The sequence below is a fragment of the Narcine bancroftii genome, chromosome 13 (genome assembly GCF_036971445.1).
Source record: "Narcine bancroftii isolate sNarBan1 chromosome 13, sNarBan1.hap1, whole genome shotgun sequence".
In the NCBI taxonomy this organism is placed as follows: domain Eukaryota; kingdom Metazoa; phylum Chordata; class Chondrichthyes; order Torpediniformes; family Narcinidae; genus Narcine; species Narcine bancroftii.
In genome coordinates this window covers 23,173,971-23,296,161 of record NC_091481.1, presented here as the reverse complement: position 1 = coordinate 23,296,161, position 122,191 = coordinate 23,173,971, and the positions used below count along the sequence as shown (strand labels likewise).

At 41.0% G+C, this 122,191-nt stretch overlaps 1 protein-coding gene and 2 long non-coding RNA genes across 4 annotated transcripts; 2 read left to right on the top strand and 1 right to left on the bottom strand.

The window, feature by feature from the left end:
* Positions 1-15,645: 15,645 nt before the first annotated feature.
* Positions 15,646-23,328, top strand: LOC138748127 (uncharacterized). Its single transcript, XR_011347808.1, has 2 exons — positions 15,646-15,899; positions 22,213-23,328. It is a non-coding gene; the product is annotated as an uncharacterized lncRNA (long non-coding RNA).
* A 16,653-nt stretch (positions 23,329-39,981) lies between these two features.
* On the top strand, positions 39,982-89,892 carry LOC138748772 (pendrin-like). Of its 2 annotated transcripts, none has more exons than XM_069909484.1 (20): positions 39,982-40,059; positions 41,707-41,890; positions 43,978-44,117; positions 46,452-46,562; positions 51,292-51,476; positions 51,573-51,737; positions 53,234-53,386; positions 56,238-56,320; positions 56,465-56,612; positions 58,645-58,758; positions 65,217-65,294; positions 74,258-74,353; positions 74,856-74,962; positions 75,062-75,131; positions 75,225-75,317; positions 75,402-75,497; positions 76,870-77,100; positions 78,141-78,195; positions 79,010-79,155; positions 80,273-81,182. In XM_069909484.1, exons 2-20 carry the CDS (start codon positions 41,754-41,756, stop codon positions 80,378-80,380), a joined length of 2,316 nt encoding a protein of 771 aa, XP_069765585.1. In that variant the 5' UTR covers positions 39,982-40,059; positions 41,707-41,753; the 3' UTR covers positions 80,381-81,182. The 2 variants fall into 2 exon arrangements, with proteins under 2 accessions (XP_069765585.1, XP_069765586.1); XM_069909485.1 differs by lacking the exons at positions 39,982-40,059; positions 80,273-81,182 and adding exons at positions 81,611-81,688; positions 87,852-89,892 and having other exon boundaries at positions 41,180-41,890.
* LOC138748773 (uncharacterized) lies at positions 40,077-59,878 on the bottom strand. The gene is made up of 2 exons (XR_011348243.1): positions 59,353-59,878; positions 40,077-41,951 (listed from the first exon to the last, which is right to left on the bottom strand). It is a non-coding gene; the product is annotated as an uncharacterized lncRNA (long non-coding RNA).
* Positions 89,893-122,191: the final 32,299 nt, after the last annotated feature.

Genomic DNA, 122,191 nt, shown 5'->3' with positions numbered 1-122,191 from the left:
TCTATTGTGCACGCCAAGGAACTTGATACTCTTGATGATCTCAATGGTAGAACCGTCAATGGTCAGGGGAGTGTGGTTCTCCCTGGGCCCTCCTGAAGTTGACAACCATCTTATTTTTTTTAACACTCAGATACAGGTTGTTACCTGTGCATCAGTCCGTTAACGACTGCACCTCATCTCTATATGCTGACTCGTCATTCTTACTGATCAGGCCCACCATGGTCATGTCATCAGCGAACGATGATGTGGTTTGAGTTGTGTTTAGCTGCACAGTCGTGGGTCAACAGAGAGGACAGCAGTGGACTGAGCACGCAACCTAGGTGTAAGTTGGGTGACACAGATTTGTGGGCTGTGTGTGATGGTCTTGGAAATGCTGTTATTGATCCGGACTGCCTGAAGTCTTCCCAACAGGGAGTCAAAAATCCAATTGTAGAGGGAAGTGTTTAGATGGAGCAGGCTCAACTTCCTTATCAGGTACTGTGGTACGATTGTGTTGAGTGCTAAGCTGAAATCAATAAACCACATTCGAACATATGGGTCCTTGTTTTCCAGGTGGGTGAGGGCTAGATGGAGGGCATTGTCTGTATGCAAATGCAAGGGGTCTAGTGATGGCAGCAGGAGCTTGATGTGCCCTATGCAAAGCCTCTTGATGCACTAATAGCTTATGGATACAAAGTGGCTAAGAGTATTGGGAGTTAAACAATGCACAAACGTTCTGGAGAAACTCAACAGTCACACTAATAAACATGACTAAGAATGGTGGAAAACTTTTTAAAAAGCAGCAATGAACCAGTAAGCAAGAACAAAGCCAGCAATAGTGCAGTGGTTCCCAACCTTTTACTTTCCACTCACATACCACTTTAAGTATTCCCTATGCCATAAGTGTTTTGTGATTAATAAAGGATTGCTTAAGGTGGTATGTGGGTGGAAAGAAAAAGGTTGAAAACCACTATTTTAATCATTCCAAATTGATTTGTTATATGCACAGTTTCATAACTCCAAAGGAAATGGGCCAATGACAATTTTTCTCAAGCAAAATATTTCAGTAATAATTGGGTCTAGAACAGTGATTCTCAACCTTCCCTTCCTCCTCACATACCACCTTAAGCAATCACTTATCACAGAACACTTATGACAAAGGGAATATGTGAGTGGAAAGTAAAAGGTTGGGAACCACTGCAATAGAGAAAGGGATGATAGATAACAAAAGTAAACAAACAAAAAAATATAAAATGGTAAAAGGGTATTCTTGCCCACTAGAGCAAATGCACAGGAACTGGAGGAAGCAGGTTTAAAAGCTTTACCTGCTATCTTGCAGGCGAAGCCCCATTTCTGGAAGAAGGAGGACATTTCAGAAGCTCATCTTTGAGATCAGATACAGCAGAGATGGAGAAATTGCGCAAGGCCTATGTTAGCTAAGGTTGCACAGTAACAATCTTTTATCTCATTATGCTCAGTGGTTGGGAGTTCTTTGTTCAAAATCTCAGGCCTAATAAATTGAAGAGAAGAAATTTCGAAACATCTCCCATAGTGTCAAAAGCCTCAACTACAGACAATGGGAATGTTATCAGTCTGGTAAAAGAAAACCAGAGGCCCAGGTTGAAATTTACAAATAGCTGTTAAGCAGAGCATGGCAATGACCTTTTATCCAGCAGGCTCCTTGTCAGTAGGAGCTGTTTGTAACATCTCACTATTGATTTTTAAAAAAATTAACAGCTTCACTTTAGGAAAATAACTAGTTACTTTTTTAATTCTGTATTTTAAGGACAGAATACCAGCTATGTTTACAGATAAATCCAACCTCCACCTATGATTGCTTTGTTAGCATGCTAATTGTTTCCTTGGTAATGCTTGTCAATTTCATCAATGAGAAAAGGAATCCAGTTGCTTGATAACCACAAGTAATGATTTATGCAGGCAAATGCCCTGTATCCAGGAAACAGCTGCAAGGCTAATACTGCAAACTGTATTTGGGCCTCTATGCTAATCAGATTAGGCATGATGTTATGCAAACCAAAGAATGGCTAACAAGAATGGCTTCCCAGGCAGACTCTGCCAGAACTCATCATATTGGACAGATAATTTTCTCTCCATTCTGTTCCACCAGGCAAGAGGTATAGGTGCCACAAGACTCATGCCACCAGGTTCAGGAACAGCTGCTGCCCCTTCCCCCCTCAGACTCCTCAAATTTAAGTACTTTTTGCACTTGTTTTCTCTCTATTGCACAATCAGCTTGATAACATTTCTTTATTTGTTTACATGTACATTGAGCACATTTTTTTTGCACTCCCAATAATTGGTAACTGCCTGGCCTGCAGGAAAAAGAATCTCAGGGTTGTATGTGAAGTCGTATATGTATTCTGACAATAAATCTGAAATCTAATCCATAGCAATGAGTTTTCTCAGCAATGAGAACCTTGTATGCCATTCATGCAAAATTAAAATTGAATTGTGTAAGATTAAGGACAGCTATAAGAGGTGCTGCTTCACCGCACCAGAGATCCGGGTTCAATCCTGACCTTTGGTTTTGTCTGTGGCTGTGTGGGCTTCCTCCAGGTATACCAGTTTCCTTTACATCCCAAACATATGCAGATTTGTAGGTTATTTAGCTATTGTAAATTTGCCCTTGCATGAAGATTCAGACATGATGAGCAGAAGAGCCTCTTTCTGTTCTATTTATCCATAATTCTACAATAACATTAAAGACTGAGCAATCAACCCTTAGACACTGCAGATTAGTAAAGACAAAGTCGTGAGTTTCTCCCTCTTGTGTACTCGCTCATTGCCTCCTGCACCCTTATCCTCAATCTCTTGACCAGCTAAGTCAGTGATGGAGCTCCGAGCAAATCCACCTTTGTGGGTATGTTCAATGCCCTTCCTACATCCCTGATGCCTGAAGGGAAGGACTGATTTATCAGCTCGGGCTGGATGGAGTCCACAGGCAAATATTGGGGAATCATGTACAAACGTATTCCAATATGCCCCAATTCTGATGGACATTTCCTGCAGATGGATTAGGATATCCCTGGGGATAACAAGAAAATAATCTGGGACAGTGCCTGAAAGTTGTGACTTCTGCTTGACTGACCCATGAGATAGTTCTTCCAATTTAATCAGTCATCAGTTCATGAGAAGCGGTTTGCAGGGTAAACTGGGATGGCTGTGGTACTGACATCATTGCTGGGTAGTTTGGTGTCTTTGCTTAATCTACTTAAACACAAATTTCCATTTATTGTCATGGACACGAAATACACAAAATTTGTTTTCCTTTGATTGCCCTGCAAACAGTTTGGTAGGACAGAATAGTTTTCAATGTTTGAGGTCTATTAATTGTCAACATAATTGTGAGCTGAGTTGTAACTCCGCATAGGAATGGACACATTTCCTTCTCTACAGCACATAAATGAACTAGATGGGTTTCTTTGACAGTCAAAAAGAAACTGGAAATGCTGGAAATCTGAAACAAAGAACAGAAAATGCTGGAAAAATTCAGCAGATGAAGCAGATGTTGGAAGTGACACAATTGACCCCCACATAAATAGAACCAAAAAAAAGAGAAATACTGACTGTTTCTCTTTCCACAGATTCTGTCTGATCAGTTGAATTTTTCCAGTGTTCATTTTTATTTAGGTTTTAAAGGCGAATAGCACAGTGCCTTTACTGCACCAGCAATCAGGACCAGGGTTTGAACCCTGCAATGTCTGTAAGGAGTTTGTATGTTCTCCCCGTGCCTGCATGGGTTTTTCCCCGAGGACTCCAGTTTCATTCCACTGTTCGAAATGTACCAGGGGTGTAAGTTAATTGGGTGGCATGGACTTGTTACTGTGCTGTATGTCTAAAATTTTTTTAATTTAAAAATCCTTTAGTTACTAGTTATTAGTACCAAGTTGTTTAAAAAAAAATGGTGGTGAATCTGTCTGCTTTGCAGCAGGCAATAGGGAAGTTCACGTAAGAAGACACTTATTACTATATCAATAAAATGAATCTTGAGGTTTCTTTATTTTGTTAATATTTTTTAAACATAATCCCATTAGAACAATTTTTATTCTGTATCACAAATTTTGGGGGGGAATAATTTGTAAATTCTGTAAGGGTGGATTTGCTGTCAGACTGTATGCCAGGAAAGTATGCGAGTTGGATGGGAAACTGAAGGGGGAAATCTCATCGGGCACTAAGAGTTCACCTGGTGCAGTTTTCAGGAAGATGGTAACCAGGTCCCACAATGCCCTTCAGAAATAACGAAGGGACTGCTTCCAGGAGCAAATCTGCAGCCTGCATCAGGAACAGGGCCCCGTTTGAAATTCTGGGTTGGGTGGATGATCAGTGGATATGTGGGCTGAATAGTCTCCTTTGACTGAGATATGAGGGAGACTGCAGATGCTGGAGTCTGAAGCAAAATGCAATCTGCTGGAGGAACTTAACAGCATCAGTGGGAGAATGGTTGATGTTTCCAGCCAAAAAACGGGGGATAAGGAGATGAAAGGCCACTGTGAAGAGTGGGAACAAGGGCAGAAGCTACATCAGGAGCACTGAATGCAATCAATGAGGTTTTGTAAGATCCCTGGTTTCACTCTTCCTACCCTGTCCTCTTCACACTACCTCTTTTTCTCCCCTGTTTTGACAAAGGGTTTTGGGGCAAAAAGTCGACCATTCTTTCTCGCCCACTGATAGTGTTAAACTTGCTGAGTTCCTCCAACAGGTCATGGTTGGCTTTAAAACCCTTTAACACTGAAAATTATGGCTCATTGCGTTATCACTGATCAAATGGGACATGTGGAACTACCCTCAATTTGCTTGATGGCTCTTTGGACGTGGAGTAGAAGAACTTTAATTTCTCGAAGATTACTTTTATCATTGTTGCGGGTTTTCTTTCAATTAGAAGAGAGCACGGCCTACAAAATTATGACATGTTGTTATTGGTTTAGTGGTTCCTCGCTTGACTAGGAAGGATTGGTTTCTGTACACCATCCACATATTTTCTAAGAAGTTCAGACATCTCAAGGCAAAATGGTAGTAAAATATGTCACTACAATCTCCTGTTATTGATGTGTCAACAGCATCAATATTTCAGCTCTCAGTAAGAGTTCTTTATTGTTACTTGTGAACTCGATTTTAAATTATTCTTCTGCACATGCTTTTCATGGCATGATGGAGCTGCAGGTGGTGAGCTCACCTAGATGAACTTGTTTTCCTGGATTCCTGACAAATTTACCATTCAGCAACAGTGGAGAACTTTTTGATGGCGATATAATGAATGATCACACAAAGGGCTTCTCATTTTCTCTGCAGTGTGTTTTAATGTCTCTGCTCTGAACAAGGTATGCAGGTAAAATAACACAACCTGCTTTTCTCAAGAGCGCAATATTGATCCCTCACTATGTCAAGTGAATATTATTTAAAAATTCAGAGGAGCTGATTTGGTTAATTTTGGAATCTTAAAAATCCAAGTTAAAATTTTTCAAATTTCTGATTTATTGTTGGAGTACATGCATGACATCACATACAACCCTGAAATTCTTTTTCCTGTAGGTGATGCAGAATAATCACTTAATGATGGTGCAAAAAAAGTACTCACACATGTTAACAATCTGTGCAATACAGAGAGAAAATAAACAATCAATTAAGAGCAAAAAAAAGACACCTTTAATGAGTCCCTGATTGAGTTGGAGGTTTAGCAGCTGTTCCTGAACCTGCAGGTGGGAGTCTTGTGGCACCTCTACCTCTTTTCTGATGGTAGCAGCGAGAACAGATCATGTGCTGGGTGGTGTGGATCCTTGATGATTGCTTCTGGACTCCGATGGCTGCGTTCCCTGTAGATGTTCTCGATTGTGAGGAGGATTTTGCCTGTGATGTCCTGGGCTGCATCCATTACCTTTTTCAGGGCTTTATACTCAGGGGTATGGGTGTCCCCGTACCAGGCCATGATCCAGTTGGTCAGCATACTTGCCACCACACATCTCCAAGAACTTTGCTCACCCTCTCCACCTCTGACTTTCCCCCCCAATGATCACTGACTGATTTGTACATCTCTGGCTTTCCCTTCCTGAAATCAACAATCAAATGTTAGGTCAAAATAACTTATTATTAAGTGATGTTGAACTGAATCCAAATAAAAATTATAAGGCCTTCAGATGGAGAGCATATGCCATAAACAGCAAAAAAACTCAGCCGAGAAACCTGTTCTCACAGAGCTAAGAGGTGTTGCATAATTGTGGACGGTTCCTTGTTGGAGTTAGAGCAACCTCCTGTTCCCTGTTATTGCCAATAGAATTTACTCCAGCTGTCCAACAGGTAAAAACAGGAGAATTGAACCCAAGGACCAATGGAAGGGAAGGAGATTCTTACACCCGTAGCTGGGTGCTCCTTCCTATTTTCTCTCTGACCTGTCTCCCTGTGGCCTCCTGCATCATTACAAGACCTAATGCAAGCCCATCTGGGCTTCTAGACTCAATATTTGATTTTCCAATTTTAGGTAACTCAGTATCAATTATTTCTGGTGCAAGTCATCCTTTTTTTGCTCCATTTTATTCCCTTCATGAATACAACATGACCATTTGTGCATGTCTCCGAACCCTGCTATTGACAACACATTATTATGTGAAAGAAACGTGATCAACCTCCAACTGCAGCATTAGGGAATTTGACCCGCTCTTGCCCCATTCCCTTTATCCCATCCATTCTTCCCACCATCTTTATGAAACACCAACTCTGTTTCTCTTGTCAAAGATGCAGACTGATGATTGCGGTTTCCAACATATGGAACATCTGATTTTCCCCTCCAAATTGTATTCCTCTTTGTTCAACCCCTCTCCTTTGAGTCAGTCCCTGCTAATAAATATTTGAGCATTTCTCTGTGTGTGAATATTAAGGTTGGGAGGAAAGAAATCAATGAGTTTTCTGTGTTTGCAAGAGATCGATAGGTGATGGAATTGGGGGCAAAAAGCAAACTGCTGGAGGAAGTCAGTGGGTTAAATGGCATCCATGGAAGCAAATGGATTGTCGACGTTTTGCGTTGAGAGCCTGCTTCAGGATTGGGTGTTCATGTGTGTGTGGGGAAGGACAGAGGGAATATTAGGTGTAGGTCATGTGTATGGAGAAGGGAGAAAGGACTGAATAGTCAGCAATTGGTGGGGATTGCTGAATGGCCATACTGTTGGATGTTCACATGAGAAACCCCAGCTTCCTTACTTAATAAGGGCATTTAACTTCCACATTGCTCCATGTTGCACGACTGCAACAGCAGATCCAGCTCCCACAGAGTTGTCAAATAACATGCCCAGTAGTTGGCCTCATCTGCAAAATTGGTGAGTTGCAATTCAGAGAAGAGGTGGAAAATCTCGTGAAATCGTGCGAGATTAACAACCCGAGTCTCAATGTGGACAAGACAAAAAGATGATTCCACCCTCCACCACGCATTAATAGCTCAGCAGGGGAGAGAGTAGATAGCACCAAGTTCCTCGGAGTCGACTTGAGAAATGACCTATCCTGGACCCACGGCATCTCCTCACTTGTCAAGAAAGGGCACTAGCAGCTGTACTTCCTGAGAACACTGAGGCAGGCAAGGCTACCAGCTGTCATCCTGTCAACTTTCTATAGGAGTTCCATTCAGATCCTCCTGACTAACTGCATCACAGTGTGGTATGATTGCTATAAAGCATCAGATCAGAGATCAATCAACAGGACCATAAGTGAGGTGGAAAGGATCATAGGGCTCGCAAAATCATGAAGGAGCCCCATTACCTCGCACAAAGCATCTTCCAACTATTCCTGTCAGGAAACACATACTGAAATATTAAATCAGAACCACCACAATGAAACTCAGCTTCTTCCCATGGGCAGTGAAACTGCTAAACAACTGTTAAACTCCTTGTACAAACCTTCCAAGACCCTACCATTTTATTTATTTGTATATATGCATATACATACTGCAAATGCACCATTTGTATGTGTGTTATGTCTATATGTTTTTGCACTGAGGACCAGAGAATGCTGTTTCATCAGGTTGTACTACAAATAAATAGTCATAAATTTGAACTTGAATTGGCACCAGGTGGAGGATTAACTATCACACGTGAATTAGGTATGCCTTGACATCCTTGTGTTACATCCATGGAAAACAATGCACAAATTTCTTGTAAGATTGAAGGAAACATACACAATGTGTCCATCATTCATCATATGCCCACCTTTGGACATGTCTGCATGCAGCTATAGAAAGACCCTGGTTATGCAAACATTGAGAGTTACCACATGCCAAGGGTCTAAATATGCCTATTGTTGAGAAGGATAGATTTGCTCTTGTTGTTACAGAATGTTTATTCAATTGGACTGTACTATCCTCTGTAAGCCTTTGACCATCAAATGCTGTCCTTGAGGGAGTTGTGCAAGACATGAAACCATGATCAATCCCCTTCTGGAGTATGCATCTGCTAAGATGACCTGGAGTGGGATGCAATGGATTTGGTCAAGAATCACCCATAAGCCAATCTAACAGAGGACTTTTATGGGCTATTCCTGGTGACACACGTCAAGACAAATATCATCAGTTGCTGGAGGCTTCTCTGGTCTGCCAAAACCTACTGGTCTTTCAGTGCAAATCCTGGTCATGACCGAATGCCACAGATTGGCACCTCACCCTGTGGTGAAGCTCGGTGCAGCCATGAGGAAAGGCCACAGACTAAAACCTTCCTCGTGCTGGAACCTGTGTACGAACCCCACAGCTGATTCCTTCTGCTGAAGGTACGTATACAGGTGGAAGTACAATGTCATTCTGCAGTGGCTTGTATTGAGAACAAGGATGAAAGGAATGCAGAGGCAAACAGGTTCAACAATGTTACCACTTCAGTAGAGAGGTGGAACTTGGCTCATCTTACCAGAAGGTTGGATAATGGCACCATTCCCATTGGTGTAAATATCTTCACTGTATTACTGGTAATCCATGATTCAGATGTTAAAGACATAACTAAGGTATAGTGTATTTTATTTTAACTTCTCGTGATGAGGTTATATTTGGATAATCCCTTTTCTTCACTGCTAAGTCATATTCCGATATTGCGCAGTGTAGTAAAAATTTCCTTTATTAACATGGCTGAATAATTTATTTATTAAGTTGTAGAAAACTAGATATGATCTTCTTGACATAAGAAAAACAGGGTTTTCACCAGTGTTTAATAACACAGAATGTTATAGCCCAGAAATGGACTCTTTCAACTCACCTTGTCCATAACATCCTTCATGCCTATCTACACTAATGCCATTTCTCAGCATGAGGACAATGTGCCTCTCGACCTTTCCTAACTCAGAACCCATTCCAATTCATTTTAAACATTGAAATTGTATCCACCTTTACCCGCTCCTTGCGCAGATAATTACTATCCTCTGTGAAAACCTTATTCCCCAAATCTCCTTTCAAGTCCTCTCCTCTCACCTTAAACCTGTACAGTGAAGAGCAGACCGCAGAGGTTTCCACTGAGTGGAGAAGATTAGAGGGATGTGCCTGAGGTATAGAAAACTATAAGGGAAGAGAAGGAAGACCGCTTGAGGGATCGGGAGGCCCTGAGTGTAAAAGTAGAGCAACAAGACACAGAGACTCAGGTAACGCAACCGCCCCCCTCCACCCTGGGGGACCACTGTCAGAGCAGAGGGACTGCCCCAGGACTGAAGCAGTCACTCCAGATCCTGCCCGATGGGGGTACAGCACAGCAGGGGATACAGTGGAGCCAGAACTTGCAGCAGATGCTGTGACCAGACTGACTGGAGTTAGATCCTGGGGCCCCGGGGCACATGCACACTTTGTCCGCTGGAAGAGGTGTTTCAAGAACTATGTCGAGGTGAGTGCCCTGGGAGCTACTGAGGGAATCCTTCTGAGGCTGCTGATAGTGGAGCTGGGAGACCGGCCGTTTGTCCTGGCGCAGAACGCAGCCTCATATACTGAAGCCATGCGACTGCTGAGGAAACACGACAGTAAAGGATATGGGGAGGTCCACGCCAGGCACCGGCTAAGGGCACGGAGGCAGCAGGCGGGAGAGTCCGGGGCAGACTTTATTCTGTCTGGAAAAAGCCTAGCAAGGGCATGTAACTTCCAAGTGGTGTCTGCCCAGCAGAATGCTAACAATGCAATCAGGGGTACCACAGTGACGGGAGTCAGGACACAAGAAATCAGACAGAGACTGCTTGAGAAAGAAAAGTTAACTGTGGAAGAGGTAAGATCAATTACCCAGAGCTGCCACATCTGTGCGGAGTGTAAATCACAGTTTTGCCACCTGGCCCAGGCCAACCTCATAAAAGCTATCTGGCCATTTGAGCGCCTTAGCCTCGATTTTAAAGGGATTCTCCCATCCACAACAGGAATGTCTATTTTTTGAATGTGATAGATGAGTTTTTGAGGTTCCCTTTTGCCATTCCCTGCTCTGATGTGTCTGCAGCCTCAGTCATCAAGTACCTACAACCCATTTTCAGCGTGTACGGATACCCTCGGCATTTATGAGTGCGGAGGTACAGCAGTATTTTCTAGACTAGCCGCACCATGAGCTACAACCCCAGAGGTAACGGGCAAGTAGAGAGGGAAAATGATACCATCTGGAGGACAGTCCTCCTGACGCTAAAATCAAAAAGCCTCCCAGTATCAAGGTGGCAAGAAGTACTGTCAGATGCTTTGCGCGTGATACGATCACTGCTACATACTGCCACAAACGCGACCCCACATGACCACCTGTTCTCTTTTCCAAGGAAATCTACATCAGGCACAGCGGTGCCAAGCTGGGTGAGCGCGCCAGGGCCAGTGCTCATTCAAAAGCATGGAAGGATGCAAAAGACGGATCCAATTGTCGAAAAGGGGGAGCTACTGCATGTAACCCCGCAGTATGCTTTCATGGAGTTCCCTGACAGATGACCGGACTCGGTGTCCATGCAGGACCCTGCACCGGCAGGGAACGCAGAAGAAGAAGAAGGGGAGGAACCATTGTCGGCACCAAGAACGCCATGACCAGCACCAGGACTGTGATGTTATCGCCGGAGTCCCGGGACAATTTGTTTTCACCACCCCTGATCCCGGATACTGCTGAGCAGACACTCCCAAACAATCCTTTAACCCCGGGCAGCACCCAAGCCCGGCCGGAGGAAGTCCTTGAGACAGAGAAGAGCCCCAGTGAAACTGACTGTGTAAAAATGTATAGATTGGGGGGGGGGGGTGGGGATGGGGAGCTCAAAATTCTTTAAGGGGGGAGAATGTGATAATATGGATACCTGCCATTTCATCACTTGGCCACAAGATGTCACTTGTGGCCACTCACTATATAAAAGTAAGCCAATCACCTATTGAATACTTCTGACCATCTCGGCTAGAGGCAAGGGTGTGTGTGTTAGGTTTCTTGGTTGATTAAAGTTCTACTTCACTCTCACACTCTACTTGGTTGATGTGTTGCTGATCCACTTACTTACATCATCTGTGTATTGACCCTATAAGAATGTCCAATGTTTCATTCTTCTAAACTTTGGAGAGTGCGGGCCTCGCATGCTTTGTCTCTGTCTCTCCTTCTAAGACAACTGCCCCCAGTACAGGAAACAAGCATATTCTCCCTGTACGGAGACCAGATGCATCCTCGATATTCCAGCTTTGGTCTCATCAGGGGTCCTGTCCAAGTTGGGAAGGACATGTTTCTTCTTGGATGATGAAGAATTCTCAATGGCTAAGTTTGTACTTTTTTGACAGGTTCAGTGGTAAGTCGAGAATTCACTACTTGCAACAGGTTCTGGCATTAGGTGCTGCTTGTGAATTCATCTGAGGTTGTGGCCGTGACTTTATGTGGCTAATGTTTTTAGCTAAAACTGACTTCTAAAAATTGACATTATCTTGCAACTGGAAGCTGTCCAGACCTTTACATACCACATCAATATTATGAAAAATAACAGTTCCTGCTGTAGAAGGTTACATGGATACTGATGGTTACTGCATAGGAGACTGTGTGGCCCACAGCACTGAGAGAGGAAAAAAACATAAATATTTGTGAGTGGGAAAATGTAACAAGTGGTGTGCCACAGGGATTGGTGCTGGGTGTGTATTCTTACAAGGATGAAGGCTCCACAGGTATAGTTGCTAGTTTACTGATGACACAAAGATAAATAGGAAAGTGAAAATAAAATAAGGAGGCTATAAAGAAATATAGATAGATCTATGTTTCCCCATGTAGGCAAACATGGGGAAATGTAAAAATTGTTCATTTTGGCAGATAAATCTTTTTTAAATGGTGGGAGATTAGTGAGCTCTGAAGTGCAGAGGGATCTGGGCATAATGCATGAAGGCAAAGAACAAATACTGCAAATCATTGGGAAAGATAATAGAATAATATTGCTAATTGCTGGGAGAAATTGATACAAAAGTAGGGAGGTTATACTGCAGTTATCATTCCACCCCTGAAATTATATCTACTCTACTTGTGACCTTATTTAAGGAAAGTTGTAAATTAATTCAGTCAAATCCTTGGAGTGGGCAGGTTGTCTTCTGAAGAAATTTGGATAGACTAAGCTTGTATTTGCTAAATTTAGAGAAATGTAAGGGGACACGTTTGAAGTATGTAAAATTGAATTAGGCGCAGACAGGGTGGACGTAGAGAGAATGTTTCTCCCCAGGGAAAATGTAGAACACAATCCCTTTTGACCCATTTAAGACAGAAATTAGATAACTTTTTTTTCTTTCAGGTCATGAGTCTTAAGAGTGATGAAAGCAGAGTCTTAAAATTATTTTAAGTCAGAAGTTGGTAGATTCTTGATAAGCAAGAAAATGAAAGTTCACTGGCAATAGGTAAGATTTTGGATGTGAGGTTAAACTCAGGTCAGCCACAAAATGGAACAGATTTGACAGACACAGAGTGGCCAACTTTTCCTCCTGACTTGTTCAAATGAATCAGTAATAAACGAGAGGGGACTGAATCCAGAATATGAGATCTGACATCAGGTACAAAATCAACAAATATGTTGTAATATAAAAATGCTGCTTGGAAATCATTTTTTCTTATATTAAAAAAAGACTGAAACTAAATATTAAGGATTTATTCAGTTGTTTGGAATCCCAGAATACCATAGACAGATGACTGAATAAAAAGGTGGGATGGAAGAAAAGGGGAAGAATCACAGGGTAACAGGTAAGAGGCGTAGGTGGAAGGGTGAAGAATGCACTTGCTCTGTCGAAGTGATCTTCAAACTAATAAATGGTGTGTAGTTTGCTGTTTGATAATATACGATCTTTTATCTGCCAATCAGGTTTTCTTCCTTCCTCAAATTTGAGCTCATACCCATAAACACCTTTTACCTCCCTCTCATCCCAGAGTCTGAACTCCCTGCTTTGATCCCTGTTCCCCTCACTCTGGTTCCTTGCATCATCCAATCCCTTGGTCGACAACAGAGAAGAAATGGACCTCAGCCCCTGGTTGCAGCTTCCTGGGCAATGTATTTTCAGCTGTGACATTGCATCTGCAGAGACCTGGAATTAACCCTGAGATTACCAGAAGAACATGGGAGATGGAATGTAATGTGTCAAATATGAGTTATCCACTCTGGTGCATTTAACAGAAAACTAAAGTACTTCTTAAGTGGTGAGAGATGCAGTGGTGATAATGTTCAAAACAATCTACAGGTATTTCCATATAAAACTATGAAGGCCAACACGTAGGTGAGGCAATCAATAAAGAGGGCAAATAGTGTGTACACATATTCTGAGAGGATTTGAGTATAAGTGTAAGGAAATCTCATTGCAATAGAATCAGTCCTTGGTGAGACCACCTGGAGTTTTGTGAGCAGTTCTCAACTGACTGAAATGGATAGACATCTCAGAGAAAGGCTGCTTCAGGCTGAGATGAAAAGAAGCTTCTTCATTGAGAGGATAAGTGAATATTTGGGATTTGTCTCTCCTTGAGGGCTGTGAATGCTCAGTCATTATATTTTGTTTCAAAACTGAAACACTAAAGAAGTCAAAGAATACAAGGACAGCACTCAAAATTCTTGGAGCAGTGGACCAGCTTTGATGTGAACTGAATGACCAATTATTGTTTCTATTTCTTATATCTCTGTGTACAGTCATTAAGATACAATTAACAGAATGGAACACCAGAGAAAAATAAAGACTACATAAAATGTTCAGTGACAGATTTTGCAGCAAGAATGACTAGCATTTTGTTGTGATTTAACATGGACAATAATAATGAAGAAAGCCAGTAAAAGTGCTCAGAGCCACATCCCTGTACAGAGAGAAAACATCATTTGAATCAAAATCCTGGTTCTTAATCTGAATGTTGAACCTCTATACAATAAGAAAGAATTTTATATTTATATCAAAAAATGCTTTTCAAATACAGGTACTCCCTGACTTGCCACCTATGCAACTTGTGTCCATCTGCACATAGCACTGAATTTTCTTTAAAATGTCTAAGTAAAATTATAAAATTTACACGGTTAAAATTTGACTAACTATAACAGGGATACAGGGCACGTAAAAGCCAAAATGCGCGTACTTACCTTGTTAGTCAGCGTCCAGAGTCCATAGACTGGGCATGGCCATATTGATTCCTGTGCGCATGCTTGAATCTTTGGTTGGTGCATCTGCATTGGGTTTGCATATTGGCGTTCAATTGGCACATGCACGTTGGATTCCCATATTGAAGTTTGGTTGGTGCATGCACGAGAGTTAAAAGACGCAAATTCAATATTGTCAGGACCCTAAACTCTCATGCGTGCGACGCAAACCCACCACGTGTCCGTCAAAGACTTGTGCATGCGCACAGGAATCAAGATGACCCAGCCCACGGTCCCTGGAACGCCAACTTAAAGGTAAGCATGGACCAGAATGTGTAAAGATTCACCAAGGTTGATCGACAAATTCAGGAAACTTTAAGTTGTTATTGTCAAATCTATGATGAAAAAAGATTTGATTTAAAAAGTTTGCTTTAAGACTTTGGTACTCCATGTGAGGGGGAAAAATTCTGACTTCCATTTTGAGATACAAATGATCCTTCAGTCCCTATTATGGTCATATATAGGGGAGTACCTGTACAGCAAATTCTTTGTTTGCACACATGATGTCACAGAATAAAGCTAAAGGATGTAAGAATTTGCATTCATCCAGTGCCTTTCATTAATTCAAAATATTGTTAAGCATGTTATGGTCGTAACACAGTGAGTAATCTTTGAAGTTCAATCACTGTACATTGAGTCTGTCTTAAATAATGGATTGATATAGTTTCAAATATTTTGACATTCTTAATAACTTGTATAGTTCCATGATGTCATAGAAACAAAGTATTTAGTGCATTTCAAGTCTTTTCTGAATTGAAACTGAAAATCTCTTCGTTATTGCATAGAATTTTAACATAAAACAAACCTTTCAATCAATGTTTAACTACGTGACTGCATTTTAAATTAAAGACTTCCATATATTAACTTAAATTTCACATCATGCCTTCTTTTGCAAAAACCTGATCCCAAAACATGTCTGAACTGCTTGCACTAACAATTGCTGTAAAGCCAATGGACCCCAGGTGTCACTGTTCACAAAATGAACTCACAAAAATCAATGTCCCTGGAACATTTAAATATCTCTTGAAAAAAAAATCCAGTTAGCTTTAACAGTTCTTTTTTTTTAGGGAGTCACGTGATTGAGTAGTGGCCGGTTGGGAAGAACCAGACCTCTCCAGAGAAAAGAAAAAATGTCAGAAAAAAGCAAAGTTCAACAAATACAAAGCATAAGAAAACGAGGATAAAGTAACAAAGAAGAACCAGGAGATGGCGCCGAAAAGAGAGAAAGCCAGAACGACGGAGAAATAAAATCTCCAGAAAAGAAAGAAGACGGCCCTACTTGTAGACGGGAGCAGGAAGTCCCCATGAAGAGGATCGTCCGACCCCCGAAGCTGGTAGGTGCCCGGCAGAGCAGCGACCTCCCGAGAGGCGGACTTCAAAAATAGCTCTCGTAGCCAGACCGTGAGGAGTTGTGCATGAGCAGTGTGCATACAAAAGAAAACGCTGACAGGAGGGGGGGCTCAGCGGAGGAATAGGGCACCCAGCTGAGGGACGCCCAGCAACGGGGTGCCCAGCTGAAGGACGCCCAGAGACAGGACAGGAAAGGGCGACCTGAAACGGGACGTCCTGGGGCAGGGGGCCTGACAACAGGAAGCTCTGCAGCAGGAGGCCTGGCAATGGGACAGGAGTGGCTCACCTGGCAGAGCTGAAGAGGAAACAACAGTGAGGAAAGAAGAGATACAGAGAAGAGAGGGCGAAGACACAGAAAAAGAAAAGGAAGAAGATGAAGATCTACACAGGAAAGAAGGTAAAGAAGATAGATAGACTTTTTTGAAGACCACATGAGGTAATTAAAAGAGATGTTAACACTTGAATTTAATACAATTAAAAGGAAAATAGAAAAAGCAGAAGATAAAATGCAGTGTTAAGTTGGCTATTGCAGAAATAGGAAAAAGAGTAGAAAATGTGGAAGAAACAGCTGTAGAAATGGAAATGAATGAACTAAGAGGAAAAAAGAGACAGCGAAATCAAGGAGACACAAGATTTGTTATCCCAGAAAATTGACATGTTGGAAAACTACAGAAGGCGCAATAATATAAAAATAGTGGGCCTGAAAAAAGGCGAAGGGACAGACATGAAGGAATTTATAAAAAGATGGATCCCGAAGGTTTTGGGAACGACAGATCTACAAGAAGAAATAGAAATAGAAAGACCACACATAGAATTGGTACCAAAGTCACAACCGCACCAAAAGCCGAGATCCATTTTAATAAAACTTTTAAGATACACAACAAGAGAGGACATATTGGAGCAGGCAAAGAACAAAGTAAAAGAAAATAAACAGTCATTGGAAAATAAGGGACAGAAAAATATTTGGAATATAAGGGACATAAGTTTTGAACTCTTAAAGAAGAGGAAGGAGTTTAATACGGTGAAAACGACTGAAGGAATATGGAGAAATATCTGGGTACAAGGTTAACACAAATAAAAGTGAAGTGATGCCAATAAGTAACATAGATGACACAGAACTCCAAAAAAAATTCCATTTAAATGGCAATCACAAGCGATATGATACCTTGGTATCAGGATAGACAATAACCTAAACCATTTGTACAAACTAAATTATCAGCCTGTGGTGGCGCACATCCTCATGGTGAACTGGCCCCGCTTGTATCGCCACGTCGTGGGGCAGCCATGGGGAAATGGTGTCATCAGAGGTGTCTCTCTGACTCCAGCATCCCTTCCAGTGCGCACTCTGGGCAGCGATGACGATGTCACAATGCACCAGGTGACTGAGCTCATGCTGCCCTTAAAGGGACGCGCTGAATTTTAATAAAAACAGTCGTTAATGACCTTCAACGTGGTGGTTGTGTCTCTCTCACTGCTCACACTGCCGCAGTGGTGACCCCGAAGAGCCCAGATGAATTTCTGGACTCCTGAACACCATGGATTCGGCAGAGCTTAATGCTGTCCCCCCTTTTGGACCCACCAACCGAGAACGTGGTTCAAAAAGGTGGAAGCACAATTTCAACTCCGCAACATATCTGCAGACGCCACGATGTTTTACCACGTCATGAGCGCTCTGGGCCAAGATATGGTGGCGAGGATGGATGACATCATCCACCACCCCCCAAATGTGGGCAAGTACACCGCCCTTAAAAATATGCTGCTGGGAACTTTTGGGCTCACCCCCCAGCAACGGGCTTCCAGGCTCCTACACCTGGATGGGCTTGGAGACCGTAGTCCTTCACCGCTGATGGATGAGATGCTAGGCCTGGTGGAAGACCACAAGCCTTGTTTTCTCTTCCACCAAATATTCCTAGAGCAAATGCCAGAGGACATTCGGCTGCATCTTACGGACGAGGACATCTCAGACCCATGCAGACGCATTCTGGCTCACGAAGAGGCAGCCCTCATCTTGGTGTCACATCCGGGAACTAGCAGACCGCCGCCCGCCCCAAGACCAAGCCAGAAGAGGGCCAGTCGCCCTGGTGCTTCTATCACTAGCGCTGGGGAGCACAAGCCCATAAGTCCTGCCAAACCTGCGGGTTTCAGGGAAACGACCAGGCCAGCTGCTGTTAATCGCTGCGACGGCTGGCCGCACAAACAGCCTCCTTCTTGTGATGGACAGGTCCACTGGCCGTCAATTCCTGGTGGACACGGGCCGAGCTTGGGGATCAAGACCATGCGGGGACTACCGGCAGTTGAACAATACAACCACCCCCGACAGGTACCCGGTACCCCACAGACAGGATTTCTCCACCAACCTCCACGACGCACAGATCTTCTCCAAGGTGGACCTCATATGGGGATACCATCAAATCCTGGTGCATCCAGATGACAAGGGTAAGACGGTCATATCACCCCTTTCGGTCTCTTCGAGTTCCTGCACATGCCCTTCAGCCTAAAGAACGCGGCCCAAATGTTTCAGCACCTCATGGACATGGTAGGGAGGGATTTAGAATTTGTGTTCATTTACCTAGATGATATACTCATTGCCAGTCACAGCTGTGACAAACACAAAGCCCATCTCCGCAGCCTCTTTGCTCATCTGGTGGATTTCGGCCTCACGTCATTGTGGCCAAATGCCAGTTTGGCAAGGAGATCCTGCAGTTCGCCAGCAGGGGCTGCACCAATGCCAGAGAAGGTGGCGGCCGTCCAACGTTTCTCCAACCCCCCCCCCACCCTAAAAGGCCTTCAGGAGTTTGTGGGGATGGTGAACTTTTACCATTGTTTCATCCCCGGAGATGCTCACACAATGCGCCCATTGTTCGCACTGATGGTCACCAAAGAAAAGACTCTATCCTGGCCAGAAGAGGCGAATAAGGCTTTCAACGAGACGAAGGAGGCCCTAGCCAATGCAACACTACTAGTGCACCCACAGCACTCTCTGTGGATCCCTCAACTATGGCAGTGGTAGGGGGGGCGGGTCCTGGAACAGTGGCTCTATGGACACTGGCACCCGCTGGCCTTTTACAGCAAGAAGCTGCGGTCTGCTAGTTCCCGGATGTGACAGCAAGATGAGGGCTGCCTCATTCTCCCTCTTCGTGAGCCAGAATGCGTCCGCATGGGTCTGAGAAGTCCTCGTCCGTAAGATGCAGCCGAATGTCCTCTGGCATTTGCTCTAGAATTATTTGGTGGAAGCGAAAACAAGGCTTGTGGTCTTCCACCAGGCCTAGCATCTCATCCATCAGCGGTGAAGGACTACGGTCTCCAAGCCCATCCAGGAGTAGGAACCTGGAAGCCCGTTGCTGGGGGGTGAGCCCAAAAGTTCCCAGAACTCAAATATAGCACCTTCGACTGGGAGCTCCTGGCGCTGTACTTGGCCATCCGCCACTTTTGCTACTTCCTCGAGGGCAGGCCGTTCACAGTCTTCACGGACCACAAACCCCTCACCCAGGCACTGGCGGTCGCCAAGGATCCGTGATCCGCCAGACAACAGCGCCACCTCTCGGACCCAGACCGGAGTTCACGTCTCGGAATTCACGACCGACATCCGACACATGGCTGGTCAGGACAACACCATCAACACTCTCGCTCCCGGCCTAGATTATGCTCAAATGGCCCAGGCCCAGAGGAATGATGCGGAGACGCAGGCCTTGCGGACCACCATCTCGGGCCTCAAACTCGAAGACGTCCAGTTGCCCAGCAGCCCGGACACAGTGCTCTGTGATGTGTCAACAGGTACACCGCGTCCGGTAGTCCCACCGCACTGGAGAGCGAGGGTCTTCAGTCTAGTCCACGACCTCGCTCACCCAGCAGTGAAGTATGGTCGTAGAGCAGTTCGTGTAGCATGGGCCCAAGAGAGAGGTGGCGTAGCTCACTAGGAACTGCACCAGATGCCAGACCTCCAAAGTCCACCGACACATGTAAGCTCCCTTACAGAACCTTAACTCGGCAGCTCGCAGGTTCCAACACATCCACATCGATATCGTGGATACCTTGCAGGTGTCAAGGGAGGCTCCTTTCCTCCTCACGGTGGCCGGAGGCTATCCCGATCAAAGAAGCCTCTGAGGAGCACTAGGACTCTAGTCAACCAGTGGATCACCCTATTCGGAGTCCCAGCGCACATCACCAGCGACAGGGGCACGCAGTTCACGTCTTCCCTGTGGACACAGATGGCGAAACTCCTGGGGGTGAAGCTCCACCACACCATGGCATACCACCCGCAGTCCAGCGGGTTGATGGATAGGTTCCACAGACACCTGAAGGCATCACTCATGACTAGGCTCTCCAGACGAGATTGGACGGACAAGCTACCCTGGGTCCTCCTCGAGATTAGGACGGCACCCAAGGAGGACCTACAAGCCTTGGCAGCGGAGATGGTGTAGGCACACCGCTTTCCCTACTGGGTGAGTTTTTCGGCTCAGACCCTGACAACGCGGCCACTGACGCAAACCTGCTGGTGGACCTCCGCAGGAGACTGGGCTCCCTGGCTCCCCACTCCCAACACGCCACGGGACCCGGCCAGTCCACTTCCCCAAAGAACCTGATTTGGCTCAGTTCATTTTCGTGCGGAGGGCTGCAGGGCACACTGCTGCAGCGACCGTACGAGGGGCCATACAAAGTCTTGCACCGGACTAGAGGAACCTTCACCCTAGACATTGGGGGGAGGGAGGAACTTTTTACGGCAGACCGCCTGAAGGCAGTCCATCTGGACTTATCATAGCAGGTACAGACGGCTGTGCCCAAGCACCGGGGCCAGCTGCCAAAACAAGATATAAACAAGGTGGGTTACAGTTGCCAAACTTCAAAATCTACTACAGAGCTGCGCAACTAAGGTATTTATCAGATTTTTACCAGATGGGAGAAAAACCGATTGGACTAGGGTAAAACTAGATAAAATAGGAGAAAAGGTACCAGAGCATATACTTTATAAATGGGATGAAAAGCTGGTGCAATACAACAATTCACCAGTACTGCATCACATACTGAAAATATGGAAAAAGATACACGTAGAAAGAAAAAAGATAAATTGTCAAATACCAAAAATGCTATTGACACAAAACCCACTAATCCATTTGACAATAGATAACTTAATTTTTAGAGAATGGGAGAGAAAAGGAATCAAGGGAATAGAAAATTGTTTTTTGGGAATTAATTTATTAGCATTTGAACAATTGAAGGACAAATATGGAATAACACATGGTACAATGTTTGCATACCATCAGTTGAAAGCTTATTTGAAAGACAAACTGGGAAGCAGTTTGAGACTACCAAAAGGAAGCAGCTATGAATATATAATTACAAATACAATGATAATTAAAAAATTTATAACAAACGTACATTAAACTGCAATGTAAAGATGATGAAACAAGGTATAAACCTAAGCAAAGCTGGGAAAAAAATTTAAACATAAAGATAAAAAATGAGTAATGGGAAGAGCTATGAAGCTATAATACAGCAACTATGAAGGACACAATAAACACAAGACTACGTATGATACAATATAATTGGTTACACAGGCTATAATATCACCCCTCAGAAATTAAAAGAGTGGGACCCAACAATGTTGGATAGATGCTTTCGCTGTAAACAAGAAATTGGAACAACAATTTGGGCATGCACAAAAGTGAATACATTTCTGGGAAAAACTAAGTCAGATATTAAGCAAAATCATAAAGAATAACATACCAAAAAAAACCAGAAATTTTTCTTTTAAATAATTTAAGAGGTAAAGAATTTGGTCTCAAATTAGATAGAGCCCAAAAAAGATTTATTATGATAGCCCTAGCAGTAGCAAACAAATGTATAATGACAACCTGGAAAATGGAAGAGAACCTAAAAATACAATGGTACATGGAAATGAATAAGTGTATTCCATTAGGAAAAAGTTACATATAATTTAAAAGACAAACATACATTGTTCGAACAAATTTAGGAACCATATATGAAATATGACAGAAAATGCCGACTTCAGACCTCCATCTCCTTAAGTGATAAGATAATAAACATGATTAGATTCAAAATGCAAAAGTAGGTGACACGTCCTTTTGTTTTTTCTGTGAGGATGTTGTTTCCTTGTATTGTGTATGTTTAATATTTATTGGTTTTAGAGGGGGGTGGGAGAGGGAGGAAAGGTAGGGGGGAGAAAAGAGGGAAAAATGTCACTGTGTATATTTAATGAAGAACATTTGTACATATTGTTGTTGATACGGTTCATAGTGCAATAAATAAAAAGTTACCAAAAAAATCTTATTTTTTCAGAACTCATGAAGGTGCTGACTATGGGAACTAATCGGATGTCGTGAAATTGAATGATCTTGGCCTCAGATGAAACCCAGCCCTCATAACTTTAGAAACAACATCAATGGAAAACTCACTGGTTTGTTGATTCAAAGTCATGGCTCATCTTCCTTGCAGAAAACTCCATACTTGTAAATCTCACACCTTACTCTTGAATTGACTACCTCATGGAAATCCCAATACCTCCAGAAATAGGGGTTGGGAAAATTCCACATCCACCTAAAATCAATACTACCCCCCAAAAAAATGGGGAGCATTCCAATCTGATAGTTCATTGTTTCTTATTTTTATAACAAACTATACAAATTCCATCATTTTGTTTTTATTATCAACAGGCCTCTCTTTGGAGAAAATTAAGCTCTGTTTTGTAAGATGAGTCCCTTTGCACGTCATGTATGATTGACCATAATCAATCAATTATGTCTTCTACACAGCTGCTGCATTCCAGGAAATTATTGCCATTTTTTCCACAAAGCATGCTGTGTAAAAAAGGTTGGAATGGGAATGAGGGTGCCATTCCCATTCTGATATTTGACCTCCTAAACACCTAGTAAATTTCCCAGAATGCCTGCAGTTTAATGTTAACTGTAGGCATTCTGTGAACAATGGACTGATGTTTAACTTGTATTTGTATAATGTTTAATCGGTATGGTTATGTGTTTGGGGGCAAGGGGATGTACAAACACAGGCTCTGTATGTTCTATGAATGTTGAAAAAGATTGTATTGATTGTTGAATTTCTTTGAGCCTATAAAAAGTCAAAATATAAAAAAAGACAATGGGCTTATGAATAGCATGTATCTATGACACGCGTTGCAAGTCCCGCCTCATTAATTACCGCACTTCTGGTACGCTGTCTAAACTGGCGTAAGGAAATGGAGATTTCGAGTTTTGGTCGTTTGTGTGTGAACAACCAAGGCGAGACTTCGGACATTCTTCAGACTTGTAAAATCATGCATATTCTATCTAAAAAGCATCATTGACTCGACATTTTTCCACACCTTGATGGAAGGCTCAAGCCCAAAACATTGGTTATGTATTTTATCTTTGCTATATAAAGTACACTATTTGACGGTGAGTTTCTCCAGCATTACTGTGTGTTTTTACTTCAATGACAATGTCTTCAAACTTTTCTGGTTTACTTCCACAGTTTTCATTCTTTCTTTTGCTTTGAGTCCAAGGATTAGGTGATTCTGCCCCAGGGAATGGGGTGGGGGGGGGGGAGGTAAATTGCTGCACCCACTCCAGGTTCATTCCCACCCCTCATGAACCCCAATGATATTACACTAATAGGAAAGTAAAGGGAGGGAAGTTCAGGGGGGATATCAGGGGTCCACTTTTGCACAGAGTTCTAGGTGCCTGGAATGCTTTGTCAGGGAATGGTGGTGGAGGGGGAAACATTTGGGGGCATTTAAGGGACTCTCCAACAGGCACATTGATGAAAGAAAAATAGAGGGTTTACACTGCTGAAGATCCAGCTGCGCTGGGTGGGTCACGTCTCCAGAATGGAGGACCATCGCCTTCCCAAGATCGTGTTCTATGGCAAGCTCTCCACTGGCCACCGTGACAGAGGTGCACCAAAGAAAAGGTACAAGGACTGCCTAAAGAAATCTCTTGGTGCCTGCCACACTGACCACCACCAGTGGGCTGATATCGCCTCAAACCGTGCATCTTGGCGCCTCACAGTTCGGCGGGCAGCAACTTCCTTTAAAGAAGACCGCAGAGCCCACCTCACTGACAAAAGGCAAGGGAGGAAAAACCAACACCCAACCCCAACCAACCAATTTTCCCCTGCAACCGCTGCAACGGTGTCTGCCTGTCCCGCATCGGACTTGTCAGCCACAAACGAGCCTGCAGCTGACGTGGACATTTACCCCCTCCATAAATCTTCGTCCGCGAAGCCAAGCCAAAGAGATAGGTCGGCACATCATCTAGATCCAAAGGGCCTGTGCTGAAATGTTGATACAGTTTCTACTTTTTATTCATCCCTGACCTGAAATGAAGGAATACAGTTGATCTCTTTCTGTGGATTGTTTTTGATAAATTATTGACATTTATGTTCATGCATTGTACATTATACACTTCAAACAGAGACAATGGAAAACTTCAATTACATAATGTATTTATTTCATTTATGGTAGCATCAGTGTGGCCCGCAGTTCAACCACTGACATGCCATCCAGACCATGCATGGTAAAAGGTTGCCTGCCCCTGCACTAATGTTATCATGAGGAAAGCATGTCAGTGCCTTGACTTCCTCAGGAGTTTGCAGAGGTTCGGAATGACATTGGAAAGCCTGGCAAATTTCAACAGATGTGTGGTGGAGAGTGTGCTGACCAGCTGCAACACAGCTGGTATGGGACACCAATACCTCTGAGCGGCAACCCCTGCAAAAGGTAGGGGACACAGCCCAGGACATAACAGGAAACCCCACCCCACCATCGAGAAAATGTATATGGAATGCCATCGGAGAGCAGCAGCAATGATCAAGAATCCACACCACCCAGTACATGCTCTGTTCTCACTGCTGCCATCAGGAAAGAGGTATAGATGCCACAGGACTTGTACCACTATTAGGGGTTCAGGGACAGTTGCTACCCCTCCATTATCAGACTTCTAAACACAGACATCATCAGAAACTTATTTAAGGACTTGGCACATTATTACTAAATATTTTTTTCTGTATTTTCACAGTCAGTTTGTTTATATCTCTCTCTCTCTTTGTTTACATTTCTCTCTTTTGTATATGCATCTTTTTGAGTACAGTTTGTACTACTGATAAGTAAATATTCTGCGTGACCAGGAGAAAAAAGATACTCTGGGTTGTGCAAAGTCATGCATGTGCTCTGACAATAAATTTGAACTTTGATCATGTTTCTGCCCAGTGCACCACTTTTCTCCCACATTCCACAGATTTCCTGGGCGATTTATTGTGCAGTATAAATTAAGCCTGAATGTTATTAAACCCCAATGTTGCAAAAAGAATCAAAAGGAAGTTGATGGGCATAAGGATATAATTTTTAAGGGCTACAGGGACTGATAGGATTGTCCTGGAAACCAATATAAACTCAATAGGCCGAATCACTCTTGAGTAAGCACTCAATGTAAGTTTTTACTTAAGAATGCTATATGATTGACAAGCCACTGACTTTAACAAATATACAACCAGGCTCACCAGCCATTCTTAAGAACCTACTCGAGTTGCTGCAACATGGTCATTGTCAGAAGTACAAATTCTCACACATGAGTCTCTTTAAAGTCGGTGACACGACAAGCTTTATTTACAAGTCTGCAGAGTTGGACTCAACTGGCTTCTCGCCAAGTCAAGCCCCGATACATACAGTGCATTGATTTTTATACCTTTTTTGCTTGTCCTTCCCCTCCTCTTTAACACTGTTTTAATTGGTTAGTTTTTGCAAAATCATTCTAAGTACACTTGCATTTGTAATTATCATGTTAGTTACGTACACTACGAACTCTGCACACACTAAATTCTGTTTTTCACTCTTTTATCAATCTTTGGCTCCTACATGTCTCTTTGTGACCATGAAAGATCTCTGTTTGTTATAACATTGTCCAGCTAAACTTTTATGGTAAGCTCCCTGTCTATTCTGGCTTCCCCTTTTATGATTAATCATCACATTTTAACTTAAGCCCTTTTTAACCTAAATTCTCTATCTATAACAGTCATCATGTTGCAAGTTCCCAAGTCCAAAAAATTGTGGATGCAAATTAAAAATCCTATTTCAATCGTCAAGTTCAGTCAACGTAGTAACAATTTTGACATCGTTTCATAGCAGGGTAAGTGTGAAGAGGGGGCATTCACAGCCATTGCCCCCCCCCCCCAAACAAGGTATTGTGACCCCCCACCTGCTCGTGGCCATTGCCCCCCAAATGATGTATTGTGACCCCCCTACTCACAGCACTAGTGTCTAATATCACTTGTCTCCATGCAACATAAGCAGTGCGTTTGTTACGTTGCAGGGGGGGCGGGGTATGGTGGCGCACAAAGGATGTTTATGGTAGGCAGCACCCCCCTCCCGCTGAATGAGTTTTCAAACATCAGATTGCACCCCCGCCTTCCCAGTTGGTACCCTAATGCCCCTGCTAAGACTTGTTCTGGTGCCAACCCTGTTTCATAGTTTGGTGTGGAAACTTTGGCAAACAACAATTGCATTTACCCTCCACATGATGGTGCAGCACTATCAGGATCTTCCATTGAGAGGTTTGGGTTTGCGGGACGTGCTGTGTATGCTGATGTCATCAGCAGCGCTGGCCAACGCAGAGCAGCATGAAAGGAAAGGAGAGAGTTTCCCCTGCAAGAAGTATTTGGAAGGCAGAATTTGCTCATGCATTCCGCCATTGGATTAATGAGCCCAATGTAAAAGTATAGTTTGGTGAAATTGTCGGACAGTGGAGAAGGATTGCATGGAACTCTCTCCCTCTCCCTATATCACTTCTCTCTCTGCCCTTGCACCTATGTTCCCCTCTTCCCTATTCTGCTCCCTCCACCTTTTTGTTTGGGTGTCCGTCTGATTTTTAGTACTCCTGTACCACCGCCAGTGGGCTGATATCACCTCAAACCGTGCATCTTGGCGCCTCACAGTTTGGCGGGCAGCAACCTCCTTTGAAGAAGACCCACCTCACTGACAAAAGACAAAGGAGGAAAAACCCAACCAACCAATTTTCCCTTGCAACCGCTGCAACCGTGTCTGCCTGTCCCGCATCAGACTTGTCAGCCACCAACGAGCCTGCAGCGTGGACATTACCCCTCCATAGATCTTCGTCCGCGAAGCCAAGCCAAAGACAAGAAGGGCTCAGACCTTTAATGCTCACTGCATTTTACTTTCTATGAATGCTGCTTCAGCACTTTTGTGTACTGGGAACATGTTTAGGGTAAGGATTAGAGGGTACTTGAAATCTGGAACACGTTGCCTGAGAGAGTACTGGAAAAAGGTACTGTCACAACATTTAATAAGTATTTAGGTGTTTACTTGTATTGCCAAGGTGCAGAAGGCTACAGACCAAGTGTAGGTAAATGAGATTGGTGAAGGTTGGTTTGAAGAAACATGATGGTCTGAACAGTCTCTTTGTGTGCTACATGACTCTATGACTATGTTAATAACGACACTGATAGACTGAAATGAAACTGATCCCATGGCTACTGATCTCATAACATTATGTTGGTATGGAAAATGGCCAAGAGTTGCTTCTTGGACATTGTTGGACATTGTATGCAATGAAGACATTTGTTTATATGCTATGCATGTTCTTGCATAAACAAGAGTGCAACTAACTATGAAGAGAATAAAATAACTAATAGTCAAAGATTGCAAAGAAACCAAGGTGAAATGATAGTCAACAAAAGTTGTTTTTGTAATGTTTTGTGGCTCTGAAGGAGGGGGGGGGAGCTGAGACTGAGGAGAAGCCACACAACCAACAGAGTGAGGAGAAACAAGGTGCCACAGTGGTGGTAATGGTGAACTCAGAGATTGATGTACATTGATGACTTGGTGCCTGCCACATTGACCACCGCCAGTGGGCTGATATCGCCTCAAACCGTGCATCTTGGCGCCTCACAGTTTGGCGGGCAGCAACCTCCTTTGAAGAAGACCGCAGAGCCCACCTCACTGACAAAAGACAAAGGAGGAAAAACCCAAAACCCAACCCCAAGCAACCAATTTTCCCTTGCAACCGCTGCAACCGTGTCTGCCTGTCCCGCATCAGACTTGTCAGCCACAAACGAGCCTGCAGCTGACGTGGACATTTACCCCCTCCATAAATCTTCGTCCGCGAAGCCAGCCAAAGAAAGAAGATAGGGTTTACTATTATGAGAGTAAAAAGTCTTGATCAGTTTTCTTGTTTGTAAATAATTTATTGTGAATAAAGTATATTTTTGGAAAAACAATGGGGAGTCGATGGTCAGCACAAATTCAAGTCAAAGGGAGTGTTTCTGTGCTGTATACTGTATGCCTAAATCTGGATACCAAATTAAAATGATATTGGGTGCCATACTTCACTAAACTATTGACCAATTGTGGTGATACAACCACCAGGCTACTGCAGGGGGTGATCTCTGTCTCTGCAGGAAGAGCACCTAAGAGGCTGACTCCACCTTGCCAGCTGTCAATCAGGTGAATTGAATATAAATCTGAGCCGGCCCCTCCTGAGCCGGTCGCACGGGGAGCATGAACTGGTGTTCAGACTTTAACTGGAATAAAGCCTCTTGTACAGTCTTTGGAGATTGTGCTTGCTTGCTTGCTTGCTACCTCAGCGCACCACGTCAATCTATCCTTCTGGAAACTAGAGGGGTATGAGACCCATTTTGTAGCATCCCCCTGATAATTAAAATTTTATAGAGCTACATTTTATTTAGAAAAATAGATATCTGTTGGCTAATGCTAGCCTGCAAGAGAATTGTGCTTTTATTGTAAAGGAATAACTCAGGCAGACCTGGGGTTGGTAAGACTCAACAAAAATAAGATTCATTTCATCTCTGGAATCAAATATTTTTTGATTAATCTCTTCCCCAGTGGCCCGAAAGCTGCCTAAATGCTTCCTATTCAGGGTGAGACCAATTAACTTACTACAGGTTTGAATCAAACTTAACTCTTACTGGTTTTTTTGCTTAGATTCCATCATAGGAGTTCTCAGAAAATCTCATTTGTTGCATTTTTATGGATTTCAACATCTGGCGATTATTCAGCTACCACCCATTAAGGAATTGTAAATACTTGTTATTTTATGTATTGATGTTCATTGGTAAAGTTATGGGCCCAGAAGACCCCAAACCCCAACAGCAATGGAAATTCACCAAGACAAATGGTTAATTAAACAAAAGTTGCTTTCAATTATTTTTAAACATTAAAACAGGATCAAACTTTAACTTATTACTTAACACCCTTCTAATTCTAAGTGCACGTGTATGTAATGTGTGTGTAAGTTCAGAAAAGTTCTTTGATTCACAGTCCAATCTCACTTCTCACTACTCCAAGTTTGCTGGTATCAGGCAATTCTTATACTGGGCACGGAAATTAACATTTATGAATTTCACCAGGCTTTGGTGCTTGAAAGATAAATGGCTACTGCTCAGAAAGGTTCTTGTCATTTTTCAGAGAGATTTGTTGCTCGCTGATTCCTTCTGAACAGCCACTTCAGTGTCTTGCTGAAGAAACTTTCCCCATCAGGGTTTTCCAGATGATAACCTCTTTCTTTTAAGTCACCACAGAGTTCCTTTTTGTTTTCCTTATTTCAAATGAAACATTATGCAGCCAGCCATCTCCTCTTGTATGGACCACAAGGGCTTTGACCAGGCTGAACTAAGAACTCACAACCCATCTTCTTCAAAATGGGGGTTTTCCACAAGCTTGCCAGCTTGTCCTGTTCCAGTCCCAGCTGCTGCTGCTAACTGTAGAACTGAATTCTCTCTCTCTCTCTCTCTCTCTCTCTCACACACACACACACACACACACACACACACACACACACACACACACACACACACACACACACACACACACACACACACACACACACACAGAGTAAACCACATGAGCCTCTTGGAACACTCAGACTGCAGCACCGGACCCAATCTTCTGAGTTCGTTTATCTGTTGCTTTCCAAAACAATAATCCGTTACTCCACAGCATGTCCAATTAACACCTACTTGTGAAGTCTCTGTAGGTATTCTTCAAAGTTTTTGTAAAGGCACCCGGAGCCTGGACTGTCTGGCTTGAGCAGAGCTCTGGTATTTTAAATGAGATCTGTTTCAGTGTGACCTACACTAAAAAAACCTGCCACAATTGATCTCCTTTAAAACATATCTATACAATATAAAATATAACATAATCTGTAACAGTACATAGTCATGAGAATTAAAATCAGGAGTTAAACCCATTTTTAAAGTTAGCAATGATTTGTCTTTAAATCTCCCAGCTAAATTTTCAGATGAATCTTTAGCATTGATGTAGAAATGCTATTACTAAAAAATATAATTATACCAACTACAGATAAATTTCAATGTGCACTAGTTAAAACGTTTTGAACAAAATTACACTTTTATTGGCAGAATCACAAACAGCAATGTGGAAGCGTACAGGAGGGACGTAGATCAGCTCGTTGAGTGGTGTCACAGCAACAGCCCTGCACTCAACATTAGCAAAACAAAGGAGATGATTGTGGACTTCAGGAGGAAATCAGAACACGAACCAGTCCTCACTGAGGGGTCAGCAGTGGAGAGGGTCAAGAACTTCACATTTCTTTGTAGATCTGACCTAGAGCCTCCGTGTCGATGCAATCACAAAGAAGGCTCGCGAGCAGCTATACCTTGTGAGGAGTTTGAGGAGATTTGATATGTCTAAAACATCTACGGATGTACCGTGGAGAGCACTCTAGATGGTTGCACTGTCTGGTACAGAGGTGCCAATGCTTGGGACAAGATAAAACTCCAGAGGGTTGTTAACAGCCTGCGATCATGGGCACCAGTCTTCACTCCATCGAGGATATCTACGGAGGTGGTGTCTTAAGAAAGCAGCCTCTCTTCTCAAGTACCCCCACCACCCAGGCCATGCCCTCTTCACTCTGCTATGGAAAAGATACAAGAGTCTAAAGACTAGAACTCAGCATCACAAGGTCAGCTTCTTCCTGTATCATCAGATTCCTGAATGAACAATAAGCCACAGACAGTTACTTTGATTTTATTTTTCTCACACTTCTTTTTATTCATTTTGTACGGTGGTTTTTATAAAAATGTTTGCACTGTGATGTTGATGTAAAACAACGAATTTTGTGATGACAATAAACTCTGATTCGGATTCAATTGTATTTTGTGAAGAAAACTGAGCAAGGTTTATAAATTGGCCTCCGATATCTGTTTAGGGATCAACAATTCAAGAAACTAGTTGTCACCTGTTTGGAGGAATTATTGCGAGCTGCAAACAACTTTGTGTTGCACAGATGTGATTTTTCTCAGATAACACTCTATCCTTCAGAAGGTCAAATATTGTCATTTATTTCTTTTTCCTTAGGAAATGCTCTTGTGGTTGCCAGGTTCAAGTTAACCAATTTTTGTTTTAGTAATTTTGGAATGGTTGATCACAAAACTTTGTGCTCAGTTTTTGTGGATTTGGAGTAATTTAAGAATCATATAAAATTGATTGTTTTCAAAAATAGATTAGGAATGCTGCACAATTGGGCTGTATCTTTGACATTAAAAAATCCATTATTTCTAAAGAAAGGTGTTATGAATCACACATAACGAGCAACAGTGGACAATGAACCAGACAATGTTCAATGTTTAATTTTAAAATTAAATGCACTAATTTTTTTCTTGCTCTTTAACTATATTCTTAACTCTTAAACTATCCTTAACACTAAATCTATTCGTGTGTGTGTGTGTGTGTGTGTGTGTGTGTGTGTGTGTGTGTGTGTGTGTGTGTGTGTGTGTGTGTGTGAGAGAGAGAGAGATACCCTAACCCTAATGTCCAAGCACGAGTTGTGGTCAGGTCCTTTTGTAGGCAAGACTCGAACTGGGTGGCCTCCATGAAGCTTCCAAGCCCCTGGGACCGGTCTCTCCAAGTGACCTTCACTGTTAGTCACAGTCAAAATGAAGCACTTTGCTTCCCAAATGACCCTCCAGGCATGTCAATCCACCAAAAAGGCTCAGTCATTCACAGAGCATACTTTGGTCTAAATTCCACAAAAATGCTGGCCACGGGAGTTACCTCAAAAGGCTGTGTTCTCTTCTGCAGTCAGAATGGTTTTCCCTTGCAAAATCACAATGTCTTTGGAAATGTATTGTATCTGGAACAGACTGTGACATGCCTTCCCTCAGTTCCTCTAAAGAATCAAATTGTCACTGGGCTATGACTCATTTTGTGATGGTGCCTATGTGAAATGTTAACTGTGACCATTCAGTTCCTCCTGTCTGTACTATCCCTTACAGTGAGAATCCCATTTTACTAAAAAAGGAACTTGTAATAAAGGTCAGTGGTGAAGGATGTGATATTCCATTTCCATAGTAATTTGGAATTGGTTGTTTTGAATTGTTTTCTATTGATTTAGGGTGAAAAACAACCAATCAAATTGAATAATTGTGTTGCAGTTAACTCAGGGAAAACACTTTAAAAATAAATTAAATATTTTTTACAGAAGTAGTTTGAGACAAGTACATGGAATTAAAATAGTAGCTAAACTATGAATTTTAAAAGTAAAATTAATACAAAACCATGGAGATTTTAACTCTGATTCTCAGGAATTGGCAGTCCACCCATTTTATTTTGCAGCATCTGAGAAATTAACATTAATTATGGTTCCTCCAGCAGTTTGCTTATCATTGACCATTTTGTTTGATTTCTTTTCTGGCACGTGTGCAGACATGTAGAGTTTGTGCTTTTGGAGTAACAATTTCAGGTCATTCGAAAGTCTTAACAGCTAACTTCCACAGAATGCACACAACTTCCACAGCTGTTGGCACATTAAACGCTTTAAGGTATGAGCAAAAAGCAGGCAGGTGCAAGAATAAAATGGTGGGGTGGAGCACGAGCCCATAGGCAAGAAGTCATATGAGTGAAGATGCAAGAGAAAAGATCTGAGGTGATAGGAGGAGGGGATAGCCTTGTGAGGGAAGGAGGTGAAGAGTTGGAGGAAAGGAGAAAGAGGGATGGGCAAGGGACGAAGAAGGAATCAGAAAGAATTTATTGTCATGAACAAGTCATGAAATTTGATGTTTTGCCAGAGCATCATTAGTGCAAACATACATATTATATCTAAAGAATTGAGAGAAGGGAATAGAATCCTTATAGGGGACAGGATCTGAAGCAGTGCAGTCAGGATAATTGTGGAAGTTGGTAGGTTGTAGAAAATGTCTATGCAGAGTTTGTCTTCCAAGATGGAGACAGAGAGATCAAAGAAGGAGAAAGTGTTACCAGAGATGGACCAAATGAATATTGAGGATGGGGTGAAAGTTAGCAGCAAAGTGGATACAGTTGATGAGCTTATCATGGGTGCATGAGACAGCATCAATGATGCTGCCAGTGTAGTAGAGGAATAGTTGAAGAGCCCTGCCTGTGTTGGCTTGTGGAAAGGCTTGCCCCATATAGCCAACAAAAAGACAGGCATATCTTTGGCCCATACCCATGATGGCCTCTTTGACTTGGGGAAAGTGGCATGAGTCAAAGGAGGTTATTGAGGTTGAGAACAAGTTCTGCCAGGCAGAGGAAGATGGAGTTGAAAGAGGACTGGGTGAGTCTCTTGTTTAGAAAGAAGCGAAGGGCTTTGAGAGATTCAGATTGGAGGATGGAGGTGTATAGTGTTTGGACATCCATAGTGAAAATGAATTGCTTAAGTTCAGAGAATTGGAAGTTGATGGAGAGCATGTGTGGTATTGTTAAAGTAGGTAGGGATGGACTGGACCAGACCGGGGGGAAAATTGGGTCAAAATTAGATACCAGTTTGGTGGAGCAGGAGGACGTGGAAACAATAGGTCTGCCAGGGCAATTGAGTTTTCGGATCATGGGAAGGAGGTAGAACTGGGCAGTGCGGGGTGGGGAAACAAAAAATTTGGGCTCGCAGAAGACTTCATGAAAAGAAATACAGAGGCTCTATGTAGCGCTATCAATTAGACCTGACAGACTAGGTCGAGATTAACAGGCTTTAATTGCCTTAACCTTACAGGCTGTTGGCCTGATTCCAAGGCAGGACTGAGGGTTGGATTGGGCAGTACTACCTTTATTAGGAATCCTGAGAGGCAGGAATTACAGTATCAGGGACGGAAAACCTGTACAATGCACGTTCACCCCTTTTTTTAAAACAAAGTTGGGCGGGGTGAAGTGTCAGAGACAATTCAGAGTCTTGTTCAGCCTGTCCAGTGGTTTCATCCGTCGAACTGACCATTGCAGTGCCACCTATGGTGTAGCTGTTGGGCCCTGTGCAGTGCTCTGTGTGATGGGCTGTAATTCTGAACAGAAACAGTGGGTTTGGGTCGTGGAGGAGGGGGGGTGGTGTGGGTTGGGGTTGGGGCGGTTCAACTGATGCTAATGGTGGAGTCAGATACCCTGATAGTTGTGTGGGGAAGGGTGCTGGTTGGTGGACTGTGAGGGGTCCAGCAAGTGCTCAGTAGTGAGGGCTCCTGCATGTGCTAGGTCCCAGACAGAGACAGTGTCTCTCCACTCATCCTGCTACTGCACATAGTCATTCTGGGGGTTTGTGTGAGGAGGTGGACCTTCTCAACCAAGGGTTCTGCTTTATGGGTTCAGGTGTGCCTCTGGAGTAGCTCAGGCCCTAGGGTCATCAGCCAGACTGGTAGTGTGGTTCTTGACACTGACCACCTGGGGAAAGAGAATAATTTTTTTTGGGGGGTAGCATTTGTTGAAGTACAGAGGAGGAACCTAGAGGCATGGAGTGCCTCTAGGGAGGTCCTCGTCACTGGAGACAGGCAGCCCTTTTGAAGGCCAGGAGGACAGCTGATCAAATGGTGCTGCTCTCCCTTTCCACCTGGACATTCCCTTGGAGATTATAGTTGGTGGTCCTGCTTGTGGCTATTGTTAAAGTAGGTAGGGATGGATTGCAGGTATTGGTGCAACTCCTCGTCATGAATGAGGACCCCTGGTCACTGGATGCAGCTGGGTTATCCGAAGAGCATGAAGAGATTACACAGGGACTTAAAAACTGTGGCCATGGTCATATCTGGGCAGGGGAATGGCAAACAGGAATTATGAGCATACGTGAACAATGTTAAGAAAATACATGTTCCGGTTTGTGGAGGGAAGGGGGCCCTTGAAGTCCATACTGGGGCTGGTGGCCTTGATCAAGTGAGCTTTCTCCGGCCAGTAGAAGTGTGGCTTGCTACTCTGCGTGGACCAGGCAGATGCGAGTCAGCCCTTTAATGTTCTCAACTGAGTATTGAAGATTTCAGGCTCTCACAAAGTGATAGAACCTGTTGACCCCAGGGTGGCAGAGGCTATTGTGAATGGCTTGGAGACGGTCTGCTTGTGCATTGATGTAACTACCCTGGGATAGGGCATCGGGAGGCTTGTTGAGCTTCCCAGCCTGGTACAAGATCTCATAGTTGTAGGTGGACAGTTCAATTCTCCAGGATCTTGTTGTTCTTAATTTTTCCCCGTTGTTTGTTGTTAAGCATGCACGAGACTGCACGTTGGTCAGTCAGCGGGGTGAACAATTTGATGGCTAGATAATGCCTCCAGTAACACACAATTTCCAATATGACCTAGGCCTCTTTTTCAATGGCTGAGTGCTGGAGTTCGGGGTCTGGAGGGTACGGGAGAAAAATGCCACTGGCCTTCCCACCTGGTTAAGCATGTCATCCAGGGCAAAGTCAGATGCATCACTCTCCACCTGGAATGGGATGGATTCGTCCACAGCATGCATCACCGCCTTGGCAATGTCACCTTTGATGTGAGTGAAGGTCACATCAACATTTTCCCATGTTCTGCCAACATGGGAAAAGTGGTAGATTTTACCAGAGGCATAATTAGGGACACATTATGCATAATATAAAAAGAACCCCAGGAACCATTTCAGGGCCTTGAGGCTATGGGGGAGTGGGAGCTCCAGCAGGGGCCAAATACACTCATGGTCAGGTGCAATGACTCTATCCTCCACCACACAGACGTGTGTCCACCTACAACTATGAGATCTTGTACCAGGCTGGGAAGCTCAACAAGCCTCCTGATGCCCTATCCCAGGGTACTTACATCAATGCACAAGCCAGACGTGAAGTACGGAACACGCATTTCTTCTGGTTATACATGAGGTTTAGGGATTTCGCTGTCTTGAGGAATTTTTGCAGGTTAGCGTTATGATCCCTGTTGATTAGGGACACAGATGGTCACGTTGTCCAGGTAGGGGAATGTGGATTTCAGTTGGTAGTCATCCATCATTCAGTCCATATTCCTTTGGAAGACCAAAGCCCCTTTTGTGACTCCAAAGGGGTCCCTGAGGAAATGGTAGAGGTGGCTATCCACCTCAAACGCTGTGTATGGACTGTCCTATGGGTGGATCAGGAGCTGGTGATCGACTGGCTTGAAGTCAGTGGTGGAGAAGACCCGATATTGGGCAATCTCATTCACCATGTCGGCTATATGGGTCTGGCTATCATCTATGACCATCCTGTGCTTCCCTCTACTCTTTACCACCACCACCACTTGCACCCAGTTCTATGATGCCCTCGGCCAGGAGTTGTTTAACTTCAGCCTTGATAAAGGTTTTGTCTCCAGGGCTGTTTCGCCTGCTCTTAAGTCTGCATAGCTTACAGTCGGCAGTGAGGTTTTCGAATGGGGTGGGCGGGGGGGCAGTGGGACCTGAAGAGTGGACAGACCACAGGCCATGAACAGTGGGTGATGCTTGGTTTGCTGATTGGCTGTGTTCGGAAAGATAGGTTGGAGGTTTAAAAGTTGGTTATTACGGATCATGAGGTTGGGGTAGGGGCCATCATATTCTATCAGAACACTTTTAAGTTGGCACTGAAAGTTCAGCTCCAGTATGACCGGTGGTATAATGAGCAATTTAAAATTCTTGTAGTTGGTGTCACCCATGATTAACGTTACGGTGCAGCTACCTCAGATTTCAGAAAAGTGGGACTTGGAGGCCAACAATATTTTACACTGGACTGGGGTCACTGTGAGGGAGTAGCACTGTTCAGTGACTGATTGTATAAGGCTTGCGGTGCTTCCTGTGTTGAACAAGGAGTTTGTAATGTGGCCATTGACCTCAATGTCTATAAGGGAACTTGCTAATTGATGTGGGCTCCTCTGGTCCAGAATGATAGATGCCATTGTCAACTCATTGTCTGACTCGCTGGTGCTGTATATGTGCATTGGTGACCTCCAAAATGTCTGCCCTGAAGATGGCTGTCCCCATGCTTCACCGCAGTCGCCACCAGAAGTAAAGCTGGAAGTGATGCCAACCCAGGCTGTCTTCCCCGGATTCCCGCCACACTGTTCTGCACAACCGGAAGTGGAGCCAAGATGACGATGGCTGCTGTCCGCATGCGGCGCTACAGGGGGGAGCTGGTCGTGCTTCAGGCAAGGCAGTTCTTCCACTAGTGTTTCATCTGACTGCAATAATAGCACTTTGAGTGCTTGGCAATAGTGACTGCTGTTTGAGACCCTGTGCCCCAAGATGTCAGTGCCCATGCTTCCCACATGGCCGCTACGTTGCCGGAGGAGTAAGCCTCTGTGTTCTGTTGGGCTGAGTCTAGTAATTTGGCGAGATTGAGTTTGATTAGGTCTTTATTCCCTGGAGTGTAGAAGAATGAAGGGAGATTTGATAGAGGTGTTTAAAATTATGAGGGGTCGAGAAAGAGTAAATGTAGAAAGGCTTTTTCCACTGAAGGTTGGTGAGATACAAACCAGAGGACGTGGGTTAAGGGTGAAAGGGGAAAAGTGTAGGGGGAATGCCTTCACATAGAGAGCGGTAGGATGTGGAATAAGCTGCCAGCTGAAGTGGTGAATGTGGGGTTGATTTTAGCATTTAAGAATTTGTACGGGTACATGGATGGGAGAGATATGGAGGGATATGGACTGGGTGCAGGTCAGTGGAACTTACAGAAAAAAGGATTGGCACAGACTAGAAGGGGTGAAGAGGCCTGTTTTGGTGATCCAATGTTCTCTGGTTCTAGTTACTTTGGCAAAAGCTGAAAAGATTAGAAATAACAGCAATACAAAAAAGTGCTGGAGCTCCTCAGCAGGTCAGTGCAGCATCTCAAGGATAATGAAAATTCAGCCTGAACCCTTCACCTTTACTTCCTTTAGATCAGTGGTTTTCAAACTGCCCCCTAAACTCACATTCCACCCTGTGCCAAAAGTACTCAGTAATTATTAATGGATTGCTTAAGGCGATATGTGAGTAGAAAGAAAAAGTTTAAAAACTATTGTTTTAATTGTGCCTAATTGACTTGATATGTGCACGGTTTCATAACTCAAAGGAAATGGGCCGATGACAATTTTTCTCAAGTAAAATATTTCAGTAACAATTGGATCTACACCAGTGGTTCGCAACCTTTCCTTCCCACTCACATACCACCTCAAGCAATCCTTTACAAATCACAGAGCACTGATGGGATAGGGATTACTTAAGGTGGAATGTGAGTTAAGGGGGCAGTTTGAAAACCACTGTTTCAGATGGTGCACGACATGCTGAATTTCTCTAGCACTTTTGTGTGTTACACAACGCCAGCGTCTGCAGACTTTCCTGTTCAACTCCAGAGGTGTACAGCTTGGAATTGGACCTTCAATCCACCACATCGATGTCAATTATTTTGTCCATCCAGGAGTGGCCAAAACGCAGCTCGTGAGCTACATGTGGTTCTTTGACATGTAATGTGCGGCTTGTAGAAATATGTTGGCTGTGACAGAAATTGCATGAGCCAGTGCTCACAATGGTAGTTAGCGGGATTGGCTTGCAATTGGAAAATATTTGGTATGTATACTATATACATGCATGTAATAGTTGCTATCTTGTAAAAATTGACCCCCCCCCCCCTGTTTTTGGCCCTGGCACGCCCATCCAAGCTCCTGATGCCTCAAATGGGGACTTGCCGCTTGGTCCCGTCTGCCCACCCTCCCATCCAAGCACCTGGTGCCCCAAATGTAGTATGTATACTTTTTGATGATCAAAACTAATACAAATTAGCAGTTTAAAAACTACATACTTGAATACATATTATTACATGTATTTCTTAATACTTATATAAAATTTTTGTAACAAAATGTACGTAAGTGAAAAATTAAGAATGTATTATTTTTTTCAAGCTCTCAAACAGTTGAAGTTTATCGTCTGTGATTCTTAGGTTAAGCAAGCTTGGCTACTGATAAACCAACCACATTTGTCTGCATTAGGACCATATTATTCAATGCATTTCCTGTTTAATCTAATTTTCACTAGACAACGAAGATTTTGCTTCTCGCACACTTGGGTGTATTTTGTCTTGTTGATCGCGGAAAATCACCTTAAAACTTTCCTATCATGTACTAATTTTTTAGATCTAACCTAGTTTGTGGTTTCCTGTCATATTTTAAGACGTCTGCACATAGCATCTTCCAGCCACTCCCGCCAATAAAAAGAGACACAGAAGAATTTGAGCCAGAACCATGAGATTGAGGAACATCAACAGTGATACTGCTGAATGACTCTTGAACTCCAAAGCAACTCTCGGAGGCGCTACTATTTATTAATAACGTTTGTAAATATGTATGTAGTGTGTATCTGTATAATTGTACTAGTACAATTTGGATGAGAAATAAACTTGAACTTTTGTACTCCATAGTTATGAATCCCAACTTGCCCTGCCCTCAGACATACAGTCTGATCGAGCCAGTCTATTAGTCCAGTGGTTCTCAACCTTGGTGCTCTGTGGTGAAGAAGGAATTACTTAAGGTGGGATGGGAGCAGAGGAGAAATTGATAACCACTGTATAAGTCTCAATATTATCTCTCCTCACTCTTTCTACTCTTGGATCCTTTCACACTTCCCAATATCGATCTTCATCTACCATCTCTCTACCCATTTTAGCCGAGATGTCCCCAATACTTCCACCCTCCAGGTGCATTTTCACCCACGTGGTCGCAACACTAAGCCCTGGGCTGGGGATCCCCGCTGTTCACTCTGTCTAATATTTCGGAGAATCTATATTTGTTTGGACCCAGTGGAGTTGAGAAACTCTCCCGAACCGGAATAGACTGCTCAATGTATGCAGTAAAAATAAAACTGTGAATATAAGAGCGAAGGAACCAGGAGACGCAGCTCTCTCAAAGAAGCTCTGCCACACACACGTGCTTTCAAGACAACGGTGGTAAAATATTTCAAAAATTCCCGACAAAACTTTGAATATTTATTACTCACATGTAATGTTATGAATTTTTAAATATTAGTAATATTTGACAAAAAGAAGCTGCAGCGGAATGTTCTTCTTTGGCTTGGCTTCGCGGACAAAGATTTATGGAGGGGTAATGTCCACATCAGCTGCAGGCTCATTTGTGGCTGACAAGTCCGATGTGGGACAGGCAGACACGGTTGCAGCGGTTGCAAGGGAAAATTGGTTGGTTGGGGTTGGGTGTTGGGTTTTTCCTCCTTTGTCTTTTGTCAGTGAGGTGGGCTCTGCGGTCTTCTCAAAGGAGGTTGCTGCCCGCCAAACTGTGAGGCGCCAAGATGCACGGTTGGAGGCGATATCAGCCCACTGGCGATGGTCAATGTGGCAGGCACCAAGAGATTTCTTTAGGCAGTCCTTGTACCTCTTTGGTGCACCTCTGTCTCGGTGGCCAGTGGAGAGCTCGCCATATAACACGATCTTGGGAAGGCGATGGTCCTCCATTCTGGAGACGTGACCTACCCATCGCAGTTGGATCTTCAGCAGCGTGGATTCAATGCTGTTGGCCTCTGCCATCTCGAGTACTTCGATGTTGGAGATGAAGTCGCTCCAATGAATGTTGAGGATGGAGCGGAGACAACGCTGGTGGAAGCGTTCTAGGAGCCGTAGGTGATGCCGATAGAGGACCCATGATTCAGAGCCGAACAGGAGTGTGGGTATGACAACGGCTCTGTATATGCTTATCTTTGTGAGGTTTTTCAGTTGGTTGTTTTTCCAGACTCTTTTGTGTTGTCTTCCAAAGGCGCTATTTGCCTTGGCGAGTCTGTTGTCTATCTCGTTGTCGATCGTTGCATCCGATGAAATGGTGCAGCCGAGATAGGTAAAGTGGTTGACCGTTTTGAGTTTTGTGTGCCCGATGGAGATGTGGTAGTCATGGTGGGGAGCTGGCTGATGGAGGACCTCAGTTTTCTTCAGGGTGACTTCCAGGCCAAACATTAGCTGAACGTTACTTCAATATTTACCTACGATTTGAATCAGTAAACTGCCTTTAGTCATGTTGCCTCGGAGTACATTGACACGATTATCCTTGATCTGTTGGAAGTCATTTGTCCGGAAGCAGGGGAAAGGAAATATGCTAAATGTTTTTGCTCGGAGGGCGCGGAGCACGTGTCCCCTTCCCGAGGAGGGAGCGGAGTGTTGATGTTGCTCTTTATTCCTCGTGCCTTGCGCTCCCGGGAATTTGATACATTCAGCGATGGGGAAGCCCTCCTCAGCGGCGCGGGGCGGCGGTGGGGGGGGGACATGATGTAGCGGCGCTGCTGTCTGGAAGCGGGCAGGGAACGGACTTCGGATGAATTCCGCCTGGCAGCCGGGGGGGTTATCTCGGATTTTAGGTCGGTGCACATTGCACGAGGAGCTGTTTATTTCGGAAGAGCTGCTCAATAAACATGAAGTTTGGAAAGCACTTTCCTCGCCGCTGAAGTCAATCCGGCAACACACAAATAATCCCCAAGTTGCCAAACCCAAAGCAGGATGCCGAAACTGCTTGAATCGCCGCAGCGGAGCGGAATGTCTTCGGAGGCGCCACCCTGTGCGTATTAACACTTTGTAACCGAAACTCGTTCTTTTCAGTATCCAGCCACTTGTTCGGGGAGCAAGAAAGTCTTGGAGGCATCGAAATGCCGGCACCAGAAAATCTCGGCGACAACTATTTCGTGGCCCGAGCAGTTTATTCTGAAAACTTTTTCCAGGAGGAAAATGAAAGGAAGGAAAAGGTGCCTAAAACGTTACGATACCGGCTGGCCAAGGAGTGCAGGTGAGCTGAAGTTTTCCAGAATGAAAGACCATCAACAAGTCAACCCCTTCGTGCATTTCACCTGTTTTAAAAAAATCATGTCACACTTCACGAAATTGAACGATGCAGAATCACAACACACGGTATTATCTTTAAACATGAAAACAGAATCAAACTTTAACTTATCTTTATTAACTAAACCCAACTTAACCCCCCCCCCCCCTTCTTATTCTAAGTGGATGTGGTGTGTGTGTAAATGTAAGAAAAGTTATTTGGTTCACAGTTCAATCTCTCTTCTCAATCCTCCAAGCTCATTGGTTGCAGGCAATTCTTCTACTGTGCACAGAATTGAACATGTATAAAGTTCACCAGGCTTTTGGTGCTCGAAAGGTAAATGTTTACTCTCTCACACACACACTCTCTCTCTCTCTCTCTCTCTCAATCTCACTCTCTCAAACATTAGGAGTTTGTCTTCTTGGTCAAACTGTTGTCTTTTGGTAAACAAAAACCCAGGAGTGACCTTCCTGTGCACTCTGTCAAAACCCTTGCAAAGAGCTTTTTAACAGCCAGAGGGTCTCCTGGTTGTTGCTTTAATGACAACATTTCAATTAGCACCTACTAATGAAATGTGCACACCATTCTCCATAGTTTCTGTAAAGTTACTGAATATGAATTCTTCAATATTTCAAATAAGATCTGTTTTAAAGTGTGTATGTATGTAACCTACTCTAATTTTACCAATTTATCTCAAATTTTCCATTACAGTAGCAAGATGAATGTCAACCCAAATAAGAAATGTAGAAAACAGACCAAGATTTGATAGAGGGAGGTCTCAAAGGTAGGGGGAGGGAACTGGAGGTTCCATTGGGCAAGTTCTCTGAAGGCTGGCAGGTGGGTTGGATTGTGATGGAATGAGAAACACAAACCAGCCAGGCAATGAGAATATAAATCCAGAGAATTAGGGTCAAGGTTAAATGCAATGATTTGAATTTTCATCCTCTTGAATGACCGAGGTACTGCAGCTCTTGTCCAATCCATGTAAAGTCTTTGGATGATTTGTCAGTATTTCTGTCGTAAAATCAAATGTTTTCAGTTTTTTCCTCTGTAGGTATTGACATTGGCCGTTATGATTTATTAACTTCCTTTAGGCATGCATATTTACATGCATCTCATTTGTCCTGCATTATAATTTCCCTTTTGAATTCCCTCTGGAATTCTGGTCTTTGGTTCATGTTTGCACCTAGATTGTGATGAGTCTTGAGTTGGTTGATTCTGCCAAAACCCAAAGTGGGCATCACTGGGCAGTTCTTTGGTGAGTAGTTGCTGCATAGTAGCACCACCTGTGGACACCTTTCCTCACTTTGCTCATGGTTGAGAGTAGACTTTTTGTGGTTAGTGAATAGCATAGAAGTGGGTAATTCCTCATGTTGTCAGGTAGATGCCAACAACTTTACAACAACAGGTGGCTTTGGAATGCAGATCTTGAGTGACGTTACTTTGTCTCTAGCCTTTGCTATATCCAATTCTATTGAATTCAGTTGGCTGAGGACTGGCTTTTGTAATGATGGGGATCATAGGAGGACACCAAGATGATTCAATACTACTGGCAAAGTATTCTAAATTGTTATTGTTCCAGCCTAGTCTTTACTTCATGATGCTGGGCCTACTCTCATTGAAGTGGGATCTTCCTGGAGTGTCCTCTCCGACAAGATAGAGTTGCCATTTTTTTTGAAGCCTTTTGTTTGTTTAATTATTGTATTTAAAAATATCTGATTAGTTTGAAAGGAAGAACTTAAATTTAAAGTAGGGAAGAATTATAACCAAGATGGATTGTTATGAAATATTTCCGATCCCAGGTTAGCATATCTCGGAAAGAAACTGAAGTGGTAAGTTTTCTTTCATTTTATCGTGACTTCCACATTGTATATTCTTTTGTGTTTACTCTGTTTTCATTTATACTGTTTAGAGTTGTGTTTTACATTTGCATTGTTGTCACAAAGGGGATGATGTGATTTGTTAAAATGTTGAGAAAGCACCTGAAGAGCTGTAATGCTTTTAGTTCTTAGCAGATTATATATGTGTGACACTCATTTTTATTTTCACTCCAGTTGCTCAAGTAAGAGGATTCTGGGTATTCTAAAATCTGTGTTTCCTGTCCTGGATTGGTTGCCCAAGTACAAACTGAAACAATGGCTGCTTGGAGACATTATTTCTGGTCTGAGCACTGGTCTGGTTGCGATATTACAGGGTAAGTTTATTTGGGGGAAAAAAAGCATATTTAATAATCCTTTTTGTGTATAAATCTGAAGAATTAGTAGTTTTTATGATCCATTCAGTTATAATTTCTGCTCTCGTCAATTCATAAAACTGACATTGAAGAATATCCTTTTCACTAAGTTGTTAATAATTTCAAAGGTGTGAACTAATTACTTCAGTTTTTTTTGTGTTACATAGGACTGTAAAATGTATTTGGTGGAGGAATTCTATGATCCTCCCTTATCACTTAAATTTAAAGCAAAACAAATTCTTATCCCCTAACAACATATAAACAGGTCCTTAACTTGTTATAGGAATCACAAAGACACTTTTGTTGCTGTTTGTAAGTCAGTTATGTTCTGATTTTCTCCTTAGTCACAAATTTTTTCAGTGTCAAGGGTATAAACTATTTGTATCATAATTTTTTTTTACTACAGGGAGTCTATTAAATATTCATACTCCCATTTTCCAAATATGGGTGCGATATTTACCAAAATACCTGATATTTATTTTATAGACCATAAGTAATTTTCTCAAGTGGAATACAGCTGCAATCTCTATCCATAATTCTGCGTCCAACTTCCAAGTTATTGCAAAACACTTTCTAGAAACTGCTAAAGCAATATGTGCAAATTCAATTTGATATGCAGTTAGCTTCAGTTTAGGTCTTATAACCCTAATATTACCCAACATAACATTGGATCCTGTGGGAACTTTAATCCCCATTATTTGTTCCAAAGAAATTTCCAGCTTACAACCAAAAATGTTTAACTTTAGGACACTTCCAAGTAGTATGCAAAAATGATCCAATCTCTTGTCCACTTCTAAAACTCAAATCTGATAATGTAGGGTTTGATTTTTAAAAAATTTTTTGAGTTGTCAAATATAACTGATGCAAAAAATTATATCGAACCAACATATATCAAACATTAAGGTCTCTACATAATTCCTTCCAGTCTTTCTCATCTATTTGTCTATTTAAATCCATTTAATCTTGAATTATGCACCCCTATTTTGGTGGGGGGGGGCTTTCTTTTGAAGTAAATTATACATTTATGAAATAAATTTACTATTTATTTGTATTATTATTTACAAATCAATAATTCCAATTCACACTGGCTCAGTAACGTCAAACTCCGACCTATTTTATCTGTCAAAAAAGGTTTAACTTGATAATACCAAAAGAAAGTATTATTTGGCACATTAAATTTATTCTCCATTTGTTCAAATGTTATAAATCTTCCAGCTTCAAAACAATATTCTATCCTCTCAATATCCATCTGCATCCAAGGCTTCAAAAATTGATAACTATAGAAAATAGAATGTCTATTTTGACATAAAGGCATTTTTCCTGAAATTAAACCTCTTGCACCTATTTTATAATCAATTTTATTTCATAATTCAATTAGATGTTTCAAAACAGGTGTATTTCTACTTCCCACCAACAATTTTGAATTCCACATAAATAAAATCCTGTATATTAATTTCTCCTATTTTACTAAGTTCTATATTAACCCAAGCAGGAATTTTATTTACGCCAAACAATACATTAATACATTTCAATTGAGCTGCCTTATAAGAGTTCTTAAAGCGAGGAAGCTGTGAACCTTCCAATTCAAACTTCCAAGTCGATTTTTCCAAAGAAACCCCCACTGTTTTCCCTTTTCATAAAAACTTTCTAACTCTCGTATTCAAGTCCTTGAAAAAGTATTTTGAGAAATTGAGATGGGGATCGACTGAAGAAGATATTGAACTCTAGGGAAAATATTAATTTTAATACAATTGACTCTGCCTTTTAAAATAATAGGCTAATTATTCCACATTCAAATACTCAATAATTTTATTAAGCAGTTATAAATAATTTAGTTTATATAAATTATTCAAATTGTTATTGACATGAATACCTAAATATTTAATTCCAGGATCTGGCCCCCTAAATTGAGTGGCATTTCTACACTGAAAGGCAAAATTTCACTTTTGTTGTAATTAATCTTGTACCCAGATACTTCACCATGTTCTTCCAGTCTTGTATGTAATTGACACACAGAATTCATAGGGTATGTCAGGTAAACCAAAACATCATCAACAAACAAATTTATTTTAGATTCTTATTGATTGACCTTTATACCCTTAATCTTAGAATCTTGTATTATTAACTTAGCTAAAGGCTCTATTGCCAAAATAAATAGAGCTGGTGAATAATGATAACCTGAATGAGAAAAATTCTTGATTGGAACTTTTTTTCCCTCTTGCCTTTTATGTGTTGATATCTATTGCATTGAACCAATGAAACGCATTATTATAGTAAATTGTTTTTAAATTTTAGGTCTGGCTTTTTCTCTTTTGGCTGAAGTCCCTCCTGCATATGGTCTGTACTCTGCTTTTTTCCCCATTTTGCCCTATTTCTTCTTGGGAACATCAAACCATCTAGCTGTGGGTGAGTATAATTGACTGATCAATTGAGCTCTTTACTGTTGTTCATCTTTGTTTTCCCCAACATGTAAGTGTTTCTTGTTGCACTTCCCCTCTCGCAGTACAACTTGGCACACAACTGAACCAACATTGGGCCAGCGTGCACTAACCCCTGTGGGGATGATGTTGCTGGTCACTTTGGGATAGCACTACTAATGCTGGATCCATTAAGAGTGACTGTCCTTGTAGGTCATTTTCCACCTTCTTTTAACTCGGTGTTCATATTTGCAAGCTGCAGATTGTGCAAAATGCACTTCTCACTTTCCCTTTCCCTCCACGCTGTCACCTATCCCTTAATAGCTTTCTCCTTCTAAGTAACTAAAGAAATGCAGAATGCAGTCCTTGGAAGAACAAGGATATAGAGTCACACTTCCTCCTCATTGCGCATTCACCAGCTGGCACTATTTAGGGCAAAATTCAGGGCCCTTTTGAAATAAATGCTTCAGGCCCTGCAATACTGTAGTCTGGCACTAGTTTTTTTTCTGATGAGGAAGTGAAGGATTAAGTTACAGAGGGAGCTACAGAGGCCCAAGTTTTGAAGCTTGCTGACCAGTACTCTGGGAATGTTGGTGTTGAAAGCTGAGCTATAATCTATGAAAAGCAGCCCGAGGTAGGTCTTGCTGTTGCCCAGGTGATGCAGAGATGAGTGGAGAGCCTGTGAGATTGCATCTGCTGTGGAGCAACACGCAAATTGCATGGGTTCCAGGTTCTTGGTTAGATAAGAGTTCATTCTGGCCATGACCAACCTCTCCAAGTGTTTCATGACAGTGGATGTGAGGGCTACTGGACGATGGTCATTGAGGCAGATCACCCTGCTCTTCTTGAATGATTGATGCCCTTTTGAAGTCGGTTTTCAATCTCTGACTGCAGCAGTGAGAGATTAAAAACATCTGTGAACACCCCAGTTAGTTGGTTAGCATCGATTTTTCAATACCATGCCAGGTATGCCATCAGGGCCTGAAGTCTTCTGAGGGTTCAACTTCTTGAAAGCTATAATGACTTTGGCTTCTGAAACAGATATCACTGAGTTGCCAGCTTCTGCAAAGATTCTCACTGGTGTAGTTGAATTCTCCTTTTCAAAACGTTCATAAAAGATGATCAGCTCATTGGGGAGTGAAACATCACAGCCATTTATGCTTCAACTTGTAGAATCCAATGGCCAGAGCTGGTGTGTATCTGATTCTATTTCTAACTTCACTCGAAATTGCCTCTTTGCTGTTAAGATAGGTTATACCCGATCTTTCTTTAGAGAACTGGATCACTGGTCTTGAATGCCATCGATCTTGCCCTCAGCAGGCTTTGAGTCCTTTGGTTGGTTCATCCATGACTTTTGGTTGGGATACTCGTGGTATATACGTGTGGGTGCACACTCATGCACACAGGTCCAGATGAAGTCATTGAAGATGAATCCTTGAAATGGTCAATCCACCAATTCAAAGCAGTGCTGTAGGCTGTCTCCCTCCACTGTTTTCACTGGTGCTTTAGTCCTCTGCTTGTATGTCAGGGTGGGATGGTATGGTAGGCCTTCTTGATGAGGATGTAACAGGGTCAAGTATGTCAGCACCTCTGGTTGCGCTGGTAATATTTTGATTTTAGTCCCATACAATGATCAGGAAGGGCATCGGTGTGTGGCTCTGATTACCTTGGCCCCTGTAGTGCCAGCCTGATGTTAGCTTGGGGCGGAATGTACACTGCAACCAGGTTGATGGCAGAAAGCTACCTTGGTAGATAGAATGGGGGGCACTTGATCGCCAGATGTTCCAGGTCGATGGGAGCAGGACTGAAGCAACCGTTATGTTTGTGAACCAAACCCATTTGATGAAGCAATTGCCTCTGCCTTTACATGATGCTGGTGTTTGGTCCATGCAATGGAAGGTGAAGCACACTGTCCGGAGTGTTTCAATTTAGCTACATGTCAGTGAAACATATCACACAGCAATACCTTTCTGCTACTGTTAATCTTGCTCTGAGTTTAAAACCATTGAACACAAGAACACAGAAAACAGGGCATTTAGGCCTTTTAGTCTGTGCCGACCACTATTTTTCTATTCCCGTTGACCTGCTTCCATTCCACAACCCTCCGGACTTCTCCCATCCATGTATCTATGGGATTTATTTTTAAAATTTAAGATCGAGCCCGCATTCACCACATCAGATGACAGCTCAGTCCACACTCCCATCACTCTCAGGGTGAAGAACTTTCCCCTGTTGATCATCTTAAAACTCTGATCTCTCATATTTATTTTCCCCTTTTTTCTATTACCTCTCATAATCTTGCAAACCTCTATCAAATCTCCCCTCATTTCTCTTTGCTCTTTGTCACGCTTATTTTGTTAAGACATTAGCCACCAAGATGGGAGGGAGTGGCCTCCAGATCCAGCATTTTAGTTTCACCTGTGGTCAAATCTTTCTTAAAGGGTCTGTGTGCCAGGTGCCTGAATTACCCATGGACTGGAGTTGGTCATTTCTGTCAGTCTCCAGGTTTTCCAACATTCATAATACAATGTTACTTTCTGGTGTGTCGGTGTCTGTAGGTTCTAGCAGTAGTAGTTCTAAATGGGAAGTTTTTGATGATCCCTTTTGGAGCTGTCCGTAAAGAGGTCCTACATTTTTCAATCTACCTTGGTCAACCTCCGCTTAAATCAACCATGGCCAACATCCCCTCCCAGGGGAAACCTTTCTGGTGTTAACACTCCTTCAAAAATTGCCCCACAATGATCTGGCTATGGGTGTTATGAAAACTTAAGGATGGAGGAAATCAAGGTGACGTCTTAGAAAGTTGCCAAAATAAAAGCACAAAGCATGGGTATTGGAAAAACCACAGAATTTGGTGAACTTGCTTGTGAGGTCCAGCTGCAGCCACTTTATGATCTCTGTTATGGGAAATGGTTACCAATGGGATCCAGGGTGGGGGAAATGCTGTTATTTCATAACATGCAGAAACCTATCATACCTAGTGACTTCTAGAGTACTGGTCTTGCACAGAGATTGATTCAGAAGTGACATGTTTGTTCTTGGTGGCGAGATTAAACAGATTGAGCTTTAATGCTTCAGCATTTAGAAAAATGTAAATTGGTCATAATTTGCCGATGTTACAAAACTTGGAGGATGTGATGAATCCATCAATGTCAAGGAAAATATCATCAGGCTGGTGGAATGGGCAGATGGGTGATTGTGGAAATCTAATGCTCATAATTATGTTTTGCTAGAAAGAATAAAAAGAAGCAATAAATAAGATGGCACACTTTTAAAAGAAATAGAGACCCAGTGGATACCTCCATGGTTCAGTAAAAATTACAATAGTTTGAGAGAATGGTGAAAAAAGTAACCATGATCCTGGGCTTTATTCATGGATGCAGATCAAAGTAAACCTTTGGCCCAAACTGTAATTTTGTACGGATACTTCAGAAAGGGTATGAAGGTAAGACTCAAGGGAGTGCAAAAATGGAATGTGAACCTGGTGTAGTCCTTCTCAGATTAGTGGAAATGACAACAAGGTCCAAAAGGGGCATAAAAAATAATGAAGGGTTTGGTGAGTAGAAAGCTTTCCGATGAACTTGACGACAAAGAAGAAGATTGAGTCGCCAAAAGGACCAAATGTGACATGGGATGGAACATTTTTTTTCCACACAATAATGATGGGATGTGGTTTCAGCAAATTAATGCAGCTAGAATCAATTGTAGCATAACAGAACATTACAGGACAGAAAACAGACCATTTAGCCCTTCTAGTCTGTGCCAAACCATCATTCTGCTAGTCCCACTGACGGGCACCCATTCCATAACCCTGCAGACCTCTCCCATCCAAGTATTTATCCAATTTATTCTTAAAACTTGAGAGTGAGCCTGCATTTACTATGTTAAGTGGCAGCTCGTTCCACACTCCCACCATGCTCTGAGTGAAGAAGTTTCCCCCTAAACCTTTCCCCTTTATCCAAAAGCAAATGTCCTCTCGTATTTCTCTCCTAAACTAAGTGGAAAAAGCCTACTCACATTTACTGTCTATACCCCTCATAATTTTGTAAACCTCTATCAAATCTCCCCTCATTCTTCTACACTCCAAGGAATAAAGACTTAGCCTGTTTAATCTTTCCCCGTAACTCGACTCCTGAAGACCTGGCACTCTTTCAAGCTTACAGATAGGGAACTAGGTAAGTAAAAGGAAAACACTTGCAGGGTATTTGGGTGGGGTGCTAGCCGGGTTGCTCTTACATTGAGCTGAGATGGAGTTGATAGATTGAATAGCCTCATTCTATGCTGTAATTATTCTTTTAAATTTAGACATGCAGCACAGTAACAGGCCCTTCCCACAAGCCCATGCTGCCCAATTACACCCAATTGACCTACAAGCCCAGTATGCTTTGCAGGGATGGAGGAAACCAGAGCGCCCAGAGGAAACCCATGCGGACAATGTACGGACTCCTTACAGAGAGCACCAGGTTCAAACCCCTGTCACTGGCACGATAATAGCTTTGTGCGAACTGCTGCACTAAACTAAATCCCCTGCTTTTGTACCCAAGAAGGATGAATTTCAAGTGAGAAGGTGGAACAGAGGTACTTTCTTGCACCAAGAAGGAATGAAAGAAAAATGAAGGGGAATGAATTTGCTTATTATAGGAATTTTCCATTTGAAAACTCCAAACATGCAGTACCATGATTTGATCTTCATAGATTTTTCTCTTAACTTTGCATAGGTCCTCTTACAATTACCAGTGTGATGATAGGGTCTTTGATTCTGTCAGTGGCACCTGATGAACATTTTCCCCTTGCAAGCAACACAACAGATTTCAGTAATGTTACAGGTGTGGATGTCGCAGCCAGAGACGCCCAGAGAGTCATCATTGCATCCTCGGTTACTGTTCTCGCTGGCATTATACAGGTAGTACATTTTAATTGTTGATAATTCTATTCTTCAACATCTGCAACATGTTATTTAATTCCTTTTGTGCTAACAGTTGCTTTCCTCAAATTTTAGCTCGCGCTTGGGGTTCTTCAAGTTGGCTTCATTGTTCAGTACCTCTCTGCACCGTTAGTGGGAGGATTCACAACAGCTGCGGCCTTTCATGCCTTTGTCTCTCAATTGAAAAACATTTTACGTGTGCCAACACAGAGTTATATGGGAGTCCTTTCTATGATATATGTGAGTATTTTGTTTGTTCTCTTCTGAAGAATTGTGCTTTGTAAATTGTAAAACAGATTATAAATATTGTGGCCACAATATCAGCATAACTGGTGAGATTATTTGAGTGGCTTGGTTGCTGTAGTTGACTCAAAGGTCTTTGGCTTGGCTTCGCGGACGAAGATTTATGGAGGGGGTAAAAAGTCCACGTCAGCTGCAGGCTCGTTTGTGGCTGACAAGTCCGATGCGGGACAGGCAGACACGGTTGCAGCGGTTGCAGGGGAAAATTGGTTGGTTGGGGTTGGGTGTTGGGTTTTTCCTCCTTTGCCTTTTGTCAGTGAGGTGGGCTCTGCGGTCACAACAAGTTCAGCACTTCAGATGCTGCTTGATGCTCCTTCGTTGCTTTATGGGCTCGGTGTATGCCATGACTTGTAATTCCAGATCTGGCTGTTCACCTGTCAACAGCAACTCTTTCCACAGCATTTTGTTTTCTTCTGTTTTCAGAATTGGGAATGTAAGAAAACAAAGGTAGTTTGAAGTTGCAGAGAGGGTGTGAAAGGACCTATCTGGTTTTTTTTGGGGGGGGAGGGGGAAAGGCACAGTTAATGTGAGGACAGACTTCTGAAGCCGTCTGGTTTATCGGTTTAGTGGGACAGTTTTAGTGAAAACACAAGCAAGGGGAGATGTAAATGAAGTGAAATGCAGAATTGTACAGCAAATTGCCCAGCAGGGTCAGGTTCTGTCAGCCCAGCTGAGGGCCTGCAGCAAAATTAACCCGTTCTCACACAACCACAGAAAGCAAAGCATCTGATGAATGTGATGTCGAGTCCGGAATGGTAAAGTCTGCCAGATAAAAGGTCTGGGTACATTTCCATGAACATTTTATAATGTTCAAGTAGATGGGTGGTATCACTTTAATTCACCACCCTGCCTCGACTTTGCCTGCAGTGAATTGTTCTTTGATTATTCAAGATAATTGAATTAGAAAATGAGAAAATATTTTTTCCTGATTGACATGGCTATTCTTTGTTTTCTTCAGTCTCTGAGATTACAGAGGAGCGTGTGTGATTGTACAGATTCTATCACCAATGTGTATATGCACAGATGGTAGTGTAGGATGACTGTGATTGGCTGAGAGTGTAGCCACACCTACTAGCCAGGCCAGGTCATTCTGGACTGGTCGACCTATTTGTGATACGCTCCAGTTTTTTAGTTAATAAAAGCCTTGGTTTGGATCAACAAGTCTTTGGTTCTTTCGACACGCATTACAGCGCTTAGGTGTATTGGTTCACCCATGTTGTTGAAGGTAGATTTGATGGAGCCTACCTCTGTTCTACTGTCTTTTTTTTGTATGATCCAGTTAGAAAAGTATGACCAAAATGTTAGGGGAATACTTTCCTGCCCTTCAAAAATTGCTTGGAATTTTGTATAGAAAGCCCATGGTAAAATAAAGTCCAGACTCCAGTTCTGGTTGAAATGCAGCATTTGTTATAACCATTGTTGATTTTATTTTTCAGACTTTAATTGATATATTTCGTAACATTCAACAAACCAATATTGTGGACTTCATTGCTGGTTTAATCTGCATTGTTGTGTGTACAATTGTGAAAGAAATCAATAGTCGTTTCAAAGATAAAATTAAAGTTCCTATTCCGATTGAAATAATTGTGGTAAGTAATGGGGATGGACCATGACCTCCCACCTCCACACACACTTTGACCAACAGCTCGTGTTAAATACAACAGGAATCTTCAATTTGAGTGTTCATTTGGGTAATCTATTCAGCTTTTGGCAGTTGGATCTGTCAAAGTATTGTGCCAGACTTTTACTTCCTTCTAACTGGTTGTCTTTTCCAAATAAATCTAAATGTGGTCATCAAATGTAAGTTGGAATAACTGTATTTGAGCAAAAACACATCTGTTTTCTAAACAGATTATTTGTAGATTCTTAAGGCACCAATTTGCAACCATTAGGATTGATGTTGCATTGTGTCAACCATTTATTTGCATGACAGATTCTACCATGTGAGCATTAAAAATACTTTCAGAGGTTGTTGTTGAAAGTTGCAGTTCACATTTCCTTTTCAGATTGAAAAGTTTTCCCCATTGGTTTGGTAAAAGAATTTATTTTCTTTGGTTTAGATAAGCAGAGGGTTTCTCTGTTATGTAGGCACCCATTCTTTGCTTTTTAACAGTCAAACTATCTAAGTCAGGTAAAATAAATAACAATGAAGTTACATTTGCATAGCAGTTTTCAGACTCTCAAAATATCATAATTTTGGAAATTGAAACAATTGAAATGTGACCTCCACTGCAATGTAAAAAAAAATTGTTAACTCATTCACAGGCAGCAAGGTTCCACAGAAGCAATGGCACTGACTAGGTCAGTGTAAATGTTAATTTACAGAATATTAGTAAGACCTCCACAGCTGTTCATACAGTATTTAAGGTCCTGCTGAATATATTTGAGAGGGTTAGCCAAGTTTCAGTTTTACATTGGAAAATTGTATTGTGATAATTTGAGAAGTACAGTCTACTTCGGGATGGTCAGCATGGCTTTGTGAAGGGAAGATTGTGCTTCATGAGTCTAATTGAGTTTTTTGCGGAGTTAAAGGAAATTGATGAGGGTGTGGGGGGTAGATGTGGTCTATACGGATTTTAGTGAGACATTTGACAAGGTCCCCCATGAGAGACTTGTTCAGAACATTGAGGCATGGGATCATTAGACCTTGACTGCATGAATAAAAAAATTTGGCATGCACGTAGAAAGTGGAGAGTAGTAGTAGTGGAAGATAGAGGGTTTTGCAGGCAATGAAGAATATACCATGGCGGGTAAAGATTACGATTTACAAGACGACTCTTCTAGTCTACACCAGGAGTGCTCAGGGGAATGCACCCAGTAAATTACCTTGTGTGTATGAGCTGCCCAGTAGTAGAATTGAAAATTGGGAAGAGTAAGTCCTTCACTAACCTTAGTTTTTCAATAATACTTTTCAGACCCATGGAGCTTTTCCATCCAAATAAAGGAGGAAATTATTTTATCCAGTGAGATGAGAAAATAATTTGGGAAAAAATAAGGAATAGTCTGAAATAAGTAAAGGAATCTTGGTAATGTGTTTGTGTTTTTGTTTTGAATATTTTATTTTTGATTTTCAAAGACTCTTACAAATTCAAAGAATAGTCTCTCTCAAAACCAAAATGAGTACAGAGTCTGTTTTGCTCTGATACAACTGATAAAAAAAGTCATAAGTTGTACATATACAAAATACACAAACACCAGTGGGGTCAACGACCCCTACAGAAACCTAGGAAAAAGCCTGGGAAAAAAAGAATCAAGGAGACTAAATAACAAAAGGTAAGGAATAAGAAGAGGTTTAAAAAAAAACCAACTAAATGAGCACGTCATCTGCGCCATTCCACTTCCTTGATCCCTTTTGGGATAGATTGTTTCAGTACCCTTATTCAGAAGGGGGGGGGGGAATAGTCATATCTGGGTACCAATATATTTCAGATAAGGTTGCCACATACTAGCGAATGTCATATTTTCTCTGGTTTTCTTCAGGGGAATACAAGTTTGCATTTCCAAATTCTATCATGTAATATTTAGTTGGGAGTCAGACTTGCATGTGACCGCTATACATTTCCTGGCTACTGCCAAGGTGACCTTCACTAACTGCATTTGTACTTGGATAGTTTAAAACACATATCCGTAATGTTTCCTAAAAGGTACAATTCTGGATCTTGTTGAAAATCCACTTTTAGAATTTTTTTTTTCAGAACGTCCCCCAGGTCCTCCCAGAAGGATCTCACTTTTGTACAAAGCCGGGTTGGCTTTGTAATTTCTGGTTTGGATTTGTACAGTGTTTTGTGGTGTGAGGTACAGTTACGCAGGAAGGTGTATTGCACCACCCTGTACCTGGCATTAATAACAGCTGTCATGCTGGCTAGACACAGATCTGACCAGCACCACTTGTGAACTGTTGTGCCCAAGTCTGATTCCCACCTTTCCCTCAACCTTTGTAAACCTGGGATCGGGCCCTCACTTTGGAATTTGAAATACATTATAGAGATAAACTTGCGCACATTCCCCCTTTGAATTAGAATCTCCATGTCCCCACACATGGGCAGGACTTTGGATGATCCCAATTTGTCCCTTAAAAAAATTCTTCAATGCAGATAGCAGAAGAATGTTCTATTAGACAAATCCTATTTATTCCTCAACTGCCTCAATTACATGATTTGCTCTCGTTTGTAATAAACGTGAGCCAAGTTTTCAGCCCTGTGCGTTTTCTATGTACCTTCTATGGAGGAACAAAGCAGCCAAGTATTTAAGAGATGGCTGTATTATCAAATGATTGTGAAATTATATTGGGCCTGGTTTTAACACAGAAAATACAGGTAGAAGGATGTTTCCACAGTTTTAAGATAACAATTTGGTAAGAATAAGACTTATTAATGAAAATGCAGAGAACAATATAGAAATGGTGATTTATGTTCAAATATATACATTTGCTTTTTTCAGGTTATTGTGGCGACAGAAATTTCATATGGAGCTAATTTAGAAAAAATATACAATGCTAATATTATCAAAAGCATTCCAACAGGGTAAGAAACATTTGAGATTTCCGTTTCCTTTCAAGACTTCCTGATTGTCCTCAATTCTAAAGATCCTTTCAGTATGATTCTATCCTCTATTACAGATGCCAGAATTTTTATTAATTTCAGAAACACTTTTTTACTCATACACAGATTTTTATCACCAGTCCCTCCAGATGTGAACCTGTTTAGTCAACTGGGAGCATCAACATTTTCTATTGCTATTGTGGGATATGCTTTGGCTGTTTCAGTCGCTAAAGTGTTTGGTACCAAGCACGGCTACCCAATTGATGGAAACCAGGTAGGTGAATGTCTGAGCATACCATCTGTTAACTTTGAAATCTGAATTGCATTTGGAGTGAAAATGGCTGAGTTTGTGTAGCTGTCTCCTACATATAACCATATAACCGTTTACAGCACGGAAACAGGCCATGTCGGCCCTTCAAGTCTGTACCGGTTCACTTGAACAACTCCACTAGCTCCTCTGCAAACTCCTGAGGAAGCAAACTCCTGATGCCACCGGTGCGCTGGTTGTCGCGTATCTCAAAAGTTTTACTAAGATGGATCTTGATTTTTGATATGCCTGTGGTTACATGTATTTCATTGAGTTGATAAGTCTCTGTTAAAATTAGTCACCAAGGTCCTATTGTTGTTATTTGAGTTAGGATATGAAGCTTGAATGTTTAAGATGCTAGATTTCCACATGATTTTTATAGTGCTACGTACAGAACAACAGTTTCAGATTAAATTGTATAACATTATTTTGGACATTCAGACATGTGGCCTGAACATTTTAAAATCGAAGTGTCTTTACTGGAAATTAAGAACAAAAGGGGCTTGTGAAATGGGAAACAAGCTACCTGTTTGTAAGAGCTTCATAATTTTCTGTTCGTGTCGAATGTCGACCAGGCAGGAAATCCATTATCTCCTGTTTTGCATCCCCACACATGTCACTTGAAATTTCATCTGTGATATCTTTATCTTGACAATTAAGGGTAAGAGTTTTTGTGACCAACATAATTTAGAAAATAACATATGTTCCAGGCTGAAATCATCTTTGTCAGCTGGAAAATATGGTGCCTAAAATGTAGCATTGATTATCATTTTGTTCATTTAACATGAAACTGTAGGTCAAATTTGCTTTGTGCTGGTGTAGGTATGCATGGACAGTGCTGTGCTTGGTATTTTACTGAGGCATTCAGATCATGTAAATGATCCAGGTTATGTACACGTCAGGACCCCAGGGAGGGAACTGAGGGTTTAGAAATTGTATTATGCCAGAGTGGGAAATAAGCCAATATTAATTCCATTCATCTCTGGGCTGTAACCTTGTGTGTTTAAAGATTGCAAAAGATCTGCCACATCCTCCTTTAGTTCTGCATTTATTTTGGGCACATCTCCATGGCAACTTTGTCAGCAGAGTACCCCAAAAATGAGAAGGAAGACAACCATTACCCTATTTTTTAAAAAGCCTTATTTGCTTTGTTAACATTGTCTGTTTTTTTTTGCTGCATTATGGACCTGAAGGGTTGATGAAAAGGATATTTGACATACCACCTCATCTTGAAGCAGATGGTTGTGAAATTCTCCTTCAAGCTGCTGCTGTTTGGCTCACATTTACTGTGCAACTGTCTGTTGCATTATTTAGACTGGCAGTACAGTGGAATCATATATCAATAAGTAACGTGCAATCAGTCCACATGCAACACTCAATTGACAGCAGTGCTCCACAATGTATGTAGCTTCAATTTGATGGGAAACACTGTATTAAGTAGCATGAAGAACTTGTGCCTTTTGACTTATGCAGGAATACTGGTTGTCAACAAGGGCATGTTGGTGTTTCCAGACCTTCCTTGAATATGTGAAGTTACAGTGGAGGAGGTGTGGCCAAAAAAAATGATTTCTGAACTTCATTCAAACTTTGTTAATCTCAACTGTAAGGCATTATTCTTTCCAGAAAGCAATTTGAAATTATGTTATTAAATTTACAACATGCTTTTTTTATTTAGCAAATCTTGTACCTGATTAAAATGGATTAGATTTATTACACATATGCCATTTTTCAAAGTTATGCATTTTGGTTCTTTATGCATTCCCAAGGTTTTTTTTGGGGAAAAAAAAAGGAAGTTGGAGTTTTTCTGGCCATTTCCACTGCTGGGGAAATGCTGAACTGTGCCAACAAACAGGTACTTAGCAAGCACCAACTCAAGCTATTTGATGAATATATGGATAATACATCTCTGTTGGAACAAAATCTGTGCTCTTCAAAGTGGGGCAACAAAAGAGTTAGCTGTTTGATGATTCCTTTTTGTTTGTAATGTGGTATCTTCCAGGAATTTATAGCTTTCGGAATCTCCAATATTTTTGCTGGCTGCTTTTCGAACTTTTTGGCAGGTGGTGGGCTGTCCCGATCCGCTTTACAGGAAAGCACAGGTGGAAAAACGCAGGTAATATGCAAGAATGAAGAGGTTTGCTTGTATTTTGTTAAATCATTGTGTTCTGATAATACTTTGTTGGGCTTTTGCATTAACTGTATGATGGATTGAATAAATAAAAAGTGATTGAGTTGATGGTGGAGTACCACGTGAGAGGTATAACAAAATAGTAGCATTTAATGTTGAAAGGAAAAATGCAGATTAGGTAAGAGAAAGAAAGCAAGTGGAAGTGATGAAAATTTCAAGACATGAATTTTTTTGTAATTGATTTATTTTGGCAGAAAGAACAAAGAAAGGCAACATAAACTTGTTATGAATTTATGAAGAGAGACACAAAGTACAGAAACATGTATGTCATGCTAAATCTTTAAATGACTGGACTGGTGGGGGGGCGTGGCAAGATGGCATAGAGGGCAGATGTGCGATCCCACCCCTCCTCAGCCAGTTTTTTAAGCACCCGCCTTTAAAGTTTATCTTAGTGAATAAAAGTTGTATCTTTATTTTTGAGAACATTAGTGGGTCACAATGGCGACTAATGTTTAAAAAAACAAAAGCTCAATGATAGAAGAAATGACCTTTTAAAAGTGCTGAAGAATTGAGGCCTACCTGTCCAGTTGAAGCCATGGAATTGTCATTTGGAACCTCCAAGGCACAGAGAACTCCTGCCAGGCTGAGTATTACACCGGCGCCGACCTTGTCTCCACAAGATGGTGCCGGCATGTTGACGATCTTGGCTGGAGTCGATTCACACATTCGTGATATTGGACACGCGGGCATTCCAGCAGAGAGAAGAGCCCTTGAGCCCGGGCTGCCGTCGGGTGAGCCTGGGATCTGCAGAATGGCATTGGAAGCTGCCTCTGCGCGGTCCCTGGCATTTCTGGGCATGCGCGGTGCCTCAAGGGTCTGTGAATTACTGGACCACATGGGGGCTGTGGGGGGGCCCGAGCAGCGGCATCCCAACGTGGTCTGGATGCCGCCGTCGGGTGTGCAGACCCGCAGCCCCACCAGGAAGGGCCTGACAACGTTGGAAGAAGAGGAAGACTTGCCTTTAATGAGCAGTTCACAGGAACAATTAGAGGTGGAGTCTAGAGAAGGTAGGCCTCAAGATGTGGAACTGGAACCTGGAATGGAGTCTGTTTGAACAGTCTTGGAAGGGATTGCCTATCATATGGACAATATGTCTAAACAAAATGACTCAAGGATTTTTGGATGTGACAACTGAAATATCCAATATGTCTGAAGATGTATCTACAGTTGAGGGATGTCAGTAAATATTAAATCAGTGGATATTGTGCAAGAAATTTTTTTTAAATTGAAGCAGCTTTTTCTGAATGTAAAATTCAAGTTGTACATAATAAGGAAAAAAAATAGAGAAAGTGGAAGATTCATTTGTGGATTAGGGAATCCAGAAGAAAGACTTATGGAAAAAAATTGATTCATTGGAAAATCAAAGTCGGAGAAACAATGTGAAAATTGTGGGTCTTCCAGAAGACATTGAAGAGTCTGATCCAATAAAATTTTTCAAGAGTTGGATTCCCGAGGTGTTGGGCAAAGATTTTTTTCTGAAGGTTTAGTATTGGAGAGGGCTCATAGAGTGTTACGAAAGAAACCGTTATCAGGACAACCACCACGAGCGGTGCCTGAAATATCAAGACAGAGAAACGATATTACGGTTGGCAGTACAGAAGGCACGACAAAGTCAATCTCCAATGATTATTCAAAATAACAGTATTTTTTAACGCAGATTTGAGTCAAGAATTTATTAGGCGATCAAGGGAATTTAATTCGGCTAAAGAAGTCCTGTGGCAGAAGGGTTATAAATTTGCTTTTCGATATCCTGCTGTGTTAAAGGTCTTTTATGGTATCTTTCAATCTCAATTTTTTGAGAATGACCATGATGCATTAATTTTTGCTAATCCATTACCGGATTTACGAGGACATGGAAGAGTTTCACCATCGTCGCCCAAAAAGAGGACAAATGGAAATGGGCAGAATGGGAAAAATGGTTTTAACACAGTCTTATTGACATTGAAGATCCGGAACAATCATTGGGAATGGAGTCATTGGGTTCAATATATTTACAGTATTGAATTGTATTAATGTGAATGATGTATTTCTGGCTGGGGGTGGGGTGGATAGCACTGAAACCTTTGATAGTCATCTGCCACTAGGGCAGATGTTTTTTAGGGCGTTACTACCTTTGGGTAGTTTTTTTTGGGGGGGTAATTAAAAAATTTTCTATATATACTTTTTAAAAAAAAAAATATATATTTAGGGGAGGGAGAGTGGTTTTAATTTACTAGAAGGGGAGCAATATTTTGTAGTAAGTGATTACATTGTTAGGATGTCTAATTTGAAATTTGCAACTTTTAATGTTCAGGGGTTAAATAATTCGATTTTTGGCTTGTATCAATAAAATGAAAATTGATATTGCCTTTTTACAAGAAACACATTTGACTGAAAAAGAACATTTGAAATTGAAGAGAGATTGGGTTGGGCATGTGTTTTTTTTTCCATTTAATTCTAAGGCGAGGGGTGTAGCAATTCTAATTCATAAGAATTGCAAACTATGGAAGGGAATGCTGGAAGGGTTTTAAAGGTGAATTGTAACATTTTTACTGAATTTTGGACTTTGCTTAATGTTTATGCACCTAACGTGGATGATGAGTGTTTTATTTCGGATGCTTTTTTGTTATTAAATTAAGCTAATGAAAATATTTTAGTTGGGGTTGATTTTAATTGTCTTGGACCCTTTGTTGGACAGATCCCCAAAAAGTATAAAGAAATCAAAGATGGCATTACAAATTGGGGCCTTGATGAAGGATTTAAATTTGGTGGATATTTGGAGAAAGGTTATTCCTACAGAGAAGGATTTTTCTTTTTATTTGTCTCGACATGATTCATTTTCTAGAATAATTTTTTTTTTAGTATCGGCACATTTACAAGGAAGGGTATCACAGGCAGAATATAAAAGCAGGGTTATATCAGATTATTCTTTTTTTCTTATTTAAGTTCAGAAGTGGTACATTCATCTTATAGATGGAGATTTAACACAATGTTGTTGAAAAAACTAGAGTTTGTTATTTTTGTTAAAGAACAGATTACTTTTTTTTGTCTGAAAATGTTAATTCAGTAAAAAGTCATTTTGTGTTATGGGATGCGTTAAAAGCTTATTTAAGAGGACAGATTATTAGTTATACCACTAAAGTTAAGAAACGGTACATGGCAGAAAGCTTTGAATTAGAAAAGCAAATTGATGAATTGGAGAAGGAATTTCAGAAGGAAGTGACAGAAGTTTTTTAAAAAAGTGGCTTTGACTAAATTGAAATTGTGTTATAATACGTTGCAGACTTATCAATTTGAATGTTTAATTAATCGATCTAAGCAGCATTATTATGAGTTGGGTGGGAGGGCACACGAGGTTCTTATATGGCAGTTAAAGAAGGAACAGTTTTCACGGATTATTATTACTGTAAAAAAGAATTCAACAGTTACCTATAAACCTCAGGAAATCGATGACCAGTTTTATTCATTTTCTAAAAAATTATATACTTTTGAGGGGAAACAGGATAGTGGTTCTATTGATTCTTATTTATCTAAGTTAACGTTACCAGCATTAGAAGAGGAGGATGTTATGGATCCGGAAGCTCCATTTACAGAATTAGAGATTAAGGCGGCTATGTTGGAAATGCCCAATGGGAAGTCACCAGGCAATGATGGGTTTTCGGTGGAATTTTATAAAACTTTTTATGAAAATTAATCTTCGGTGTTTGGGGAGGTATTACAACAAGTGACTGAACAGTATGAGTTACCTGAATCTTGCTCTAGTGCTTTAATTTCTGTAATCCTGAAAAAAGATAGAGACCCGGTGAAAGTGTCTTCGTATAGAACTATTTCTTTATTGAATGTTGATTATAAAATAATAGCAAAAATGTTAGCAAATCGACTTGCTAAGTATTTACCTAAATTGATACATGTTGATCAAACAGGTTTTATTAAAAATAGAAATGCTTCAGATAATATTTTTCGATTGATTAGTTTGGTCAATGTATATCGACAGCAGCCCAACTGTATTTGCGCTTGATGCAGAAAAAGCCGAGGGTCGAATGGGATTTTTTATTTAAAGTATTGGAGAAGTTTAAATTTGGCCCCTTTTTTAATTGGTTGGGTTAAAGGTTTATATACGAATCCGACTGCTAGGGTGGTGACAAATGGTCAAGTTTCATTATCATTTAAATTGACGCGTTCAACTCAACAAGCTTTTCCATTGTCACCAGTTCTGTTTGCTTTGGCTATTGAACTGTTAGCTCAAACAATAAGGCAGAATTTACAGATAAGAGGCATGAGAGTTATGGATGAAGAGTATAAGATTAATTTGTTTGCAGATGATGTTTTGATATTTTTAACAAACCCAGAACAATCATTGCCACATTTACGGGAATGTTTATTACAATATGGTACATTATCTGGATAGAAAGTTAACTGGAATAAGAGTGAAATTTTGCCAGTCAGGGAAGGAAATTATTCTGAGAATAAAAATATTATAAAATTGAAATGGTCTGATAAAATTAAATATATAGGAATAATTGTAAATCTTTATATAAGCTAAATTATATTCCATTATTAAAGATTAAAGCATATTTAATTAAGTGGAAAGATCTTCTGTTAATTTTAATTGGTTAAGTTAATTGTATTAAGATGGACATTTTTCCTCGTATTCAATATTTATTTCAATCAATACCGTGTTTTCTTTCAGGAGTTTCTTTCAGGATTTAAATAAAATTACAAGAGAATTTTTATGGAAAAGTAAACTACCACAGGTAGCATTAAATAAACTTACTTGGAAATATGCGTTAGGTGGGCTTCAATTACCTAATTTTCAAAATTATTATGAAGCAGCCCAGTTGAAATTTATTAGTAGATTGATGGATTTGGACCAGCCCCTGAGTTAGGTTAAAGTTGAGATGGCCTGTATTTCTGAAGTCGAGGTGTATCAATTTATATTTTGATGGAATGTAAATTTGTTGAGGGAATACAATATGCCGATAGTAAAACATCTATTAAAACTATGTATTAAAAATTTTTTTTAGGATCAAAAGGTAAATTGTCAATTTTAACTCCATTATATGATAATCAGCTTATTTCTTTTTAATGTTTAATAGTCATTTAAAGAGTTGGGATTCTAAGGGTATAAAACATTACAGGGTTGTTTTGTAAAAGGTCAGTTTCTTTCTTTCAATCAATTGAAAGAGCATTTTGATATTGCTGAAAATTCTTTATTTATTATCAACTTCAATCTTTGGTGAAAAATATGTATGGTAGAGAGATGATTTTACCTGTATTGACGGAATTCGAGTCTTTGATTTCTTATATACCAAAAAGGGCACAATGACTCATTTGAGGGGCAGTGCCCGCGAATGCCACCCTTGGTGCCAAATTTGGAGTATTGTGTGCAGTTTTGGTCACCTAACTATAGGAAAGCTATCAATAAGATTGAAAGAGTGCAGAGAGGATTTACAAGGTAGTTGTCAGGACTTGAGGAACTGAGTTACAGGTAAAAGTTAAACAGGTTAAGATTTTGTTCCCTGGAGTGTAGAAGAGTGAGGGGAGATTTTATAGAGGTATTTAAAATTATGAGGGGGATAGAAAGAGTAAATGCAGACGGGCTTTTTCCACTGAGGTTAGGTGAGATACAAACCAGAGGACATGCATTAAGAGTGAAAGGGGAAAACTTTTAAGGGAAAAATAAGGGGGAACTTCTTCACACAGAGAGTGGTGGGAATGTGGAATGATTTTCCAGCTGCGATGGTGAATGCGGGCTCAATTTTAACATTTAAGAGGAAGTTGGACAGGTACATAGAAGGGAGAGGTATGGAGGGCTATGGACTGGATGCAGGTCAGTGGGACTAGGAAAAGGTTTGGCACTGACTAGAAGGGCCGAAGAGGCCTGTTTCTATGCTTCTCTATGGAGTTGGTGGAGCTTTCTGGCACTGAGGTAGGATGTTGGTCACAGTTCTATTTAAAAGCAGTTAGCATGGCACTATCACAGCACTACTGATCTGGGTTTGTATGTGATGCTGTCTGCAAGTTTACATTTTCTCCCTGTGTACTTGGGTTTTATCTATGTGTGATTGGTTTCCTTTAACCCTCTGAAACATATGGGGTTGTCAGTTAATTTGGGTGTGATTAGGTGACAGTTTTATTAAATGGCCATAATCGGCTTCAACCATGCTGTAAATAAAATAAAAATTAAATTTAAGGCCTGAGGGGCTGAATGGCGTACTACTGCACCATATCTTGTGATCTTTTGTGCTGGCTTTTATCTGTTGGTGACATTTTTGATTTTTATTATATACCTTAGAAAATGGACAGTTCTTGCAGCACTTTTTTTGTTAATTGTGTACTGCAACAGAAATTTTACTTGCTTACATCAATGACTTCACAAAGGCTCTTGCATATATTTATTACAGGTTGCTGGGCTTTTAACTGCAGTAATTGTAATGATTGCCATCCTGGCAGTTGGAAAGCTACTTGAACCTCTACAGAAGGTAACATTCTATTTGATGACGGTATCCAAATGAGGATGAAAAATAAGTGAGCATCAGAGATTATTTATTGGAATGTAATTAAGTACAACGTGCAGATGTACTAAAATTCTTGCTTGTTGCAGCTGCACAGGTATGTAAAGTTCATCAACAAATAACGAGTATAAATTAAAAGAAGATAATAAATATGACAAAAAATATTCACTGTTGCAATTACGGCAAAAAAAATGTTACAATCGTGCTGACGGATCTTTGGTGTCCGATATTTCTCCTCAGTGACCCCTCTCCCCACTACCCAAAGCCTCACACAAAATTTGATATCATCTCATTCAAATTGGTGCCACAGTGTGGCCTAGCCGTATGATTTTTTTTTAGTTCACTCAGGAGTATTTCATAACATGCACATCCACAGAAATGCATAGCATTTTGTAATTAATTTCTTTGAGATTTATTGTCTGAGCTAAAGGGGACATTCAACGCCATTTATCTCGGGTAATTAAAATTAAATTGCCGTTTCTACACCCTTCTGTATCACAACTGCAAATGTCTACCAAAGTAGCCCACTGCTTTGAAGCAAACGATAGGAGCTTTGACAGTCAATGAAACATTTTTTAAAAAATCCTTCTGTGAAATGGAGGAAGCAGCATGAGGTCTCAACATCTATTGATAAGGATGCCTCCTCCACTGGTTCACAACTTTTGTTGGGAGGGCAGATTTGCAATCTAGACAACCTGAAGAGCAGTAAGAAATACATTTATTTTAACCACATTTCATAGCATCTGCCACCTCACCACTCCTGCAGGCAGATTTGAAAAGTTTGTACCTTTTCCTGAATTCCATTTGTATACTCATTTGGTTGTTCAAAGAGATTTCCAATTTGGACAGTGTGGACTATAGTTACAATGCCAACTCAAGCTCTTCACATAATAGTTGATGCGGAGATTTCAGTTATCATCTAGACCAGTGCAGTGGCGGATTAAATTGGGCATTCACCTGAATTTTAATTCATCCCTTGCAAAGTTGGACAGATCCTGTTTTCATCCAGTGTTCTATTTTTGTTCCAGATCCCAGTGTCCGCAGTCCCCCTTTTGTCTTTATTTTAACCTCTTGTTCCATTTTACAAACTGAATGAATGTTGTTTAAAAGACGAGCTGTGTTTGAACTGCACAAGCATTGTATATGTAACATTTGTTTTTTTAATATTCTGGAATTTTTTTCCAGAAATTATACATGATAACATTTTAAATATACAATATATTAAACTTTTTCTCACAAACACAACAAACAAAAACAAAACTATAGAGCCCGCTGAGGCAGCGCTACCAAATAAAGAGATGTCCGCCCAAGATGAGTGTAAAACAAAGACTGACTTTATTGGCTTGAATTCCCCACGTGTCTGCGCTGGCACTCTCACTTCCGGTGACGTACCCTCCGACTTCTGGAAGTGACGTCATTGCGGTGTTAGTCTCTGGCCAGCTGGCTGCTACGTATAAGTGGAGGGCTGCTTAGCTCGCATGTGGCACTAGGTGTGGGCTCCTTGGCAGTGAAGGGAGCCTGCACCATCTTTGACCGGTGTGTTGTGTCAATTTGGCCCATTTACTCACGAGGTCGCTCAGCCCACTACACCATCCTCCCCGCCTCAAGAATCACCGCCACTCTCTCAACAGTCTGACTTACAGGTGGTCTATCTCTGCATATGACCCAAGGGGCCAGCAGGTCAGAGTCCAGGTGCTCGTGACTTTGAGGCAGTCGACTATGAATCTGTTCTGTTGGCTGTCAATGTCCAATGTGAACACCATGCCATCTCTCCACAGTACCTTGAAGGAGCCTTTGTACAGGCACTGTAAGGGGGGGTCCCTTGCTGTTTTCTGTGTAAGAAAACATAGTTGTGGACTGCAGACCTACTGGAATGCGGCTGGGTGGTGAGCCATGTCTGGACGGTGGCCGGGGGGGGGGGGGGGTCGTCCATCCGCTTTCTCTCTCAGCCTATGCAAGATGTCTAAGGCGCTGGTCTGCGGGTTGAAATGTAGGTACCCTGGGATGGAAAGCAGTGTGCCATACACCATCTCTGCTTATTTCCATGAAATTACCTAATAGATATAACACCGGGTCACTCCTGGTATCCTGCTTAATTTTTCTGGCATGTAGAAAAGTTCCTGTCTCAGTCCTACATCAGAAACACATCTCTGAAGTTTTGGCTTTTGATCTGTGTAACCTTTGTGGGTTAAGATATAATTGGTGTTAAAAAAAAAAAAAAAAAAAAAAAAAAAAAAAGAACCAGTCTGTATCTTGCATGTATAATCGATGTCATGCTGTCCTTGCACCAATCTAACCAGCTTTTTTTGAAATCACCACCCCCCTACCCCCCCAAGTCCAACTCTCATCTTTCCCTTCACCTCTGCAACCCTGTTTTTGAATTTTTGCTCTGGAGAGCATAGTACATTTTTGTTATAAATTTGGATGTATTCCCATCCAAACCGTTCATTAAGCTTCACTAATTTCATGTGGTCCCCATCTTTCTCTTAAGAGCAATCTAAGCTGGGGGGGTGGTCATGTGATGGAGTAGTGGCTGGTTAGGGAAAGCCAGCCCTCCTCAGAGAAAGTTAGGGAAAAAAGTAGAAAAACAAGGCAGTGAAGAAAAATATTAATAAAAAAAGTTAAAAGAAAGATAAAAAGTATAAGACGAACTTGGAGATGGCTCCAAAGAAGGAAAAGGAGATAAAGAAATCGCCGGAGAAAAAAGAAGAAGGTCTTACCAGTGTTCAGGAGCAGGGAGCTCTCCCCAAGAGGATACCCCGATTGGTGAAGCTGGTCAGCGGGCAGCTGGGCGGTGACGTCCCCGGGGCAGCTTTGAACGTTGGCTTGCAGAGCCTGAAAAAGAATGTCATGCATGCGCAGTACACATTGTAGGAAAGACCCGATGGAAGCGGATGCCGGCAGCAAGTTGTTGAATCGGCAATGGGAGAGGCCGTGGAGGAGACACCAATAGAAGCAGGCTCAACATGGAGCAATGAAATGGAGATAGAGTAAGAAGATCAAGAGGAAGATAAAGACTTAAAAGAAACAAATGCAAGGTAAAAAAACAGAAGCAGATGATTGATAAGGAATACTTTGACAGACATATAAAGATTCTAATGGAAACAATAATGGCTGAGCTCAGTACTATTAAAAGATGGGTGTAAAAATGCAAAGAATGGAGAATGTTATGGCAGATATGAGGAAAAAGTGATGAAGTCGACAGCATCGAGTCCACGCTGCTGAAGATCCAGCTGCGCTGGGTGGGTCACGTCTCCAGAATGGAGGACCATCGCCTTCCCAAGATCGTGTTATATGGCGAGCTCTCCACTGGCCACCGTGACAGAGGTGCACCAAAGAAAAGGTACAAGGACTGCCTAAAGAAATCTCTTGGTGCCTGCCACATTGACCACCGCCAGTGGGCTGATATCGCCTCAAACCGTGCATCTTGGCGCCTCACAGTTCGGCGGGCAGTAACCTCCTTTGAAGTAGACCGCAGAGCCCACCTCACTGACAAAAGGCAAAGGAGGAAAAACCCAACACCCAACCCCAACCAACCAATTTTCCCTTGCAACCGCTGCAACCGTGTCTGCCTGTCCCGCATCGGACTTGTCAGCCACAAACGAGCCTGCAGCTGACGTGGACTTTTACCCCCCTCCATAAATCTTCGTCCGCGAAGCCAAGCCAAAGAGAAAGAAGAAAGATGAAGTGGAAGACCGTGATAGGCATGGAAATGGAAGTGAATGAGGAGAAAAATTGGAAGAAAGAGATAAGGAGATGAAGAAGACCTGATTTATTGGCCTAAAAAATTGACATTTTAGAGAATTTCTGCAGATGTGATATAAAAATAATGGGCCTGGAAGATGGGACAGATGTAAAAGGATTTATAAAAAGTTGGATCCCACAGATCTTGGGAGTAAAAGAACTCCAAGAAGAAATTAAAATTGAAAGAGCCCACAGAGGATTGGTGCCACAGCCACAACAGAAATGGCACTCCATATTAATAAAACTACGATGATATACAAGAGAGAAAATATTGGCACTGACAATAAAAAGAGTGAAAGAAAATAAGGAACCATTGGAGAACAATGGGGGAAAAAAAATACTATTTTTATCCAGCTATTAGCTTTGAACTTTTAAAGAAGCAAAAGGAGTTTAATTTAGCAAAAACTGTTATTGTGGAAAAAAGGTTATAACTTTGTGTTACGGCATCCAGCAGTATTGAAGATATTCATCCCTGGTGGGCAAAATAGACTGTTTTCAGATCCAGAAGAAGCTCATCACTTTGCAGACCGATACCAAACAAGCAACAAGAGGAGAAGTGAAGGAAATACTAAAAGGACTATTAAGATCATGTATATAAGTAAGTTGGAATGTTAATAGTTTGAATACAGACCTTTAAGTAAAAGAATGTTTTATTTTAAAGAATAATATATAGTGATTTCTCTGGGGAAGATCTGCCCACTGTGAAATCTGTTGACATTTGTGGTACATAGCGTAACCCACGTAGAAAAGGGAGTTGCGGTTGTCTTGCGAGGTGGCAAGGGGAACTCAGTAAAGGGGGATTTAATGTTGTTTTCTTTAATATTATTCTTTGGCTTTCTTATGGTTTTTGTTATTTTCCTACTCGTGTCATCGCGTATAGAAAAGAGTAAGAACAATCTAAAGAGTGATTTTAGAAGAAGGGAGATGGAGGGGTTGAAGAGGTGGGAGAGAGGTGAAAACAGATGGGTAAGATGAGTACATTGAACTATATGACTATTAATATCAATGGAATTCACAATCATACGAGAAAAAAGTTACTGACACTACTTAAAAATGAGAAAATAGACAGCATTTATAAAAGAAACACTTAACTGAGTTAGAACACTGCAAACTGAAGAGAGACTGGGTAGGTCATGTAGTGGCATCATCGTACAATTCCAAAGCCAGGGCAGTTGCTCAATTAGTTGATAAGAATCTGTCAATTAAGATGAAGAAAGGAATAACAGACCCAGCGGGTAGATATGTAATGAAGATGTGCCAGATTTATTCAGAATTTTGGAACTTGTTGAACATTTATGCACCTAATGAAGATGACCAGGAATTTATGCAGGACATTTTTTTTAAGATAGCGGACACACAGGGACACATTTTACTAGGGGGAGACTTTAATCTTGACCCATCAATAGATAAAACTGGGAAGACAACTATAAATAATAAAACAGCTAAATTTACATTGAATTCAATTCATGATACAGTATGAAGATAATTGATATATGGAGAAAACATCCAAAATAAAAAGATTATTCAAACAGACATAAAACCTATTCTCTGATTGATATGTTCTTGTCGGCTCAGATTCAGCGGAGAGTTCGATTTATTTAAAAAACAATAAAAAAAAATTAAAATAAAATTTAAAAAAAACGATTACAGGGCAGCACATTTAAGATATCTATCAGATTTTTATCAAACGTGAGAAAAACCGGATTGGCTCAAGATAGAACTATGTAAATTAGGAGAAAAGGTACCGGAACATTTATTCTATAAATGGGATGAGAAACTGGTGCAACACAACAATCTACCAATACTATATAAAAAAAAAAATGGAAGTGTGGCGGCACACATCCTCATGGCGAACCGGCCCCGCTTGTATCACCACGTGGCGGGGCAGCCATGGGGAAATGGTGTCGTCAGAGGTTTCTCTCCGACTCCAGCGTCCCTTCCAGCGCCCAACCTGGGCAGCGATTATGATGTCACAATGGACCAGGTGACTGAGCTCATGCTGCCCTTAAAGGGGCGTGCTGAATTTTAATAAAAACAGTCATTAATGACCCTCAACATGGTGGCTGTGTCTCTCTCACTGCTCACACCGCCGCAGAAGAGAATATATCTGGAGCAAAAGATTATCTGGTAATTATCTAATACCAAAAATGTTACTAGTGCAAAACCCATTAATACTTTTTGCAATAGACAATTTATTTTTTTTAACATTTGAACATTTAAAAGATAAATACGGAATATCACATGGTACAATATTTTCATACTCAGTTGAAAACTTATTTAAAAAGAAAAGTTGGGTACTAGCCTAAGATTACCTGAGAGTAGCTGCTATGAATACTTAATTACAGACCCTGAGATAGTAAAAAAGATTATTACAAACATGTATAGCAAATTGCAATACAAGGAAAATGATGAAGCAATGTATTAACCCAAACAAGGTTGGGGGAAAAAATATTTAAATATATGAATAAAGAATGAAACGTGGAAGGAACTATGTGCAGGTACCATGAGTAATACAATAAATACTCTGTTTCATATGATACAATACAATTGGCTACATCGATTATATGTTACACCTCAAAAGTTAAAAGAATGGAATCCAACAATATCAGACAGATCCTTCTGTTGTAAACAAGAAATTGGAACAACATTGCTTGCAATTTGGACATGTACAAAAGTGAAACATTTTTGGGAGGATTTAAACCTAATATTAAATAGAACCTTCCTGTTAAACAACATAGAAGATAAAGGATTCGGCCTAAAATTAGACAGGGCAGCAGCAGCAAAAAAAGTGCATAATGATAACTTGGAAAATGGAAGCAACCTTAAAAATACAACAGTGGTACATAGAAATGAACAAGTGTATTCCATTGGAAAAAATTACCTACAATCTAAAAGACAAGTTGAACAAGTTTGGGAACCATACATAGAATATATTAGAATCTGCAAATTTCAGACCCCCATCATTTAAAGTGATAAGATACAAGTACAAAAATATTTAAATATGAAACTTTGGATGACATAATTTCATTTTCTTTTGTGTTCTTCTATTGTTTGTTTATTTTTCTTCTTTCTCTCTTATTTCTTGCTTTAAGTTAGGGGGTGGGGAGGCTGGGAGGAAGGGGGAAAATGAAAATGTCACTGTGTATATTTTGACTATGAATATTTGTATATATTATTAACATAGTTCACAGTGAAGTAGTAAATAAAAAATTATTAAAAAAACAATCTAAGCTGGAGAAAACAGAGGAACGTCCCATTGGCCACTCTGTATTTGTGTTTTAATTGTTCAAAGGACATAAGAATTCCTTCCATGTAACAGTTCTTGAAATATCTTGTACTGTTGTCACAACATGAATTTAATATTCTATTGCCCATGTGTAGAGCTCGTCGAAAGAACCAAAGACTTGTTGATCCAAACCAAGGCTTTTATTAGCAAATGACAGGAGCTCTTCACAGGTGGCCGACCAGTCCGGAATGATCCGACCTGGCTAGGGACACAACCCTTTAAGGCCCAGACAGTAGGCGTGGCTAAGCTCTCAGCCAATCGCTGTAAGCACAGTCATTACACTCTAGATACTGTAACTATATACATTAGTGATAGGTCTGTACTATCACACCATGTTCATATTTACACATTGGTGATTTTATTGATATCCCTACTTTTTTTCCTATACATTTGTTAATTTCTTGCAACGTTCTTATCATATGTATTTGAATGGGGTTATCTGTCTTTTTCTTTAGTGATTTGAAACTCCATTTGTAGATAAAGTCCTTTGCTTCCCTTCCTCCATTGAGTACATTCCCATTTGAATCCAAGACGGGGGGGGGGGGGGGTGGGTGGGAGGGGGTGAAGAAGGCAGCAAGAAATCTAGCCTAGGCAGCAAGATAATTTTTTTTTTTTGAAATCTGGAAGTCTAAGTCCTCTTAGCCCTTAGTCCCAGGTCAGTTTTTTTCTAATTCAGTTCTTGGTACCTTATTATTCTATAGGAACTGTCTAATAGGTTGCTTAGTAGTTTAAAAAGTTTTTAGGTAATGGAATAGACAGTGATTGAAAAAGGTATTGCAGTCTTGGCATCAGTAAGTTTCTCCATTTCTGTAGGTCTCCTTCTACCTTCCCAAGATGAGGAATAATTTAATTTGTACAGATTTTGCAAGTTATTGTCGGTGATATTCCAAGATATTTTATTCTGTCCATCTTCCATTTCAATTTACTTCTTTTTGGTATTTGTCGTATGTAAAATTTATTAATGGCATTGTCTCACTTTGATCCATATTTGTTGCCTGATATTCTTCCATATTTTTCTAGTGTAATTTTTTTCAAAAATTTAGCTGGTTCTGATAGATACAATAGCACATCATCAACAAATGCACAGATTTTTGCATTCTTCTTGGCTGACTTTGAAGCCCTTTATATCTGAATCCCTTATTATGATCTCTTCCAGCAGTTCAATCCCTAAAATAAAAAGCACTGGGGATAGAAGGCATCCCTGTCTACTCAATTTACTGCTGACATTTGATTATTTGTTGTTGTTTTAGATTTTGGTTTATGGTGTAAAGTTTTTATCCAATTTATAAATGCTCTGGCATTCCAAATGGTTGAATGCTTTTGCTGCATCTAGGAATACTGTAAAACTTGGATTTCATTCAGATTTAGCCATGTGCATTATATTAAATAATCTTCCTAGGCTATTTGAGGAATGCCTTCCTTTAACTGCTTGAACTGTATCAGTTTTGGCAAGTATTGTCTTAACCCATTAGCCAATGCTTTCGCTAATATCTTATAATCAGCATTTAACAGGGATATTGGTCTGTAAGACAGTTTTTTGTGGGTCCCTCCTCTTTTTTTTTTGGTAACACTGTAATAATCATGGTTGAGAATGACTCCGGGAGGGTTTGTGTTTCCACAGCTTGGTCCAGGACATCCATTAAAAGGAGCATTAATAATTCTTTGTATTGTCTATAAAACTTGGGTGGAAATCCATCCTCTTCTGGTGATTTATTAGCTTGTATGGTGCCAAGGGCCTTTTTGATTTCTTCCCTTGTGAAGGGAGTATCTAATTTTATCTTTTCTCTCTATTCCAGCTTTGGAAGTTCAACATTCAGCAAAAATTCTTCCATTTCTTTCTCATCTTCTGTAATTCTGATTTGTGTAGTTTTGTAATATTTGTTCTTAAATATTTTTCCAGTCTGTACTGGCAGCAATTGTCATTGTCAATTTGAAGGGATTGTTCTGGCAAGTATTTGACGTTCCAGTGTTGTGGAGGCAAAACAAAGTTGATTTCGTAAGTATTTATAAAAAGTAATACAATCTGTTTAAAAACTGCTTACTTGAAAATATGGAGCCTTTACACTCTTAAATTTGGCTATAGGCAAGCTATCACCAGTCTTGAATGGAAGATGTATTCGGTTAAGTTACTCATGTTGTGATATATCAATTTGAATGTACCCTTGCTTTGGTTATGATAATGGAACCATACATCACATGAAAATAAGGTTCTTTACCCGAGCTGCATCTAACCATCCACGAGCAGCATCCAAGAGGAACCAATTTTATGAAACTATTTTACAATACTACTTAAAAACAAAACAAGATGAAATTTAACAGACTAAATGTCTTTGTACCGGAGAGTGAAATGGGAATGGTGCACTTTCGTTGAATAACTGTATTGTGTGTATGTGTGTGTTTGTATAATGACTGTAATCGTAGAATTATAATTCAACCAGTTAAGTACTTTTAAAAAATAAAAATCATGCAGTGCTCCAACATTATTTTGTTTTCTGCAGCTGATATGGATTGTGACATGCATTGCATCCATTGTTCTGGGTTTAGATTTTGGTATTTTAGGAGGTGTGTGCTTTGAACTTCTTACCGTTGTCTTCAGAGCCCAGTTGTAAGTATTTGATGAGCATTATATTATTGTATGTAAAGGTGTTATTTATTATACACTGCATTGAATCTTCATCTATAAAATTCAATGTTTATCTTTTAGCCCATTTTCTACTGGTCTAGGGAACGTACCAAACACTGACATTTACAAGAATTTGAAGAGATACAAAAATGTAAGAGTATTTAAATTGGTTTTTTTTCTGTGTGGCAAAACAAAATTTAAAATATTGTTCTAATGGAGAATATTTTTAATTGTGTTTCAACAGCTTGTTGAACCAAAAGGTTTGAAGATCTTCAAATTTTCTTCACCCTTGTTTTTTGGAAGTGTGGAGTATTTTAAAGAGAGACTCATTCACGTTGTGAGTATATTCTTTAATTGTATAGTATAGATCTCTTTATTTTTATTTGTTTTTCTTGCATTTTTATGAATCTATTCTTTTCAGGTTGGATTTGATCCAGTTCGAGTGTTCAATAAGCGAACTAAAGCATTGAAGAAGATTCAATCGCTTATAAAGAAGGGTCAATTAAGGGCAACAAAGGTAAAAACACCAAGTTTTATTTCTAAATGAGAAAACAAGGGCAAATGTTCCATAAACATGCAAGTAATAGTTGAATTTTTAAGACCAATTTTTAGGTTAAAATTTAAGAGGTCGACTAGTACACTTTTGACTGCGGTAAGTACCTGCATGGTACATGGATGTTGGGAGCTCGAATGGGTGAGAGGGATTCCAGGACTGGAAGATAAGTCTGCGTTCAGGATATTGGGCGCACAGTGGGCAGCGGGCAGGCAGCCAGAACCTAGGTGAGTGCCAGGGCCTAGGTGAGAATCCATGTTTGGGGTGCTGTGAGGTCAATTGGGTGGGTGCCAGGGCCCCAAGAGCTTGGATGGGTGAGTGGTTGGTGCATAAGGAGCTTGGATGGGCAGCCAGCTGGAGCCTAGGAAAGAATCGAGCATCAGGATCTTGGATGGGAGGGCTATTGGTGCTTGGGCAAGAGTCCATTGCAGGGGCGTTGAGAGCTCAGATGGGCAGTCGGCTGGGGCATTGGTGGCTTGGATAGGCTGGCAACCAGGGCCAAAAATAAGGGAGTCAACTTTTACACAGTATCAACTAATACATGTCTATATACAGTAAGTGCTTTAAAGTTTTTTTTTAAAATCTTCATTATCTTCAATGTTGCTACTACTCCTTGTGTTGCCTCTCTACAGAATATTTCTATGGCCCTAATCTGTTGTATCTCATACTTACCACAATAATTCTTCCAATGGCTTCATCTCAGTCTTGGCTGTCTTTTATTTATATATTTGTGCATCTGCCACTTCCTCTATCAATTACCAATGCTGACCATTTTTGGGTGAATCAGAATTCCCTCCCATTCAACTTCAAAATGAATATTTATGTTCTTTGCTGCCCATAATCACATCTATAAAATTGGTAAGGACTTGATGAAGGGTTTCAATCCAAAACATCAATAATTCCTTTCTCCCCCACTGATGCCACTCAATCTGCTGAGATTCTCCAGCAGATTTTATTTTAAATCAATGCATATTTTCTCTACATGGACAATACCAAATGCAGTTTCATCAATACCATGCACAATATTAGCAAGAATCCCAGGATTCTTTTGAGGGGAAAAAAAGCCAACACACCATTTAATTTTGTAATTATTGGTTTACTTTCTAAGTCTTGTGAACCATGACACCTAGATCTAGCTGAAAGCAGCCATCTGCTAGTCCTAATTCCTATCAAAGTGCACAACCTCACATCATCCTGGTATTACTGTAGCCTCTCATGTCTGTATTCTTTAGAAAGTACGTAAAAATAATTTTCCCTTGTTTGTTTAAGCTAGATAAATAACTAAGTTATTAGTTATCCAGCAGACATCTTTCAAAAATTTCTTTTCCATCTGTAGGAGGGGGTTATAACGGATGGAAGTGTTGCCAATGAGGGTTTTGAGGATGAAGGGGAATCCCAGGAAGAAGAAGTGCCAGATGTTCCAACAAAAGAAGTGGAAATCCAAGTTGACTGGAATTCTGAACTTCCAATCAAAATCCAGGTCCCCAAAGTTACAATTCACAGTCTTGTTTTTGATTTCAGTGCAGTGTCATTTATGGACATCGTTGGAGTCAGAAGCTTTAAAATGGTAAATAAATAAAAAAAATGTTACTTGTATCCAGTGTAAAAGTTTAGTTTAAAAATTAACAAAAAAATTACAAATACCATAACTTCCCACTAAGTATCTTGACAGGGAAAATGTTTGCGAAAAGGCTATCTCAAAATATTATTTATTAATGTAGACATGTATTTCCAGTGCTAATTTATAATTTAGATTTCTCGTGTTTGCTTTTTAAATCCATTGCATCTGAATGAATTTTAAATGTATTTCCTTGGATATTAAATTAGAATGATTCACTCCTAATTAAGTCATTTTCATAAAATATGGATGGTCAAATTAAAAGTTTTGAGTTCATTCATGTGTAGGAGCAGAGAAACATCTACTTGTATATGCAAGCTACATCTATCATAAACCTGAAGTTTACTACATAACAATTTTGTATTGCTGAGACTCTGGTAGGTGTGTGAATCGGATTTAGGGCCAACATGAAAAATCCTGAAGCCTCCACTTGCAACCCTTCAAGCATGAGGTGTTGTTGAGTCCCCTTGATGTTAAGCAATTTGAGGAAAGAACTCTTTCACCTCCTTGCTTCACTTTCCTGTTTCCGCATCTTCATCAAACCACCCCCCCCCCCCCTTAGCTTTTCATTTACATGCGTTATAACTAATGCATGTAGCCCAGTCTCTCAAAAATTCAGTCCTTTTTGTACCAGGTATAACAGTTGATGAGTAAATTAGTGTAGATTTTGAACATAGTAATCTCAATAAAAGTGTATTTTTCATTGTGTGCTATTGTATTGGAGTTCTATAACTTGTGAAAGAGCTTATTTGATTAACCTTCAGAGTCTTGAGTGTACAAGGTTCCCCACATATACCTTGTCTGCATTTTCCACTTTCAATATTTTTATTTCTCAAAAGGTACATATCTGCGTGTGAGAGCTATTAGTTTAGGTTTCAATCAACAATTAATTTGTTCTGGAAACACTAGTATTCCATAGAAGTCTTGTAAAGTTGAAGCTATGGTGTTTTAAGGTAGCACTGCTGACATGTAGATTATATTTATTACAGGTGGTCAGACAATTTCAACGAATAGGCATTAACGTTTATGTGGCAGCATATGAAGGTAATTGAATTTTGAACAAGAACTAAATTTTAACAAACAATGAAGAGTAAAAACAAAAATGTGTGTGATGAGCAAAAAATAATTTTTCTGATTTTTGCCAGAGACTCCTTGATGAACCACCAGCATTAGGATGCATACAAGCGAGTCCTAGATTTTGGCATGCCTTTTTCTGCTGCTGGCCTCTGTGTGGAATTTGTAACACTGTTTAAAATATGGCAATGAAGTATCAACTTGTTGCAATCCCCCAGTATGTTCATGCAATCTGTGAACCCATTCCAGTTGAATGGAGACTAGATGGCTGTTCCGAGGAAAAATGAAGTCCATTTTCAAATCTTCAATTTAAAAGTTTTGATATTTAATTTTGTAAATTTTTTTGTTAGAATTTGAATGCTTCAGAATCATATGCTAGAATAATTTGAATTTTCATACTTAATTATTAAAAATATTTTTGTCTATCTTTCATCCAGAACTTCACATTTCATGTCAGATTGCCCACAACAGTTTATTAGATTGGTTTAGTAGATAGGAATAATAATTATACCCAAAATTATTGCACTCCAAACTAGTGATAAATAGTTAATTTTAATTCCCATGATTCATGCATCTTTTCTTGGCAATCACTGATTTGTCAGCTATTTCTGAGGATTCATTTTTTGATGATATGGTTTGGTTTATAAAATATCAGACTTTTTAATTTGTAAAGGAAAGACATGCCTTGTAAATCAATTGTGTAATTACAAAATAATTATATATTTTGGTAAAAAATCAAAGTTGAGTGATTTTTTTTTGATCTTGTGAGCCTTCTAATTTTCAGATCACATTGTGAAGAAATTGGAGAAATGTGACTTTTTTGATGAAAATTTGAAAAAGGACATGTTTTACCTCACCATTCATGATGCTGTTGTTCACACACGCACACAAACTATGCACGAAGATGAACAAGATCCTATATTTGAGCAGGTAGGTGACAATTCTAGTCTGTTTATGACATATGTAATGTGCATGTAAGTTCAGAAAAGTTATTTGATTCACAGTCTAATCTCACTTCTCATTCTTACAAGTTTACTGGCTGCAGGCAATTCTTACACTGTGCACAGAATTTAACGTTTATGAAGTTCACCAGGCTTTGGTGCTTGAAAGGTAAATGGTTAGCGCTCAGGAGGGTTCTTGTCGGTTTTCAGAGAGAGATTTGTTGTTCACTGGACACCCTTGTAACCAGCCACTTCAGTCTCTTGCCAAAGAAACTTGCCCCATTGGGGTTTTCCAGGTAATAACCTCTTTCCTCAGGTCACCACAGAGTTCCTTTTTGTTTCTCTTATTTCAAGTGAAACATTAGACAGCCAGTCCTCATGTATGAACTACAATGGCTTTGACCAGGCTGAACTAAGTACTCTCAACCCATCTTCCAAATGGGATTTTTCCACAAGCTTGCCAGCTTGTCCTGTTCCAGTCCCAGCAGCTGCTGCTAACTGTTAAACTGCAGAACTGAATCCCCCACCCCACCCCACTCTCTCTCTCTCTCTCTCTCTCTCTCTCTCTCTCTCTGAGAAAACCTGTTTAACTCTCTCTGCTTGCAAAACCACATGACTCTCTTCGAACAGCAAGTTTCACTCCAGACAACCTGCGGCTCTGAGTTCTTTCATCTGTTGCCTTTTTGTAAACAACAATCCATTAGTGGGCACTCTCCAAAGCTTTTATGGGCTTTTGGTGCCAGCCTGTCTAGAATGAACAGAGCTCCAATATTTTAAATAAGATCTGTTTTGAAGTGTTTGTATGTAACCTACACTAAAAATCTGCCCCAATTTATCTCCCAAAAACATAATAATCTGTCACAAGAGCAACAGGCCCTTCTGACCCATAAACTCCTACCTGAACATATCCATTTGGAATAACTTCTAGAAAATAGAGACAAGGATTCTGTTTGCATGAAGGAAAAGACAAAAAATACTGCAGACTCTCTGGTTTGACTAGCCAGTGATATTTGTTGAGTGTTTGTATATTAACATTTTGAGGGAAGAAGAGAAATAAACTGAAGATAGGGAAGTGGCTGTTATGAATGGAGTTTAATATGTTGCAGATCAAACTCTTGGATGAAAATTACCAAGTTCATAATACATCCACTTGTGTGCAAAATCCTTTGTTGAAACTTTCCGATAAACAAGAGGGAGACGGAAAACCTGGTTGAATGGCGTACTGAGAAAAACCTCGCTTTCAAGAACCAAAACCAAGGAGCTGATTGTGGATATTAGGAGGGGAAAAGCAGAGGTACACAATCCACTGATCATTGGAAGATCAGAGGTGGAGAGGGCAAACAAATTTAAATTCCTAGGAGTCACTATCTTGGAGGATCTTTCCTAGACCAACACACAAATGTCACCACTTCAACTTTCTCAGGAGTTTGAAGAGATTTGGTATGACATTGAAAATCTTGACAAACTTCTATATATGTGTAATGAAAAGTATGCTGACTGACTGCATCAAATCCTGGTATGATGGCACCAATGTCAAGCCCTGGAGAGCAGCAGCAATCATCAAGAACCCACACCACCCAGGTCTCGCTGCTGCCATCAGGAAAGTGATATAGGTGCCACAGGACTTGTACCACCAGGTTTAGGAACAATTGCTACTACTCCACGATCAAACACAAACCAAATCAAAGACTCACTTAAGGACTCATACTTCGCATTTTATTAATTGATGTATATTTATTTTCTGTATTACACAGTCATTCTGCACTTTTTTTTTTGGTTTACATTTCTCTCTTTTGTGTACATATCTCTTCTTGAGTATCGTTTTTTTGTCAAAACTCTGCCTGGCTCATGGGAAAAGGATTCTCAGTGTTGTAAATGATGTCATGTGTGTACTCTTGACAATAAATCTGAACTTTGAATTTTTTAATCATTTCTAATTCATTAACGAGAACACAATCATCAAAATCTTTCTCAAAAAGTTGAGAGATGTCTGCCGCTACCAGTTCTTGTGTCGTTTGAAATAATTCAGAGGACCATTGTAATAATGTTGTGAGCTAAGTTTCTGATGTTGAGAATACTGGCCTTCTGCTATTACAAATGTTTAAGAGCCACCTGCGAGCATGATGGGGGGCAGGAAATATTCCGGTTACGCAGTGGGTAGAGAGGCATCTCAGAGTGTGATGATTGGTCACAAATGTTGCATTGTTACTTTCTGAAATGTAAATGGTAAGAAATGTTTATTCATATTCAATATCAATAACAAGATATTGTTGAATACCAACTTAATTTTGGGGGAAAACAGACATAAATTGCTAAACGGGTTTAGAATTAGCCCTTGCCAAAGGTAATAAACTATGTTTTGTTTCGTCGTGAGATCTTCTTCCCTTCATTACTGTTGTTATATGGCCAGATTTGATTAATTTGTTAACTGCTTTTCCTAAAAGATATCGCTCATGCAAGAATCAAACATACATTTGGAAGAAGTGCAGGTTCATGTGGAAGAACTAGAACATCAGAATCGGGTAAATAACCTGTTTTTCAGAAATGTTTTTCCTGTTACAGCTACCTTACTCTCAAACATCTCCTCAAGTATTCTGGGTGCCTTTTGCATTCCTTTTTATTTGAACATTTTTTGAATATCTGGTTTTATTCCCCCACCCCCCTCTCCCTTCCATGACACAAAATAACCAAAACAGAACACATTAACCATTTAAATAAAGAAATTTAACTTGTATGGAAAGGCAAAAATGCTTTTTTAACATAAAAAACAAGATGCCACTGACCAAGGACAAATAACAAATTAAAAAAGAAAAGAAAAACACATTAACCACAGGGTCTGTTGGAGCTCAACACCCGTCCTCCAGGTCTCTACTCATCTTGACTTAGCGTGATTGGAATGGAACCTCTCCACCCCATCCACTGCCCAGGAGTGGAAGGACGGGGGCAGGGAGGGGGGGGAGATAAGGTAGTGAAGCACAGGGGATTGCACTATATCCTTACACCTATGTTATGTAGGTATGGTTGCCAGATTTTAAAAAAAGCTTCATTTTTTTCCTTTATAAGTAACTTTCTCCAAGGGAACACATTTCCATATCCCAATGCCCAGATGAGAGTCTGACTTCCAGATGACTGCTTTGCACTTCCTGGCTACTGCCAGAATGATCAACACAAATTGGATTTGAAATTTGGACAGCTTGATGTTTCCCAACAGGAATAACTCTTTACCAATGATTTTCTCTTGGGTTTGACCTAGCTTTACCCAAAAGATCCTCCCAACCAGGTTGAGTGCACAAAGGTTCCTGTCTCCGTTCTCCACCTAAAGCATTGATCTGAAATTTCTGTTTTACCTTTATTCAATTCTGTGGCGTGAGGTATAGTTGAATAAAGTTGTACTGCACCAGTCTATTATCATGCTATCATGACACGGGTCCATCCAGCACTGTTCATCTATCGTAACACCCAGGTCCAACTCCTTTCTCTGCCTTGTCCTATGAAGCCCCGGTTTTGGGGCCTCCCCTTGGAACGGGGAACACATTGCCAATATAAACTTTTCTTTGTGACCCTCTTTGAATCAGAGTCTCCACGTCACTGCCCTCTGGTAGGGCCATGGTTGGACCAAATTTGTCCCTCAAGAAAGATCTTATCTGAAAGTAGCAAAAAAGTGTCCTATTTGACAAATCATATTTAATTCTTAACAGTCTGTGATCCCCTTTTGGCACCAGATGTCCAGGATCTTGTTATCAATAGTCAATGGTATTAAATTATTCTAGTCAGGGGATTTTTGGAGACAACCCCACCTTCTGGCCAATACATTGGTTAATTTTGTTCCACACATATAGTGTATGTTTTAGTAAGGGGTTGTCCTCCTTGCTAGATAACAACAATTTGGCATCCTACTTATAAATAAATTCTCCGGCTACTTTCTCACCAACCAATTTGTGTCCAGGATGGTGTACCTCTCCTGCCAAAGTGCGAGACGATCCACCTCGACTGGGCGGCCCAATAATATTTTTGAAATCTGATAATCTCAGTCCACCCAGACTATAGTCCCATGTTAATTTCTGCATGGAGACCATGGCTACCTTTTTGTTCCAATGGAATCTACTTACCTGTGTGTTGAGATTTTGAAAGGGTCTCCAGGGCAATGCTGCGGGCAAAGTCTGGAAAAGGTAGTGGATCCTCAGTATCACATTCATTTTTACACAAATGACCCTGCCTATCAATGTGATAGGCAATTCATCCACCTATTTAAGTTCTCTTTTTTTGAGCAAGGGGACATTATTAAGATTGTACAAATTTGATAAATTGTTGTCTACCAAGAGTTATTGACACAGTCTTAACTTTAATATCTCCAAGTGTCACTCCCTTAATCTCCACCTCAGAGAGAGACTCCTCCTTCCCTCATCATGATAAGAATCTCTGTTTTGCCCTACCACCGGGACAACGACAAGTCCTTACTCTCAGGTTTGCCACCAGAACTCTGGCCCGAACCATCTGTACATGCCAGATACGTATTCAAATCAGTCTTGGTTTCCTCACTGACTGGCTGGACTGTCACTTGTGGTGACATTTCCTCCAACGAAACCAAACCCTTCTGACACAAAAGACTGGAACACCTTCATATTACCAACAGGTCTGTAAATCCCTTGGTTTTCAGGTTTTTCAACTTTATGAATACAGGCAACAGGCGCTGCCTCCTTTCCTCTCTTTCTTCTGAACACGGACAATTTGCTATCACTTGTCTTGTGACCAGGCTTCCTACAATAGTAGCACTGGGGATCCGAAGGCTTTTTCTCTTTTCTTGGTTTTCTTCATCTTTTCCCCTAGCACTAATTCCCGATATGTTTTCTAACTTGCGTGGACATTCCACTGGAAGGTTTTTACTTGGCATAAATTCAACTCGCTTGAAGGCTCCACTTGACACGAACTTAACCCTGGGGTTTACAACATGCTCATCCGTTACTTCAGCCGATTCCTGCCAAGGTTCCAATCCTTCCTCAAATCTCCTTTGCCTCACTGTAGCTATAAAGTTCTCTAATTAAAGATTTTCTAACTCAGATTGCCTTTGTCTCTCGACCTCCTCTACCGCAAACATAATTCTAGCTCAACTCATTTTTGTTTCTCAACTTTGACCACCTCAAACCTCCTTTGCCTTTTGGCTTCCTTGCCTGCAAACCTATGTTTTGCTATCTCAACCCCGAATGTAAGTTTTTCTCTTTCATTCTTTCTTTGGCTTGGCTTCGCGGACGAAGATTTATGGAGGGGGTAAAAAGTCCACGTCAGCTGCAGACTTGTTTGTGGCTGACAAGTCCGATGCGGGACAGGCAGACACGGTTGCAGGGGAAAATTGGTTGGTTGGGGATGGGTGTTGGGTTTTTCCTCCTTTGCCTTTTGTCAGTGAGGTAGGCTCTGCGGTCTTCTTCAAAGGAGGTTGCTGCCCGCCAAACTGTGAGGCGCCAAGATGCACGGTTTGAGGCGATATCAGCCCACTGGCGGTGGTCCATGTGGCAGGCACCAAGAGATTTCTTTAGGCAGTCCTTGTACCTTTTCTTTGGTGCACCTCTGTCACGGTGGCCAGTGGAGAGCTCGCCATATAACACGATCTTGGGAAGGCGATGGTCCTCCATTCTGGAGACGTGACCCATCCAGCGCAGCTGGATCTTCAGCAGCGTGGACTCGATGCTGTCGACCTCTGCCATCTCGAGTACTTCGACGTTAGGGATGTAAGCGCTCCAATGGATGTTGAGGGTGGAGCGGAGACAACGCTGGTGGAAGCGTTCTAGGAGCCGTAGGTGGTGCCGGTAGGGGACCCATGATTCGGAGCCGAACAGGAGTGTGGGTATGACAACGGCTCTGTATACGCTTATCTTTGTGAGGTTTTTCAGTTGGTTGTTTTTCCAGACTCTTTTGTGTAGTCTTCCAAAGGCGCTATTTGCCTTGGCGAGTCTGTTGTCTATCTCATTGTCGATCCTTGCATCTGATGAAATGGTGCAGCCGAGATAGGTAAACTGGTTGACCGTTTTGAGTTTTGTGTGCCCGATGGAGATGTGGGGGGGCTGGTAATCATGGTGGGGAGCTGGCTGATGGAGGACCTCAGTTTTCTTCAGGCTGACTTCCAGGCCAAACATTTTGGCAGTTTCCGCAAAGCAGGACGTCAAGCGCTGAAGAGCTGGCTCTGAATGGGCAACTAAAGCGGCATCGTCTGCAAAGAGTAGTTCACGGACAAGTTTCTCTTGTGTCTTGGTGTGAGCTTGCAGGCGCCTCAGATTGAAGAGACTGCCATCCGTGCGGTACCGGATGTAAACAGCGTCTTCATTGTTGGGGTCTTTCATGGCTTGGTTCAGCATCATGCTGAAGAAGATTGAAAAGAGGGTTGGTGCGAGAACACAGCCTTGCTTCACGCCATTGTTAATGGAGAAGGGTTCAGAGAGCTCATTGCTGTATCTGACCCGACCTTGTTGGTTTTCGTGCAGTTGGAATATCATGTTGAGGAACTTTGGGGGACATCCGATGCGCTCTAGTATTTGCCAAAGCCCTTTCCTGCTCACGGTGTCGAAGGCTTTGGTGAGGTCAACAAAGGTGATGTAGAGTCCTTTGTTTTGTTCTCTGCATTTTTCTTGGAGCTGTCTGAGGGCAAAGACCATAATAAAGCCCTATAAATTCCCAAATCACTGCCTTTTTCATCGATTGTTTTACCGCAAGTTCCAGCATTTGTGCGATGGTCAACAATTTGCTCTTTTTCGACCCCTGGAAATCTGCAAGAGTGGGCGATCCCAAGAACTTATCAATCTCCATCACTGCTATCGTTTCACACACAAGCCTTTAATTTGGCTTAAAAATAAATTCTAATCAATCAAATTGACAATTAATTGATCACTTGGCCCCCAATTTGGTGTGATCCCAGAAGAGTCCCAATTTGTTACATACACGACAGCAGCGATAAAGAATCAACAATTATATAACACCTACTCAATTAACTTAAATAAACGTAACTAAATTTATATACAGTTATCTAACATAAACTCTTAACTATGCATGAATATATTGGTGTGTGTGTGGAACACATTAAGCCACCACAGCTCAAGGCTTAATTCTTAGAAAGCAGTTTAAGTTCAGTTTCAGAAATTCATTGATGACACGTGACTGACAAGCTTTAGAGGATTGAGACACAGGCCTTAGATGCATGGGACACATAGGTTTTAAGATGGTTGAGAAAGATATGCCTTTAATGGATGCGACACCAAGGCTTTAAGATGAAGTTAGCAGTTCCTGAAGTGGGTGAAAGTCCGGGGAGACAGAATGTTGACTACTCACAACACCCTTGTTGCGGGATTTCAGAGACACTTTTTAATTACTCTTTTGTGGGTCAGTTGAGTAGGGTCCATTGTTTGTTCTGCAACTTTAAAACCCTTTTTTGGGTCAGTCGAAGTGGTCTCTATAAGCAAAAGGAGGACATCTGACATTCTGTCTTTAACTACACAATGAGGCTAAGTGAGTTCCTCATTCTCGCAAAGGAGTTTGAAGAGCTGTTGACTCTTGTGCCTGCTTCTTTAAATGGACTCTTAAACAAAATGTGTACTGTCCTTTCAAGAAGCTGGTCCCATGGTCTCTGCCCCTTTCTTCTCCAGGGCTGTTCCCTTTCACTCTGCAAATGTATCAACTTTTTGGAACATGCTGTCTTCGAAACCTGCTGCTAGTTTACAGTCACTTTCCAAACCCTACAGGCTTTTTACTAAATCTCCTAAAGAGACAGTCCCACACAAAATGAACTGAAAAATGGGAAAACATCAAGCCTTAAATACACCCAACAGCCTGGACCCCAAGGTTACCCATGGCAGCAAATTCTAGAGGTTCACCACCCTCTGGCTAAATAAATTCCTCTACAACTTTGTTTTAAATGGGTGCCTTTCAATCCTAAATTGTGCTGCCTTGCCCTTGACTCCTCTATCATGTGACAGACTCAGAGGCTCAGTTGAGATTCCTGCTTCTGATTAAATTGGGCTTTGTTAAGTTGGTCGACAATGTATCCTGGGCGAGGAAGAGGAAAATTATCCGCTGTTGTTCCTGTGCTTCAGTACCTATTTGGGTTAGTGCACAATGACTGGTCGAGGCAGGACTGTGGTGCCCTTGCAATTAAACTGTGCAATTTAACCCAAAAAAAACACTCACTCAGTCAGTTACCATAAGGCAGATAGTATCTATAGTGTCAAACTCCTGTATCGCCTGTAAATCTACCACACACACACAGAAAAAAAAAATGCAAATCTGTAATTTTAAAAAGCAAGTACTGGAAGTACTCAGCAGGTCAGGAAGCATCTATGGAGAGAGTCGCAGGGTTGATACTTCACTTCGATGATCTTTCACACTGCTTTTTACTTTGTCATTTTACCATTAATGCACAAAATCTAAAGTGCACACGCATCCATTTCTAACTTGAGATCATGTGAACAAGCACAGTGTTTGTCACCAACTTGTTCGCCAAAAATGCAGATGGTCCCATCTGATCACTTGTGATTAGTGACCAATTTACTGGATTAGATTATTTGGGAAAACTTCGAGTCAACCTTAAGACATTGTTCTAAATGTTGCATTTCTTCACATTTTATATTTTCTTTTTTAATTGATCCAATTTAAATTGCTGGTTCTGAAATAAAACTATCCTTTATTTCAAATATTTCTCTGCAGGACCATGTTGGATTCAGCAATTAAAACCCAGTGATCCAGATGATCTTGAACACAACGAATTTTCAAGGTGCATGTATCTGATGGCTGTTCAGTAACCTGTTATGAATTACCATTTTTATTAGTAGTAAATCACAAAATTCTGTAGACACCGTGGTTGAAGTAAAAATACAAAATGCCAGAGAAGCTCAGCAGATCGAACAGTGCCCTTTATGTAGCAAAGACAAAGATACAGAATTGATATTTCAGGCTTGAGCCATTCATCAAAGTATGAGAAAATGCTGGCAAGCATCTGAACGAAAGAGTTGGGGGGAGGGGACATGCCCCCCATCTTTTCAGTGACTTCAGATTCAGTGAACCGGATCATCTCATCTTCACGATGCATGTTCAATCCCTTTTTAACTATTTCCCACACAGAAGGTCTGAAAGCACTTTTCTTCTTCCTGGACCAAAGACCCGCCCAGTCACCCTGTACCACTACCCTCCTCACTCTAAATAACTTCTCCTTTAACTCATCCCACTTCCTTCAAATCAAAGGAGTAGCCAAGGGTACACACATGGGTCCCAGCTATGCCTGCCTGTTTGTTGGCTTCGTGGAGCATTCCACACTGCAAACTGACATAGGCAAGAAACAGCCCCTCCACCAACTCTTCCTCCAGTATATTGATGACTACATCATGGCTGCCTCATGTACCCACGATGAGCTCATCAGCTTCCACCCTGATCTCAAACTCATCTGTTCCATCTCTGATAACACTTTCCCCTTTCTGGATCTTTCTGCCTCCATCTCGGGAGATGAGCTTTTCAGACACACACACACACTGCAAACCCTTTAACTCCAACAACTGGACAACACTTCCTCTCAACCAATCCCCTGCAAGGATTCCATCCCCTCTCTCAATCTCTCTGTCTCTGCTGCATCTGTTCCCAAGATGAGGTCTTCCAGTTCAGAGGTTCTGAAATGTCTGCCTTCTTCACAAACGTGTCTTCCCCTCCACCATCTCCTCCATATCCTGCTCATCTGCCCTGGTCCCCTCTGCTCCTAAATGCAACAAACAGAATTCCCCTCATCCTCACCTACCACCCCACCAGCCTCCATATCCAACACATCATCCACCAGAATTTTTGGCACTTACTACAGGATCCCACCATCAGATGCATTTTTCCCTCACCCCTCTCTGCCTTCCGCAGAGACCGCTCCCTCTGCAATTCTCTCGTACACTCATCCCTCCCCACCCATCACACCCCTGGTACTTTCCCCTGTGCCCGAAGAAGGCACAATACTTGCGCCCACACCTCCTCCCTCACCACAGTCTGGGGCCCCAAATAGGCCTTTCACATGAAGCAACCCTTATTTACTGCATCCGGTCCACCTTTTACGGCACTCGCTCAGCACCTCCGCTCCATTCGCAACCATGCTGACCTCCCAGTGGCCAACCAATTCTGGGACACACCTCTTCACTCACATGTCAGTCCATGGCCTTGTATATTGTCCCACCCTGACCACCCGCAGATTGGAGAAACAACACCTTTATTTCTGGCTGGGCGCCGTCCAGTCACAAGACATGAACATTGACTTTACTACTTTCCATTACCCATGGGCCAGCAAAGCAGTTGCCTCAAATATTCAAGACCTTGAATTCTCTCTAACCAACCCATAATTGAATTCCTTAGAGACTATGTTGTGCGCTGTTAGACAAAGACTTCCACAGAGCCAGGCTGGCTGTAGCTGCAGTAACTCTGAGAGAGACTTCTGAGGCCAGCGCAGGCTTGTATCCCGGACGGTGGTTGACACCTGACCGGGTGGAGCTTGATCCATTCAAGTTGACTGATTGACAGCCAGCCAGGTGTAGTCCTGTCCCCCTTATATTCCTGCAGGGACAGAGGTTGCCCCCTGCAGGAGGTTGGTGGTGTACCACCACAGACTTAAAACCAGTTCAAATGGGCAAATCATTTAAAATGATGGGTATGAACTGAAGATGATGAAAGATTTTAACAAGTTTGTGATTGTAGATTTGAAAAATAAAAGTAAATTATCAACAAATTGTGCATTTGACAAGTGAATGGGAACATTTTTTCTTTTTTAAAATATTGTTATTTATATTCAAAAGAAAAAAATGAACAATACAAGTGGCATAATCTTGGAGAGAAAGGCAGCACTGTGCCAAAATTCCAAATCAACACTGACTTTTAAGATTATGAGAGTAGCCCCATATCATTTGGAATATGATATCTAATTTTTTCCAAGTTTAAACAAGATATAATATTCCTTAACCATTGTGCATGTGTAGGTGAAATATTGTTTTTCCAATTAATCAAAATTGCATGTCTGGCCATTAATGAAGAAAAGGATAAAATGCGACATTGTATTGAGGTTAGTATTACATTATCGTCACAAAGTATTTCTAAAAGAGCCATTATTGGGTTAGGTTCCAAATTTAATTTAAATATAACCAGTAGAGTTTGAAAAACTACCTTCCAAATTTTTTCTAAGTGCGGGCAGGTCCAGAACATGAATTAAAAAGGCATCACCTGTTTTACATTTGTCACATCGAAGGTTTATGTCTGGATAAAAATGAGACACTTTAACTTTAGGCATTTATACTCTATGAACCAATTTAAATTCCAACAGGCATTTCATCCCTCATTGGACATTAAAAGGTTCAAATTTGCTTCCAGGTGTTCTTAATTTTAATTAACAAACTTGTCTTAAATTTTGTCGTAAATAAGAGAATATTAAACCTTTATAATGAGATTGTAGTTCAAAAAATCTATCAAGAATATTCACCTCAGGAATTCTAGGAAAATTAGAAATCTGGGATTGAACAAAATGCCTAAATTTTAAATAACTAAAAAAATGAATTTTAGATAAATTAAATTTGCAACCACTTGTTCAAAGGATGCAAAATTGTTGGGTATTAAAGACCTTTTTTTGACAATCTATGCCACTCTATGGCAATCTATGTCATTTAGTTACACAGCCTTGTGCAGCCATTCTTAACATTTTGGGGCTATGGCCCCTTTTGAACTCTGCTCAAATTTTGTGGGGCCCTTTCCCTGAGAAGCAGTCAAGTTAAAGTTTCATCCATACATCTCCTAATGATGATTTTAAAAAAAACAAGAAAAATATTTCTGTTACATGAGGTGAAAAGAAAACAAGGCTTTTACTTAAATGTGCTGTGGTCCCCTGGGATTGGTTGTGGGAGGGGGGCATGGTGACCCCATTGAGAATGGCTGGAGTGGATATTTTGCCAAAACTCCAGTAGAAGTAATTAATATTATGTTTAGAACGTTAATCAAATATACTGCTGAAAACAATAAATCTGTTTTAGTGGCAGATATAAATTATATTTTCGAAAATCTGTGGTGTTGGTTTTAAGATTGGCTTTGTATTTCAATTTTAATTGTGAATATTAGAGTATTACTCACTCCAATAAAACAACTAAAATCAAATCAATTTGAGTGAGACAAATGGGTTTGACATCTAAAATCTTTCTTCCCCTTTAGAGTTGAGAATTTGAGGATATTTTGATTCTTTAATTGGAGAACACTGATTCTTCATCATTTTAAAATTTTAATTTCTGTTAATTAGCGAAAAGTTTGTATCAAAACTCTTAAAATGTTAATGATGGAGATTTTTTGGTGATGTGGAGTTGGCATCAATTTTATTAAATTTTTAAAGCAAATTAGAAATGCTAATTTTTTTTTCTCTCTGATTATGTCGTGGCTCTCTTATATCATTGGTTAAGATCCAGATCAATTTTCATCAAATGTTCTGTTTCAGCGTGAATAAAATATGTAATAATTTTCATTCTGAGCAGAGTTTGCAAGTTGATATTTCAAAGAAAGAAGTAATACAAGTTGATGAGAAGTTAATTCATTCATTTTACTGAGCCACTTTATATTTTTGAGAAATATTACAAGTTATATATTGTCTACATTATTAGTTTTATATGATGCAATACTGAATAATGAATCATAAGTACATCATCTTGTACACAATGCTCAAATAAAATGGAAATTCTCTTATGGAAACTTAACCTAATATTCTAATATTACAACATATTCATTGTTGATTATCTTAATTGGATTAATCTCTTCTACTTATAAAAGGAAAATAGAAAAAAAAAGAAAATTCCTGCTCTTTCTAATCCTATCCCTCCCACGGAACACAGTCACCAGTGAATAATATGTTAAGAATCGAGTCTTGACTTCCGGACATCGGGCAGGAAACCCCTAGAACACCCCTGCCTATGTATTCAAATTATGATAGTAGTCTATAAATGGCCCCAAATCTTGTCAAATCCCATCTTATTCTCTTGTAATGATATATCTAATTTTATTAAAACTCTAGCAAGACAATGTACCCATTGCATATGAACTGGTGCTAAGCTGTCTTTCCATTTCTTCAAAATTGCTTGCCTGGCTATCAATTAAGTAAAAGAATTAAATTCAAGGAAATATTTTCCTCTTGAGAATAACCAAACAAAGCAATAAAAGAGCACAGTTCCAATTTCATCTGAAGAACCTTTGATAAAGTTTGAAAGAATTGTTCCCAAAATTCTTGTCGTTTTGGACATTCCAATAACATATGAATCAGAGAGGCCTCAAAGATTTTGCATTTATCGCATCAGAATTAAAACGAGATAGTTTAACTTTAGGCATATGTATTCTATGTACCACTTTAAATTGTAATAAACAATGTTGGGCACAGAATGCAAGCCCACTCTGTTCAAATTTTTCCTCATGAGACAACCTGCCCTCCAGGGAATTTTCAGAATGACACTGATGACATTTACAAGTAGAGAAGAAGTAATTTCAGGGGTAGTATAACTGCAGCATTAACTCCTTACTTTTGCATTAATTTCCCCCAGCAATTATCAATAACGTGCTATTATTTTTCCTAATGGTTTGCAGCACCCAAAACCGCTAAACTATGCATGAGGACACCCAGATTTCCCTGCACTTCAGAGCTCACCAATCTCCCACTAGATAATGCTTTATTGTAAATTTCTCTGCCAAAATGAACAAATTTACATTTTCCCACGTTGTATCTCGCTTTGCCCACTCACTTGACCTATCTGTAACCCTTTGTAGCCTCCTTATATCCCTTTCTCTTTCCTATTTATCTTTGTGTCATCAGTAAATGTTGGTGATTCATATTGGCTGGAATAGAGCATTTCAGCTCCAGTAGAGACTGCATAGACTAAGCTTATTTACCATAGAGTGGAGAAGATTTCGGGGGCTCTGATTTTACACGTAAAATTGTGTGAGGATGTTGTGAGAAGCATTTCCTTTAATAGGGAAGTCTATCATCAGAAGGTTAGATTTAGATGAAGAAATGTCTCATCCAGAGGGTGGATAAAATTGTTGCCCCCTCCGCTCCTCAAATTGAAGTTTAACACAACTCATTAATACTCAAATCTTCAAGTACGTAAGCATTCAGTGACCCATGTCTCGGGAACGTTGAACAGAGTAGGGGCCTCAGCATAACGGTGAGATAGCAAGTGCTGGGGTGAAGAGGCCATGCCAAGGTCTTTGAACGATGCAAGAAGACAAGAGACAAGTGGGACCTTCTCACCATGAGGCATGACAAGAACATTCTCTAACAATGAAAGGCAATTAACTAAATCATGACTGCAGAAAGAATTTTGGATGCAATAAGATGGCACACCTTGAAATGTTTCACTTACCTCTGATAGAATAATTTCCCAGGGGTAGATGACAATAGACTGGATCAATCTGCAGAAATTTGCTATATTTCCCAGTAACTTCTCAGCCCGTGCTTCCCTGAAACTTCCATGCATCCATTTATCATCTGATCATTTCCAGAGCTCCTCTCACAGTCGAGGGGTATACGTGAGGGGGAGGAAAAGAGGGCATGAAGGGAGAATGAAAGAGTAAAGGAGTTGCTGAAAATCCAGAACTAGGCAAACAGAGAAGAGTGGTTTGAGGCGATTATGGCAAGCATTGTGAGAACATGGATGATGGGATACAAAGATTATCCACAGTTGCATGTCACAGAAAAATAAAGCATTTGTTAAGTGCTATGAGATTGGGAGGGGGTAATGTTCAAAAGGATCTACAAGTATTTACTCATGAATCAATGAAGGCCAACCTGAATGAAGGCAATCAACAGGGGGGAAATTTTGTGTTCACATATATTCAGAGAGGATTTGAGTACAAGAGTAAGGAAGTCTTATTGCAGTAGTATCCGTTCTTGGTGAGACTGTCTAGAGTTTTATGCACAATTCTGAATTCACCTAAAATTAATAAACTTGTCATAGGACAGTGGTTCTCTACCCTTTTTTCCACTCACGTACCACCTTAAGTAATCCCTTATTAACCACAGAACACCTATGGCATCCTGAGCTCTGTGGTTAGTAAGGGATTACTTAAGGTGGTATGTGAGTAGAAAAAAAAGTAGAGAACCACTGTCATGGGACATGAGGGAGACTGCTTCAGACAGAGTGAATATTTGGAATTGTCTCTCCTCGAGGGGATTGAGCACTCAATCATTGTATTATTTTGAAAATTGTTAGGTCTGCTTTGTTCATGAATGAGTGAGACAAACACCAGACTGAGTCGAAATCAGGGTTCTTTGTTCTTTATTACCGGATTGTAACACTTGCGACTAACAATGTTAGTCGGAGAATGCATTCTGCCGTTATCAGCAAAATGGTGATTTTTTATACCCTTGGATACGTGCTTAGAACATCATCATATCATTACTTGTCCAATGACTAAAACTGTTGCTATCCTTTCCCTGCTAGCTTCCTGCCTCTCAATCCATCAATGTCTCTCTTATCTTGTAAGTACAAGGATGCATTCACATCTTGTTACAGCCCTGCACAGGGTAACTCCTTACACATTCCCATCTCATGATGTTTTACCTAACAGGAGTACAAGGACACCTCCCCTTCTTGTTACAGCCCTGCACAGGGTAACTCCTTACACATTCCCATCTCATGATGTTTTACCTTACAAACTGAAAAACGGAAGTTAAGGAAATCAAAGGATTAAGGGACGGTACTCAAAATTCCTGGGGATAGTTCCTGTAGATAAGCTTTGATCTTAATGAATGGTGAAACACGCTCAATGGGCTGAATGACCAACTCGTATCCATTTCTTATGTCCCCATGTTCATCAATTACTAAACGGTTAACAGATAAATAAAGAATGGAACGTCAGGAAACAAAGACCAGATAAAATTTTCAGTAATAGTTTTTGAAGCAAGAATTACTAGCATTTTCTTTAACGTGGACCTTAATAATGAAGAAATCCCTGAACAGAGGTGTAACAGGAAGGAAAATTATGATTTTTAACCTGAATGTTGAATCTCTATGCAATGATAAAGAATTTAGATTTTGTATCAAGAAAATGCTTTTCAAATACAGCAAATTCTTTCTTTGCCCAGTTGATGTCAGGGAGTATAGCTATTTGCCCAATTAATGTCATGGAGTATAGCTCCTCTCTCTCACTCTAAGGGACATTTTGCCAAGATCATGGTGACTCTTTAGTCTGCCTTATATCCTGTATGTTACATTTTTTATGTATTATTATGTGACAATAAAAGGAACCTTGGAAAATGTATAAGAATTTGCATTATGCTGTGCCTTTTGTTAATTTAGGATATCATATAGCATGTTTTGGCTGTAATCATGAGTAATCTTTGAAGTGTTGGAATAAATATTGGATAGTGGTAGTTTAAAATATTCTGACATTTCTAATCGCTAGTATAGTTCCACTACCCCACTCCATCCCTACAGCCCCGTTGTCCCACTGCTTGATAGCCTCGTCACCCAGTGCCCGACAGCCCCATCCTTTATTGTCATGTAATAGTACAGAATATGTAATATTACACAAATTTGCTTTCTGCCTGCCACAAGGCAGACAAAAATTCACCATTAGGATCACACGGCACCTCTTACAGTACGAGAGAGAGAGAAGCAAAAAAGAGTCTCTTCACAGAGGCAAACAAAGAATATGGTGCCCCTCAAAAGTCTTTTCTTGATAGAAAATGAACATTTCTTTATAATTTGTATAGAATTTCAACATAAAACAAACCTTTCCATTAATGGTTAACCAACTGCATCTTTAAAGATAAATAAAGCTTCCATCCATTTACCTAACATGCATACCATGCCTCCACTGTGCAATTTCTGGTTTCACAGCATGCCTGAATTGCTTGCTTGATGTCCACTATCAAGGCCCTTTTAGGGTGAAAATTAGTGATCTGTAAAGACAAGTTTCTCTGCCTTTAAGATGGATTGGCTGGTCCAACTAGCTCCAGGTTCCCTCCGCCTAGGGTGGATGTCTGAGGTGGAACGAAGTCACTCCACCTCCTGCATAAAAAGATTTCTGCTGAAAGCGGCATCAAACAGGAAGGTAAGATGATTGACGTCACGCTTACAGTCCCATCGCCCCACTGCACTGTCACAGAGCAGCCAGTGGAGCTGGCAGTCTGCACTCATACTGCCACACTCCCTCATGCCACAATGCTGCCTCAAGCCTCTCCCCCATCCTGCTCTTTCATGCCGCCTGCTCCTGATGGGGCTGTCGGGCACTGGGTTTCGAGGCTATTAAGCAGTGGGACAACGGGGCTGTAGGGATGGAGTGGGGTAGTGGGATCAGTGTGGGGCCGATGGGGGGGGATGGGGAATGGAAGAGAGAAGGGAGTGGGGTGCTGGGGCGACATGGTGGGGGGGGGGGACTGTCACAGGGCAGCCACTGCTGTGCTACATGTCCTGTCCCCTTTTGCCCTGGGAAGCTTGCGCACGGTTCTGGGCGACATAAAAGGGCTGTGCAATCTACCTTTTCTGTCCTCTGCATAAAAGGTAAATTCGCCTTTTTTAAAAGAAACGAGCAGGCGATAAGATGGCCTTTGTGCATAAAAAACCCCTTCAGTCACACTGATTTGGATGCAGTGCTGTAAAACGTTTGGACTCCAGGTGTCACTGTTCACAAACAAAAATCAGATCTTGTGGCAATTAATGTCCCTGGCATCAGAAAGAATAAGTTTTTAGAAACAAGGTCCTTGGAAGACTCACTGCTCTGTTGATTCAAAGCCATGGTTCATCTTACATGCAGAAAACTCCACTCTTGTATATCTCACACCTTACTCTCTAATTGACTGCTCCATGGAAATCCCAACACCCCCAGAAATAGGGGCTGGAAAATCTCCAGGTCCTCCTAAAACCTTTGCTCCCAGAAATAGAAGTTAAAAACACAATACTAGAGAAAGTCAGCAGGTCAAACAGTGTACTTTATACAGCAAAGATAAAGATACATAAGTGAGTGTGAAATTTGTCACAGGAAATTATCACAGCAGTTGTGTAAAAACCATCACTGCTTTGTTGTCTGGAACAGTAACTCACCTCAGCTCTGGAATTGGGGGCTGTGGAAGTGCAGTATGATTAATGTGTGCATCGAGGTTCCAGGAATTCCCAGACCACTAGGTTAAATTACTATGTCAACATTGCCCATACAACTTTTCTTAATCAATTGTTACAATGTGGTTGTTGAGGTTCTCCTGGGCACTCTACAGGATACAGTTTTGATTGACATTTTGAATTTATTTCTGTTTCTGAAGAGATGTAATGTCGAATGTTCAAATTGTGTCTGGTTATGATGGTTTTCCCATTTCTGAAAAGATAAATATAATTTTTAAAAATATTTTCTTTCATGAAGTTTGCACTAGTCTTCCTCTGTATTTAGCATAATAGCATTTATACAAAATCAATATCTGCATTGTAAACATCATTAAATTGCACTGTGAATGAAGTACTTTCTCAGTACATATTTGCAAACTATAATTTACCTTGTGAATATATGATTTGCACAACTTCCTGATTTGTTGCATTAAATAACAAAGATAGGGTATTTCCTTGGCTCCTACATGACTATATCCTGGTTCTTCCAAAATGAATTACCTCAGATTTTAAACCATTTCTCCGTCCATCTTAGCACTGTTGCATCCAGATGACTGTCATACCCAGATCATGAATGTACATAGCACAGTTTGCCAAAGAACCTTCCTCCATCATTCTCCACCTCCGATCGATAAGCCAGTTCCAGATCCAATTTGCCAACTTGCACATGATCTCATTAATTTTTATCTTTGGGACAAGCTCCCATGTGTGAACTTCTCAGAAGCCTTAATTAATTCCACATAGACAACATCAACCACACTGTCATCCTCAATGATTAAACCACCTTATTGAAACACTGAATTAAGTTATTCAGAAAGGACCTCCCCTTGACAAGAGTGAAACACAAAAGTCTGCAGACACAGTGATTGTAGTTAAAAACTCAGAGTAATGCTGGAGGAGGTCAGCCGGCCTCTAAGAGGTAAAGGTGTACACTTGTCCCCAACTTACGACCTAAGCGACTTACAACCATCTGTACATACAGCCAAAAAACCCCAGCTGCGTGCATATGTGCGTGCGTGATGTAAGCGCAGTATACTTTCCAAAGAAAATGACAGAAAAATCCACCCCTGCTAACGTTCAATATGGAATTAAAAATGAAGATAATCAACCAATTTACAACTTCTACATGCCATGTTAACATTCTTCCATCTTGTGTCCATTTCAAGATACAACTGTTGGGTCAGAATGGGACACGGTCGTAAGTCGGGGACTGCCTATATTACCGACGTTTTGGGCCTGAGCCCTTCTTTGCGGTAGAAGCAAAAAGCAGGCAGTCGGCTCAATAAAGACCGAGAGAGTAAGAGAAAAGAATGGGAGGGGGAGGAATCCAGACCAACAGGCAAATTGGATACAATAAGGTAAGAATTGATTTTGGCTCTGTGAAAGGAAGTAGGGAAAGGAAACTAGAGGAAAGGAGATGGGGAAGAAGACAGATGGGGTGTTTAATGGAAACCAGAGACATTGATGTTAATCCCATCTGGTTGGAATGTCCCCAGACAGAAGATGAGGTGTTGTTCCTCATGTTTGCAGGTGGTCTCAGTCTGGCAGTTAAGGAGACCATGGACAGACATGTCAGCAGGGGAATGGGACTTTTACAAAGCTTGATTAATCCCTGCCTCTCCAAATGCAGATTAATCCTGCCTCTCACGTGTATTTCCAATAATTTCTCTATGACTGATATTAGACACTGGACAGCAATTTTTTTTCAACAGGTTTGCTTCCTGAAAAAGAATTGGGGATTATGATAGAGAACTTCAAATGGAACACAAAGATAAACCCAGCTTTGCTGTATCACGTAGGAAGTCGGAGAAACATTAAATGAACTTTTATTGAATTTAGCGTGCTGGCACATCACGTAAGTGTAAAAAAATAGTAGCACTGCCATTACACCATGTGGACCCAGTAAGAGCAGGGAGTGGAGACATAGCACTCCAGCAGGGTCCAAACCCCCAGTCTGACTGCTGTCAGCTCCGTTCAAGCTTTGAATGGCCCATTAAAGAAGCCGACGGTAGTTTTATTTAAAATCCTGCGACATGGTGTCTGGACCCAAGGTGGTGACGCCTATGATCAGCAACAGCCACAAGAGGTTGGAGATTCCAGGGAAGCGGAGAACTGGTACCGGACACCAGAAAACAGGAGTGGGGTAGTGGGATCAGTGTGGGGCCGATGGGGCCCCCCCACCCCTGTCTGAGAAGGAGAAGCAGAGGAGTTGACCCATGTGATGGTGACCATGGGGGCAGACCAGTGAGGGATTCTGCGGCTGAAGGGACTACGCTGGCAGCAGGCTACTGGTAGTGTGAGGTGAGGAACCCACGGAGACTGGGTTGCTGGAGACTGTGGTCAAGTCACCAGACTGTGATCAAGTCACCAGGCTGTGGACTGCTGGAGCTAGAGACGGGTTTAAAACTGGCTGAAGGGGGTACCAGAACTGGGATGAGCGAAGGTGCCAAAGGCGCTGAAGGGTTCCTAATCATTATCAGAGGTTTGGATCTGGAGCTAAAATTCCTGATGATTTGGACTGGACACTGTGAGGCTACAGAGGCTGTGGGAGCACTGGGGCAAATCCATGGACACTCAGTGACTCTGGGAGGAACTCTCATTTGCTTCTCTTTCTCTGATGAAGAGGTGCTTCAGACAATTTCTTCCAATGGTGAATCTGTCTGCTTTACAACAGACAAAAAGCAAATTTTTGTAATATGATGTAGTTTTTATTACATGACAATAAATTGAATATTGAATCTAGTTCAACTGGACCTAAAAGTATTTTGCCGCTGATTTTCATTTGAACTCAGCATCTGACAGCCTCTTGTGCCGATGTCCAACAATAGTCGGCCAGCATTGATGGATTCCAGTTGCTTTGATACCACTTTTCCATGGTCACAATGTCCTGGTGAAAACTTCACCATGTTCATCACTGACTGCACCAAGATCATCAGGAAAGACGTCCATCTGCAAATGCAGAAAATGAACTTTCAATTACATGCAGCACTTAATGGTTTTTGTATACTTGAAGTAGACAAAATATGACAGGAAATCACAAAATTGGGTTATATCTAAAAACTGTATGTGATTAGAAAATTTCAAGATAATTTTCGAATTTTTGTGATCAGCGGGCCAAAAATCCATAAAATACACTCAAAGGTTTTAAGGAAGAAAAATCTAGGTTGCGCAGTGTAATTACTTGTCTATTGGTGCTGGCCTTCTTGAGTAAAGGTTCTGCATTTGTTGCTCTTCTTGTCAAGTGGCATCTCTTTTCTGGCCAGAGAAGAAATTTCTGTTTGAGCCCCGATAATCTTCCCCATAGCAGCCTGATATCTTGGATCAAAAAATGATGATGGTGCGTAATATTGCAAAATCTGCAATTTCCGCAAAATCATTATTTATGTATGGCCTTTAAAATCAGTACAATATTTATTGATATATTATGTACATGTGTAATATATACATGATATGTATTTACTCTGTCATTTGAAATTCACATGTAAAGTGTGCATATGTATAGCAATAATTCCTGTAGATGTGTTTGAACATATTAGCTCTTAAAATATAGTTCTATTTATCAAAATTGAAATCATTAATGTGCCACATATAACATTAAGCAAGCACTGAGATTACATAATGGAATAAATCTCAAAGAAACATTTTCCACAAGTTAACAAGTTGAATTGTGATGTGGTGCTGAGCTGAATGTAGAGAAGACAGCTAACAGTTAATGTGCAGTTTGTCAGATGGAAAATATTCAAGATTTTCCATGTCACCGTGTAAATGATCTGCATGCTTTTATTTATTTATTTTTTTGTTGCTGCTTCAAAGGATGTGAACACAGAAAACGGTTAATGTGCTGAGGAGAGTAAAGCCGATTAGTTCTGTGTGCCTGACGGAGACAGATTGGTTTTACAGAATAAGAGGACAACCACCGGGAAGAGTGATATGAACTGAAGTTTCCTTTTAACTTCCTAAACTGCTTTATGGGAGGTAGACGGACAGCAGGCAATTAAATGTGATTGGATTAGACATGCCTGTAACTCTGAAGTGGCTGAACAAGTCTCTGTTGAGCCAGTGCTGGAATCTGCTGTGAACCTGCTGAGGTGTTGTCTGCACAATTCTGCATCTCAGCACGCCATCCCCATCAATGGACAGACATCATCCACTTGCTGGTCCCTAGCTTTTGAATGACCAGACCTTCGACAGATTCCTGCTGAAAGCTGGGAACTCTTGCAGCCATCTGCTTATATGAATCGCAAAATTGGAAAGGGATGTGCCATTACTACGTGTAAACTGTGCAACAGTAAGAACCAGGATCTTTGTTCACATTTGTTTCTTTAAGATACATTTTTCTTTATTCTTTTTTCTGTTTGAATTAAACCATCCTTAAAATTTAGTGATGGCTATTTTTTTCCAGAGAATTTCAAACGAAGAGAATTCAACAAAATGGATTTTTCTCTGTTAGTTACCAATATATAACATATTGGTAATATGTTAATATAAACATAATGTTTGTTAACATAGACATTAAAGTATTTGCATATCCATTATCCTTCACGATTTTAAAAGGTTGCTGTTAGTTAAGGCACTGAAATGGACTTCGCTTTTGAGAGAGGAGTTGTATAGCAACAAATGGGATGTGGGGCTCATTTTAAGTCTGCACAGAATTGACTCATTGGTTCCCATTTTCTACAGAGGTGTGGTGGGAAGTGTGCTGACCGGTCTGGTATGGGAACGCCAATACCCCTGAGCATAAAACTTTCCAAAAGGTAATGGACACAGCCCAGGACATTACAGGCAAAACCCTCCCCACTCTCCAGGGAACACTACTGTCAGAGGGCAGCAGCAATCATTGAAGACTCACACCACCCAGCACACACTCTGTTTTCACTGCTGCCATTAGAAAACAGGCATAGGTGCCACAAGATTTGCGCCACCAGGTTCAGGAACAGCCACTGCCCCTCCACCATCAGACTCCTCAATGACAAAATCAATCAGGGTCTCGTTTCAGGACTTTTGCTTTGTATTTTATTGATTTTCATTTTGTTCTCTCTGTGTTGGAAAGTCAGTTTTTTTACATTCATTACCTGTTTATAATTTTTGCTTACACATTTACGCTGTGTACAGTTTATTTTTGGCACTACCAGTTAGTGGTAATTCTGCCGCACCTGCAGGAAAAAGGAATCTCAGGATTGTATGTGATGCCATGTATATACTTTGAAATAAATCTGAAATCTAATCTAATGTGTTTATCCAGGAAACTCTCAATTCTGATGAAATGTCATCGACTTTAGATGACAACTCAGTTTCTCTCTCCACTGATTTTTTTTTTTACAACTGATTGGATATTGCCATTTTTTGCTGATTTTATTTCAAACTGTCAAAAATAGTATTTTGTTTATGTAACTATCTCTACTGTCTACCAAATGAGCAAACGTTGACTTGAATCATACTCTGCTTCGTCTGTGCCTTGAGTATAAATCCCATACCTTTGCCACATCCCTGTTGACCATTTGCAGCGTGCACCTTCTAATGACCGGAAGACCTCTTCACTATGAGATGGAGGGGTCCACCAGAGGCAGCTCGGCTTTGCAACCTAAAGCTTCATCTTCATTCACTTTAATACCTTTGAATGGTGTCAGTAGTCTTTTGATATTATGTATATCACTCTCTAATGACAAGAGAGTACGGAAAAAAATATTTCTATGTAATTTAGAGATGCAGCTGGTCACAGGCCTTTCTTGCCTACGAGCACGCGCTGCTCAATTACACTCGTGACTAATTAACTTCTAACCCCGTAAATGTTTAGAACATGGGAGAAAACTGGAGCACCCAGGGGAATCCCACGTAGACACGGGGAGAACGTACAAACTCCTTACAGATTGCAGTGGATTCAAATCCAGGTCTTTGGCATGTTAATAGCCTTGTCCAGTGCAATTACTTGTCTTATTGGTACATTGCTAACCATTGCACTATCCATGCTGCCTTTTTAAATATTTTAAATTTTAATTTTAAATATTCAATTATAAACATAATACAATTATTTTAATGCATTTACCTAACATTAATTTTTAAAATGTAGAGTATATTGTTAATGTTAGTTGCTTAACAAAGGTAAGCAACTCCATTCAGATGAATGGAGCAACGTCAGAGCTTGTGTGAAGCTGAAGAACATTTACATGGTGTACCCAATTCAGGACGAGCAGGAACTGCCTCTCGACCCACAATTTGGTCTTCATTCATTGACAAAATGGTAACGTGATTCAGGACAGAGATTCCCATCAAGGGCACACGATGATATTGAGACAACTCGGGATTGATCACACGCTGCTAGAAAGCTGGATGGTTTGATGAAAGCAATGGTTCAAATGCTCCACACGGGAGTGTGTGTAGTTCTTTTTAAGGGATCAATTGACTGCAACCTAAAACTGAAGTAAAATCCCTGTTATCTGGAATTCAAGCAACCTCAAACAATAGCAAAAAAAAAAAAAAATTGCGGAATATAAATGGATAAAAAAATATGGAGGATTAAAATCGGTATGCTTCACTGTACTTCTCTGTTCACGCAACATGCAGTCACAAACTCACTTATCTGGCAAATACCCATCCCCGTAGGTGCCAAATACCAAAGATTTTGCTGTATGTAAAATAATGAAGGTAAAGCTTCATAAGTTCCATAAGTCAGCCTGCATCAGTGTAGACAGTAACAGAATTAATGTTTTAAGTTGATGGCCTTTCATTCGGACCATTTTAATTTGAGCATTTGCTCAGTGTCTACTTAAGGTACTGATAGAAGTCCAGCAATATGTTCCTATTGTCGGGTAACCTGCACCCCCCGAGTTCCTTTATCTCTCCTGATTCACCCAGGTTCCCTTCTTTCTAATACCTCTCCCAATACCTCGTTTCTTTGCTCTTGTCCACGTACATCTGCCCATTATCCCTCCTTTATCTGGTCGGATGTACCATCTTCAAAAATTCTACCCTTCTTCCTGTCTCTACCTCCTCCTTTCCCCCACCTGGTTCCATCTGCCCATCATCTTCCTCCCACCTGGTTCTATCTATCATCTACCAACTCCTGTCTTGGCCCTCCCCCCCTCACATCTTTATACTAACTTATCTCCCCTCCGCACACTCACTCATCCACAGATGCTGCGTGGAATTCCCCCGACGGTTTTATTTTTTGCTATAGTTAATAGATTGGCTTTGCACATCAACTCACATTTTGGCTGCTGCAAACTGTCCCCATTCATGAAATAAAGTGTCCTTTATTTATGTTGCTCATAAAATGCTTTGTACTTGATAAGCTTAACTCCAGTGATAGCTACTGTGCTTTGAAATGTGTTTCATGTGTCGTTCCCCGCCAAGGACACTAACCATTGAGCTGACTGGCTAATCAGTAATAGGCAAGAGTGCTGGGTTCGACATTGCTGTACAGCAGTTGAACGCGTTACTTTTCTTCTTTGGCTTGGCTTCGCGGACGAAGATTTATGGAGGGGGTAAAAGTCCACGTCAGCTGCAGGCTCGTTTGTGGCTGACAAGTCCGATGCGGGACAGGCAGACACGGTTGCAACGGTTGCAGGGGAAAATTGGTTGGTTGGGGTTGGGTGTTGGGCTTTTCCTCCTTTGCCTTTTGTCAGTGAGGTGGGCTCTGCGGTCTTCTTCAAAGGAGGTTGCTGCCCGCCAAACTGTGAGGCGCCAAGATGCACGGTTTGAGGCGTTATCAGCCCACTGGCGGTGGTCAATGTGGCAGGCACCAAGAGATTTCTTGAGGCAGTCCTTGTACCTTTTCTTTGGTGCACCTCTGTCACGGTGGCCAGTGGAGAGCTCGCCATATAACACGATCTTGGGAAGGCGATGGTCCTCCATTCTGGAGACGTGACCCATCCAGCGCAGCTGGATCTTCAGCAGCGTGGACTCGATGCTGTCGACCTCTGCCATCTCGAGTACTTCGATGTTAGGGATGAAAGCGCTCCAATGGATGTTGAGGATGGAGCGGAGACAACGCTGGTGGAAGCGTTCTAGGAGCCGTAGGTGGTGCCGGTAGAGGACCCATGATTCGGAGCCGAACAGGAGTGTGGGTATGACAACGGCTCTGTATACGCTTATCTTTGTGAGGTTTTTCAGTTGGTTGTTTTTCCAGACTCTTTTGTGTAGTCTTCCAAAGGCGCTATTTGCCTTGGCGAGTCTGTTGTCTATCTCATTGTCGATCCTTGCATCTGATGAAATGGTGCAGCTGAGATAGGTAAACTGGTTGACCGTTTTGAGTTTTGTGTGCCCGATGGAGATGTGGGGGGGCTGGTAGTCATGGTGGGGAGCTGGCTGATGGAGGACCTTTTCTTCAGGCTGACTTCCAGGCCAAACATTTTGGCAGTTTCCGCAAAGCAGGACGTCAAGCGCTGAAGAGCTGGCTCTGAATGGGCAACTAAAGCGGCATCGTCTGCAAAGAGTAGTTCACGGACAAGTTTCTCTTGTGTCTTGGTGTGAGCTTGCAGGCGCCTCAGATTGAAGAGACTGCCATCCGTGCGGTACCGGATGTAAACAGCGTCTTCATTGTTGGGGTCTTTCATGGCTTGGTTCAGCATCATGCTGAAGAAGATTGAAAAGAGGATTGGTGCGAGAACACAGCCTTGCTTCACGCCATTGTTAATGGAGAAGGGTTCAGAGAGCTCATTGCTGTATCTGACCCGACCTTGTTGGTTTTCCGTGCAGTTGGATAAACATGTTGAGGAACTTTGGGGGACATCCGATGCGCTCTAGTATTTGCCAAAGCCCTTTCCTGCTCACGGTGTCGAAGGCTTTGGTGAGGTCAACAAAGGTGATGTAGAGTCCTTTGCAGTTGAACGCGTTGCTACACCTTTGCAAAAAACAGTGCACAGAAGAGGGTGAGGTGAACGGAGAACCAAAATCCAGGGTGGTCAGTGCCTCACAGATCCAGTGTCCTAAGCTCCATCCTGTCTGTGTTAAGATTCATGTCTTCCCCGTGACCATATGTATCTCCTAGCTGCTCATCTTTCTTCCCATGTGTCATTGTTGCGCTGGCACTTTGTTTAATTGGTTCTTCACACTGCCCTTCATGTAAGTTGGTGACAGGAGAATCAGAAGGGAACTGACAGGGAAATGAGTGTGAGCTTGTGTCCATGCTGTATGACTCTCTGAGCCTTGTCTACCCCTCCAATCATTGGATGTCCCCATCAAACAACATCAGTGATTGAATACTTTACTAGATTTCTAGCTTGACCCACTTACCTTGTATCAGTGGTTCTCAATTTTTTTTTCCCCACTCACATACCACCTTATAAGTAATCACTTTCTAACCACAGAGTACCTATGCCTTACTTAAGGTGGTGTGTGAGTGTAGAAAAAAAGGTTGAGAACCACTGTCTTATTATCAAAACTCAGTTATTAGAAATCACATTCTATTTTTATAGAATGCAATACATATCTTTAGAATCAACATATTTTGAATAATCAAGTTTTGGTTCATGTGAAGTTGGCTGTGTGTGTGATGTTTATGACTTCTTTAAGCAATTTGGTATGTCAGATTGGTGTGGTGCTTCTGAGGGTTTAGTTTACCTCTCCATCATACAGAACTGATTTGATTGTTCCCCTTCTGTTTCAGTGCTGAATCCACAGAAATGTTTTCTAATCACCCGGGCTCACGAGCACTTAGTTCCTGCCTTGGGATTTTTTTTAGACATACGGCATGGTCACAGACACTTTCGGCCTTTGAGCCCATAACCACCCAATTACACCAAATCAACCTACAGCCCCCAGTACATTTTGAACGTTGAGAGGAAACTGGAGCACCTGGAGAAAACCCACACTGACACAAACTCCTTATAGAGAGCACGGGATTTGAACTTCAGTTGCTGTAACAGTACTGCGCTATATTCACAGGCCTGAGAACTTCACTACTGCAACGCAGTCACCTGAATGGACTTCTGGCTAGAAAACAGGGTCATCTCTGGAGCCTCGGGCTGCCTTGCAGTGTCTGTAGATTCTGGCTGATGAAAATCACAGCAATCATCCTAAGACAAATGAAATTTTAAAAAAATCACCATCCTTCCTCCTTTCACTTCAGCCAGGTACGAGATTGTAAATTTAGAGGCACCAAATCATCTTTAATTATCGAGGAGGAGCTATCTTCCCTATATTTCACATTTCCTGGCAGAGATCCAGTACCAAAACAGATTGGCGTGAAGATTTGGTGAATGAAGAGTGAATCCATGAAGAGGAAGTAAACCCCATATTTCCCACAAAGGTTGACATTGTTCCCGAAAGGTTTATTGACCAATAGGTCACCGATAAAATGGACCTTTGAAAATTTAAATCTGCCGTCAGACTGAGTTCCCTCACCAGTAATATTTGTTCAGTGAACACTTTTATGTGGGACAGCTTCCAACGGGCACCAGCTAATCAATAATAGGCTACGTCGACTGGGTTTCAGGGTCAGGCAATATACTCTGATCGTAGTTAATTACTTTCCATGGCATTATTTTCTGCGGATTCATGCCTGTGCCTGCTTGAGCAAACTGGAAAATGCTGGTGGAAGCTAAGTTTCATCCAAAGCCTGATTACACAGGACAACAATTTTTTTTCCCCAAAAGGTTGATTCCTAAAAAAAAATTGGGAATCATGAGAGAAAACTTTAAACTGAACACAAAGATAATTTCAGATTTGCTGTACCATGTAGAACATTGGAGAAATAGCAAATGAACTCTTATTAAATTTAATACGTTTAATCGCATAATCATGCTGATGTATTGCATAGTTCAACTGTTGTAAAAATGTTTTGCCGCTGATTTTCGTTTGTACTTAGCATCTGACGCCTCTCAAGTCAGTGTCCAACAATAGTCAGTCAGTATAGATGGATTCCAGTTGCCCTGGCACTTTTCCATGGTTACAATGTACCATGTTGGTCACTGACTGCACCAAGATCAGCAAGAAAGAAATCCAAATGTAAATGCAGAAAATGAATTTTCAGTGACATTTTGCACTTAACAGTTTTGTATGCTTGAAGTAGACTTAAAACACGACAGGAAATCACAAAAATCGGTCATATCTAGAAACGGCATATGATAGAAAAACTTTAAGGTGATTTTTGTGATCAGCAGTTCAAAATCCATAAAATGCGCCCAGAAGTGTTCAGGAAGCAAAATCTTCATTGTCCAGTGTTTATCACAGTCAAGCCCAATTGCTCTGTGGTAAGTTGGGTTTGTTTTGGAAGAGTTTGCGGATCCAACAACATATCAGTCAGTTATTCTGATTTGAACCAGATCAGATCTTTATAAGCAAATTCAATGACGAGAGCTAGGGCTGATTGTCTCCAGGTAGACAGCAAGGTGCTGGTTGCACAGGAAGCACATAATATTTCCCAATGTAAGACTTTTCTCTCAACCATTACTTGTGCACTTGAGTTTGCATCATCTAAACATTGATATCAATGTTATTTTTAAAAATTACTGCAATATTTTGTGTGGCATATTGAGGTTATTTTCCATCTGTTATACAGTTAACCTGAATATCCTTGTGTCTATGCATCCTCTAGTTTCGGACAAGTGTTTCCTTTGACAAATTAAGCTGGAAGGATTTAATGGTCGGATAGCATCCATGGAGAGAAATTGCCTTCCAAAGGTTTGACTTGGGGCTTGAGACTGATGTGGGAAAGGGAGCATAAAAGGAGTGGGGGGAAGGGCTAGGGAGAAGCCAAGAAGTAATAGGATGTTAGCGAGATGATGACTTAGGCAGGGAAGACTTCCTTGGACTTCCATCTGTGTGCCTATGGAAGCCCAAAACTGCGCAAAAACTGGCAGAAATAGGGGACAGATCCTTCAACCATGCCCTCCCTTTGGTATGATCATGGCTGATCTTACAACGGCCTTAACAACTTTTCTTCTATGCCAGTTCTTCATGTCCCTCAGTTCTCCATCTTCTAAATCTCTCTCCACCTTAAATATGTCTAAGGCTTTAACCTCCATCACCCTTGGGGCCAGGGAACTCCAGGATTCACCACCCTCTGAGTAATGGTTTTAAATGACTAGTGCCTTATTCTATAGCTGTGTTTCCTTGTTCATGACTTCCGCTCGTGAAACAGCTCAGCATCCACCCTGTCAAGCCCCTTAGGATCTCATCTGTCTTTATACCCACATGTGAGTAGCAATTGATCCATGAATCTGCATACCTTCAGCTTTATGGTTCCATCTTTGCTCAGACTCATGGCTCTGTGTAGCTTTAAGCTCATGTTTCTATCTACTGCCAGTGAGTTTCCTTGGTTTCCATATTTGAGTACCATCTTGTCCAAGAATCAGTGCACCACTCTGCCTTATACCTGTTCATCGACAGAACTATATACAATAAAACCCCTGGAATCCATCACCTGTGGGGACTGGTAGTGTATTTTCCAATTGCTTAAGACTTGCTCTTACAATACTGAACTAATATACATTAAGAATAAACAGTCTAAAAGATAAAAATGCTGTCCTGTACTTACACTGAACAAACTTCGCTTGCATGAATATTTAAACCTTAATGCATTTTACTTTATTTTCGGTCATATTCTTTGAAAACATTTAATTGTCACTGCATCTGCAGGTTCCTTCCCCTTCAAGGAGCTGCCTGAAAGATGAACAGTAACATTATAGATAGTAAACACCTCCCCCAAGTTTACAGATAAAGCTTCTAACTGGGGCAACTCTTACTAAGCAGGGATAAGGAGACATTTAAAGAGAGTCACCCCAACGGTGAGTGGCATCATCCTGGGCGACACCATTGCTTTTTCACACAACTTCATTCAAACAGCTGCTGTGAGCAAAGCACGACCAAGGCACTCCGCTGGCTGAATATTTGTTCCCATCTTCACCAAAAGTTTATGTGTTACTTCAGAGAACATTTACTTTTACAATTTTAAACTTGGGTATTTTTCCAGTTATTTTATTTTAATTTTTAAAATTTATTTTCCTCAAATTTTTTGCCGGTTGCTTGAAGCTGCCAGTTGCTTGATAACAGTAGTTTTACTGTATATATGTACCCTCAGACTGATGTATCTCTGTCTTCAGTCTCATGAACAAAATACATAGAATTTTAAACTCTTTGACCTAAAGCCTGTTTCCTTTTGTTCTATAGCTGGTGCACACATGTAACCTGATGCCCATGGGATTTACGAACCGCGTTTGCCCCTTATGTACAAATGGAGCTCGCATGGCACTCTCCATCCAGAAAGGTTAACTCTGTTTCTCTCTCCATCGGTGCCACCTGACCTATCCTTGATCCTCAAGGATCATCTGTTTTTCCTCCTTGTTAACTTTCTCCGCACCTCATTTCTTCCCCATCTCCATGCTGATGAAACCATTCCCTCCCCTTCATCCCCCTTACACTTTAATGCCAATGCCTTCCATTCCTCCAGAGATGTCCTTCACCCTCACTCCCTTTGCTCATCTCATTGAAGTTTATCAAATGGTACCATCCTGTTCCAGAATATTATTGCTATTTATTTCGATCTGATTATTGGTAGTAAAGGGAAAACCTTCATCAACTTTACATTTAACTTGAGTATTAATTTTTCTTTTGTCATTTTTTTTCTATGCCATTGTATTAGTGTTGTAATTCCCTGTGGCACTTTGTGGTGTGTTAGCTGAATGTTTGCTTGCTGCTATGGTAGCAGTTGGCGGAAGCATTCTGTGTGGCACACTATTTAAATGCTTTTGTGTAGACTGTGTGTCTGCCAAGTGAGTTTAATGTCTCTTGTAGCAGTAGTTCCCAAATATGGTATCAAGTTGTGCCAGGAAAACAATCATATCCAACGTTCATTGTCCAATAGCCCCAGTTGCACTCGATAAAGAGCACTTGATCTCACCTGTCAAAAGCAGATTTGATGCCAACTTCAGTCCTTAAAACTGTAAGGAGAATCCAATCTCTTCTAATCTGATTTTTGTCCTGGGACTTTTGGTAGATCTGTTCATAGACTTAACATTGAATAAAGCACATGCATTCCACAAAAATAAAATGGCATTAGAAGAAGAACTACGAGTTTTCACAGGGAAAACAGAGCTAGCTAAGCCAACTTTCAGCCAACCTCGGCAAAGTTAAGCCAACAAAAGCAAGGCAGGAGGTCAGCTACACACAGCCAGGTCACATTCAGTGACTGAACACTGCGCCATTAAGCTGCCACAGAACTTTTAAGCACCTAAGCCTCTTCCCCAAAATGGGCATATGCCCAGTTGCTGCCTCCATATGTGCCCATTTCAAGTCCATAAATAACTTACAAATCCTTTTCATTGACTGTATTCTCTACCTGCAAAGTCTTATCCCTGCTGTTATTGCTTTTAATCTGTTATTTTTATTATACTTTCCTACATCTATGCTGAAGATGAAAACATCAACTGGCTACTGTTACTGTGGAATTACAGTCTCAGGTTATTAGCCACAATGGTGGCAGAAGCCAATTTGCAGAGGACTATTCAATTTTCATCATGAATGGAAGCTAGCCAAAGCAATGATGACTAGAATTGACATGAAAGCAGAGATGGTAACAGGCCCTTCTGGCCCACAAGCCTGTGTTACCTAATTACACTGTGGCACGATCAATAACCACAAGCAGACACAAAGCAAGTGATTAAAGGCTTTAATATCCAGAAAAATTGGGCATGTCTCTGCATGCTGCTGGCCCAGATCCAAGGCTGGTAAGGAGGGAGGAGACTAGAGCCACCAGCCTTTATTGGGAATCTATGGGGAGAAGTTACAGGGTCGGAGGCAGGCCAGCCTGTACAGTCTAATGAGGACACACCCCCACTACCATGTTCCACCACATACACCTAATTAACCTACATTTAAGTATGTTTTGAAGGATGGGAGGAAACCCATACAGACATGGGGAGACAGTGGCAAATTTGAACCCAGACCACTGGTGCTGTAATAGCATTGTGCTAACTGTGTAACCTTTAAAACAATTTTAAAACAAAATTACAATCAATTATAGATGAGGAGCCCAATCTTATCCTTCCAGAGAAATCCTAACTCATTGCTACTAATTAATTACTGTTCAAATGAGTCCCCTCTGCTCAGTCATTTTTAGTCACATTAATGTTTAGAAGTTTCCAATGACTATTTTGTGTTTTAGCTTTTTTTTTTTCCCAGGTTGATTTTCCAATATCCTTAACAATATCTCTTCCCCAGTGAAGCGGAGAATAGTTCAGTTCAGCATTCCTGTAAACTCACTCTGCAGTTTCAGTCTTGCAACTATATCCCATGTTTGCATGTTCTTTGGTTGCAGATGGGTCTTTCAAGATGTAGTCTGACAAATGCCACTGTACAATTTGATCATTATTTTGTGAAGCAATGTATGAAATTGAAAAATCTAGAACTGTTATTGGGATCTAAATACTACAACTCACAAGGTTTGAAGTGTAATTAGTTAGTGGTATTTTTCAAGTATCTGGGCTTGAGGTATCACCATCACCGAAAAGGCTAATACCCATTTAGCAACTTGCCGATAAATTGAAATGCTTGTGTAAAGTGGGCAATAGACTTCCCCCTCCTGCTAAGTGTTTTTAAGCAGTTAATGGACATATCAATGCAGAGCTTGAAGATTCTTGACCTCACTACGAGGGCTGTTGCTGAGTGTGGTGGAAATCCTATTTCCTGGACCAGTTGCCTGCCTGCGGAAGGTGGAACAAGCTTAGCCAAAATTATTCACATTAGGTTTCTATCATCACCACTTTTATACCTTTTAAGTTCAACTAGTTTCTGCTTCTGAGTGACTTCATTCAGTTCTATTTCATTTTTGTTTGCGAGAAGGTTGTTTCCCAGGACAACTCACTTGAAAGAAGGCCTTTGCGTGCCCTGAACCACCCTTGCTTTGACCAGTAGGGGGCTTAGTCTTATCAACAGGAGCTACCTGACTCAATGCAGCAAAGAAGTGGCAACTCAACTGGAATTCAGAGTGAAAGCTACATTTTGTGGTGGAATGGAACTCAAGTGCAACATTTACTGCTGAAGATGTCTCCGCTGCATTTCAAAAATCCTTATTTGACAGTGAGGCAAGTTGAGGAGCGCTGAATGTGGAAAGGTACTACGCAAATGACATCCTCTCCTTTTCAAAAAGCGCTTGAAGGTCTTTGTTCTACGCTGTTGCCCAATTATGAATTTGGTTCTGGGAATGGAGTGCCTAAATGTAAATAAGAGTCCTCGGAAATTAAAGGGATGGTTGTCTCAGTGGGATACTGATCTCCTTGTAAGGCTCTAGGGCAGGAATATATGAACTTGAAAAGGAAGAAAATAAAATACACCACTCATGGTTAAGTAGCTTCATTCATGAAAAATTTCCATGCCTATTTGCTTAATGCCAAAGCTCCTTTACATAGATTGTTGAGGCAGAACAATTCTCCCACTGAGCTAAAATTAGAAGCCATGACTCTTTAACCAGAAGTGTGGATTACATGTATTTCCGTTTTAGTTTTTCCACACATACTGTTACGATCTTGGTGAATAAAAAAAGAGCTAAAAAAGATGAAGATAAAAAAGTAGTTTAAATACTTCCCCATCGCATAGCATTACTTAATTGAAAACCTTTCCATTTTAAACTTCGTGCTACAGAAGAATAAGTCTTCCTAATTCCAACAGTTAGTAGGGTCTTCTCGATAATGTTTAATTTATCCATAATCCAGTTGCTGAATAAAGGAAACATCTGTTCTTGTGTTCTCTGATTGAGCGCCTGAAAGGGGGAGAAAAAGCTTCTCTTGTGTAAATGAATAACTGGTGCCGTGAACTACCAGCTGCTCTGACAATTTGTCTGCTGGGCGCCCCAGATCTGGCCGAGGTTATACATTGCTTAATTTTCCTGTTGCACTATAGCACAAAAGAGGTGGCCTTAGCGTTTTAACCTACTGTGTATTTATTTAAATGATACTTGGGTTGGTCTGTAGCTGACCCATCCAGGAAGACTAATTTGCCATCTCACATGCATCACAAGTATTAGCCTTTAACAGAGCTCCACTGTAGAGTTTCAAAGTTCCTGTGGGTGCCTGTGAATGGTTAGTGACCACTAATGAAAGGCAGTGCTTTCATAGCACAGCCATATCTGGATAAGAGCTAAATTTGAAAAAAAGTGATTTACTGGTCCCCTGAACAGATCTTGGACATGCTGCAATGAATGACAATTTAATACTGAACAGAGTTGTATTTCTCATTTCCTTCCTATACCGTCAAAAGTTTAAAAAAAAATTATGGTTACATTCCTCAGCGTAAAGATGGTTTCAAAGCAAGTTCATTTAGAGGCACGAGATATTTGTAAACATTTGGATTAATTTTGGTCACTTGGTTTTCTTTTTGGTCACGATTTTCACTTTATTAAATGAATTGTTGTCTGTTTGTTCAGTTTCAAAAGCTAATGGCAGCCAAATGTGTGATACACGGATTTTCTTTTTTGCAGAGGCGGCCTTACTTTTCCAAGTGTCATGAAAATGTATGTAGTAACGAGGCTTATTGATTGAGGAAGTTCAAGCATTAATCCCTTGGATTAAAAGATGGCAATGGAAAGTAAGGCTGACATTATTTAGCCAATTAAAAAGTACAAAATCAGTTAAACTGTGAGTAGCAGCAAGTTGTGCTGGCCACAGTCCACAGTACTTCTCTGTGGTTCTTGTGAGCAGAGGTCATTGATATGAAATACCTGGTGCCTGGTTAACATTTTGATTGTATTCTTCGATGTGTGGTCTTCACTTCAACTCCCAGAGAAATCACAGGGCCCTACATATTGGGTCATTGAAAGGTTCTTTTGAACCTTGCGAATGTAGTTGAAGGAACTGTGTTTAACACTTGTTGTGGTGGAACATCCTTCTGCATCATTGGGCAGTGATTGCCTTGCCCACCTCAGCCTTCTAAGGAAGAAGGCTCCTTCCTGACAAGTGAGCAGATTTTGTGTGTCCAGCATAAATCATTTCTTAAGTGGGCTCTAATGGTACCTGGTGCTCTTCACTACTGAGCTACTAATGTGTGGTGGAGGGTGATTGCGAAGTCCGCAATCATCTCCTTTGCAAGGTCCACGTGGAGACTCAGGTTCTCAACCTTTTTCTTTCCACTCACTTACTACCTTACATCACCCTTTACTACATCCTATGTGAGTGGAGGGGGGGGAAGGTGGAAAGGTTGCGAACCATTGGTTCAATGTTTGTGGAGGAGAGGCAGTCCCTTTGATGTTCACAAAGAACTTTATTTATAGTGTGGGTGAACACTATTAGACTTAATAACGTATAAAATGTTTCTACTTGCTGAAGTGTTGCACTTTGCCAAGAATATATCTCACTTTTTTGTGAGATATTTAGAACGAACAGAAAGGCTTAATAAAACTGCCTGTCATTGTCGTGAGCGGTCGTGTGGATGCTCACATTTCCCTCCATTGCAGCAAGGACTAAGAAAGTTTCAATGATTGTGAAGTGTTTTGAGATATCCCGCTATAAAGCCGTACCTTTAATGTATTTCTATCAACATGCGCCTCGGCTGTAACAAGCTCGACCATGATGACTCACCTTTATGATTCCCCCTTAAAACTTTAGTACGTCTGATCAGATTGGCATAATGTTGTTATTAGTGAAAGAATAGTCCCTTCCTACTTTAAACCAAAATATCACAATTATTGTTGTGTTAAGGAAAGGAAATGAAAGAAACTTTAAAGGCAGTTCATAAGATACAAATTTGTTTGCTGAGGAAGTACCTACAGTTGTTGCTATTTTCTACAAAAAAAAAAGTTGGGACCAATTTATTCGCCTTTTCAGTTTTGTTCATTAAATGAGACTAATATTTTCTTAAATCTCCCCACATTAAGCACCCTTAAACCATTGGCCACTGATTGTTCCCATCAAAACTCTGCCCCTTTGTTGTCATCCTCTGTTTGGTGAGTCTTTCCGACCAGGACCAGCCAGGTCCTCCACCACCATCTTCGGCTGCTGTTCACCCACACTATAAATATGCCAGTCACTAATAAACCAGATAAGGAGCTCAAGGACAAATGCTTTACTTAATACAGGGTGAGAATGTGGAACTTGTTACACATGGCATGAGAGGAGGAATGTGCTTTGACATAAAAGCGTAAGAGCATGAGAGAAAATGGAATTGAAGGGTCGGCCAATTCTGTAGTTCAAGGTAAGGTGCGTAGAGTGGAGTGGAGCATTGGCTTGTTGGGCTTAATGGCCTCATTCTCTGAGGTAAACCGACACAAAATTTGATACTCAAACCTGAAAAGTGACACTCTTTCTTGTATCGCTGTTACCCAATTGCCATTTATTTTCTTTCTTTTTTATTTGAAAGATATTTTTATTGATATTTGAACAATAGAAAAAAAATGAACAATACAATTGAGATGTGCTAAAGAACTAATAAAAAGACTTACAGTAGTGATCATATGTAAAAATTCAGAAGAAAAATATCACAAACTTAATATTGCAACCTAACAAAGAAAAAAAGGATAAATTCTCAACCCTTCCCCTAAGCAAAGATGAAGGTTGACACCGAAAAAAATTCAAGTGGCATAATCTTGGAGAGATCAGCACCAACTCTTAAGATTATGATTAATAGTCCATAAACAAGCCCCATGTCATTTGACATTGTCAGCATATCTAATTTTTCCAAGTTTAAATAAGACATAATATCCCTTAGCCATTGTGCATGTGTCGGTGAAATAATTGTCTTTCCATTTAATCAAAATTGCGCATCTGGCCATTAACGAAGAAAAGGATAAAGTGCGACATTGAATTGAGGTTATTACAAAGTATTCCAAAAAGAGCCATTAAAGAGTTAGGTTCCAATTGATATTTTCCAAGTAACTTCCTTCCAAAATTCTTCTAAGCTAGGGCAAGTCCAGAACATGTGAATTAAAGAGGTATCCACCTGTTTTTATTTTAAAAAGCTAGTCTCCAACAAAGCAAACGGTAGTTATGAATATTATAAATGGGGGCAAAAAAAATGCCATAGTGGGGACTTATTATTAATTTGTTCTAAGCATTGGTTAGGCCTCAGCTAGAAATGGGGATTTATTTTGGATACTGATTTCAAGCAATGTTAATGCCATCTTGAGTGTTCAATGTAAATTTATCAGAATGAAACCACAGAAAGTATCCCGAATGGGAACTGCTCTGCCCAACGTTCCAAGAACCTGTAAAGAATTGTGAAGGCAGCTCAGGCCATCACGCAAACTAATCTCACTCCATCTTCCCGATGCTTAGCGAAAGGACCTCTTCCATCCTGTCAGGTATACTACATGTCTACTGACAAATATAGTTACAGATGTCATAGCGATCTTTGTGGTTTATCACTCGGTACATGCTATCAATTCAAGCATTTGTTCTCTGACTTCAGAAACTCGGTTTGTTTCCTAGACTGGCAAAACATTTGCCTTCAGGCCCACGAGCTACAAATTCACCTTATTGGGAAGATCAGTGTCATTCTCTTTCTTAATTGCTCTTGAGAAAGTGACACTGAACCATGTTGGTGAACCACTAGTCTTTCTGGTGAAGAAAGTCCCACAATGCCATTGGGCAGGAGATTCCAAAGCTCAGACCAAGTCAATGATGAAGAATTAGCAAGCGAAGCCAATACAGATCAGTGTGAGGCATGAAAGGAATTACTGTATGATGTTCTTGTGCATCCTCTACCTTTTCCTTTGTAATGAGGAGATTGTGGGTTTCGAAAGTGCCATCAGAGTTCTCCAGTGAGTAAGTACAATGCAATTTGTCCCTCAGCTTGGCATCAGGTAGGCAACATGTCCTATGAAAATTTCATTCCCTCTCAGAAAATTTTGCTCTCATTCCCTAATTGCAAAATCCTTCAAACCTGCACATATTTCCCTTTGGGAAGCCTCCAAGATCTTGCCTCTTGCATAAGATTTGATCGAGTGGTGGGGGAGCTCAATAATTCAACCTGACTCCAGAATGGTTAAGATGTTCATTTAATTTGCCCTCACCAAATTAATATAGGCAAATACTAAGGCAATGATTACAGGTTTTGGCCATTTTATCCATTCTAGGAAAGCACACATGGAAATATTAATCAGGGTCCATTTCTGCAAATATTTCTTGGCTGTCCACAGCACCGTTCACCTCTGTTCTGTGACATTCATGGGAGACCTGCATCACTACTGCAAATTTATTTGAAAATTTCATTCTAAGATAAATAATATTAAGTGAAAAGCATGTTTTTCTCCTCGGACTGATCAGATAAATATGATTATGTCTTCTTCTGCTTTGTCTATTCACTGGAAAAGTTAGCAGTGTTTTCCGGCTGTGCCTACTGCTTGGAAAAACACTTCTTTATCTGGTGGTGGTTGGGTTGCAGGATAATCTCGTGGTCTGCACATTTCAGAGTTTTGAAAATATACCCTCAGAGTCTCACCTTCCTCTCAGCTGCTACATGCTGTGGGTCCTTGATTTTACCTTATGTGTAATGAGTGCTGATTCTTGATCCCACAATTCCTATATTTTTGGTGTTGTAGAAATGTATGGAGGTTCTAACCTAAAAATTAATCTCCTGAAATATGTAACAGATGCACATTTTCCTCTACCTTATTGCCTGATGGATCCACCCCTGTGTGTGGCAGCTAATCTGCCTTTTACATTTATATGTCCAAAGCATATGTTTGTTGACAATGCCAACATTTCTATTGGCCTTCCCCAATTGCCACTGGATCAGGAGACATAAATAGATCTGACTGGGTGAACTCACTAGATTTCCTTTCCCAAGACAAGATGGGTTTCCAACAGCAATCCAGTGGTTTTGTCCATTTAAATTATCCAGCCACCACAGATGGACTTAAGCTCATATCTGTGGACTGACAATCAATGGCTCGCACAGTAATTTAACCATTTCAGTACCGCACCTTCTGTTATTCAGCACCCACGTATAAATCATCTGTTTTATTGAACACATGGTTAGATACATTGGCACAAATGCATTGCTTTTTCTTCCCTTGTTTTGCATGATTATTTAATCTGTATTAAGAAAATACATAATTTCATTTACATGCAACCAGCAAATGGTCTATCTGTGGCATAGACATAGAACTCTCTCTTGGCCTGAAATCCCATCAGAGGAGAATGTTATCAAAGATGGACCAGGTGAGTTTGAGATTGGGGTGGAAGTTGGCCGCGAAGTGGATGAAGTTGATAAGCTCATCGCGGGTGCGCAAGGAATGAGGCCCCTGAGCAAGTTCAGTGTGTGTACTGCAGTTGGAGTCCTGAACTTTACAAATTTTGGTTCTGGAAGAGAGTCTCTTTTTCCAATAATGAACTTTATTCACAATAAAATTAGATACAAAGGAAAACAGTACAAAGTATTTTCTCATCCCTTGTGTGATATTCATATATCCAATCCATTGCTGTTCGTTATAACATTCATCCTTTAATTTGCTACTTACCACTGTTGCCACTAATGTCCTTGTAGTTACACTCCCCTCATTTGTTTGAGGGGTTTTCCTTCTCTTCTCAACCCCTCATTGTCAGGTAGCAGAGGGACCCTGGACTGTGCTCCTTTCCCACAGAGCTCTTGCTTTGGCTGTGCCAGGCAGCTGCGCATCCCTTCACATGCACTCCTGGCACCTGGAATCTGCCAGTCAGCAGAAATTCCTTCATTGACATCTCACATTGCTGAAAGACCAACAAATTTCAGGCAGACCAAAAGGGGAGTTGATGATCTTCCAGGAGCTCCAAATGTCTGTCTCTATGTGTGACCCAGGAAGAGAAGTAAATCTGAAAGTCCTCTGAAATGCTGCTGCTGGGGATGAACCGTGACAAGGACCTTTGTACCCTTCTTCATGCACTCTTTTAAAAAAAAACCCACATTTTGTAAAGAGGTGGGCGACTGTGTCCACTGCACCCCAGTCATCTCAGGGACAATGTGCTTTGTGGGTGATATTCTGGTCATATAGGTAGCATCTGACAGGGAGAGCTTCTCTCACTTCCAGCCAGGCCAAGTTCTGAGGCTTATTAGTGAGTTCTGGCAATGAGACATTCTGCCAGATGACCTTGACCGTCTGCCCAGGGAACCATCCCACAATATCTATTGAGTCCATGTTGCTCAGTGTCTGCAGAATGTTCTGTGAAGACAGCTGCCTGGAGTAGAGTTTCTATTGTGTTTCTATTCATCCTAACGATTAGCTCCTCTCCATTTGAACATAGACCACAGTACAGGCCCTTTGGCCCTTGATGTTGTGCTAATCCATATAGTCTTTGCTTAAAAAAAAAACTAAACCCTCCCTACCCCATAACCCTCTATTTTCCTATCATCCATGTGCCTGTCTTAGAGTCTCTTAAATGCCCCCACCGTTTCAGTTTCCACCACCATCCCCAGCAAGGCATTCCAAGTACCCACAACTTGCCCCTGATGTATTCCCTAAACTTTCCTCCCTTAACTTTGTACATATATCCTCTGGTGTTAGCTGATCTTGCCCTGGGAAACAGGTGCTGGCTGTTCACCCTATCTTTGCCTCTCATAATCTTGTAGACCTCTATCATCTCCTCTCATCCTTCTACATTCCAAAGAGAAAAGTCCCAGCTCTGCTAACCTTGCCTCATAAGACTTGTTTCCCAATCCCGGCAACATCCTGGTAAATCTCTGCACCCTCTCCATAGCTTCCACATCCTTCCTATAATGAGGTGACCAGATCTGAACACAATACTCCAAGTGAGGTCTTACCAAAGATTTGTATAGCTGCAACATGACCTTTGTCGCAGCTGAGATGAGACATTGATAAAAATGTTGGGACGATCCTGCCACCTGGTTTGATGCTGGCCTTCACAGTGAATGGCAGAGTTGTTAGTTAAATCATGGAGGAAATGTAAAATGCTTTCAAATGTCTGTGCTGGTGTAGTTCAATAGAGACAGACTAGGAGGGGTGTGAGTGATGCATGAATCAGGATCCTGGCGAACATCACAGTGCACTGCTTCGATCATTAAATTGCTTTCAGTTTTAAATCAAGTGGTATGGCACCAATCATTGTTGCTAACCTTAGGTCAACTTCCAAGCTTGCTGTCTTTTATTTCACATGGAGCCGCCTTCTTGCTATCGATACAGAAGAGTATCTCCCTGTAAAAACACAATGCTGGAGAAACTCAGCAGGCCAAACATTGTACTTTATAGAGCAAAGATAAAGATACATAACCAATATTTCGGGCCTTGAAAAAAGGGCTCAATCCCGAAACATTGTTAATGTGCCATTATCTTTGCTCCATTAAGTCCATTGTTTGGCCTGCTGAGTTTATCCAGCTTTGAATTCTGACTTCATCTGCAAGTACCTGCAGACTTTTGTGTTTTACTTCAGAATATCTACCTGTGCAGGACTCATTATATCATAACCAAAGAGGTGCTGTTAAACATCTGGTCCTCATCCTGTCAATACCTTCTGTTGTCCTCCCAAATCCAGATTCCACCATAAGGTCTACTTCAGTTGAATCCGCTTGTGCAACGTGGCGTTACGCCCTCTCCTGCCAATAGATTGTGTAAACTGGAACTGATATGATTCACCGATGGGATGTATTGTGTCAATTTCAGGTTTTCCTCTTGCGGGTTTTGTTTAATTTTTCTTTAAATTAAAATCCATTCCAAGAGTTTAATGCTGTCCCAACAGAAGAGGTTATCATTATATTCACACCAGCCAAATTCTATACATGGTTTTAACTGACAGTTCCCCCTCTCCTTCCCCTTCCTCCACCTCCATCCCCCCTCCACCTCCCCCAAGCATAGGTGTGGGTGACATTGAGTGCTCTCATGCTGCCTTTACTTGTTATAAACTGGTCTTTTTTTTTCCATTGCAACTCTATACTCTGTAAATTGTGCTCTTGAACTTATATGGCTGTATGAATGTTAGAGATAAAGGCTAAACTGCCTGCAGAAGACCTCTTCTCAATGTACTCACTATAATGTGACAAATAAAGTTAAGCTTAAAC

What these genes read in the sequence shown, in the direction of transcription:
- LOC138748772 (XM_069909484.1), top strand. Translation starts at nt 41,754, where the DNA reads ATGCCGGCACCAGAAAATCTCGGCGACAACTATTTCGTGGCCCGAGCA. An exon ending in ATCAAACCATCTAGCTGTGG is followed by an intron (nt 46,563 to 51,291) that starts GTGAGTATAATT and finishes AACTTTGCATAG; the next exon opens with GTCCTCTTACAATTACCAGT. An exon ending in GTTGTCTTCAGAGCCCAGTT is followed by an intron (nt 74,963 to 75,061) that starts GTAAGTATTTGA and finishes TTTATCTTTTAG; the next exon opens with CCCATTTTCTACTGGTCTAG.